The sequence below is a fragment of the Oryx dammah genome, unplaced genomic scaffold (genome assembly GCF_014754425.2).
Source record: "Oryx dammah isolate SB20612 unplaced genomic scaffold, SCBI_Odam_1.1 HiC_scaffold_1, whole genome shotgun sequence".
Lineage (NCBI taxonomy): Eukaryota > Metazoa > Chordata > Mammalia > Artiodactyla > Bovidae > Oryx > Oryx dammah.
In genome coordinates, this window is record NW_024070185.1 from 38434103 (window position 1) to 38578281 (window position 144179).

Sequence of the window (144179 nt, forward strand, 5' to 3'; positions counted from 1 at the left end):
GCTGTATATATAAAACAACCTGTGTTTTAAACAACAGATTTAATTAACCTTCGAGGCAACTGATTCCCCAGGACGGACAGATATGGCTCCTTTACTCCTATCACCCAAGAAAGATTAGTTGACTTTGTCATGATCTGCCTGAAACTGCTTTTTACCACTTCTTTTTCCTCTGCGGCAGTTTTCCAGGTGGAAAGGAAGTGTCTGAACCTGTGCCTCCTGTGTCGTGGGTTTTACTTATAACTGGAGGTCAGTGTCTACTGATGAGTAGTTACTTATGTTTGCTTGGAAGCAGAAACATATCTCCCAATATGTTTTCCTTTTTAATTATGTTTCTCTCCCAACATACACTTTCCTCTGTGGTTTGGTGTAAAGAACTTTGTTGTTACATTGAACCTGTATTTGGACCCCAGGACTGCTACCTACTTGCTGGTTGTGGTACTTTGGACATAGGACTCTCAGCTTCCATTTCTTATCAGAGAAAGGCGATAAACTTACCTATTTGGCAAATTGTTGTAAGGGCTTGTGCATGTGTTCGTGCTAATGTCTGACTCTTTGTGATCCCTTGGAATGTAGCCTGCTAGGTTCCTCTGTCCATGAAATTCTCCAGGCAAGAATACTGGGGTGGGTTGCCATGCCCTCCTCCAGGAGATCTTCCTGACCCAGGTATTGAACCTGCGTCTCCTGCATTGCAGGCAGATTCTTTACGGCTGAGCCACCGGGGAAACCCCTGTAAAGGATTAAATGATATAATTTATGTGGAACAGCCCACATGGTGTTTAGCATGGCAGATTTCCCTACATGTTAATTTCTTCTTTGCTTTCATTTATGATCAATGCAAAGAAATAGAGGAAAAGAACAGAATGGGAAAGACTAGAGATCTCTTCAAGAAAATTAGAGATACCAAGGGAACATTTCATGCAAAGATGGGCTCAATAAAGGACAGAAATGGTATGGACCTAACAGAAGCACAAGATATTAAGAAGAGGTGGCAAGAATACACAGAAGAACTGTACAAAAAACAGCTTCACAACCAAGATAATCACGTTGGTGTGATCACTCACCTAGAGCCAGACATCCTGGAATGTGAAGTCAAGTGGGCCTTAGAAAGAATCACTACGAACAAAGCTAGTGGAGGTGATGGAATTCCAGTTGAGCTGTTTCAAATCCTGGAAGATGATGCTGTAAAAGTGCTACACTCAATATGCCAGCAAATTTGGAAAACTCAGCATTGGCCACAGGACTGGAAAAGGTCAGTTTTCATTCCAATCCCAAAGATAGGCAGTGCCAAAGAATGCTTAAACTACCGCACAATTGCACTTATCTCACACGCTGGTAAAATAATGCTCAAAATTCTCCAAGCCAGGCTTCAGCAGTACGTGAACCATGAACTTCCAGATGTTCAAGCTGGTTTTAGAAAAGGCAGAGGAACCAGAAATCAAATTGACAATACCCGCTGGATCATCAAAAAAGCAAGAGAGTTCCAGAAAAACATCTATTTCTGCTTTATCGACTATGCCAAAGCCTTTGACTGTGTTCAGTTCAGTTCAGTTCAGTTCAGTCACTCAGTCATGTCCGACTCTTTGCGACCCCATGAATTGCAGCACGCCAGGCCTCCCTGTCCATCACCATCTCCCGGAGTTCACTCAGACTCACATCCATTGAGTCCATGATGCCATCCAGCCATCTCATCCCGGGTCGTCCCCTTCTCCTCCTACCCCCAATCCCTCCCAGCATCAGAGTCTTTTCCAATGAGTCAACTCTTCGCATGAGGTGGCCAAAGTACTGGAGCTTCAGCTTTAGCATCATTCCTTCCAAAGAAATCCCAGGGTTGATCTCTTTGACTGTGTAGACCACAATAAACTGGAAAATTCTGAAAGAGATGGGAATACCAGACCACCTGACCTGCCTCTTGAGAAACCTATATGCAGGTCAGGAAGCAACAGTTAGAACTGGACATGGAAAAAAAAAAAAAAAAGAAAATGTTCTAATGGGCAGCAAAAAAAAAAAAAAAGAACTGGACATGGAACAACAGACTGGTTCCCTATAGGAAAAGGAGTATGTCAAGGCTGTATATTGTCACCCGGCTTATTTAACTTATATGCAGAGTACATCATAAGAAACACTGGGCTGGAAGAAGCACAAGCTGGAATCAAGATTGCCGGGAGAAATATCAATAACCTCAGGTATGCAGATGGCACCACCCTTATGGCAGAAAGTGAAGAGGAACTAAAAAGCCTCTTGATGAAAGTGAAAGACGAGAGTGAAAAAGTTGGCTTAAAACTCAACATTCAGAAAACGAAGATCATGGCATCTGGTCCCATCACTTCATGGCAGATAGATGGGGAAACAGTGGAAACAGTGTCAGACTTTATTTTTTGGGGCTCCAAAATCACTGGAGATGGTGATTGCCGCCATGAAATTAAAAGACGCCTACTCTTTGGAAGGAAAGTTACGACCAACCTAGATAGCATATTGAAAAGCAGAGATATTACTTTGCCAACAAAGGTCCATCTAGTCAAGGCTATGGTTTTTCCAGTAGTCATGTATGGATGTGAGAGTTGGACTGTGAAGAAAGCTGAGTGCCAAAGAATTGATGCTCTTGAACTGTGGTGTTGGAGAAGACTCTTGAGAGTCCCTTGGACTGCAAGGAGATCCAACCAGTTTAGAAAGGAGATCAGTCCTGGGTGTTCATTGGAAGGAATGATGCTGAAGCTGAAACTCCAATACTTTGGCCACTTCATGCAAACAGTTGACTCATTGGAAAAGACCCTGATGCTGGGAGGGATTGGGGGAAGGAGGAGAAGGGGATGACAGAGGATGAGATGGCTGGATGGCACAACCGAATTGATGGACATGAGTTTGAGTGAACTCCAGGAGTTGGTGAAGGACAGGGAGTCCTGGCATGCTGTGATTCATGGGGTCACATAGAGTCGGACACGACTGAGTGACTGAACTGAACTGAACTGAACTGAGCTGAGGAAAGGGCCCAAGAGGGAGCTTGGGAGAAGCATGGATGATAGGTAAGAAAGGAAAAGAGGAATAAAAGGAAATAACCTTGGATTGGCAAGCTCTAGTCCACATGCTCAGCATATCTGTACCGCAGCATGTAAAATAACTTGCATGTTTCATGTTATTTGAGTTTGTGGAGAGTGAGCTGCTTTGACTTGATACTCTTGGAAACTGTGCCCAGTGGCTTGCTATCATGAGAGTGTGTCTTCAGGCACTTTGTGAGGATCATTCAAGCTGCTCACAAGGACAAATGTGTAACTGAGGAGTCCTGCTTTCAAAGAATCCCAATTCTAGTTAATGCCCAAATAACTCTAAGATTCACCTCTCGCCTGACTGCAGGAAAGTCAATATCTGACTTCTCCTCCCTCAAACTTCTGGGAATTCCTAGGGAGTGCTTATTTCAGTCAACTACTTGGAGCCTTAAGGGTAGCCCTTCTCAATGGGGAATAGACTGCAACATTTAGCCTAACTTTACTTAAGGAGAAAGAAAAAATGATGCATAAAAGAAAAAATATCTGGATCCTCCAAAATATCTCCTAAGTGCTTGCTAAGTTGCTTCAGTCATGTCTGACTCTTTGTGACCCCATGGACTGTAGCTCACCAGGCTCCTCTATCCGTGGGATTCTCCAGGCAAGAATAGTGGAGTGGGTTGCCATGCCTTCCTCCAAGGGATCTTCCTGACCCAGGGGACTGAACCCATGTCTCCTGCGGCTCCTGCATTCCAGGCAGATTCTTCACTGCTGAGCCACTGGGGAAGTCCAAAACATTTCCTATCCTCCTCTCAAAGGAAGGGTATCTCTCCCACAGTCCCTATCCTGCTGCCATGGTGGAGGGACCAAGTTTCCTATAGACCAGAGTCCATTAACCAAGCTTCTCCTTCCAGACCCCAAGGAAACACAGGTTCAAGACTGTAATTCTACTCACTGCAAAGACAACCTTTTTGCATAATCAGTGCTTTTTGTGTTCACTACCTTGTGTAATATATGTATAGCAGGTACTCAAATATTTGCTGAGTCAATAAAGCAGAGGTCTCCAACCCCTGGCCCTGTTAGGAACCTGGCTGCACAGCAGGAGGCGAGCAAGTGAAGCTTCCTCTGCCACTCCCCACTGCTTGCATTATAGCCTAAACCATTCTGTGACCCCCACCTTTGCCTCCCCAGGTCTGGAAAAACTGTCTTCCATGAAGCCAGTCCCTGGTGTCAAAAAGGTTGGGACTGTGGGAATAAAGGAATGAACGGTCTCAAACTTTCTGTTCCAGATCAGGATCTTGGCTTTACCTTTATGTGATTAAAAAAAAGTATTAATCTTCTTACCCTGAAATAATCCATCTCAAATGTAAATTTAATATCTTTCTTCTAGAAAAAAAAAAAAACCAAGAAAACTAAAAATACAAGTAGCTTCTCCCCACCTCTGCACCTCAACTTCTTATTTCTAGCAATTAAGATTTCATGAAATACTTGCCCCCAGCCTAAGCTGTCACACATCATTATAGAGGGCATTTACTGTTAAGAGCATATTTTCTGCAAATCCCAGGATTTTCACTTCTGCATGAAGTCTGGCTGAGCAGACTCTGTTATCCCCCAATCCAGCTTTTAAGACAAATTATTTATACTAGTAGTTAAGGGTTCCTTAAGTTCTGGTTCTATGGTTATATACTAACTGTGATAGGAAATTCAGTGTATTATCTTTAATTCCTTCAAAATACAGCCAGATAAGATTCATTGCTTTACATAGGAAGAAACTAAGGCTGAGAGAGCATCAGCTGCCTCTGGTGATGTAGCTGGTTAGTGGCAGAATTGCCTTCAACCCAGGCCTACACCTTCTCTTAGCCTTAAGGCTGGTTGTAAAGGAACAGACAGACTCAACTAGGCAACTTTATGAAACTACTCCCCGTTTCCCGCTGCTCCACAGTATTTTGCTCCGAGCTTATTGGGCTTCCAGGTAGTGCTAGTGTAAAGAACCTGCCTGCAATGCAGGAGACATAAGAGATGTGGGTTTGATGCCTGGATTGGGAAGATCCCCTGGAGGAGGGCATGGCAACCCACTACAGTATTCTTGCCTGGATAATCCCATGGACAAGAGGAGCCTGAAGGGCTATGGTCCATAGGGTTGAAAAGAGTCAGACATGACTGAAGTGACCTAGCACGAACAAGGAGCTTTTTAAAGTCTTAAAAGACTTTGTGGCCTAAATGAAATTATTTCCAAAGACAGAAAGATGGAGCAATGGGTGGGGATACATGTAGGGGAAAGGGTAGGGACTTCCCAGAATCCCTCGGAACACATGCAGACACAGCCACCTACTTTTCCTACCGTGACTGATCCTGTCTGGAGGCAAGTCTTTCAAACGATACTCCTAAGACTCCCAGGTACTTCCTTAAGGTCAAGCCCAGAATTTCACATCAGTCCTTCGCTACTCCTGACAACATCTACCAGTCAAAAGGAAGATATTTGTTACCCTTTACAAGTTTCTTGTCCTGTGTCATCAGCCCCACTATGTTCTTAGAGACAAAGAGTGTTGAAAGCAGGATGTTTGAGTTTAAAAACAGAGTTTAGGGGAAAAAAAATAATAATACTAAAAAAGGAATATGGCAAGGTGACATAGTTATCAAGGAACCATGCCAATTAAGCTTGAAAAGCTGACTCATTTGATGATTCATTGACTAGAAGATTTTAAGAACTTATTTCAGTTGGTAGTGGTAAGTTCATTGGAGGATAAGATCTTGAGAGTCAAGCTGAAATGAAAGATTCCTGTCTCTGATATCACTGTGAAACACAAATGAAGCTGAACTTTAGAATGAGATACTTTATAGAAGGAGAGAGCAAGAAGGGAATTTAAGAACTGTTTCATTCTAACTCGACTCCCACAAGAGAAGTAAAGTAGCTAGTTTGAGAAATCATAGGGTTTTAGGGCAAGAAGGAGACCTTATAAATTTACCTCCTAAAAGAAGAGTACCTTCTAGAGCATCATGAAAAATGGCATTTCCAGGCTATGAGACTATTTCCAAGAACTGGGAGGTTAACTTTTGATGAGTATCTCAAGTTGTAAGCAAGTCCTTTTCAGTTCTGGGTGAAACTCTACTTAAATGTAACTTGTACCCATTGAACTTGACTTTCGTGTCTTCCCTTAATAAACCTTCTTCAAGAGAAATACACCCAACTTTTAAGGTATTACTAGGTTATGGTGGTTTCCAGCCCCATCACCATCTTTGGTGCTTCCTCCAGATTTATTCCCACATATCAGTGTTCCAGTTAACAGATAGAGCCCAGAATAGACCAAACATTCTAGATGCAGTCTGGTCTAGATATAGTAGGAAGACAGCAAGACTATCTGCTCCCAGCTTTGGACAATATCCTGCTATTGGTGGTTCTGAAGTTCTCCTTAGTTTTTGGCAACTGGATTTCAATTCAGCTTGCACTTGTAGCTGTGGCACAGTTATAATTTACAAGTATGGTATCAGTCATATTTTTTCATATTAAGCCCCCAGAAAGAAGTCAATTTCTTAATAGTTGCTTTGTCAGCTTGACTTCTTCTCCAACCATATTAATTTATTCACATGCATATAAATGTAATCCTTTATTATATGCTATGCTACAAATAATGATGTTCTGTGTCCTTGGCACCTCCCTGAATTACCAAACTGGTAATGTTACTAAAAATAGAAATGGAGTAAATTGGGCAAGTTATTTAACTTCTCTGAACCAAGTTTCCTTATCTCTGATTTAGGAGTAGTTGCCCTACTCCCTTAGCTGTTAGGAAGGCTGCTTCCCAGGTGGCTTCATGGTAAAGAACCCACCTGCCAATGCAGGAGACACATGTTTGATCCCTGGGTCGGGAAGATCCCCTGGAGGAGGAAATGGCAACCCACTGCAGTCTTCTTGCCTGGGAAATCCCATGGGCTATAGTCCATGGGGTCACAAAAGAGTCAGACATGACTTAGCAGCTCAACCAGAATAAAGACATTTAAAAATGCTGGTCAGGGAGTCCAGTGGTAGTCCAGTGGTTAAGAATCTGCCTGCTAAAGCAGGGGACATGGATTTGATCCCTGGTCTAGGATGATTCCACATGCCGCAGGGCAACTAAGCCTGAATGCCACAACTGCTGAATCAGAGTTCTAGAGCCCACCGTCCGCAACTGCTGAAGCCTGCCCACCCTGGAGCCAGTCCTCTGCAGCAAGGGAAGACGCGGTGATGAGAAGCCTGAGCACCACAACTAAAGAAAGCCCATACACAGCAACAAACAACCAGTGTAGCCAAAAATAAATATATTTTAAAAATCATTTGAAATTTTAACTTGTCACAGAAATCTAACTTAGAATGATGATTTGTCACTAATGCTGATAGAATTAGTTTGTGTTTTATTTGCTCCCTTCTTACTCCTGTTCATAATGCCTGGTGATTTTTTAAAATATCAGCCTTGCCCCCATTACTCCCCATTCATCACAGAAAATCCTCCAGACCCAGTGCATTTCTCATCTTCCCCCAGGTCTCTAGTGCTTCTCCCTCCTGTAGAAGCTCCTTTCCACTCTGAAGTTCTTTGCTTTATGGTCTGTTCCACACATCAGACAATTTTATGTGGCCTTGTTTTTTATACAACTTTTCCTAGGTATGATGTATTCCTCCCACTTGCTATAAATTCCCCAGGGTGAAGCATATCTAATATAGACTTTGTTACTCACACAATGCTGATTGAGGTTCAGACTTTCAAGACAGGACTGGATAGATCCTGGGAACTAAACCTTTCCTCCCCGCAGCTCAGAAAGGGAGGACATGCCGTCCGGGTAGTCTGATGAATTTCCCGTCTTGCTGATGAACATGCAGAAAAGTAGGGCCTCTATCAGCCTGAGCTTGAACTTTCATTTTGACTCGGGGGGTTATAGCTGGAGTTGTCAGTCTGGCATTTTTCCTAACACTTTCAAATGTCACATTTTAGCATCTAGTAGTCACTTGTCCTTTCCTCCTCTTCATTTTTAGAACACTCAGAAGAGTTTTTGTGTTTTGGAAAGACCCCTCTCGCTCCCCAGCCCTGAGTTTTCTGCCTGTAGGAGGGTGGTTCTTGAGGATGACTCCCCAGAGCACCGCTCGGAAAGAACGCGAGCTGCTCGTGCTGTCACATGTGCCTCATGTGCTGAGTTGCAGCCCATCCGTGCGGTGCGTGCAGCCGCCAATGCGACATTCAGTTAAGCAGGCAAGATGCTGGCAGCCCCAGAACCTTCTCAGACTTTCACTTAGCAACTTTTCCTTTTAGTTTCTTTTTAGAGTGTCTTTAAAACACAGGTGAAAGTTTGTATCAGAAAGGGAAAAAACATGAGTTGTGCATACAAGAATTTTGCCAGACATATCATTATACTTGGTATATGTGCAATGTTTTGATTTTCAATAAACACAGAACTTCTAAAATTTCAAAAATACTTTTAAACTCTTTCAAATTTAATAATTTATAATGTTAAGTTGAAAGATAATTTTTCAGATTTAAATTGTTAAATGCGTTTTTCAAAACCTTTCAAATACAGGAAGAATATAATGAAAATAAAATTGCCCTTGTACTTGTCACATAAACAGAGAGAGTTACTATTATCACCATACCACACAAATTTTACAGTTGAAAAAGCAAAGGAAAGGAGAGGAAGGGAGTAAAAAAAGGAAGGAATATCAGCTTTTAGATTTTCTTCTCAAACCTGTTTTAAAAAATAGGACTCTATGGAAAGTAACCCCAAGAATTTTGAAAGAAATGACAGATATACTGTATTCTTAATAACACTTATACCACCAGGAGTACCATTGCTGTTTCTGAATACCACAGTGTTTCAATGATCAATAAGTTTACAGAGCTCGGGTTTCTGTATCACAGAGGACAGATGTATATGTGTGTGTGTGTGTGTGTGTGTGTGTGTGTGTGTATGTGATGCTCCATGAAATTGTGTGTCATCCCTGGGCAGGGGCCATACTATCTTTCTCAGTATCTTTCCAATTTTAGCATATGTGTTGCTGAAGCATTTAAAGTATTTTTCAAAAGTCTTATGTGAAGTGTGAAAATCACTCAGTCATGTCTGACTCTTTGTGACCCCATGGACTGTAGCCTGCCAGGTTCCTCTGTCCATCATATCCATGGAACTCTACCCATGGAGTGGGTAGCTGTTCCCTTCTCCAGGGGATCTTCCCAACTCAGGGATCGATCCCAGGTCTTAGCCATCACAGGCAGATTCTTTACCATCTGAGCCACCAGGGAATCCCAAGAATACTGGAATGGGTAACCTATCCCTTCTCCAGGCAATCTTCCCAACCTAGGAATCAAACCTGTGGCTCCTGCCTTGCAGGCAGATTCTTTACCAGTTGAGCTACCAGGGAAGCAATATACATTACCAAAAAACTTTGTAAAATAGAGAAAAGGAGAAAATTACACTGAACTCTACCACTTTAACAAAACTCATTAATACTTTAGTATACTTCTTTCCAGACTTTTGTCTGATTCTCACTGTTAACATTTTATTTGCTAGTTTGTTTGTACTCAACATTGTAATAGAAGGGAAACAATTACTATGAGACTATCTACACCACTGCACCTGGGTGTTCATGGGAAGGACTGATGCTGAACCTGAAACTCCAAAACTTTGGCCACCTGATGTGAAGAGCTGACTTTTTTGAAAAGACCCTGATGCTGGGAAAGATTGAGGGCAGGAGGAGAAGGGGACGACAGATGATGAGATGGGTGGATGGCATCACCGACTCAATGGACATGAGTTTGGGTTGGCTCTGTGAGTTGGTGATGGACAGGGAGGCCTGGCGTGCTGCAGTTCATGGGGTCACAAAGAGTCGGACACAACTGAGGTGCCTGAACTGAACTCCATTGCTCCACTCTGATTTTCTCTTTTTCTCCATATATGTATATTATATTTATTTTGTTTACTACCTTAGGTGTCTAGGGATTTTATAACATTTTAGTTAAGGAGAAATGGCTTTGATATCAGTTAGCTTTAGGTCTGACTACTAGCTGTGTGAACTCAGGAAAATTATTAAGCAACCTTGTTACAACTGTCTTACTGTCACTGAGGATACCACTCTACCTACTCATCAGGTTCTGCGAGCACAAAAAGCGATAAAGTATATAAATTGAGTAACAGAATGACAGGCTCATGGTAAGCGTTTAATATATGGAAACTATTTCTCTACTTAAAATTATATCATAGTTATTTCATATTTCTTAGTTCAGTTCAGTTCAGGCGCTCAGTCGTGTCTGACTCTTTGCGACCCCATGAATCGCAGCACGCCAGGCCTCCCTGTCCATCACCATCTCCCGGAGTTCACTCAGACTCACGTCCCTCGAGTCCGTGATGCCATCCAGCCATCCCATCCTCTGTCGTCCCCTTCTCCTCCTGCCCCCAATCCCTCCCAGCATCAGAGTCTACATAATCTTTATTAACTAGATAGTGATCTGTAATGCAAATATATATCACTATGACTAATTCAATTCTGTTTTGTTTGACAGATTATTTCCAGTTTGGGGCCATCTAGATAACACTGTATGGGCTTTCCTGGTGCTTCAGTGGTAATGAATTAACCAGCCAACACAGGAGACCTGGGTTTGATACCTGGGTTGGTAAGATGCCCTGGAGGAGGAAATGGCAACCCACTGCAATATTCTTGCCTAGGAAGTCCCATGGACAGAGGAGCCTGGCAAGCTATAGTCCATGGCATCACAGAGGAGTTGGACACGACTTAGCGATTAAACAACAGGTAAAACTGTAATGTATATTTTCATATAATAACGTATTCCACTTCAGTCTATGGATTGCCTTTTTTAAAAAAAAACCCTGGAATGGTATATTTGGATAAAAGTATGAACCTCGACATGATTCTTACTATTTATTCAATAATTTTTTCTAGTTCATTTTTTTTTAAATTGAGTAATCAAAGCAAGTATAGAGTTTTCTACATTTTTTATTCTTTCAGTGTTATGGCAAAGCTTTTAAAAAATCATATATATATATATTTACATTTGTAATGAACCTCTCCATGTTTATTGCTTTTTCTGTTTTTTTTAAACTATTTCCTCAGATTAAAATATGTAGAATTCCTCAAGCAAATGGTATGAAAAAATTTAAGAGCCCTGATCTATAGACAGATTACCTTTCTTCCAAATTTGTACTGATTTATATGACCACTAAAAAGAGTGTGTGTGTGTCTGTGTTGAGTTGCTTCAGTTCGCTTCAGTTCAGTTCATTTCAGTCACTCAGTCGTGTCCAACTCTTTGCGACCCCATGAATCACAGCACGCCAGGCCTCCCTGTCCATCACCAACTCCTGGAGTTCACTCAGACTCACGTCCATCGAGTCAGTGATGCCATCCATCTATCTTATCCTCTGTCTTCCCCTTCTCCTCCTGCCCCCAATCCCTCCCAGCATCAAAGTCTTTTCCAATGAGTCAACTCTTCGCATAAGGTGGCCAAAGTACTGGAGTTTCAGCTTTAGCATCATTCCTTCCAAAGAAATCCCAGGGTTGATCTCCTTCAGAATGGACTGGTTGGATCTCCTTGCAGTCCAAGGGATTCTCAAGAGTCTTCTCCAACACCACAGTTCAAAAGCATCAATTCTTCAGCGCTCAGCCTTCTTCACAGTCCAACTCTCACATCATACATGACTACTGGAAAAACCATAGCCTTGACTAGACGGACCTTTGTTGGCAAAGTAATGCCTCTACTTTTGAATATACTACCTAGGTTGGTCATAACTTTGCTTCCAAGGAGTAAGCGTCTTTTAATTTCATGGCGGCAATCACCATCTGCAGTGATTTTGGAGCCCCCCCAAATAAAGTCTGACACTGTTTCCACTGTTTCCCCATCTATTTCCCATGAAGTGATGGGACCAGATGCCATGATCTTTGTTTTCTGAATGTTGAGCTTTAAGCCAACTTTTTCGCTCTCCTCTTTAACTTTCATCAAGAGGCTTTTTAGTTTCTCTTCACTTTCTGCCATAAGGGTGGTGTCATCTGCATATCTGAGATTATTGATATTTCTCCCGGCAATCTTGATTCCAGCTTGTGTTTCTTCCAGTCCAGCGTTTCTCAGATGTACTCTGTATATAAGTTAAATAAGCAGGTGACAATATACAGCCTTGACATACTCCTTTTCCTATTTGGAACCAGTGTGTTGTTCCACGTCCAGTTCTAACTGTTGCTTCCTGACCTGCATACAGATTTCTCAAGAGGCAGGTCAGGTGGTCTGGTATTCCCATTTCTTTCAGAATTTTCCAGTTTATTGTGATCCACACAGTCAAAGGCTTTGGCATAGTCAATAAAGCAGAAATAGATGTTTTTCTGGAACTCTCTTGCTTTTTTGATGACCCAGCAGATGTTGGCAATTTGATCTCTAGTTCCTCTGCCTTTTCTAAAACCAGCTTGAACATCAGGGAGTTCACAGTTCACGTATTGCTGAAGCCTGGCTTGGAGAATTTTGAGCATTACTTTACTAGCATGTGAGATGAGTGCAATTGTGTGGTAGTTTGAGCATTCTTTGGCATTGCCTGTCTTTGGAATTGGAATGAAAACTGACCTTTTCCAGTCCTGTGGCCACTGCTGAGTTTTCCAAATTTTTTGGTATATTGAGTGCAGCACTTTCACAACATCATCTTTTAGGATTTGAAACAGCTCAACTGGAATTCGATCACCTCCACTAGCTTTGTTCGTAGTAATGCTTTCTAAGGCCTACTTGACTTCACATTCCAGGATGTCGGGCTCTAGATGAGTGATCACACCATCATGATTATCCGGGTTGTGAAGATCTTTTTTGTACAGTTCTTCCATGTATTCTTGCGATCTCTTCTTAATATCTTGTGCTTCTGTTAGGTCCATACCATTTCTGTCCTTTATTGAGCCCAACTTTGCATGAAATGTTCCCTTGGTATCTCTAATTTTTTTGAAGAGATCTCTAGTCTTTCCCATTCTGTTCTTTTCCTCTATTTCTTTGCATTGATTGCTGAAGAATGCTTTCTTATCTCTTCTTGCTATTCTTTGGAACTCTGCATTCAGATGCTTATATCTTTCCTTTTCTCCTTTGCTTTTTGCTTCTCTTCTTTTCACTGCTATTTGTAAGGCCTCCCCAGACAGCCATTTTGCTTTTTTGCATTTCTTTTCCATGGGGATGGTCTTGATCCATGTCTCCTGTACAATGTCACAAACCTCATTCCATAGTTCATCAGGCACTCTATCTATCAGATCTAGGCCCTGAAATCTATTTCTCACTTCCACTGTATAATCATAAGGGATTTGATTTAGGTCATACCTGAATGGTCTAGCGGTTTACCCTGCTTTCTTCAATTTAAGTCTGAATTTAGCAATGAGGAGTTCATGATCTGAGCCACAGACAGCTCCTGGTCTTGTCTTTGTTGACTGTATTTTTTTGTGTGTGTGACCCTATACACTATATCCTGCCAGGTTCAACTTCTACCAATTTAACAACATATTCTGGAACATTATGTGTTAAAATTTAAAAAGGTTTTTGCCAATGTAAAGACCTGCCTCTTGAGAAACCTATATGCAAGTCAGGAAGCAACAGTTAGAACTGGACATGGAACAACAGACTGGTTCCAAATAGGCAAAGGAGTATGTCAAGTCTGTATATTGTCACCCTGCTTCTTTAACTTATATGCAGAGTACATCATGAGAAACATGGGGTTGGAAGAAGCACAAGCTGGAATCAAGATTGCCAGAAGAAATATAAATAACCTCAGATATGCAGATGAGACCACCCTTATGGCAGAAAGTGAAGAGGAACTAAAAAGCCTCTTGATGAAAGTGAAAGAGGAGACTGAAAAAGTTGGCTTAAAACTCAACATTCAGAAAACGAAGATCATGGCATCTGGTCCCATCACTTCATGGGAAATAGATGGGGAAACAGTGGAAACAGTGTCAGACTTTATTTTGGGGGGCTCCAAAATTACTGCAGATGTTGATTGCAGCCATGAAACTAAAAGACGCTTACTCCTTGGAAGGAAAGTTGTGACCAACCTAGATAGCATATTCAAAAGCAGAGACATTACTTTGCCAACAAAGGCCTGTCTAGTCAAGGCTATGGTTTTTCCAGTGGTCGTGTATGGATGTGAGAGTTGGACTGTGGAGAAGGCTGAGTGCCGAAGAATTGATGCTTTTGAACTGTGGTGTTGGAGAAGACTCTTGAGAGTCCCTTGGACTGCAAGGAAATCCAACCAGTCCATTCTGAAGGAGATCAGCCCTGGGATTTCTTTGGAAGGAATGATGCTAAAGCTGAAACTCCAGTACTTTGGCCACCTTATGCGAAGAGTTGACTCATTGGAAAAGACTTTGATGCTGGGAGGGATTGGGGGCAGGAGGAGAAGGGGACGACAGAGGATGAAACAGCTGGATGGCATCACTGACTCGATGGACGTGAGTCTGAGTGAACTCCAGGAGTTAGTGATGGACAGGGAGGCCTGGCGTGCTGTGATTCATGGTGTCGCAAAGAGTCGGACACGACTGAGCGACTGAAGTGAAACTGAACTGAACTGAACTGAATGATTTAAAAGGCCTATTTAAGTTTTTTTTGCTTTGAATGTTAAATGAATTGTATAGCCTTTCATTTTTTGAATTTTAAAGCAAGGGGAACTGAGACACTGGGATGTTGCCTCACTTGACTAGCAGCCTGATTATATTCCTCTTTGATCTGTACAACACAAAATTTCAGGCATTGGTTGCTTCCTCTGTACTTCTTGCAGCTATTCTGTTTTAAAATGGACTTCTGTTTTTATAGAACAAATAGAACTGAGCAGAAACCATGCTGCTCTCTTTGAGTTTGCCTCTCGTAAGTGGAGCCTGCTTTTGAGAATACACAGTTATAGACAACATGTGTTGTAGGAGGCAGATGATGACCACCCTAAGCGTCCTTACAGGAAAAGTTGACATCACCAAGGTCTTACCTTGAAGGTCCAAAACATTGATTCTGTCAGTACACTCAGAATTAAACTATAAGATTGGACCATGCCAACCAAATTCCTAGGACTTTAATATAGTAAGAAATACCATCAATGTGTATATCAGATACTGGTTCACAACATTCTATTCCCATAGAAAAATCTGTATGAAAAGTCAAATTATAATCAGTTTGCTCAGGAGTTATAGAATTAGGATGGGGTGGGAAGATAGGATGGTGGTTGGAATAATGTTAATGGCTGGTCATCAAGCTATGTGAATCCAATGCATCCATCACCACTGGAGGGACAGACCGCACAGGTGGTAGGAATGCATGTGCTGGAGGGACAGGGACCCCTTGCCACTGGATGTGCTCGAGATTCATAATTACAATTTTCCACATTGGTCTCTTTTCCCTAGACTCTCTGCTTTTGTCCTCAATTCAATTCCACAGTATTTTGTTAAGATCTTCTATGAGTCAATATTGGTTTGAGTTCTCAGGTTAGTTCAGTTGCTCAGTCATGTCTGACTCTTTGAAACCCCATGGACTGCAGCACACTAGGTTTCCCTATCCATCACCAACTCCCAGAGTTTACTCAACCTCACGTGCATCAAGTCAGGGATGCCATCCAGCTGTCTCATCCTCTGTCATCCCCTTCTCCTCCCGCCATCAATCCTTCCCAGCACCAGGGTCTTTTACAATGAGTCAGATCTTCGCCTCAGGTGGCCAAAGTATTGGAGTTTCAGCTTCAGCATCAGTCCTTCCAATGAATATTCAGGACTGATTTCCTTTAGGATGGACTGGCTGGATCTCCTTGTAGTCCAAGGACTCGCAGAAGTTTCTCCAACACTACAGTTCAAAAACATTAATTCTTCAGCACTCAGCTTTCTTTATAGTCCAACTCTCACATCCATACATGACTACTGGAAAAACCATAACTTTGACTTGATGGACCTTTGTTGGCAAAGTAATGTCTCTGCTTTTTAATATGATGTCTAGGTTGGTCATAGCTTTTCTTCCAAGGAGCAAGCGTATTTTAATTTCATGATTGCAGTCACCATCTGCAGCGATTTTGGAGCCCAAGAAAATAAAGAGTCTCACTGTTTCCATTGTTTCCTCATCTATTTGCCATGAAGTGATGGGACCAGATGCCAGGATCTTAGTTTTCTCAATGTTGAGTTTTAAGCTACCTTTTTGCTTTCATCAAGAGCCTTTTAGTTCTTCTTTGCTTTCTGTCATAGTGTGGTGTCATCTGCATATCTGAAGTTATTGATATTTCTTCTGGAAATCTTGATTCCAGCTTGTGCTTCATCTAGCCCAGCAATTCACATGATGTACTCTGCATATAAGTTAAATAAGCAGGGTGACAATATACACCATCGATGTACTACTTTCCTGATTTGGAACCACTCTGTTGTTCCATGTCCAGTTCTAACTGTTGCTTCTTGATCTGCATATGAATTTCTCAGGAGGCAGGTCAAGTGGTCTGGTATTCCCATCTCTTGAAGAATTTTTCACAGTTTGTTGGAATCCACACAGTTAAAGGCTTTGGGTATAGCCAATAAAGCAGAAATAGATGTTTTTCTGGAATTTTCTTGCTTTTTCAATGATCCAACAAATGTTGGCAATTTGGTCTCTGGTTTCTTTGCCTTATCTAAATCCAGCTTGAACATCTGGAAGTTCACAGTTCATGTACTGTTGAAGCCTGGCTTGGAGAATTCTGAGTATTACTTTGCTAGCATGTGAGATGAATGCAGTTGTGCAGTAGCTTGAGTATTCTTTGGCATTGCCTTTCTTTGGGACTGGAATGAAAACTAACCTTTTCCAGTCCTATGGCCACTGCTGAGTTTTCCAAATTTGTTGGTATATTAAGTGCAGCACTTTCACAACATCATCTTTCAGGATTCGAAATAGCTCAACTGGAATTCCATCACCTCCTCTAGCTTTGTTCATAGTGATGCTTCCTAAGGCCCACTTGACTTTGCATTCAAGGATGTCTGGCTCTAGGTGGGTGATCAGACCATCGTGATTATCTGGCTCATGAAGATCTTTTTTGTATAGTTCTTCTGTGTATTCTTGCCACCTCCTCTTAATAGCGTGCGCTTCTTTTAGATCAATACAATTTCTGTCCTTTATTGTGCCCATCTTTGTGTGAAATGTTCCCTTGGTATCTGTAATTTTCTTGAAGAGATCTCTAGTCTTTCCCATTCTGTTGTTTTCCTCTATTTCTTTGCACTGATCACTGAGGAAGGCTTTCTTATCTTTCCTTGCTATTCTTTCAAACTCTGCATTCAAAACGGGTATGCCTTTCCTTTTCTCCTTTGCCTTTTGCTTCTCTTCTTTTCACAGCTATTTGTAAGGCCTCCACAGACAACCATTTTGCCTTTTTGCATTTCTTTTTCTTGGGGATGGTCTTGATCAATGCCTCCTGCACCATGTCACGAACATCCATCCATAGTTCTTCAGGCACTCTATCAGATCTATCCCTTGAATTTGTTTGTCACTTCCACTGTATAATCATAAGGGATTTGATTTAGATCATACCTGAATGGTCTAATGGTTTTCCCTTTCTTCAATTTAAGTCTGAATTTGGCAATAAGGAGCTCATGATCTGAGCCACAGTCAGCTCCCGGTCTTGTTTATGCTGACTGTATAGAACTTCTCCATCTTTGGCTGCAAAGAATATAATCATTCTGATTTCAAGATTGACCATCTAGTAATGTCCACATGTAGAGTCTTCTCTTGTGTTGTTGGAAGAGGGTGTTTGCTATGACCAGTGCATTCTCTTGGCAAAACTCTCTTAGCCTTTGTGCTGCTTCATTCTGTACTCCAAGGCCAAACTTGCCTGTTACCACAGGTATCTCTTGACTTCCTACTTTTGCATTCTAGTCCCTTATAATGAAAAGGAAATTTTTTTGAGGGTGTTAGTTCTAGAAGGTCTTATAGGTATTCATAGAACCATTCAACTTCAGGCTCTTCAGCATTACTTGTTGGGGGCATAGACTTGGATTACTGTGATATTAAATGGTTTCCTTGGAAACGAACAGAGATCATTCTGTTGTTTTTGAGATTGCACCCAAGAATTGCCCTTTGGACTCTTTTGTTGACCAGGAGGGCTACTCCATTTCTTCTAAGGGATTTTTGCCCACAGTAGTAGATATAATGGTCATTTGAGTTAAATTCACTCATTCCTTTCCATTTTAGTTCACTGATTCCTAAAATGTCGATGTTCAGTCCCACCATCTCCTGTTTGACCAGTTCCAATTTATGCTGATGCCAGGTTCCTATGCAATATTGTCCTTTAGAGAATCAGACTTTACTTTCATCACGAGTCACATCTGCAACTGGGTGTTGTTTTTGCTTTCTCTCCATAACTTCATTCTTTCTCCATCTTTGGCTGCATCTTTCTTTGTAGCCAAAGATGGAGAAGCTCTATACATTCAGCAAAAACAAGACCAGGAGGTGACTGTGGCTCAGATCACGAATTCCTTATTGCCAAATTAAGACTTGAATAGAAGAAAGTAGGGAAAACCACTAGATCATTCAGGTATGACCTAAATCAAATCTGTTACAATTATACAGTGGAAGTGACAAATAGATTCAAGGGATTAGATATGATAGACAGAGTGCCTGAAGAACTATGGATGGAGGTTCATGACATTGTACAAGAGACAGGGATTGAGACCATCCCCAAGAAAAAGAAGTGTAAAATATCAAAATGGTTGTCTGAGGAGGCCTTACAAATAGCTGAAACAAGAAGAGAAGCAAAAAACAAAGGAGAAAAGGAAAGATATAAGCATCTGAATGTAGAGTTGGAAAGAATAGCAAGGAAAGATAAGAAAGCCTTCCTCAGTGATCAGTGCAAAGAAATAGAGGAAAACAATAGAATGGAAAAGACTAGAGATCTCTTCAAGAAAATTACAGATACCAAGGGAACATTTCATGCAAAGATGGGGACAATAAAGAATAGAAATGGTATGGACCTATCAGAAGCACAAGATATTAAGAAGAGGTGGCAAGAATACACAGAACTATACAAAGAAGATGTTCATGACCCAGATAATCAGGATGGTATGATCACTCACCTAGATCCAGACATCCCTGAATGCAAAGTCAAGTGGGCCTTAGGAAGCATCACTATGAACAAAGCTAGAGGAGGTGATGGAATTCCAGCTGAGCCATGTCAAATCCTGAAAGATGATGTTGTGAAAGTGCTGCACTCAATATGCCAGCAAATTTGGAAAACTCAGCCATGGCCATAGGACTGGAAAAGGTTAGTTTTCATTTCAATTCCAAAGAAAGGCAATGCCAAAGAATGCTCAAACTATGGCACGATTGTACTCATCTCACACACTAGTAAAGTAATGCTCAGAATTCTCCAAGCCAGGCTTCAACGGTACGTGAACCATGAACTTCCGGAAGTTTAAGCTGGATTTAGAAAAGGCATCTCTGTCTGATTTTGGTGTTAGGGTGATGGTGACCTCATAGAATGAGTTTGGCAGTTTGCCTTCCTCTGCAATTTTCTGAAAGAGTTTGAGTAGGATAGGTGTTGTCTCTCCTCTAAGTTTTTGGTAGAATTCACCTGTGAAGCCATCTGGTCCTGGGCTTTGTTTGTTGGAAGATTTTTTATTACAGTTTCAATTTCCGTACTTATGATGGGTCTGTTAAGATTTTCTGTTTCTTCCTGGTTCAGTTTTGGAAGGTTATACTTTCCTAAGGATTCGTCCATTTCTTCCAAGTTGTCCATTTTATTGGCATATAGTTGCTAATAGTAGTCTTTATGATCCTTTGTATTTCTGTGTTGTCTGTTGTGATTTCTCCATTTTCATTTCTAATTTTGTTATTTGATTCTTCTCCTTTTTTTCTTGATGAGTCTGGCTAATGGCTTGTCTGTTTTATTTATCTTCTCAAAGAACCAGCTTTTAGTTTTGTTGATTTTTGCTATAGTCTCTTTTGTTTCTTTTATTTCTGCCCTAATTTTTATGATTTCTTTCCTTCTACTACTTCTGGGTTTCTTCATTTCTTCTTTTTCTAGTTGCTTTAGGTGGAAAGTTAGGTTATTTACTTGAGTTTTCTCTTGCTTCTTGAGATAAGCTTGTATTGCTATGAACCTTCCCCTTGGCACTGCTTTTACTGAATCCCATAGGTTTTGGGTTGTTGTGTTTTCATTTTCATTTGTTTCCATGCATATTTTGATTTCTTTTTTTGACTTTTTAAAAATTTCTCCTGTGATTTGTTGGTTATTCAGAAGTGTGTTGTTTAGCCTCCATATGTTTGTATTTTTAATAGTTTTTTTCCCTGTAGTTGACATCTAATCTTACTGCACTGTGATGAGAAAAGAGGCTTCAAATGATTTAAATTTTTTTGAATTTACAAAGGCTAGATTTATGGCTCAGGATGTGGTCTATCCTGGAGAATGTTCCATGTGCATTTGAGAAAAAGGTGAAATTCATAGTTTGGGGGTGAAACATTCTATAGATATCAATTAGATCTAACTGGTCCATTGTATCATTTAAAGTTTGTGTTTCCTTTCTAATTTTCTGTTTGGTTGATCTATCCATAGGTGTGAGTGGGGTATTAAAGTATCCCACTATATTATGTTACTGTTAAGTTCCCCTTTCCTACTTGTTAGCACTTACCTTATATATTGTGGTGTTCTTAAGCTGGATGCATATATACTTATAATTGTCATATCTTCTTCTTGGATTGATCCTTTGATCATTACGTAGTGTCCTTCTTTGTCTCTTTTCACAGCCTTCATTTCAAAGTCTATTTTATCTGATATGAGTATTGCTACTCCTTCTTTCTTTTGGTCTCCATTTGCATGAAATATCTTTTTTCCAGCCTTTCACTTTAAGTCTGTATGTGTCCCTTGGTTTGAGGTAGGTCTCTTGTAGACAGCATAATGAATGCTGATACAGAAACAAGACCTGTATCCATTCAGCCAGTCTTTGTCTATGGTTGGGGCATTGAATTGATTTACATTTAAGGTAATTATTGATAAGTATGATCCCATTGCCATTTACTTTATTGTTTTGGGTTTGAGTTTATAAACCTTTTCTATGTTTCCTGTCTAGAGAAGATCTTTTAGCATTTGTTGAAGAGCTAGTTTGGTCTTGCTCAGTTCTCTGAGCTTCTGCTTGTCTGTAAAGCTTTTGATTTCTCCTTCATATTTGAATGAGATCCTTGCTGGGTATAGTAATCTGGGCTGTAGGTTTCTCTCTTTCATTACTTTAAGTATGTCTTGCCATTCCTTTCTGGCCTGAAGAGTTTCTATTGAAAGATCAGCTGTTATCCTTATGGGGATCCTCTTGTGTGTTATTTGTTGTTTTTCCCTTGCTGCTTTTAATATTTGCTCTCTGTGTTTGATCTTCATTAATTTGATTAATATGTGCCTTGGGGTGTTTCACCTTGGGTTTATCCTGTTTGGGACTCTCTGGGTTTCTTGGACTTGGGTGACTATTTCCTTCCCCATTTTAAGGAAGTTTTCAACTATTGTCTCAAGTAGTTTCCCATGCCTTTCTTTTTGTCTTCTTCTTCTGGAATTCCTATGATTCGAATGTTGGGGCACTTAACATTGTCCCAAAGGTCTCTGAGGTTGTACTCATTTTTTAAAATTCCTTTACCTTTTTCCATTCTGCTTCATTTACTTCCACCATTCTATCTTCCACCTCACATATCCTATCTTCTGCCTCAGTTATTCTACTGTTGGTTCCCTCCAGAGTGCTTTTGATCTCCATTATTGCATTATTCATTATTGATTGACTTAAAAAAAATTTCTTCAATTCCTTGTTAAACATTTCTTGCATCTTCTCAATCCTTGCCTCTAGTCCATTTATCTATAACTCCATTTTGTTTTTGAGATTTTGGATCACCTTTACTATCATTATTCTGAATTCTTTTTCAGACAGACTCCCTATCTTCTCCTCTTTTGTTTGGTTTGGTGGGCATTTATCATATTCCTTTACCTGCTGAATTTTTTTTGCCCTAATACCAAAACCAGACAGAGATGCCACAAAAAAGATACAGGCCAATTCACTGATGAACATAGATGTAAAAATCTTCAACAAAATTCTAGCAAACAGAATCCAACAACATATTAAAAAGATCATACATCATGACCAAGTGGGCTTTACATCAGGGATGCAAGGATTCTTCAATATCCGCAAATCAAAGTGATACACAACATTAACAAATTAAAATATAAAAACCATATGATTATTTCAATAGAGCAGAGAAAGCCTTTGAGAAAATTCAACATCCATTTATAATAAAAATCCTCCAGTAGGCAGGCATAGAAAGAACATACCTCAAAATAATAAAAGCCATATATGATAAACCCACAGCAAGCATTATCCTCAATGGTGAAAAATTGAAAGCATTTCCCCTAAAGTCAGGAACAAGACAAGGGTGCCTGCTTTCATCACTACTATTCAAAATAGTTTTGGAAGTTTTAGCCACAGCAATCAGAGAAGAAAAAGAAATAAAGGAATCCAGATTGGAAAAGAAGAAGTAAAACTCTCACTGTTTGCGATGACATGATCCTTTACATAGAAAACCCTAAAGACACCACCAGAAAATTACTAGAGCTAATAAATGAATATTAGTAAAGTTGCAGGATATAAAATTAACACACAGAAATCCCTTGCATTCCTATACATTAACAATGAGAAAACAGAAAAGGAAATTAAGGAAACAATTCCACTCACCATTGCAACAAAAAGAATAAAATACTTAGGAATAAATCTACCTAAAGAAACAAAAGACCTATATATAAAAAACTATAAAACACTGATGAAAGAAATCAAAGATGACACAAATAGATGGAGAAATATACCATGTTCATGGATCAGAAGAATCAATATAGTGAAAATGAGTATACTACCCAAAGCAATCTATAGATTCAATGCAATCCCTATCAAGCTATCAATGGTATTTTTCACATAACTAGAACAAATAATCTCACAATTTGTATGGAAATACAAAAAGCCTTAATAGCCAAAGCAATCTTGAGAAAGAAGAATGGAACTGGAGGAATCAACCTGCCTGACTTCAGACTATACTACAAAGCTACAGTCATCAAGACAGTATGGTACTGGCACAAAGACAGAAATATAGACCAATGGAACAAAATAGCAAGCCCGGAGATAAATCCACACACCTATAGACACTTTATCTTTGATAAAAGAGGCAAAAATATACAATGGAGAAAAGACAATCTCTTTAACAAGTGGTGCTGGGAAAATTGGTCAGACACTTGTAAAAGAATGAAACTAGAACACTTTCTAACACCATACAAAAAAATAAACTCAAAATGGATTAAAGATCTAAATGTAAGGCCAGAAACTATAAAACTCCTAGAGGAAAACAAAGGCAAAACTCTCTCTGACATAAATCACAGCAGAATCCTTTATGACCCATCTCCCAGAGTAATGGAAATAAAAGCAAAAATAAACAAATCAACCTAATTAAACATAAAAGCTTTTTCACAATGAAGGAAAATATAAGCAAGATGAAAAGACAGTCTTCAGAATGGGAAAAATAATAGCAAATAAGCAACTGACAAAGGATTAGTCTCAAAAATATACAAGAAGCTCATGAAGCTCAATACCAAAAAAATAAGTGACCCAATCAAAAAATGGGCCAAAGAACTAAACAGACATTTCTTCAAAGAAGACATACAGATGGCTAACAAACTCATGAAAAGATGCTCAAGATCACTCATTATCAGAGAAATTCAAATGAGGTACCATCACAGGCCAGTCAGAATGACTGCTATTGAAAAGTCTCCAAACAATAAATGCTGGAGAGGTGGGGAGAAAAGGGAACCCTCTCACTGTTGGTGGGAATGCAGACTAGTACAGCCATTATGGAGAACAGTGTAGATATTTCTTAAAAAACTGGAAACAGAACTGCTGTATGACTTAGCAATCTCACTGCTGGGCATACACACCAAAGAAGCCAGAATGGAAAGAGACACGTGTACCCCAATGTTCATCACAGCACAGTTTACAATAGCTAGGACATGGAAGCAACCTAGATGTCCATTAGCAGATGAATGGATAAGAAAGCTATGGTACATATACACAATGAAATACTACTCAGCTTTTTAAAAGAACACATTTGAACCAGTTCTAATGAGATGGTTGAAACTGAAGCCTATTATACAGAGTGAAGTAAGTCAGAAAAAAAAAAAACCCACCAATACAGTATATTACAGCATATATATGCAGTTTAGAAAGATGGTAACCATGACCCTATATGTGAGACAGCAAAAGAGACACAGGTGTAAATAACAGACTTTTGGACTTGTTGGGAGAAGGTGAGGGTGGGATGATTTGAGAGAATACATTGAAACATGTGTATTACCATATGTGAAATAGATCACCAGTCCAACCTTGATGCATGAAACAGGACACTCAAAACCTGTGCACAGGGATGACCCTGAGGGATGGGATGGGGAAGGAGTTGGGAAGGGGGCTCAGGATGGGGGACACATGTACACCCATGGCTGATTCATGTCAATGTATGGCAAAAACCACTACAATAGTGTAAAGTAATTAGCCTCCAATTAAAATAAATAAATAAATTTTAAAAATAGAAAAGGCAGAGGAACCAGAGATCAAGTTGCCAACATCCATTGGATCATTGAAAGAGCAAGAGAGTTCCAGAAAAACATCTGCTTCTGCTTTATTGACTATGTCAAAGCCTTTGACTGTGTGGATCACAATAAACCGTGAAAAATTCTGAAAGAGATGGGAATACCAGATCGCCTGACCTGCCTCCTGAGAAATCAGTATGCAGTTCAGGAAGCAACAGTTAGAACTGGACATGGAACAACAGACTGATTCCAAATCAGGAAAGAGTACATCAATGTTGTATATTGTCACCCTGCTTATTTAACTCATATGCAGAGTACATTATGAAAAACGCTGGGATGGATGAAGCAACAGCTGGAATCAAGATTGCTGGGAGAAATATCAATAACCTCATATGCAGATGACACCACACTTATGGCAGAAAGTGAAGAAGAACTAAAGAGCCTCTTGATGAAAGTGAAAGAGGAGAGTGAAAAAGTTGACTTAAAACTCAGCATTCAGAAAACTAAGATCATGGCATCTGGCCCCATCACTTCATGGCAAATAGATGAGGAATCAATGGAAACAGTGACTTTATTTTGGGGGGCTCCCAAATCACTGCAGATGGTCACTTCAGCCATGAAATTAAAAGATGCTTGCTCCTTGGAAGAAAAGTTATTACCAACCTAGACAGCATATTAAAGAGCAGAGACATTACTTTGCCAACAAAGGTCTATCTAGTCAAAGCTATAGTTTTTCCAATATTCATGTATGGATGTGAGAGTTGGACTATAAAGAAAGCTGAGTGCCGAAGAATTGATGGTTTTGAACTGTGGTGTTGGAGAAGACTCTTGAGGGTCCCTTGGACTGCGAGGAGATCCAACCAGTCCATCCTAAAGGAAAGCAATTCTGAATATTCATTGGAAGGATTGATGCTGAAGTTGGAACTCCAGTACTTTGGCCACCTGAGGTGAAGAGCTGACTCATTTGAAAAGACATTGATGCTGGGAAGGATTGAAGAAGGGAGGAGCAGGGGAAGACAGAGGATGAGATGGTTGGATGGCATAACCGACTCAATGGACATGAGTTTGAGTAAACTCTGGGAGTTGGTGATGGACAGGGAAGCCTGGCGTGCTGCAGTCCATGGGGTCACAAAGTGTTGAACATGACTGAGTGATTGAAGTGAATTGAACTGAACTTCATTCTTTCCTCAGTTATTTCTCCACAGTTCTTCAGTAGCATATCGGGCACCTCCAGACCTGGGGAGTTTATGTTTCAGTGTTCTATCTTATTCTCTTTTCATACTGTTCATGGGATTCTCAAGGCAAGAATACTGAAGTGGTATTGCGTTTGGGTTTGGATTCTAGGACTTTGTAAATGAATAAACATCCAGCTCCTATTCCTAGGTATGATGCAGGCTTTTGGAGAAAACCAAACACATATGTAATTACAAAGTACCATGTGGTGTAAGCTTGACTGTATTACACGCCCTAGGACCAAGGGTGACCTGCAGAATCTTGAGGTCTTGTTCTGCTATGTGCTGTGAGCTTTTATTGTGGACTTTACTTGGCTTACATGTAAAATGGAGACGAGAATAGCCTCGGTTTCATTAAACTGCAAAGGTTAAATAATGTGATACATGTAAAGCCTTTAGAACTATGTCTGGCACATGGTATGAAAGTTAGCTACAATGATAAACAATTAACCTCATGATGGCTACTGACACTATAACATTGGTTATCTATTGTTTCAAACTCAACAAAAGAAATAATGTATAGTCCAAACCCTCCCCCACACTTTAACACATCTAAATGCCATATGTGAACTGTGAACTTCCAGATGTTCAAGCTGGTTTTAGAAAAGGCAGAGGAACTAGAGATCAAATTGCCAACATCCACTGGGTCATCAAAAAAGCAAGAGAGTTCCAGGAAAACATCTATTTCTGCTTTATTGACTATGCCAAAGCCTTTGACTGTGTGGATCACAATAAACTGTGAAATATTCTGAAAGAGATGGGAATACCAGACCACCTGACCTGCCTCTTGAGAAACCTATATGTAGGTCAGGAAGCAACAGTTAGAATTGGACGTGGAACAACAGACTGGTTCCAAATAGGAAAGGAGTACGTCAAGGCTGTATATTGCCACCCTGCTTCTTTAACTTATATGCAGAGTACATCATGAGAAACGTTGGGCTGGAAGAAGCACAAGCTGGAATCAAGATTGCTGGGAGAAATCTCAATAACCTCAGATATGCAGATGACACCACCCTTATGGCAGAAAGTGAAGAGGAAGTCAAAAACCTCTTGATGAAAGTGAAAGAGGAGAGTGAAAAAGTTGGCTTAAAGCTCAACATTCAGAAAACAAAGATCATGGCATCTGGTCCCATCACTTCATGGCAAATAGATGGGGAAACAGTGGAAATAGTGCCAGACTTTATTTTTGGGGGCTCCAAAATCACTGCAGATGGTGATTGCAGCTATGAAATTAAAAGATGCTTACTCCTTGGAAGGAAAGTTATGACCAACCTAGATAGCATATTCAAAAGCAGAGACATTACTTTGTCAACAAAGGCCTGTCTTGTCAAAGCTATGGTTTTTCCAGTAGTCATGTATGGATGTGAGAGTTGGATTGTGAAGAAAGCTGAGTGCCAAAAATTGATGCTTTTGAACTGTGGTGTTGGAGAAGACTCTTGAGAATCCCTTGGACAGCAAGGAGATCCAACCAGTCCGTTCCAAAGGAGATCAGTCCTGGCTGTTCTTTGGAAGGAATGATGCTAAATCTGAAACTCCAGTACTTTGACCACCTCATGTGAAGAGTTGACTCATTGGAAAAGACTCTGAGGCTGGGAGGGATTAGGGGCAAGGGGAGAAGGGGACGACAAGGGATGAGATGGCTGGATGGCATCACTGACTCAATGGACATGAATTTGAGTGAACTCCATGAGTTGGTGATGGACAGGGAGGCCTGGCGTGCTGCAGTTCATGGTGTCACAAAGAGTCAGACATGACTGAGCAACTGAACTGAAGTGAACTGAAATGCCACAGAGGTAAGAAGTACATCATCAGAAAAGGCAGGATGACCAAAAATATGATATTTTGGAAGTATTTTTCCTCAGGGTGTTATGTGAGAGCAATACTTTTATTAGAATAGGCTTCTGACATCTTGTGCTATATATTCTAGGAGAGGCCCACAGAAACATCTGGGGCCTCCAACATCTCAGCACAAATGACATCACCAAGATTCTTATCCATCTATCCCAACATCTGGCAGATATCTGGGTTACATTTATCTTTGTCTTCTCAGCCTAGTGGTGAGTGACAAAGACCATAATTTAGCCATCTTAAATCACCAGAGCCTTGTGGATAGTAAGAGCTCATAAACTGCTGACTGATTAAATAACTGGCTTTGATGGCAAACATTGGTTTTCCTCTCCAGCATCCATTTATAATTTGGGGTCCTACCATACTCCACACTTTCAGTTCACAGGTACTGAGTGGAAAAAAAGGGCAATGCCAAAGAATGTTCAAACTACATTATAATTGTGCTCATTTCACATGCCAGCAAAGTTATACTCAAAATCCTTCAAGCTAGGCTTTAACAGTATGTGAACCAAGAATTTCCAGATGTACAAGGAAGGTTTTGAAGAGACAGAGGAACCAGAGATCAAATTGCCAACATTCGTTAGATCATGGGGAAAGCAAGGGAGTTCTAGAAAAATATCTACTTCTGCTTCATTGATTACACCAAAGCCCTTGACTGTGTGGATCACAACAAACTGTAAAAAGTTCTTAAAGAAATGGGAGTACAAAATCACTTTACCTGTCTCCTGAGAAACTTGTATGTGAGTCAATTGGCAAGTTAGAATTAGAGGTGGAATGACTGACTGGTTCAAAACTGGGAAAGGAGTATGTCAAGGCTGTATATTGTCACTCTACTTATTTAACTTATATGCAGAAAACATCATGCAAAAACCTGGGCTGAATGAATCACAAGCTGGAATCAAGATTGTTGGGAGAAATATTAACAACCTCAGGTACGCAGATGATACTACTCTAGTGGCAGAAAGTAAAGAGGAACTAAAGATCCTTTTGATGAAAGTGAAAGAGGAGACTGAAGAAGCTGGCTTTATACTCAACATTCAAAAAACTAAGATCATGGCATCCAGTCCCATCATTTCATGCCAAATAGATGGGGAAAACGTGGAAGCAGTGACAGATATTATTTTCTTGGGCTCCCAAATCACTGTGGATGGTGACTGAGGCCATGAAATGGAAAGATGCTTGCTCCTTGGAAGGAAAGCTATGACAAACCCAGATAGCATATTAAAAAGCCGAGACATCATTTTGCTGACAAATGTCCAGATAGTCAAAGCTTTCATTTTTCCAGTAGTCATGTATAGATATGAGGGTTGAACCATAAGGAAGGCTGAACTTCAAAAAATTGATACTTTCTAATTGTGGTGCTGGAGAAGACTCTTGAGAGTCCCTTGGACTGCAAAGAGATCAAACCAGTCAATCCTAAAGGAAGTTAATCCTGAATATTCATTGAAAGGACTGATGCTGAAGCTCCAATACTTTGGCCATTTGATTCAAAGAGCTAACTCATTGAAAAAGACCCTGATGCTGGGAAAGATCAAAGGCCAAAGGAGAAGGAGGTGGCAGAAGATGAGACAGTTAGATAGCATCACTGACTCAGTGGACATGAATCTGAGCAAACTCTGGGAGATTGTGGAGAACAGAAGAGCCTGGTGTGCTGCAGCAATCCATGGGATCACAAAGAGTCAGACATGACTTAGTCACTCAACAACAACAACAGTTGAGTGGAGCTCCAAAAGACATCAGTCACATATTCTTTTTCTTCTAGTGATAGGTTTAGGAGAGGGCACATGACATAAACTTGTCTAGAGTTAATATATGAATTGCTGCAAAAGCTGGCAAAATGGCTTTGTGTGTGTGTGTAGATTTGAACATGGAAGGTTTAATAACTACTGCAACCACCTTGTGATCACAAAGGGAGATGATTTTCAAATGTAGAGTCAACAGAAAGGCAACAGAACGAAGAGATAGTGGAGAGAACTTCGACAGAGATACAGAAGATACTGTTAGACACCTCTGCCCAACTGTACCTTTGGCGGCATCTTTGACTCTTCAGTTAACAAAAGCTGACACATTCTGCTTTTTAATTTAAGCCAGTTTGCATTGGATATTCTTTTGCTTGCCACCAAGTGATATAACTTCTTCTGCAAAGTGCATGTTAAAATAAGTTAATTTTGTTCTATACTCATGGCCAAAGCAGTTCCTAGTTGTTATTTTTTTACTCAATTAATCAAGAAATGGTTTTTCCAGTAGTCATGTATAGATAGATGTGAGAGTTGGACTATAAAGAAAGCTGAGCGCCGAAGAATTGATGCTTTTGAACTGTGGTATTGGAGAAGACTCTTGAGAGTCCCTTGGCCTGCAAGGAAATCTAACCAGTCCATCCTAAAGGAAATCAGTCCTGAATATTCATTGGAAGGACTGATGTTGAAGCTGAAACTCCAATACTTTGGCCACCTGATGTGAAGAGCTGACTCACTGGAAAAGACCCTGATGCTGGGAAAGATTGAAGGCAGGAGGAGAAGGGGACAACAGAGGCTGAGATGGTTGGATGGCATCACTGACTCAATGGACATGAGTCTGAGTAAACTCCGAGAGTTGGTGATGGACAGGGAGGCCTGGTGTGTTGCAGTCTATGGGGTCGCAAAGAGTCAGACACGACTGAGCCACTGAACTGAACTGACTGAATCAAGAAATACATAATAGGATGTTGTTATGTGGTGAAATGTCACAAAGTTTAAGCAAGTTCCTTGTCCTACAGTTCAATTGGAATTCATCATCTCTGTATTTTTCCTCTCACAAGGAATACATCTCCTTTACCCAGATAAGTTTTGATCCAGCAATGAGATCCTTTGAACTGTTCTTGGTTCTAAGCCGACCTTCCTCTACTCTGACCTGCTGGTGGTAGGGCTCTGATTCAGCAAACCTCCTTTACCAGCCTTCTTTGCCAGCTGACTTCCTGTTTAATAAATGGGAAGCCTTAGGGACTGGAATGTGGGAACGGGAGAATTCCTTCCTATTTCTAGTTCCTGAATGTGTCGTAGCAGTAGACAGCAAAAAGGGAACTGTTCTATTCACTTCTAATATCTGGGTTTCCTTGGTATCACTTTTTACTCTTTCTGCCTTCTAATATTTTTATAACCAATTCCTTATATTAAATATACTGTTTTTCTGAGTGAACCCTGGCTGATACAGTATTTGATACTAGGAGTGGTTTCAGGAAACAGACTTTCAAACCAGGAATCTGGATTCATTTGCTTTGCACTCAGAGCTAAGCTCTTCACCAATGGATGATGGGAAGTAGTAATTTGTGGAATGTGATGACATCATGATTTATTGATGACAGATGACATCATCATCTGTTCTTCTCAGGTTTAATGCCACTGGTCAGCTGGCTTTTGGAGATCAAGTAACTGCTGTATGTGATCATTATGGTAGAGAAGATGACTATAAGGAATGTAAGGTGAGATGGCTACTCCTGATGGTGATATTGTGCTTGCAGGAAAAAATTACAAGCTCATATCTTTCAACTCAAATCATCTTCAGGGCATCAGAGGGCTCCTAAGGATGCCCCTAAGAGTATCTCTTATTCCCTCTACATATAGGAGATATATCTAAAACATTCAGATCCAAACTAAGCATCCACAGACTGGCCAAATCTCACATGTCAAAGTTTAGGCAGTATTTGGAAGGCATAGGACTCTGAGGAATGGAAACATTTGAGTGGACTTGGATGAAGCTGAGAATCTTGAATCTCCCAAGTATCGCTGAGTTTCCTTTGAATAAGCCTCTATTTCCTATTTGATGATACTTCCTTTGCTTGAAAACCTGTAATGATTATATATGGAGGAGTTGCCTTGCATGGAGATCCCTATTCATTTTAAACTCCTTTGCTCCCAACTTTCATGGCCTTCAATCTTTTATCTGGAGTCAGATCCCAGCCTGCTTATGGAGAGAAGGGCACAGTCTTGTTCAGGAGGAAGAGGGTTATACTCCAAAAGAATAACAAGATTTGGTTAAATTTATATTAGAATAAACATATCTAATATAACAGAGGGTGGATTCTAAGGTATCAGACCAAGGTGAACAAACGGAACATTGGGTTGGGGCTTAATTTAGGTAGCCCTGATATAATACACTTTCCATAGATTTTTGGACTTAATGCTATGGTAAACTGTTAAAATAATAGCCCCCAGAGAATCATGCCACTCTGTATATTGTGCCCTTATGTAACCCCTTCCACAGTGGTCTTTGGCATAGCTGTCTGACTTGCTTTGGCCAATGAGGCTGGAACAAATGTGATGCGAACAGAAACCTGTCAAGCCCTTGCATGTTGGGCTTGCCTTCTTTTTTCTTGTTCTGGACCAGATTCCATGTTGATGAAGCCTGACTAACCTGCTGGAGACACATGGCCCACTAGCAATCGGCAGCAACTCCAAGACATGTAAGACCAGCTGAGACCAGCATCTTTCAGCCAATCTGTCAAACTGCCAGACTGACTGCAAACACATGAATGAGCCCAGCTGACATGTAAGGAAGAAATGCCCCAGTTGAGCCCAACCCAAATTGCTAATCTACAAAATCATAAAAACATATGATAAACATAAGCCACTAAGTTTTGTTATATAGCAAAACTAGGTAAAACAAATGTATTAGTTTGAGCAGCTTGGAGTGGCTCAGTTTGCTTGTCTCAGAAATGTATGTTCAACATTACATTCAATGATATCGACTTGATAGAATTTTGCTGGACTAATGTATAGAAAGGATTCTAATGGCATAGGGAGATAGGAATAATGGAGTAATTTATCATGTAACCTATGTGTCTTTCCTCACCTTGAAAGGGTCCAAGGGATGTTTCCCTCATTAAAGTATTGAGAAATGCATTAGTGAGGGAGCCCCAGCAATCTTGAATACCTCCAGGGAGCTGTTTTCTGTAGGCCAAAGTTGATGCTGGATAATGCTGCCACTGAGATGCGCTTCCCGATTTCAGTGGAGATGACTGGATCTCAGAGTAGGGGGAGGCGGGGGGCGGCAGTGGGTGGCTGGCCTACCAAAACACTACTTGACCCATATGACAGAAATTTGACTTATCACAGTTAAGAATCAGCTTCTTGCCCAGTTCATAGACCCAACGAGTTCACAGATCTGAAGCTCCTGGTTGAAGAGGATGGACTGTGCAACAATGCTGCAAATACGTAGTGGAGGTCTTCCTCCAAGCTATCCGTAAAGGGACATAGTCATTTACTAAAGTGTCTGTGCATTGGGAGAAATGGAAATACCCAAACTTTTCAAGGATTCCAAAATACTGCTCTGAAATCACACTAACCCTTAGGAACCCCAAATACCACTGTGATCTAATGGTCAAAATAGGGGCTTAGAGTGATCAGGTGATAAACAAAGTTTGGGCCCAATTCCAGCTCATCATAGATCTGTGACCCATGCATCCATTAAAAATGATAATTAGGAAGCCTAGTCAGCAACATATTTGTGGATTTACTCATGCATGCTCAGTCACTTCAGTCATGTCTGACTCTCTGAGACCCTATGGGCTGTAGCCTGCCAGGTTCCTCTGTTCACGGGATTCTCCAGGCAAAAATACTCGAGAGGGTAGCCATGCCCCCCTCAGGGGGATCTTCCTGACCCAGGGACTGAACATCTCTTATGTCTCCTGCATTTGCAGGCAGGTTCTTTACCAGTAGCACCACCTGGGAAGCTCATCTGTGAACTTATATACAATGACAAACTTGAAAGAAGGACAGAAAATGACATGTTAACAACTATACCAAGATGCTGTACAAGTCTGGACAAAGCAACTGCTAACAGCAAAAATGAAAATACCTGTGTTTGGATGATGGCGTCATAGGTGATTTTTGCTTGTTTGGCCTTCTCAAGTCCTCAAACTCTCCCAAAAGCTGTTTTTGCTTTCTTTGTAAAAGGGACTTTTTAAAAAAATACTTAGAACTCATTTGGCTCTTCTTCTTTGAGGATTCCCATTGTACAACTTTCTGGCCAATCATATTAAGGTCATGGTAAGTAAGAATGTTAAGTGTAGTCACTCTGTCCAGTGTTGTAATGAGTCTCAGAGCCAGTCATGCATGAGGCCTCGCTCATATACAAGATACTGCAGGAATGACAAAATCTCACTCTTTCCCTGCCCTCTAGGAGCAGATAGCTAAGGGGACGATATAAAATGTGCTCAAATCCTCATGATTCAAAACTGGAAATAGATAACTGTTTCAGAGAGGGACAAAGAAAACAATGCTCCACCCAAAGTAAAGAGAGCTCATATTCAGTAGGGAAAAAAAAAAAAAAAACCAGAAAATATTCACTGGCAGAACTGGTATCTAAAGAAAGCATAGGGTTTTGTGAAGGCAAATCAAGGCCCCAGAAAAGAGGTGTTCTGGGAGCAGGGGACAGTACAAGGCATACTGGAGGACTGGAGAGCTCTTTGACTTAGCTGGGGGAATGTGGCATGTACAGGAGAGCCTGGGGACAAAACCCCTTGGCTGGAAATCCTTGGAGCACAGCTCACATCTCCCTTAGGGTTAGGATTTAGGAGAAATATCCTGCAGACAGACTAGCTTAATAGTGTCCAGACATTGCCCATTTAGCAAAAAATAGTGGCTGGTACATAGGGGGATTACAAGTGGTACTTGTCATTTAACAGGTACTTACCATGTGCCGTACATGCTAAGTGCCTGATAAAGGAAGATGCTAACTGTCTTTTTTATATTACAGCGGGGCCTTCATATTGAGTTTCCACATCCAACTGAGGATTGAAAATATTAGAAAAGAATTGCAGAAAATTCCAAAAAGCAAAACTTAAATATGCTGTTCAACTATAACATAGCATTTATATTGTAGTTACAACTATTTTACTTAAGCACTTACACTGATTGGGTCTTATAAGTAATCTGCAGATGATTTAAAGTATATAGGAGAACATGAATAGATTACACAAACATTTTGTATAAGGCACTTGAGCATCCACAGATTTGGTATCCGAGGGGGTCCTGGAGCCAGTTCCCTGCAGATACCAAGGGAGGATTGTATTCATCTTTTAGATAAGGAAACTGATGCTTAGAGATCAGATGATATGTACAAAGTTGTGTAATTCATATGCAGTTGAGGTGGGGTTGGAATCTCTGACATCAGAGCCTGTCTTCTACCTCCTGTAGTGCCTCTTTGGAAACAGTAAGAGTGAAATTAATTCTAGACCAGAAAAAGTACTACAGGGTGTATGTAACCAGTAAAATTCCACCTTAAATCCCATCCAGTAGGAAATAAAGACACATGGTGGGGTGTAATGAATATGGTTCCACTGTTCTAGTTCTATCCTTTCCAAGCCAACCAGGCAGCCTTAACCAAATTTCTTAACCTCTTTGTGCCTCAGTTTCTTTATCTTTAAAATAGAGACATGAATAGTGCCTTTCTTAGAGGGTTTTGAGAGAATTTATTTTAATAATATGTATAAAATGCTAGACAACATCAGGTAGGAAGTACTTGGTAAATGTTAATCATTATGGTTGTTAGGCTGTAGTGTAGAACATTTCTCACACTAGGACACAATGCCTAGTGGTCTTCTTCCCCAAAGAACTCTGAATTTTGGGATACTGGAGCTAGGGAGCCCTGTCCCAACTTGGTGTTTAAGAAAAGAACCCTGATCTAGGACTAAAGATGGTGGTATTTTGACAGAAGCCATTATTCCACCAGGTTCCTATAGAATTAAATATTACCACCCAAGGATGCAGCATGCCAGTCACGTATCAGTGGAGATGTGCAGCCCACATGGACAGACCTGCTTCCTCGGGCAGAAGGTCCGGTCTGCCTGTTCTGACTCCTGCACAATTAGGAGGTGCTTCCTTCCTCAGCAAGGGCCACAGACCAACACATGGGACCTGAGAGACAGCCGTGGGACCCTGCCCTTCTGAAGAAGGAATTGAGTGTGCTGCAAAGGCTTTTACACCTATGGGAGCCAACTGGCCTTATGGAACATTAAACTTACTCACTTGGATGGGCCCTGAGGAAACCACTTAGCCAAAAGCAGAACATCTGGAACATTTTGAAGAACTGAGTTTTATTCTTCAATTGTATTCTTTGATTTTCAACAGAAGAAACTGAGATGTTACATAATTGTCTGTTACTCACTTTCACCCCCCTTCATTCTCATTAACCTAAAATTATTCTTAGTCTGTGCATCAGTTAAAAGAGTTTGCTTCAAGCGCATTCATCGTCTGTTATACTTGATAATGTTTACATTTGGATAGTTTATGGGTCAGCTAATGCCTTGAACGTCCTAGCACACAGACCAAATTGAACATGATCAGCCTGATGGACCACATCCAGTTACCCTCCTCCTTGACACGTGATAATGGAGTCCCACAGGATTTCTAGTACTGACCATCAGAGATCATAGCTAGTGACCATCACTCTATCACAGACCTGGAAACTGAGCTACTGAAAGGTTAAGTTTAAAGTCAAAGAGAAGGCTAGGAAAGGAGCCTTAGTTTGGTGCTTTGACCATTATAGCTACTCATCTGAAATTTTTGCAGAAATAGCATATTAGTATGACAAAACTTAAAATGTGTACGATTGGCTTCTGAGGATTTTTTGAAGGAAAGATGTAGTTTGCTTTTGCTTTTAAAATACCGTTCAACACAGTGCCATTACAAGTTAAAATCAATGCTTTGTGATTTAAATCTCAGAAAAATACTCAATGGCTTTTCTCCACAATCTGTAGTTGACCACTCTGTGTACTTCAATGCTTAAACATTTCATTAAAACAACTCAGATGTTTTCTAGCTTCCTGTAAATCATAAAACATGTCAATTATGGCTTGACTTTGTATAAAGTCCTGTCTGTGAACTCACAGTCTCAATAGGCTTGTTCAGTATCCAGAGGAAACTACACATAAAAATAACTCTACTGGAAATCTTTTGTCCATTTCTGTAACTGGAAACTTCTACTTGTCTCTGCTTCTGGATACCACTTTGGAAACTTAAGGAGAAATAATTCCCTCTGTTTCCAGTCTGGAAGAAAGAAAGAGCCAGAGGACCCTCAGCGGGGTCCAGGATCCAATGTGGTTGTTTTCTAAAGTGCAGTAGTGTGTGCGTGGAGCCCTGGGCTGTTGGGGAGAGAGTCCAGATCAGTGGAGGCGCAGTCGCCTGACTTTCTGTTACATGGTGGTGGGTGCTGCCTAGTCATGCTGCAGTCTCCAGAATAAAGTGCTGGTTTATACAAAGACAATTGAAAAGTACAAACAACAAGCTCTGCAGGCCAGAGGATTCTTGTTCAGAGTCTAGAAGTTTCTTGAGGATGTCCTATCAGGTCACCCCAGCTCCTGAGACCACAGGTTCAAATCTGGAGAGAAAAGTTCACAAACAGAAAAATCATTTTTCTGACTAGAAAATACACAAACTCTCAAAGTCTGATTGGAGTGAGAAAATTGGAGTAAAGAAAAAGCTTAAAGGCAGCAGGGCTTAAAGCTTTCTTTCCACCCCCTTGACCATTTGCCCTAGTCCAAATCTTTAGTTTCTCTCCCCAGACTGATGGCAAAAAGCTCTCACCTCTGTTCTCTGAGCTGCAGGCAGCTGAGCAATACTGGAGCAAAGTTCAAGGGGCTTCCCTATTCAGACCTTTCATTGTGTCAGATATTTCTGTTTATTCCTGGAGATGCATTTTCCTCCACCCTGCTCAGCCTGTGCACGTCCTAGGACTGCATCACTGGCCTCTCTTTTGTCTGGTTTCCATTCCATTTTTTCCCTCAAGTCTCAGAGACAGAGGAGATTGCACGGGATAGGAGAGTAAGGTTGGGAGATCTCTTCCTCAGTCACCTACTGGAGAAGCTGCAGGTCCGTTTTATCTCTCTCTTAAAGTCTACAGCTCTGTGGTCTGCCCTTTCCTCCTGTGGTTCTCACCAGGCTTCTGGAACTGCTCCCTTCCCTTTCCCCTTCAGTCTGAGGATACTGGGCCCCCTGAGATAGCAAGAGCAGGGACCAGTGTCCATCTGTATTCGCTATCATATCCTTTTATTACGAACTGATAAAACATGTAAACTATTTTCCTGAGCCCTGTGAACAGCTCTAGCAAATTAGTTGAACCCAAGAAGGTGGTCATGAGGACCTCAGATTTATAGCTGACTGGCCAGAAGTAAAGGTGAACGTGTGACTGGCATCTGAAGTGGAGGGGGAACACTCGGGAACTGAGCCCTTAAACTGTGCAATCTCGTGCTGTCACCAGTTAGTGTCAGAACTGAGTGACACTGTAGGACACTCACCTTGTGATGCAGAGAATGGCTTGATGTGGGGAAAACTTCCACACATCTGGTGTCAGATATGCTTGAGTTTGATAGTAGTATGAGAGTTAAAGAGGAATGTAGGAGGACAACTCAAATTTTTTCCTACTCAGAATATATATGTGTATATATATATAAAGGGTTATAAGAGAAAAGAAGAAAAAAAATTAGAACCATTGGCATAGGAAAAAGAAAAGGAGACATGTCCATGTTGCTATAATAGAATGCCAAAGCTGTGGTTGGTTCTCTGGTGGACGTTCTTAGAGGAAAGATAAGAGAATCAAGTAAACAAAACAAAACAAAATGAAGACATTGGACCAATTACTATATAGGTATACATAGAAAGCTGGCCTCATATTTTAATATAAGGTATACAGAAATATATAGAGGTATACAGAAGTATACAGAAAGAGGTATACAGAGGTATTTAGAAAGCTGGCCTCTTATATTTTAATCTTAACCCAAACTATGGCAATGAGAGCAGTTTTTTGAGTCCCTCATCTCTAATACTTCCTTGTAAGACTCTTAGATGACTAATGTGCTTAAGTCATTTTCAAAATTCTCCCAGGGCCTACCTGACACAGAGTCTTGCAAATAAAAACACAATACATGTTTGAGACTGAATGCATAAATAAATAGTGTTATACTGGGGATCACAAGATCTTTCAATTTTTTTGTCATTATTTCATCAATTGTCACTTAACATGCCTTAAACTCAATCTCATGATCTCTAAAGTAGAGAAGTCAGGCTGCTTTATTAGGTCTGGAAGCTCTAATAAAGTATTACTTGGATGACTAGAATAACTTTTTTTTAAGGAAGCATAACACATATCTGGCCATAGCAAACACCCACTTCCAACAACACAAGAGAAGACTCTACACATGGATATCACCAGATGGTCAAAACTGAAATCAGATTGATTATATTCTTTGCAGCCAAAGATGAACAAGCTCTATACAGTCATCAGAAGAACAAGACCAGGAGCTGACTGTGGCTAAAATCATGAACTAGTTATAGCCAAATTCAGACTTAAATTGAAGAAAGTAGGGAAAACCACTAGACTATTCAGGTATGTCATATATCAAACCCCTTATGATTATACATTGGAAGTGACAGATAGATTCAAGGGATTAGATCTGATAGACAGAGTTCCTGAAGAACTTTGGATGGAGGTTTGTGACATGGTACAGGAGGCAGTGATCAAGAGCATCCCCAAGAAAAAAGAAATGCAAAAAGGCAAAATGATTGTCTGATGAGGGCTTACAAATAGCTGTGAAAAGAAGAGAAGCTAAAGGCAAAGGAGAAAAGGAAAGATATAAGCATCTGAATGCAGAGTTCCAAAAAATAGCAAGGAGAGATAAGAAAGCCTTCCTTAGTGATCAATGCAAAGAAATAGAGGAAAACAACAGAATGGAAAAGACTAGAGATCTCTTCAAGAAAATTAGAGATACCAAGGGAACATTTCATGCAAAGATGGGCACAGTAAAGGACAGAAATGGTATGGACCTAACAGAAGCACACACTATTAAGAGGAGGTGGCAAGAATACACAGAAAAACTATGCAAAAAAGATCTTCATGACCCAGATAATCACAATGGTGTGATCACTCACCTAGAGCCAGACATCCTGGAATGTGAAGTCAAGTAGGCCTTAGGAAGCATCACTAAGAACAAAGCTAGTGGAGGTGATGGAATTCCAGTTGAGCAACTTCAAATCCTAAAAGATGATGTTGTGAAAGTACTGCACTCAATAGGCCAGCAAATTTGGAAAACTCAGCAGGGGCCATGGGACCGGAAAAGGTCAGTTTTCATTCCAGTCCCAAAGAAAGGCAATGCAAAAGAATGCTCAAACTAATGTACAATAACACTCATCTCACACACTACCAAAGTAATGCTCAAAACTCTCCAAGCCAGGCTTCAACAGTATATGAACCATGAACTTCCAGATGTTCAAACTGGATTTATAAAAGGCAGAGGAACCAGAGATCAAATTGCCAACATGTGTTGGATCATCGAAAAAGGGAGAGAGTTCCAGAAAAACATCTACTTCTGCTTTATCAGCTATGCCAAAGCCTTTAACTGTGTGAATCACAACAAACTGTGGAAAATTCTTCACGAGATGGAAATACCAGACCACTTGACCTGCCTCCTGAGAAATCTGTATGCAGGTCAAGAAGACACAGTTACAACTGGACATGGAACAAGAGAGTGGTTCCAAGTCAGAAAGGAGTACATCAACAGTGTATAATGTTACCCTGCTTATTTAACTTATATGCAGAGTACATTATGAGAAATGCTGGACTGAATGAAGCACAAGCTGCAATCAAGACTGCCAGGAGAAATATCAATAACCTCAGATATGCAGATGACACCATACTTATGGCAGAAAGCAAAGAAGAACTAAAGTGCCTCTTGATGAAAGTGAAAGAGTGAAAAAGTTGGTTTAAAACTCAACATTCAGAAAACTAAGATCATGGCATCTGATACCATCACTTCATGGCAAATAGATGAGGAATCAATGGAAACAGTGACAGACTTTATTTTTTTGGGCTCCAAAATCACTGCAGATGGTGACTGTAGCCATGAAATTAAAAGATGCTTGCTTCTTGGAAAAAAAGTTATGACCAACCTAGAGAGCATATTGAAAAGCAGAGACATTACTTTGCCAACAAAGGCCCATATAGTCAAAGCTTTGGTTTTTCCAGTAATCATGTATGGAAGTGAGAGTTGAACCAAAAAGAAAGCTGATAGCTGAAGAATTGATGTTTTTGAACTGTGCTGTTGGAGAAGACTCCTGAGAGTCCTTTGGACAGCAAGGAGGTCCAACCAGTCCATCCTAAAGGAAATCAGTCCTGAATATTCATTGGATGGACTGATGCTGAAGCTGAAGCTCCAGTACTTTGGCCACCTGAGGCGAAGAACTGACTCACTGGAAAAGACCCTGATGCTGGGAAAGATGGAAGGCAAGAGAAGGTGAAAACAGAGGATGAGATGGTTGGATGGCATCACTGACTCAATGGACATGAGTTTGAGGAAGCTCCAGGAGTTGGCGATGGACAGGGAGGTCTGGTGTGCTGTAGTCCATGGGGTTGCAAAAGTCGGACATGACTGAGTGACTGAACTAAACTGAACTGAACTGAACTGATACATATCTATGGTATCAGAATTCAGTTCTAGTCGACCAGCCATATCCGATTCTTTGCAACCCCATGGACTGCACGCCAGGCTTCCCTGTTGGTCACCAACACCCAGAGCTTCCTCAAACTCATGTCCATTGAGTCAGTGATGCCATCAAGCCATCTCATCCTCTGTCATCCCCTTTTCCTCCTGCCTTCCATCTTTCCCAGCATCAGGGTCTTTTCAAATGAGTCAGTTCTTCACCTCAGGTGGCCAAAGTATTGGAGCTTCAGCTTCAGCATCAGTCTGTCTGATGAATATTCAGGACTGATTTCCTTTAGGATGGACTGGTTTGATTTCCTTGCAGTCCAAGGGACTCTCAAGAGTCTTCTCCAACACCACAGTTCAAAAGCATCAATTCTTTGGTGCTCAGCTTTCTTTATGGTCCAACTCTGACATTCAGACATGACTACTGGAAAAACCATAGCTTTGACTAGATGGACCTTTGTTGGCAAAGTAATGTCTCTGCTTTTTAATATGATGTCTAGCAATCAGAATCCACTCCTAAAGTTATACTGGTTGACAGCTTGCTTGCCTGCATAACAACAAGAAGCCAGGGGCCTGAATAGCCCCATAAGTGAGTCAAGTTAGCTGCAAGGAGAACTTCCACAAATGGAAAGGGTAGTGTACCACAGAAAAGGATTCAGGAATTCTGGACTAGGAGTTCCATCATTAAGTTATAACACAACCTTGTGCAAGTTACCTTGTCTGTTACATCCCTGCAGCATGTGTCTATTCCTTCTCAGTTGCCTGAGCTAGGAATTTGTGAGAGGCAACTAAGATACTGATACATGTCCTTGAAAGGGAGTAAAAGCGTTTCCCTCCCCAAAGCTGAAAAGGACCCTATGAAGAGCCCTACATAATGCATCTGACTACTGAGATATAGAGAGATGAGTAGGGGATGGTTAACAGGCCTTAAAAAACTCCTTTCTTCATCTAACAGGCACCCCTGGGGCACTTAAAACAGTGACACATTGGGGAATTTTAAAATGTATTAAAGTACAAACAAAATTCAGGAAACATGAAGAAAATAATATGAGGTTCCATCACACAATGACAATTATTATGGATTTTTTTTTATGATTATGAGCAGTTTAATGTGGGGTGTATTTTTTGGTATTTTAATGTCTTCATTTTGGGGAGAGAAAGCAGGTATGGTGGTTATATTAAAACTTTTTGAAATAGAGAACTAATTATATGATGAATATATTCTGACACTATCCTTTTTTCTTTTTTATATAGAAAGCATTTTCCCTCAGAAACACAATGTTAAATGGCAACATATGCTCTATTGTTTCCCTGTTGTACCAGTTAGGCTAGACTAGATTATGCTGCAGTAACAAACAACTCTTAAATCTCAATATAATAAATATAGGCTTATTCTTGGTCATGTTCCATGCCCACCGAGGGTCAGCCAGGCGCCCTGTTATTTGTTGTTACTCAGAAACCCAGGCTGATGTAGAAATCACTATCTTGAATGTTGCAGATGAAAACAGAAAATACAGCAAAGCACAGGCTAGCTGTTATATATTCTATCTCAAAGTAACACACATCACTTATGCTTACATTTAGTTGATCAAAGCAAGTCATATGACCACATTTATGACCTAATTAATCATAGAGAAGTGCAATCCTATTGTGTACACAAGAGCAAGAGATCTAGAAATGTGTGAAATAACACTAATGACTACCACATTCACCATGGAGAATGATGGGAAAGGGCCATATCCTTGGCTACATTTAGTTTTATCTGAGGTTTTAATTTTATAATATTAAGGTTAAGGCCTTGAAGGCCCATCTTGGGTGACTGAGAAGTCTGGATTTTCACAACAACAGGAATAGGCACTACCTTTCCCAGAGTTCTCTAGAAAGTTAGGGGTAGAAACCTGGAGTGGAAAACCCAGCCTAGAGCTGCTGTTACTTGAATTACTGAGCCCTTTTGGGCACTCTCACAATAATCAGGCCCCACTTCAGTCACTGGTCAGTGAGGCAAAACCAGCAAGCTCTTCCTTTCTTAGGTGGGAAGCAAGAATAATTATTTGAATAAGAGTCTTGCCAGAAGTATGTATGTATGACACATATCTCAGTGTTCACAGTAGCACTATTTACAACAGCCAAACATGGAAGCAACCTAAGTGTCCATTAATAGATGAATGGATTAAGAGGATATAGTGTGTGTGTGTGTATACACACACAATGGAATATTAGCCATAAAGAGAATGAAATATTGCCATTTGCTGCAACATGGATGGACCCAGAGAATATTATATTTAATGAAGTAAGTCAAAGAAAGACAAATATCTTATGATATCACTTACATGTGGAATCCAAAAAAATAAAATACAAATGAACTTATTTACAAGACAGACTTACAGACATAGAAAACAAACATGATTACCTAAGGGGCAGGAACTAGGGATAAGTTAAGAGTATGGGATTAAGATATACTACCATATATCAAGATTGCCGGGAGAAATATCAATAACCTCAGATATGCAGATGACACCACCCTTATGGCAGAAAGTGAAGAGGAACTAAAAAGCCTCTTGATGAAAGTGAAAGACGAGAGTGAAAAAGTTGGCTTAAAGCTCAACAGTCAGAAGACAAAGATCATGGGATCCGGTCCTATCACTTCATGGGAAATAGATGCGGAAACAGTGGAAACAGTGTCAGACTTTATTTTGGGGGGCTCCAAAATCACTGCAGATGGTGACTGCAGCCATGAAATTAAAAGACGCTTACTCCTTGGAAGAAAAGTTATGACCAACCTAGATAGCATATTCAAAAGCAGAGACATTACTTTGCCAGCAAAGGTCCGTCTAGTCAAGGCTATGGTTTTTCCAGTAGTCATGTATGGATGTGAGAGTTGGACTGTGAAGAAAGCTGAGCGCCAAAGAACTGATGCTTTTGAACTGTGGTGTTGGAGAAGACTCTTGGAGTCCCTTGGACTACAAGGAGATCCAACCAGTCCATTCTGAAGGAGATCAGCCCTGGGATTTCTTTGGAAGGAATAATGCTAAAGCTCAAACTCTAGTACTTTGGCCACCTCATGTGAAGAGTTGACTCACTGGAAAAGACTTTGATGCTGGGAGGGATTGCGGGCAGGAGGAGAAGGGGACGACAGAGGATGAGATAGCTGGATGGCATCACTGACTTGATGGACGTGAATCTGAGTGAACTCCGGGAGTTGGTGATGGACAGGGAGGCCCGGTGTGCTGCGATTCACGGGGTTGCAAAGAGTCGGACACGACTGAGTGACTGAACTGAACTGAACTGAACCATATATAAAATAAACAACAAGAATTTACTGTACAGCACAGGGAACTATATTCGGTGTCTTATAATAACCTATAATGGAGAAATATCAATAACCTCAGATATGCAGATGACACCACCCTTATGGCAGAAAGTGAAGAGGAACTAAAAAGCCTCTTGATGAAAGTGAAAGAGGAGAGTGAAAAAGTTGGCTTAAAGCTCAACATTCAGAAAAGTAAGATCATGGCATCCAGTCCCATCATTTCATGGCAAATAGATGGGGAAACAGTGGAAACAGTGTCAGACTTTATTTTTTGGGGCTCCAAAATCACTGCAGATGGTGACTGCAGCCATGAAATTAAAAGACGCTTATTCCTTGGAAGAAAAGTTATGACCAACCTAGATAGCATATTCAAAAGCAGAGACATTACTTTGCCAACAAAGGTCCTTCTAGTCAAGGCTATGGTTTTTCCAGTAGTCATGTATGGATGTGAGAGTTGGACTGTGAAGAAAGCTGAGCACCAAAGAATTGATGCTTTTGAACTGTGGTGTTGGAGAAGACTCTTGAGAGTCCCTTGGACTGCAAGAAGATCCAACCAGTCCATTCTAAAGGAGATCAGTCCTGGGTGTTCTTTGGAAGGAATGATGCTAAAGTTGAAACTCCAGTACTTTGGCCATCTCATGCGAAGAGTTGACTCATTGGAAAAGACTCTGATGCTGGGAGGGATTGGGGGTAGAAGGAGAAGGGAATGACAGAGGATGAGATGGCTGGATGGCATCACCGACTTGATGGACATGAGTTTGAGTGAACTCTGGGAGTTGGTGATGGACAGGGAGGCCTGGCGTGCTGCAGTTCATGGGGTCGTAAAGAGTCGGACACGACTAAGTGACTGAACTGAACTGAACTGATTATGGAAAAGAATCTTAAAAACTATATATGTATTTCTGAATCATTTTGTTGTACAACTGAAACTAGCACAATACTGTAAATCAACTATACGTCAATAAAAATTAAAATTAAAGAAATGAAATTAAATATGTCCAAAGGACATGCTCAGAGCAAGTCCCAAGACTTCATCTTCTGAGATGATAATGAGTAAGAATATGAAGGCCCAGGATTGCTCCTGGAAAGCCAAGAACCTAACACTGTTCCCCAGTGGTGGTTTTTGGGGGTGAGGCAGAGCTAGGGTAGCAGACTGTGTGTCAGAGAGTGAGAGGCTAGCTTGGCCTAAGAACTTCCGGTGGGCTCTGTCCTCAGACTTCATGAAGCTGACGTAGGAGTGGGGTGACATTTTATCCCTTAGCTCAGGAAGAAGTATTTGGTTGGCAGAAAAGTTTGTTCACGTTTTTCCACATCTTACGAAAAACCCTAAATGAACTATTTGACCAACCCATTACATTTACTGTGGAAGGAGGTGCAAAGCCTGGGAGAACCCCAAGGTCAGGAGACAGCAAAATTTTTATGTAAAGGGCGAGATTATAAAAAATTTAGATTTTTATGGACTATATCGTCTCTGTTGCAATTACTCAACTCTACCATAAGAAGCAGAGGAACAGATGAGAATTTAGGAGAGAGAGACAATATGAAAATGGAAAGCATGATTAAGTTTTTTTTCATTTTTTAAAATTAATTAATTAATTTATTTTTTATTATTATTTAAATTTTGTTTACATAAACAGGTGGGGATTTGACCCCCTGGCCATGGTTTGCCTACTCTTTTTTTTTTATCGATACACACCAGTGGGTAGGAGAGTATTAACTGGTTGATTCTCATTAATAGGTGCCTACTAAAGTATGACAGATGTTCTAGAAATCATTATAAGTTGTTCTCTTTTGAATTGGCAAACTCAACTAAAATTAAACAAGATTTTTTAGTAGCAAGCTTAATTTGGTCAAAATCAGTCACTTTCTTTTAAACTGATCATAGATAGAATAAGCTAAAAGAAGTAGAGAAAAACAGCTAATAAAGGAGACAAAACCAAATACCCAATAGTAATATCTCACTTCACTTCATTGATTAAGTAGATATAAAATATGTACACTTAGAAGAAGCCAGGAAATAATGCTGTGACCATGCCCTTAAGAGTGGTATAGACTGTGTGTACAATGCAGAGGGAAAAACAAACAGGGCTGAGCTGCAGATAGAGTCTTACAGACTAAGAAAGGGAGTACAGTTCAGTGTATAGGCATGGGCTCTTACTGGCATACTTGGGTCCATTTTCTGGCCCATGCATTCACTGTCATATGACCTTGCACAAGTATCTCCTTGTCTCTGAGACTGGAGATGGTGGGAGGAAGTACATACCTCGTAGGGCTACTGTGAAAATTAAATGTACCTCTAGAGTGTTTAGAACAGTGGTCTGGCATTAAAACAATAATAATGCTAACTTATTATTCTATAGTAAGGCAGATCCTACAAGAAGTTTGAGCTTCAGTCAGCAAGAAGGAACGAGGAGGGCATTCCAGGCAGAAGACACAACGTGAACAAAGGCGCAAAGGTAGGAAGGAGCACGGCTTGGGGACAGGAAAGGGAGAAGGATGGCCTGAAAAGCCATGCAAAAGAGCTCAAATCTAATCAAGAGACAGGAGATTGGCCTGATGATGAAAACAGTGTAGGGGGAATCAGATCTTGCAGTGTGTGCTGCTCCCCTCAAGGGGACTTCCCAAAGCTATATATATATATAGCTATACATATCTATCTATAGTTCTCATTGGGTGTTGGCAATGAAACAAGATATTAGATAAGTCAAATACAGCTCTTATAATTTGTTCATTTTACTGAGAAGTAAAAATTATTTTTTCAAGAAACTTGTTTGATTTTATCAAGTAATTTCTTGGCTACAAGTTCGGGTTTTTTTTTTTTTTTTTTTTACCCCCTCTAGATCTACTCAGATATTCATTACTTCAGAATATACAAAGTGGTAGATCCTGAAGTCACAGATGCCCTTTTGTTACTGAATGGTTGACAGGCAGGGAGTTGAGGGGAAAACATCTTGCTGAAATAAACAAAAAACCCTAAATAGTCTACATGCAAATCTGGAGTGGCAGCTGCATGGATGAGCAGGTATTAGACAAAGCCCTGGTCATTTGGACAACTACAGTGACCAGAAAATAGATGGCCACATACTTGTATTTTCAAAGGCTCTAGGAAGTCTGACCAACTGACTTACTCCAGGCAAGAATGTCCCCCTCATTTCTTGATGCCTGTGATGGTTTATTTTATGTTAATTTGGCTAGACTCCTGTGCCCAGCTATTTGGTGAAATGTTAGTCTAGATGTTGCTCTGAAGGTATTTTGTATAATAGATGTAATTAACATTTACCATCAGCTGATTTTAAATAAAGTAGATTACCTTCCATAATATGGGTGGGCTTCATTCAATCAGTTGAAGACCTTAACAGCAATCAGAGAAGGAGGAATTCTGCCTCAAGATTGTAATATAAAAAATCCTACCTGAGTTCCCAACCTGCCAGCCCTACAGATTTCATACTTTTCAGGCTAAGAATCTGCCTGTAATGCAGGAGTCATGGGTTTGATCTCTGGGTTGGACAGATTCCCTGGAGAAAGAAATGGCAACTCATTCCAGTATTCTTGCCTGGGAAATCCCATGGACAGTGGAGCCTGGCAGGCGACTGTCCATGGGATCCCAGAGGAGTTGGATGTAACTTAGTGACTAAACAACAAGTGGTTCTGTGGTTCTGTTCTTCTGGAGAAGCATGAAGTGCCCCTCATCCCCAGCAACACATTCCAAGTTTTCTTGGCTGTCCAAACACTTGGCCCCAGATCTATTCTCTTTCTATCCCTCAAATCAGTATTTCCATGTCCTGTTCCCTCTTCTTCCCAGGGGATATTATTCCAAATGTTAAATCAGTTCTCAATAAAGAGTTAAAAACTGACAAGCAACTTTTTAGGGAAGAACTTTTAAAAAGCATCTACTGAAAATCTAACACATTTGTATCTGCTTTGACAAAACCATAATACATTATACTAAATAAAAATAATTTTTCCTTTAATACTTCGCTAGTGATCATCAACCAAGTTCTATATTTTATGCAGCTCTAAACATGATTAGAAATACGTCAATCAATCTGAAAAGAACTTTGAATGCAATCAAAACAAGTACTAATAGACCATAAAATAATGTCATGTACATATGTACATGATAAAGATGAACAGAAATACAGATAAACAGTTTTTTTAAGATGAAAAACATCCCCTCCACACTTGTTATTATATGGCCAAGGCCCTCAACTCTTCCCACCCTGCACCCAAGGCAGACATTATTCATCCATCTATCACCACAGTTTGCATCTAGAAACGGTCTCCCAAACTATCCTCATCTCTGCTCCAGGCATTCCCTGCACCTGACATGAGGCTTGTTTGCCCTCCTGGATTTGATCTAACTTTCTCAATTTACAGATGACAAAACTGAAGCACAGAGAAGAGGCAGATCTTACCTAAGATTATGTAGCTAGATCACAGAAAAATTTAAATCTAAATTGTCTTGAATTTTAATTGTGACCTCTTTAAATAGATATTTCAGGTATAAAATAAAGAGAATAATGTAACGAACATCCGTATACCCACTACTCAGTTCAGGAGGTTAAATTTTATGTTTATCAGTTCCATGCTATTTTTGTACTTCTTTTGTACTTTGTACATATGACTGTTTCCCATATACACTACTTAAGGTTGTTTGCATGTTTCTCTACTTTCTGTCATTGGTAACATGCTATCTATGTCTTTCTGCATCTGTATTTCTTCTAAAAATTATATTGTTCAGATTTATTCATCTCAAAAATACATCTAGTTTTGGTGCTTTCATTTTAATTATCCTCTAGTCTTCTTATTCATCTTTTCTCTTTTTGATTCATATTTGATTATTTCTAATTTGTCGCTGTTATAGGTAATAGTACCAGGTACATTCCTATCTGTATCTTCTATGATATATATCTAACTGGTCCTGATCTCTTACTACTCTCAGGTAAGTGTCAAGGAGGACTGAGGGAGGAAGAGGAGAGGCATCACTTTCACCTCCCTGACTCTTCCTCCAGGTTAAAAGGTAGAGAGTGTAGGTAAATAATTGTGGAGGGGCAGTGGGTCGGGCAGGAGATGGAGAAAATGAATCCCATTTCTTTAATTTGACTTTTGATCAAGACAGTTACTTTATTTTGAATTTCAGACAACCATTAAAAGAGAGTGTGAGATTCCTCTCTTTATAAAGGAGCTCTACTGGTTAAAAATGACTGTGATACCCTCACTTTATAACTGCAATATTCAGACCATGTGGCAGGTCACAGGAGAGACATTTAGGTTGGCAGCAAGCCATTGAGTAATCAATTCCTCAAACAGGTGTTTCTGCCTTCATTATTCAGATTCTAAACTCTTCCCCTACAATATTATGTTTCTAGGAAAAGACTTGAAAACTGATCGACAGGCTCAATTAACCCACAGGCATGTTTTGTTTAGTTTGTTTGCTATTTGAAATACTTTCAGCTAGCATTTAATAATTAAGATATTTTATATAAAAATCTAGATTTCCATCTTCTCTGGCAATGTAAGGCTAGTGCTAAACTGACAGGGAAAATGCTCTCCAATTTGTCAAAATCCCTCCCCTCCCCCACTCCCTATTTGGTTAGGGACAGTTTTTACTCATTTCATCACTGGCCCAATAGGCATCTGAGTTTATTACTTCTGTGCTCAAGTTTTCACTATTTCTTCCTTATGCTGAGCAGCTGAAGGAATCACTTATTCAAACATTTTGACCTCATGAAATTCAGCAAATATTGGGCCTCTATCATGGGAACTCACCTGGAGGCCAAGGAGATCAATTTATAGGAATACAGGATTTTTGTTTCCCAAGAAACAGATGTTTGTATCAGAACTTGCAGTGTTGATCTGAAAGTTGTCTCATGATTCAGAAAAGCTCAGGCAATGGGATGTCAAGCACAGCCGGCTTAGGCTGCCTTTCTTCTCTGGCACTGGGTCCAGGAATGAGTCTATAGCGAAAGGATGTATTTTCAAGAATCTCTTTCAGGGAAGTGGTGGAGACAGGGAGGGTGCAGGAGCCTCTTTTCATTTCATTCTTTTAAGTCATATTTTGTGCTTATGAACTGCCATGTGTGACAGATAAGCCAAATGCAAACCCTGGTATTTGAAGGTTTTGTAGCGTTATTTTCATAATCACTGTCCCTGGAATCTGGGGAATATATTCAAAAGAATTCAAAAATAAACAGTTCTTAATATTCTGAGCAGCTGATAATACCTAGTTATTTAGAAGTGTCTACGAATTGCCTATCATTATTTTGGTGAACTCATAAAGTCATGTGTGCACCATGTGATCCCTAGATTTCAGGCAAAGGAAGCTTTCCCAAGAGAGCCAGAAATCCCCATTTTACAATGTGACCTAGAGCCGTGGATCTCCAACAGACCACTTCCCCAGTGTCCATGCTTTTCGTCCGATGAAGCTGAATGGTTTCAGAAACGCTGCTTCTCCTGACCTCTAGATCACTTCCTCCCTCTTCCACAAATTCCAGCTCCAAGCCTTTCAATCTCGTGAAGAGACTTCTACATCTCCAGAAGTACCCTTAACCCACAACCCACAGTGTAGTTAACGACTATTGCAAAAATCCCAGCTGCTGACTGTGTCACAGTAGACTATCTTCTTTTTGCTGTTAAATTTAACCATGTTTCTAATTTGAGCCCAGATCTTCCGTGCATTATTTTCTAGGAGTGCTCAGGAATATAAACAGACAAAAGGCTATATAGTTGTTCTGTGGCTATTCAACTGACACCATCTTTATTTTCCAAGAAAGGAATGGAACAATGCAGGATTGCAAGAGAAACTAAATGCCACTTAGCAGGAAGATTCTGCCCAGCCTATTTGCCCTTTGTGCAACAAAGCAGAGGTTTTATTTCTTAATTTAATCTGGGAGAGAAAAGAAGGTGAAACAGAAAAGAAAAATCATGATTACTCACGGCTCTGTCCACTTCTCTCCTTACCATGGCGGCAGATCTTTTTGTTGCATCTGAAAAAGAAAAATTCCAGGGGTGGGTTAAGGAAACTGTTCTATTTATAGGCGAAATAATGTCAGAACAAAAAGTAAATCCAAATAAATCCACATAGAGAAGCATAAATTTCCACCATGGTTTGAGACCTCAGGCTGGATACAAACTAAAACCATACCCTTAGGAGAAAATTGTGAAGAAAGAAGGCCTCTGCTTACTTCCCATTTCCTTGTCTGCCAGGCCCCCAGGTCCTCAGAGGCTGAGGGACTGCTAATTTGGATATTTGGCCCAGGAAATACTTCTGAAATTCTCTCTCCCTGTTCTACTTTAGTCTTGAATACCACTTCCTTCCTGTCTTCCCTACACAGAGCAGAAGGTCTAATCAATAAATCTGCACTAAGGTGTAATTGACTGATACTGGTTCAAAGTAACGTTGGGAGCAGAAACACAGGTTCACAAGACAGGTCGCGGCTCATCATTGTTTCCCTGGCTTTATATCTTTATCAAGCCCTGATTTCACACATTCCCTCTTATTCTGATTTTCTTACAGGGTTCAATACCCATGTGCTGCAGTTGCTTGGGTTCCTGAACTCAGTCCATCCCTAAACTGCTTTTGTTCTGCATATTAGCTTTTTAGTAACTCCTTTGTATCCATCTTGACCTTGGCCCAGATTTAGAGGGCTTTTATCCAGCACTGCAGTCTCCTCCAAGAGCATTTGTATTTGAAAGGGGTCAGTGGCTAAACTATAGGAATTGCCCTTGAATGTTGGAGATTCAGTGAAGGACTCTTAACGCCTGAGGTCAGTGCTGTCATTTTCTGTGGTTCTCATGCAAACATTAGTCAATATATTTGGCCTTTGGTTTAAATCTCTGCAAAGCTCTGGCTCAGTCTTTTAGGGCAAAATGTGCTGCACAGGCTAGTACTGGTGGGCAAGTTGATTATTAACAGTCCACAATGAGACGGGCATAGAAATAAAGTGCGAACATTAGACATTTTTATAGTAATTCTTCTAATATGTTAGATTTTTATGATCATATTTACTGAAATATCATATTATGTTTATTAAATCCAATAGAAATTAGAAATACTTCTCTATCCCATACAGTAGCTACTAGCCCCATGTGACTGTCAAACACTTACAATATGTGAGCACTAAAATATGACCCAGGACTTGAATTTTTGTTTAATTTAAATAGCCACATATGGCCATATTGTATAGAGCAGGTTAGCATACATATCTGCATATCAGAGATTCAAAGTCTAAAATTTTATTGAACAATTTTGTTGTATATGCCAGGTAATGTTTTAGACACTGGACATATACTGATGAAAAAGAGAAACCATAGTCCTTGAATTCATGGGTACTTGTGTACTCCCTTCTAAGAGAGCAGATCCCAAAGCACAAGAGTTACAGAGGAGGGCTATTACGTAGCAATGGTGATTTCACTTTAGTTTATTAAAAAATAAATCACTTGAAAATGTATTCACTTAACTCTTATTAGTAACAAATCTCTCCCACTCTAGTTGGTGCCTGAGACTCACACCCAGCTTTGGTGCTACTTACACTTGAAATTGGGATAAGGGATGAGGGGAAGATTTCTTTTCTCCATTCTATCTTTTTTTTTTTTAATTTTTTTTAATTTATTTATTTATTTTTAATTTTTACTTTACAATTCTGTATTGGTTTTGGCATAGATTGACATGAATCCACCACAGGTGTACATGCGTTCGAGATGTGGTTCTACTTCATTTTCTCAGAAAGTAAGGATAAAAAACCCGCTGCTCATTTATGAGGTGCCTAATGGGTTCCCAGGCTCCAAGCCTGGAACCTTGGTTATAAAATACTTCTGAGGGGTACACATGAGGGTAGTATGAGAGGAATGCAGGACTTCCCTGGTGGTTCAGTGGTTAAGAATCTGCCTGCCAGTGCAAGGGACATGTTTCTGATCGCTGGCCCAGGAAGATTCCACACGCTGCAGAGCAACTAAGCCCGCATGCCACAACTATGGAAACCCACATGCTCTGGAGCCTGTGCTCCACAGCAAATGTCACCACAGTGAGAAGCCCATGCACTGCAACTAGAGTCTCCCCTGCTTGTCACAACTAGAGAAAGCCCATGCAGCAACGAAAACCCAGTGCAGCCAAAAAAAAAAAAAAAGAATACAGAAGATAAGGTTCTGATAAACTGCATCTGTCATGACTCTCTGAAGTCAGATTTGCAGAAGTGATTCTCTTTAGCCCAAGAGTTTTTGGGCAAGACCCTAAAATTCCTCTACTTCCACTCTTTTTCCCTATCCCATTTTTTTCTCCTTTCCTCCCTCCCTTATTCCCTTCTTCCTTCCTCCCCAACCCCCCTCTTTCTTTTGACAACAGTTCATGGATCTTGGATTCTACAGTAGAAGGTTTGTGGTTACTACCCAAGCTAATGTACACATAGGTCAATAGACAAATAGATGATGATAATATTTCATGGCAGATGAGAATATAGAAGTTAGATTGTAAATGTAGGAGAATAATCACTGAAAAGCCCCCCAGTCCTCAAACAGTGACCACTTCAAATTCTTAGTGAATTATTCCTAGCTGCTATTTCCTTTTCTATAGGCTGTGTATAGATCTTGAGAGGAGGCTCACTGGGTGCCTTGTAGGAAAGGACCTGTTTAGGAATGCATCAGATGGGCTTGCAGGTATTCTGGCCGGGATTCAAACACCACAGGCATGCTCTGTCTCACTGTTACAGTGGAATGGGAATAGGTTGGTGAGCCTGTGATGGGCTGAGGATGGAGCTGCTGAAAGATGACTGAAAGCACCAGTCAGGTGCTTTCTCTACACCAGATGGCCTTACACTTCTTTCCTTTCCTTACCCAACCAGAAGATTCAGGTTCCTGTAGGGCAGAGGATGGCTAAGCCCAGCTCAGACCCAGAATGGGCAAAGGAGGAATGAGAACTAAAGGAGTCCTCATGAAGGATCCTGCCATCCTCCCACCAGTGAACTCTGACTGCACAACCATCTGCATTGCCCAAATAACACTGATCTCATGAGGCTGATGACACTTCTTGGCTCAGAGAACAAAGCAAACCATTTCAGCTACAGAATGAAACACTCATTTAAAAATATTCAGTTTTTTAATTTTTACTTTTATCAATATTTTTATTCAAAAAAATATTGCATCTTATTGAAGACCAGAGGCATTTTCTCCTGGGAAATAATCATTAGGACAAGCTCCAAGAAACTCATGAGCCCTGAGTGGACACAGTGTGAAGCTACAGGTCAGTGGGGCCAAGCAACGCCTCACACTGCAGACACCCAGTCTACTTGGTTACCACGAATAAAACTCACTTACCTTCTCCAGAATACAACTTCTGGCAGAGTCGTTTTCTTAGGGCTACCATTGTGACTATGAACATGAGAGCAATGATGAAGGAGGGAATGAAAACCTGAAGCAGTGAAGATGGAGGGATCTTGGGGTCTTCCATAGGACCTGGCAGAAAGAAAAAGCATCAGAATCCCATGGTATGGTAACTCAGAGGCAAACCAACAATGCAGCCAAGTGAGTGAGTTATAACCAACATGGCCAACTTGCATTGAGCATTTACTCCATGCCAGGTATTTTTCTATGAATGCTGTATGCATAAGAATGATGTCTGTAATAGCTCCTTTACTCTTCATGACCACTCTATGAGGCAGGCTGTACTATAACTCTCGTTTCACTGATGAAGAAAGTGAGGCACAGAGACCTAGCACACTTTCCTAAAATTACACATTAAGTGACATAGCTGAGATATAGTCCAGGCTGCCTGATTCCACATTCCATGTTTTTCACCATTCTTATATACCTATTGTATTATGTTCTCTTTCTTACTCTTCTTTCTTCCTCCCTCCCTTCCTTCCTTCTCCTTCCTTTCTTTCTTTTTCTTCCTTCCTTCCTTGCTGTTTCTCCTTCATCAGCTCTCTTTTTACAGGATAGTCCCTCAGCCCAAATATGTCTCCCCCTCCACCGTTGAGCATTCATGATGCTTAGAATATATCTGATCAGTTATTCAATCTCCAGGATTAAGAGGATCCTTTTGAAAAAACAGAATATCATATCTTAATGTGAATCATTACAGCTAGCCATTTTCTTTTCCTCAGAGAATCAAGGTCTGGTACTGAGGAAGAGATGAGTTTAGTAGAGAGGTGGATGAGAAGAGTAAGTTTGGAGGCTGGGGAAAGCCTTGTAAAGCAGTGCTCTGGTTAGAATGAGGGCTCCAGACTGACTAAGGACAGGCCTGGATGGGGGTTCACTACAGGGAGATGGAAGCATACTCAAGTAAACTGTGCCCTTTCCAACAGGCTGAATTTTGCCTTATAGAGTAACTCATAAAGAATAAACATAACAGGGAATTCTCTGGCTGTTCAGTGGTTGGGAGTCTGCACTCTCACTGCTGAGGGCCTGGGCACGGCCGAAAAATACGCGTCATAGCCTGGTCCTGGAAAAGTCTGGCAAAACTGCTCCTGAGGAAGGGCTCAGTCCTGCCCTCTGTCTTCTCCTTCTCCCATCATAGTGCTATCTGAGAACCACAGACAGTTTTAGCTAAGAAGGGACTAGATGTCATTTAATTTGAGGCTCTCATCTTAGAGTTGAGGAAGTAAGGCTCCAAGGCATCACTGCTAATGGGCTGGTGGCTCAGTGGTAAAGAATCCATTTGCCAAGTAGGAGATGCCGGTTTGATTCCTGGGTTGGGAAGATCCCCTTGAGAACGAAATGGCAACCCACTCCAGTATTCTTGCCTGGAAATCCCTTGGACAGAGGAGCCTGGTGGGTTGAAGTCCACGGGGTCACAAAGGAACGGACACAACTTAGTGACTGAGCACGCATGCACACATCACTGTGAAGTAAGTGGCCAGACCAGGACTGCAAACCCAGATCTGTCTGATCCAAAGCTCAGGCCCCACAGGTATTTGTCTCTAAGTTTAAGATTGTAGTGAACATAAAGATAAAAAGCATTAAGAAATTTGGTTTATCTAAACGTTGGATAATCCATATTTAAAATTTTTAATTGAGGTATAATTATCATATAACATATTAGTTTCAGGCATACAACATAACGATTTGATATTTGTATACACTGTGAATTATCACCACAACACATCTAGTTAACAGCCTTTATCACACATAACCCATAGTAACTAATATTTTCTTGGAAGTGCTTACTGGGGCTTCCCAGGTGGTGCAGTATAAAGAATCTGCCTGCCAATGCAGGAGACGCAAGAGATGCAGGTTCAATCCCTGGATTGGGATATCCCCTGGAATAGGAAATGGCAACCCACTTCAGTATTCTTGCCTGGAAAACTCTGTGGACGGAGGAGCCTGGTGGGTTATAGGCCATGGGTTGCAAAGAGGTGGACACAACTGAGCGACTGAGCACACACACGCAGGAAGTGCTTATTAAGTACTTGCTGCATATAGCACCATAAGTCAAGGAGTTCTTACTGTCCCCACAGCAGGAGATGTCCTTACCTCAGTGCCTTTATGCAAACCCTTGTCCTGTAAGGTTCCCTCATAGTTCCTTCCAAACACAAATTCTACTTATTCTTAAAGATTTTCTAACACTGAACATGCAATAAGACATCAGTCTGCTTAGCATGTAAGTACATGAAATTACAAAGACTTTTGCAAAGTCATCTCTGAATCCCCTATAGAGCCAAGCACCAGCTACATGAAAAGGGTCAATAAGGATTTGCTGGACTGAATCGACTCTCTGTCCATCTAGTCTACCTTGCCCAATCTTTCTTATCATTAGTTAAATCTTGTGACAGACTGCTGAATCCATTCTCTGTTTCTTCTCTAGTACTAGCTCGGTGTTAGCTGGACATATGGTTTTGCTGAGACTACATGTCTAAGCCTTCCCTGCAGTTAGGTGTGGCCAGCCATGTGAACTAAGTTCAGGCCTAGAGAATGGCTTTTTTATGTCTTGGCCTTCAAACACTGGGTGTACTTTTTTCTTTCTGTGGGCTGAAACATGAATGTGGCAGTGACCCAGCTTTGACAGTTCAACAGCGTAACATCCTGGAGCGTGCCAGAGCAATAAGACGGAAAGAACCTAGATTACTGAACGACTTTGCAGAATACAGCAACTTACCTGCTCTGACCCACCTTCTATCTCTGAATGTGACATCAGAGAGAAGTATACTCCTGCTTTAAGCTACTATATTTTGAGATCTCTTAGCCTAAATCCTAATGCATATTATTCCAGACTGTTTTATAATAATTGCATGCTATTTAACAATGAGATGTCCTGATGCAATGGGAAAAATACTGGATCTGTTCTTATCCACAGTCTCATGCACTTATAAGGAAACCAGGCTTCTTGCTGGACAAACCATGTTTGTTTGTTTGTTTGTTTTTTCCTGTTTCTATCCTTTCTGACTGCTAAGGACTTTACATATTTCATTTAGTCCTCATGATAATTCTATTAGGTATCTACCATTATTTATCCCTACTCTACAAATGAGAGGCTGAGTTCTAGGGTGGCTCAGTCATATGTTCATGTTCTCAAAGCTAGGAGGTAGCAGAGAGAGGATTTGAAATTCTAGTCCATCTGACCTCAAGCCCGTGCTCCTGAGCACTGCCAAAGAGTCACCTCCAAGTCTCCTGGGAGAGCTTCTCTGACCCCCCTACAAGGGTCTTGTTATAGTTATTTCTTGTGCTCCCATCTCATTATATTTCCTAATGAAAATGCATCCCTGGTCAAGCGGAAGGAACCCTGTTTCAAAAGGAAAATGGTGTCACTGCTCCTTAATTTCTGATTGAAAATTAGGATGTTCAGTCATCTATTCTGGAGCTACTGGAGTACCTCCCACCCCAGAATCTCACTGCTGTATGTGTTTTCTTCATTGACTTCTGAAGAAGTATGTGTGGGTCACAGATGTCAGCAATGAGCAGCCAATTTATGAGAAAGGGCACAGTCATAAGACAACTTAAAAATGTCTTTGAGAAATAGGAGCAAGGAACCCATGGGAGGATGTTTGACTTTGGTCATTTTGTTGCCGGTATTTGTATCACAAAACTAGGCAATCATTTGTACCACACAGACTGGCAGCTGGGATGATGGGACTGGGATAGTCCAAGAGTAAGTCTCCAAGTCATTAGTCTTACATTTACTGAGCGCTTACCATGGGCAGAGCACTCAGGTTTTGCTTTAGTTTGGATATAAAGAAGACTCGTGTGAACAATTAAAATGCATGGAAAATAAAAGAGCAATGAAAGAGAAAAGACAAGCACAGTTGCAGACAAGCAAGGAAATAGGTCTTAGGAGGTGAGATGAGGGAAAGATTCCTTGTACTCTGGAGATACCTGAACTACCCTGAGAGCTGGTGAGGACAACGAAGAATGATATTTTGTGGAAGAAACTGCCTGAGGAAAGAAGTCACGGCGACCAGAGAGGTGCAAGTAGGTTCAGAGAGTACAGGGTGAGGAAAGGGTATACCTGGAGCAGAGGACCCGTGTCTGGGGGCAGGAGGAATATAGAGCTGAGAGGGACTCTCAACTCAGAGAATCTAACTGCACCAACACTGCTCCATCTCCCTGCTGGCTGCATTCATCAGTGCTCTCCTAGGAGACCCCACAGGTACCTCCCACAACTGTTGACTTTACTATTATTAGGTCTCTCCCATGGAGAGAAGGGCCAGCTTACTTCATTCTCAACTTCTCACTGCCTTAAGGCTTCTAGACAAATGGTCAGTCTGCCCTTCCACCTCTCTACTATGAAGAGAAAAATACTGATGTAATCAGTGATGACAAGGGTAGGTTGTAGTTATTTCCAAATTCTTCTTATCCAGGCCCTTGTTTCCCAGTGAAGATCCTTATGTAAGAGTCACTTTAGAAAACCATATTTCATCCAATATTGGCCAACACTTAACCAGAAAGAAAATTCTACATAACAAAGGAAAGTTGACTAAACAATTCTTGGAAAAAACTAATTCCCCTGGGATTATTAATATTTGAGCCTGTGGAGCTCTGGTTTCAAATTAGTTATAGCTCAGTTTTTATAAGGTGACAAGTCTGGTGGTCTTAGTTGTCATAAAAGAAGATATAGAGAATGTTGAAAGGTCAACTTGCCTAATTTATTATTTTCACTTAAAGTTCGTTCTCAAAATGGTACACTTATAATGTCTTCATTTCTGTCCATATCCTTAGCATGAATCTTCTCTTTGCCTTCTCACTTCATCATAATAACTTAGAAAAAAGCTGGGCTAACTTTAGTGTTGGAATTGTGTGGTGAAGTGTGGGGAGGTGGGGAAATGGGGGTTTGGAATGACATTGGAGCTGGCTGCTCTGAAAACTATATCAGGGAGTATTTTATTTTCTAAGGAAAAAAATGCTAGGAAATTAATGATGAGATGGGCACTGAGTCATTTCAAAGTTCTCCAACTGGCCTGTGGATCAGTGCCAGTCCATGACAAAATTTAATTTGAGATAGAGTGGTATCTCTGGTGCCTCAACTCATTTTCTGTCTGTCCCACCCACCTGATTTCAGCCATGGCTCAATATGGCTGAATGACGGGTGGTTCTTTGCAGGTTCTAACTCACTCCAGCCATGACAGCCATGCCTCAACAGTGTGCTGCTTTTGTGCCAGGGCTTCCCCAGTGCTGAGGGTTGTTTCCTCTCATCACTTTTTCCAGTGACCTACTTGTAGAGTCTTTGCTTCTCCTATCCACAAATTTAGGTTGCCCTGGATTAAAGTTCCAGCTCCCTAGTGGCCAATACTTCTACCAAGGATGCTGTGTACCAAGGGGCATGTTCTACCACATGTAAAGTTATAGCTACTGCCTAGTCAACTCGAGCTCTATCCACTGTCAGACCAGCGGGCAAAGCAAAGAATACTAATACTGGTAGAGGAGCTGATCTTGATTCCCATGTTGCTGCTGTTCAGTCTCTCAGTTGTATTTGACTCTTTGTAACCCCATGGACTGCAGCACGCCAGGCTTCCCTGTCCTTCACCATCTCCCAGAGCTTATTCAATCTCATGTCCATTGAGTCAGTGATGCCATCCAACCATCTCATCCTGTCATCCCCTTCTCCTCCTGCCTTCAATCTTTCCCAGCATCAGGGCCTTTTCTAATGAGTCAATTCTTCTCATCAGGTGGCCAAAATATTGGAGCTTCAGCATCAGGCCTTCCAATGAATACTCAGGATTGATTTCCTTTAGGGTTGACTGGTTTGATCTCCTTGCAGTCCAAGGGACTCTCAAGATCTTTTCTTACATCACAGTTCAAAAGCATCAGTTCTTTAGTGCTCAGCCTTCTTTATGGTCCAACTCCCACATCCATACATAACTGCTGAAAAAACCGTAGCTTTGACTATATGGACCTTTGTTGGCAAAGTAATGGTTCCCATGAAGAATTCCAATGCTGCTACACAATGGAGGCAGGGAAGACTGTCTGGAACTCAGGGATCCACTGATTCTCTGAGTCTTGTTACTTCCATACCCAGTGATAACAATGAAAAGGCAATTGTAGCAACTGCAGTCTGCTGAGGATGAGGCGACTAGGGCTCAGGTCTCCCAGTGTTGAAAATCTGAATCACCCCCACACTCTTCCTTCCCTCCACCCTCAAGGGGTGCCTCCAGGCAAACAAACTATTCCATCTGAAATGCTGAGTGAGGGAAAGCTAGAATGTATGCTGATGAGAGAGATGACAAATATCAACTATGGGTTGGGATCAGTTGCAGCAGCAGAAACTGTAACTTGTTTCATGAACTCTGGTATATGTATCTTGTGCAGTGATAGTAGCTATTTCCCTGCCCAAAGGCTTGGAAAGGCTCGGAGACAGTGGTTTGAATACAAGGCATGAAGGGACAGACCTGAGCAGTGCAAGGGATCGACTACCGTCGTCCTGCCTCACTTTCTCTCAGCCTCTCTTCTGAGTTTAGCCACATACTGGGTAGAATTCTGGGTGGGCCTCAACTCACTTCATGGTCAGTGACTCCCTCAGGTGAACACATTGCTTTCTGCCCTGAAATGACTTTGATGCCATAGATGCTGGGGGAGCCCTCTCAGCCCACATGCATGCATAGCTCACAGCAGAAGGAAGTTACACTCCTGGGGACAACTGCTCACCACTGGGGGTGAAAGCAAAAGATTAGTCCTTCAGTCTGAAGCTCTTTGAGTAAACATCTTAGGAGATGATCTATACACTTCTCACGAGATTCTTGAGTATTTCAGCTTCTACTGTTCATGCCAACAATTGGAATAATGCACCCTTCTATTTTCTCTTCCTTCTTTCCTGTCTTAATTTTTGAATGTCTCACTTCTGCCCCTTGGGGTCACCACCTAAATGCCTGCATGCCACACAAGTCCTCATCATAAGTTCTTTTATCTAACTAAGATAGAAGAGTAAATAGTGGAATATAATGATAATATAGCAAATCTTCTGTAAAGTCAAATTTAATCACTATTAAGGACTGTCTTTGTTCTGAAATTATATCCTTTATTGGTAAGATAGCAGAATAATGGCTCCTCTTAAAGATGTCCATGTTCTGAAACCTATGACTGCATTACCCTACATAACAAAGGATTGTGCAGATGTGGTTATATTAAGGACCTTGAAATGGGAAAACTATCCTGAATTATCAGGTTGAGGTACGTATTGGGGGGCGGAATCTAATGTAATCACAAGGGTCCTTAAGAGGTAGAAGAGAGAGGCAAGAGAGTTAAAGAAAGAGATGTGATGGCAGAAGCAGAAATCTAATGCTGGTTTTGGAGGTGGAAAGAAAGGCCATGAGCCAAGGCATGCAGGTGCCTCCCAAAGGTGGAGAAATCCAGAAAATGAATTCTTAGAGCCTCTACAGTCCCGTGACAAATTGATTTGAGCCCAGTAAAGCTCTTTTCAGACTTTTGACTTCCAGAAGTGTGAGCTAATAAATTTGTGTTGTCTAAAGCCCACAGTAGGGACTTCCCTGGTGTTCCAGTGCTAAAAAATCCACCTTGCAATGCAGGGATATGGGTTCGATTCCTGGACAGGGAACTAAGATTCTACGTATCCTGGGTCAACTAAGCCTGTGCGCTACAACTAGAGAGTCCATGCATTGCAAGGAAAGATCTGCATGCCACAACCAAGGCCTGACATGGCTAAACAAATATATAAAATTCTTAAAAAAAATAAAGCCCATGATGGTTGTGGAACAATAGGAGACTTATGCCTCTGCAAAAAAATGACGTCTTATAAAATGATTATGATACTAAATGTTAGCTGATACTAAATGATCTGATACTAAATGTTAGCTGTTCTTATTTGTCAAATGAATGTTTTTAGCAGATAAAAAATTAGCAGACTATGAGAACTGTTATAAATTTTACTTATGCATGAAGTTCTAAAGTATAGGATTCAGCATAGCCAGAGAAGTCTGTAAGTGATTTTTTTAAAGAGGTCAGTTTTCCTGGAAAACTCTAAAACCACTTGGCTGGCAGAAAAGCCAGCAAAGTAATATTCATACTGCTGACGCATGGCATTATGCCTGAATCAAAGAGATCAGCCCTTATGCTGGGTATTTTCAGTTTCCTCTTTGGGTCCATTCACTGCACACTCTATTCTAAGCCCTGAGAGGCTGACCTTATGAACGTATCAGAGGAATTCCTTGTTCTCTGACCTCACCTGTGTTCTGCCAGTGGGAGGCTCCAGCAGGAGACTGGAGGGTGGGAGAACAAGGTTGGGGCATCCATTCATCACCTTCTGTTCTTGGGAGTGGCTGCAAGTGGCAGTACCCCTGTACTGGAGGCCCCAGGTCCCTTTTCCAGGTTCCAGCAGACTCTCCTGGAGGCAGGCGCGGTACAGCTCCAAGACTTTTGAAGTCCCAGGTGCTCTATCCTACTTTTAGTAGTTTCTCTAAACCTTAATCACTCCCTTTATTACACTCTTCTCAGGTTACTCATTCTGACTGTGTCATCCATTTCTTGCCTGAACCCTGATTGGTAGAGCTAGGAAAGGTGGGCAGCTCTTACCTTGGACAATGGTGGCTGAAGTGAGTTCCTTCACATTGGCATTCCAGAACACACAGCTGAAATTCCTGCCGGGGTGTGGCTTTAGGCGCAGAACACTGGTAACCTGGTAGAGGCCTTCAGAGGTCTTGGTGTGGCTGGTGTTGGTAGGAATACTGATGTTTGGCCAAGACACTTCTGCCAAGGGATAGCCTTCAGCTTGGCAGGTGAGCTCTACCTCATCTGTTCCTGGGACCTTGAGGTAGCGAGTGTTTATTTTCTTGTAGGAAGCTGGGACCAAAAAAAAAAAAAGAAGAAGAAGAAGAAATAAGTCTCTCATTTCTGATTCCTATAGATCCCTATACGTAATGTCTTATGAAATAAATTATCATTATCAATATTAAATAAAAATGGTTTTAACTTTTAAAACATTTCCTGTGTCCCAGATATCATGCTCTTTTTACATCACTGAATAATTTAATTTTTACAACAAAAGAGCATCATCAATATTCTCAATTTTTGTTGAAGGTAACTGAGGTTAGAGAGGTTTATTTCACTCTAAGTCACAGGGTTATTAACTGGTGGGGCCAATTATGCACAATCGAGGTTTGATTTCAAATCTCAATGGTGCTTTATCCTATCACAATCTGTGGCTGTAAATTATCTCACAGTCAGAGATTGGAGGAAAAAAAGACGATGGATAAACAAAATCATTAGATTACTCCTACACCCCACTTTATTTAGTATTTTCTAACATCTTCAGGAGGAAATTTTCTTTCCACTTCCCCCTTTCCTCTGTCTTCTTCGAGATTAGGAGGAGAGAAAAATGAAGATCTAGACATCTGTTGGCGGTCAGATTCATTGCCATCTTGGCCCCCGCTGGTTTCATCTGGATTTGGTTTTTTTGTATTGTTTGTTTGCTTTTGTTTGCAGCTTCCTTTCTTATCTCTGGATCTTTTAATGGAAAGATTTATGTTCACTCCTGCTGAAGGTGGGGGTTGATGGGTTTTGAGCAAAGACCTGGAGCAGCTCTGGCAACACTTTGAAGATGAAATGAGTTAATACATGTAAAGTGTTCAGAAAGAGCAAGTACAGTAAAGTAATGCTCAAAATTCTCCAAGCCAGACCTCAGCAATACGTGAACCATGAACTCCCAGATGTTCAAGCTGGTTTTAGAAAACGCAGAGGAACCAGAGATCAAATTGCCAACACCTGCTGGATCATCAAAAAAGCAAGAGAGTTCCAGAAAAACATCTATTTCTGCTTTATTGACTATGCCAAAGCTTTTGACTGTGTGGATCACAATCAACTGTGGAAAATTCTGAAAGAGATGGGAATACTAGACCACCTGACCTGCCTCTTGAGAAACCTATACGCAAGTCAGGAAGCAACAGTTAGAACTGGACATGGAACAACAGACTGGTTCCAAATAGGAAAAGGAGTACGTCAAGGCTGTATATTGTCACCCTGCTTATTTAACTTCTATGCAGAGTACATCATGAGAAATGCTAGGCTGGAAGAAGCACAAGCTGGAATCAAGATTGCTGGGAGAAATATCAATAACCTCAGATATGCAGATGACACCACCCTTATGGCAGAAAGTGAAGAGGAGCTAAAAAGCCTCTTGATGAAAGTGAAAGAGGAGAGTGAAAAAGTTGGCTTAAAGCTCAACATTCAGAAAACAAAGATCATGGCATCTGGTCCCATCACTTCATGGCAAATAGATGGGGAAACAGTGGAAACAGTGTCAGACTTTATTTTGGGCGCTCCAAAATCACTGCAGATGGTGATTGCAGCCATGAAATTAAAAGATTCTTGTTCCTTGGAAGGAACGCTATGACCAACCTAGATAGCATATTGAAAAGCAGAGATATTACTTTGCCAACAAAGGTCCGTCTAGTCAAGGCTATGGTTTTTCCAGTGGTCATGTATGGATGTGAGAGTTGGACTGTGAAGAAAGCTGAGTGCTGAAGAATTGATGCTTTTGAACTGTGGTGTTGGAGAAGACTCTTGAGAGTCCCTTGGACTGCAAGAAGATCCAACCAGTCCATTCTAAAGGAGATCAGTCCTGGGTGTTCATTGGAAGGACTGATGCTGAAGCTGAAACTCCAATACGTAGGCTACCTCATGCGAAGAGTTGACTCATTGGTAAGACCCTGAAGCTGGGAGGGATTGGGGGCAGGAGGAGAAGGGGATGACAGAGGATGAGATGGTTGGATGGCATCACCGACTCAATGGACATGAGTTTGGGTAAACTCCAAGAGTTGGTGATGGACAGGGAGGCCTGGCGTGCTGTGATTCATGGGGTTGCAGAGTCGGACATGACTGAGCAACTGAACTGAACTGAACTGAACAGCAGGTACATGATAAGTGCTCTTATTTTTTAAAAGACCTAGATTCTGTCTATAAATATTCAAGAATAGAGTATATTTATTAGTTATTTCTCCTCTATAATACCCCCCCACATGCATGCACACACACATATGCGCGCACACACGTGTGCACACACATACACACACACACCATTCTGTGCAGTGGATGCTGAATGAATTAACCAGATATTCCTCCCTGCTCTCTAGAAAACTGAGGTCTAAAATAGATACAAGTGACACTGAGAGCACCAGGAAGACACAAGGACAAATTGTCCAACTGTTTTAGACTATAGCTAAAAATAAATGTTAACCACATATGCAAGTACAAGGGAGGGCAAAAGTAACCTGTTGATTTTTGGTGAAAGGAAGAGGGGGTGGGCACTAGCTTTCATTAGCTAGTCTTTAAGAAATAGAATTTTGATACCATCTTTGACGTAAAGACATATATATGGCCCAGATATGAATAAACATTTTTTTCTCAAATTTTTGGGAGGAGTATAAACGAGTACAAATGGTGAAAAGTGATTTTTCTACTAAAATAATGGTAACAGCCACATGGAAAACATCAAATATGTATGACTTACTAAGTGTTTTCTAGGTACTGAGTTCATGTTCTGCACTTTTACATTCTGTGGACGTGGAAGGAATAATCAAGCCCCTCTCCACAACTTTTGCCTTTTGAGAGCCTCCCTTGTGTGTCTCTATGTTATGAGTTGCTAATTTGATTGTGTTAGTGACTCAGTCGTCTTTGACTCTTTGCTACCCCATTAACTGTAGCCTGTCAGGTTCCCCTGTTCCTGGAATTCTCCAGGCAAGAATACTGGAGTGCATAACCATTTCCTTCTGCAGAGAATCTTCCCCACCCAGGGACTGAACCTGGGTCTTCTGCTTCACTTACTGGGTCATGGGTCACCAGAGAGCAGGATGACTGCACCTTGAAGAGCTGTTTATAACCTGCGGCCTTTTCTTGAAGTTCTCTTTTCCATGCCACTAAGCATACTTGGCCAGGCCAGCTGGGCTGCCTGCCTCAAAATGCTCTCACATTTTCCTCACTCACACTACTCCAGCTTCTGTTTGTGACTGAGTGGTGGGGAAGATTTTCTTATCTATGAGGCTGGATGGATGAGTGACTTCAGGGTCTGATTTGCAAATCTGGACTCAGTTTAAGACAAGGGAACAAGAAACCAGAAGTCCCTATTCTGAGTCATGTTCTCCAGTGCAGATTATAAGAGAAGGCTCAATGTAGGAAGAGGCAAAAGGAAAAAATTACGTATTCATCCAGTTATTATTTTAAAAACTGGAGCTCATTTCCCATTTGGCTACTAATTACTCTGGGTATATCTCACTTAGTCAAGAACTTAGAGACAACCGGGGTGAGTAGCTCTAAACCTAACTCCATCCCCTTAATATACCTCCTCTCACTTAAACCATGCAAAGACCCAATGTGGTAGACTAAATGCATACTCCAGGAATAAATAAGAAAATGGCTGGAATCTGGGGTGACTGAGGGGACTTGAACTAAAGCCCTTCATGGGTACCATTCTGAATTCTGCATTGGAATCATCAGAACAGGATGGTTCTCTAAGTAAGTACAAAAGTCTAGGAATGAAGCATCAAATATGGGAAGAGGGATGTTTTTGGAGGGACTTAGGAGTACTCAGAAATAGAAGAAGATGAGAAGAATTAGGTTCTGAAGCAGCCTACTAAAGAACTTGAACTGGTTAGAATCATTGGTCTCCTTGGAGCCAATTTTGGTCTGTCTCTAGCAATCCAACAGTACCTGAAGCATGCATTTTAAGTACTTGCTTTATCTCATTTTGTTACTTTATCTACACTTATTTTTCCTTGGTTTGATGTCCCCTTATTATCATTTCATCCTAGTATGCTGTAGATTGTTTCTGTAAGCTCTGGGGTTTGGGAGGGGCATAAAGTAGAATAAATGGATTCATAGGAATAGTGTCTTATGGATGAGGGTTTGGCCTACTCCAGCAAGGCAGCTTAGGACAAGATACAGGTCTTGGCTGCCAAGCTGATAGGTGATTTCAGAGGTAGGAGGGCCAGGAATCAGGAGCTGGGCTGAGGTTTTGGTTATATAAATAAGGGAGCAGATGGGAGAGATGTTCTCCTAAAAGAATAATCAAGAAATGATGCAACTGACAAAGGATTAATTTCCAAAATATACAAACAGCTCATAGAACTCAACATCAAAAACACAAACAACCCAATTAAAAAATAGGCAGAACACCTGAATAGACATTTTTTTCAAAGAAAACTTACAGATGGACAACAGGCACATGAAAAGATGCTCAACATAGCTAATTATTAGAGAAATGCACATCAAAGCTGCAATGAAGTGTCATGTCACACAATCAGAATGGCTATCATCAAAAGTCTACAGAGAATAAATATTGGAAGGGTGTGGAGAAAAAGGAACCGTCCTACACTATTGGTGGGAATGTAAATTGCTATAGTCATGATGGAGAACAGTATCAGTTCAGTTCAGTTCAGTTCAGTTGCCCAGTCGTGTCCGACTCTTTGCGACCCCATGAATCGCAGCACGCCAGGCCTCCCTGTCCATCATCAACTCCCGGAGTTCACTCAGACTCACATCCACCGAGTCAGTGATGCCATCCAGCCATCTCATCCTCTGTTGTCCCCTTCTCCTCCTGCCCCCAATTCCTCTCAGCATCAGGGTCTTTTCCAAGGAGTCAATTCTTCGCATGAGGTGGCCAAAGTACTGGACTTTCAGTTCAGTTCAGTTCAGTTTAGTTCAGTTGCTCAGTCGTGTCTGACTCTTTGCGACCCCATGCAGCTTTAGCATCATTCCTTCCAAAGAAATCCCAGGGCTGATCTCCTTCAGAATGGACTGGTTGGATCTCCTTGCAGTCCAAGGGACTCTCAAGAGTCTTCTCCAACACTACAGTTCAAAAGCATCAATTCTTTGGCCCTCAGCTTTCTTCACAGTCCAACTCTCACATCCATACATGACCACTGGAAAAACCATAGCCTTGACTAGACAGACCTTTGTTGGCAAAGTAATGTCTCTGCTTTTCAATATGCTATCTAGGTTGGTCATAACATTTCTTCCATGAACAGTATAGAGGATCCTTAAAGCAGAATTACCATATGATCTGGCAATCCCACTCGTGGGCATATATCCAGAAAAGATGAAAACTCTAATTTGAAAAAATATATGTATTGGAATGTTCACTACAGCACTATTTACAATTGCCAAGATATGGAAGGAATATAAATGTTCATTGACAGATGAACTGGTAAAGAAGATGTGGTCTACGTATGTGTTCAGTTCAGTTCAGTTGCTCAGTCATGCCCGACTTTTTGTGACCCATGGACTGCGCAGCACGCCAGATTTCCCTGTCCATCACCAACTCCCGGAGCTTGCTCAAACCCATGTCCACTGAGTCAGTGATGCCATCCAACCATCTCATCCTCTGTCATCCCTTTCTCCTCCTGTCTTCAATCTTTTCCAGCATCAGGTTCTTTTCCAATGAGTCAGTTCTTCACATCAGGTGGCCAAAGTACTGGAGTTTCAGCTATGGCATCAGTCCTTCCAAAGAATACTCAGGACTGCTTTCCTTTAGGATTGACTGGTTGGACCTCCTTGCAGCCCAAGGGATTCTCAAAAATCTTCTCCAACACCAAGTTCAAAAGCATCAATTCTTTGGTGCTCAGCTTTCTTTATAGTCCTCCTCTCACATCCATACATGACTACTGGAAAAACCATAGCTCTGACTAGACGGATCTGTGTTGGCAAAGTAATGTCTCTGCTTTTTAATATGCTATCTAGGTTGGTTGTAGCGTTCCTTCTAAGGAACAAGAGTCTTTTAATTTCATGGCTGCAATCACAATCTGCAGTGATTTTGGAGCCCAAGAAAATAAAAAGTCTCACTGTTTCCACTGTCTCCTCATCTATTTGCCATGAAGTGATGGGACCAGATGCCATGATCTTAGTTTTTTGAATGTTGAGTTTTAAGGCAACTTTTTCACTCTCCTCTTTCACTTTCATCAAGAGTCTCTTCAGTTCCTCTTCATTTTCTGCCATAACGGTGGTCATCTGTATATGTGAGGTTTTGATATTTCTCCCAGCAATCTTGATTCCAGATTGTGCTTCATCCAGCCCAGCATGATGTACTCTGCATATAAGTTAAATAAGTAGGGTGACCATACACAGTCTTGACATACTCCTTTCCTGATTCGAAACCATTTGTTCCATGTCTGGTTCTAACTGTTGCTTCTTGACCTGCATATAGATTTCTCAGGAGGCAGGCAAGGTGGTCTGGTATTTCCATCTCTTCAAAACTTTTCCACAGTTTGTTGTGATCTACACAGTTAAGGGCTTTGGTGTAATCAATAAAGCAGGAGTAGATGTTTTTCTGAAAAACTCTTGCTTTTTCTATGATCCAGTGGATGTTGGAAATTTGATCTTTATTTTCTCTGCCTTTTCTAAATCCAGCTTGAACATCTGGAAGTTCACAGTTCATGTACTGTTGAAGCCTGGCTTGGAGAATTTTGAGCATTACTTTGCTAGCGTGTGAGATGAGTGCAATTGTGAAGTAGCTTGAACATTCTTTAGCATTGCCCTTCTTCAGGAATAGAATGAAAATTGATCTTTTCCAGTCCTGTGGCCATGGCTGAGTTTTCCAGATTTGCTGGCATATTTCACAGCATCATCTTTTAGGATTTGAAATAGCTCAACTGCAGTTTCATCACCTTCACTAGCTTTGTTCATAGAGATGCTTCCTAAGGCCCACTTGAATTTACATTCCAGGATGTCTGGCTCTAGATCACACCATCGTCATGAAGATCTTTTCTGTATAGTTTTTCTGTGTATTCTTGCCACCTCTTAACATCTTCTGCTTCTGTTAGGTCCATACCATTTCTGTCCTTTATTGAGCCCATCTTTGCATGAAATGTTCCCTTGGTATCACTAATTTTCTTAAAGAGATTTATAGTCTTTCTCATTCTGTTGTTTTCCTCTATTTCTTTGCACTGACCACTGAGGAAGGCTTTCTTATCTCTCCTTTCTATTCTTTGGAACTCTGCATTCAAATGGGTATACCTTCCCTTTTCTCCTTTGCCTTTCATTTCTCTTCTTATCCTTGCTATTTGTAAGGTGTCCTCAGACAACCATTTTGCCTTTTTGCACTTCTTTTTCTTGGGGGTGGTTTTGATCAATGCCTCCTGTACCATGTCACAAACCTCTATCCATAGTTCTTCAGGCACTCTTTCTATCAGATCTAATCCCTTCAATCTATTTCTCACTTCCACTGCATAATCATAAGGACTTTGATTTAGGTCATACCTGAATGGTCGAGTGGTTTTCCTTACTTTCTTCAATTTAAGTCTGAATTTGGCAATAAGGAGTTTGTGATCTGAGCCACAGTCTACTCCTGGTCTTGTTTTTGCTGACTGTATAGAGCTTCTCCATCTTTGGCTTCAAAGAATATAGTCAATCTGACTTCAGTATTGACCATCTGGTAATGTCCATGTGTAGAGTTTTCTCTTGTGTTGTTGGAAGAGGGTATTTGCTATGACCAAGTGCGTTCTCTTGGCAACACTCTGTTAGCTTTGCCCTACTTCATTTTGCACTCCAAGGCCAAAGTGTGTGTGTGTGTATAAAATATAACTCAGCCATAAAAAACAATGAAATAAAATTTAAATTAAAAAAACAATGAAATAATGTCATTTGCAGCAACTTGGATGAAACTAGAGATTAGCATACTAATTGAAGTAAGTCAGACAAAGACAAATATCATGATATCACTTATATGTGGCATCTAAAAATATGATACAAATGAACTTATTTACAAAACACAAGTAGATTCATAGACATAGAAAACAAAGTTATGGTTACTATAGGGGGATAGGGGAGTGGGGTAATTTAGGAGTTTGGGATTAATAGATACACACTGCTGCTGCTGCTGTTCAGTTGCTAATTCATGTCCGACTCTTTACAACCCCATGGACTACAGCCTTCCAGGCTCCTCTGTCCATGGGATTTCCCAGGCAAGAATATTGGAGTGGGTTGACATGTCCTTCTCCAGGGGCTCTTTCCAACCCAGAGATCAAACTCATGTCTCCTGTATTGCTAAGCAGATTCTTTACCACTGAGCCTCTTGGGCAGCCCTAGATACACACTGCTGCTGCTGCTAAGTCGCATCAGTCGTGTCCAACTCTGTGTGACCCCATAGACGGCAGCCCACCAGGCTCCCCTGTCCACAGGACACCCCAGGCAAGAACACTGGAGTGGGTTGCCATTTCCTTTTCCACAGATATACACTACTATATATAAAATAGATGAACTACAAATATTTACTGTATAGCACAGGAAATTATATTCAAAATATGTAATAACCTATAATGGAAAAGAATCTGAAAAAGAATATATATATACATATACTACATATCTATATATGTATACATACATATAAAACTGAATCACACACAAAACTAACATAACATTGTAAATCAACTATTCATCAATGAAAAAATAAAATACATTTTTTAAAAAAGAACGAGCAAGATCTGAGGGAGAGGCATGAGCCCACATCCTTCATTTATATAACATTAAAGACGTCTCCCCAGCTTATTTGGGAAGTGGCTGAAAACACATCATTATCAGCAACACACAATGGGGAAGCTGGACTGAGGGTGATATTCTTAGGAAAATATGAGTAAATTTTAGAATTTCAGAGATGGCAGTGATCTTAAAATTCAATTAGTCCAACTTCCTGAAACGGCAACCCGCTACAGTACTCTTGCCTAGAAAACCCCATGGATGGAGGAGCTTGGTGCTGGCTACAGTCCATGGGATCGCAAAGAGTCGGGCATGACTGAGCCACTTCACTTCACTTCATTTCCTGCTCAACAAGAAGTATCTTCTCCAGCAGCTTTGCTGGATGACTATCTTGATGAATGTTCCACATGCACTTGGAAACAATGTGTATTCTGTAGTTGTTGGGCATGAGTTTTATATAAGTCAATCAAGATGGCTAATGCTGTTCTACTCTCTTGTTTTCTTTTTGGGTATTCCAGTTATAATAGAGATGAGTTGAAATCTCCAAATATGATTATGGATCTGTTTATTCCTCCTTTTAGGTCTGTCAAATTTTGTTTTATACACTTTGAAGCTATATGGTTAGATGTATACACATTTAAGATTGCTATATCTTCCTGCTGAATTGATTTTTTTCTATCATTATGAAATGTCCCTTTTTCTCTTTAATAATATTTTTTTCTTGATATTGGTAACCTACTAGATAACTAACTTTTGGTTAAATATACTTACGAATGGAAGCTCCTACTTCCAGAAGTGGTCCTTGCAGTGATTAGACAATAAGAAAGTTAAACTTTCATTGGGAAGATTATCTTTATGCCAAGTCAAATTTTGCCTCATGGTAGCTTCAACCCATTGGTACTTAGTTGTCTGGTTTAGCAAAACAGCCCATGGTAAGCATAGTAGTTAAGAACATGGGTCTTAGAGTCCAAAAATTTTGACTAGACTTAAGTGCTGCTTACATAACTTGTCAAGCCTTAAGCCTCATTTGTAAAATAGGCACAGTATTACTTGTCCTTAAATGTAGTGTTAGAATGATAAATGAGTTAGGTACCTAGAACGTATTAAATAGTCAATTAGAGCTGGTAATTATTATCTCTTCCTGCTTTCGCTAATTGCCGACTTGCCTCACTATTCTCCATTTGGCTTCTCAGTCTGTTTCATCAAAAGAATTACTACTTTCTGATTTCAGTATCCACTGGTTTAAATGCTTTCTGTTATCCTGCTATCTCTGACTATATGATTCAAATGTTACTGTCAACTTTAGCATTTCTAAAATAAAGATAAGCTTTATTATCTTTACTATATATTATAGCACTATATTATCTACTGTACATAGTATTATCTGCTTTATCATCATAATGACCATAACTAAGGTGGAAAAAATGTAGTTTTAAATGCCTTAAAGAGTCCTGGCAGGTATCTAGCAGTCATTAAAAGAAATATTTTAGGACTGCTCTCAATTGGTCTGTTAAATGTCCTGGAGAGGAACATCAGGTTAAACAGTTTGTAATTCCCAGGAGCTTTCCCACCCCTCAAAATTCAGGATATTGTTTTCTTCTCAGGCTTTCCTTATTCCCTTCTGTTTCCCCAGGGAGAAAAGACAGAGCAGAGATTTAGCCTCATTACTAAGTTATTTTAGCAAATGCTTTTTTCTGGGTCTAGAAGCTAAATGTACAGACATCATTTCACTACTAAGATGTTTTTCTTGGGTTGTCTACTCCCTTTGCTGTTTGTCTTCCCCTTCTTAGGGTGAAGGCTGTTTCTCTCTATGCTGCCTTCTTCCTCCACTTTTTGATGAAGTTGAACTCTATCCTGGGCCTTTCTGTTGATTTAAAGAAATTCTGCCAAGCCTCAGCCTGCTCAGGCCTTCAGGATGGTTTGGCCCTTCTGTTCTTAGCTCCTGCTCTGTGTCTGTCTGGGATCCACGCACAGGCCGGTTCTCAGCCACTGTGCTCAATCCCTGGCTTCTCATGGCTGCTGTGCTCTCCTCTTCCATCATGCTGCCTGGCCTTTCTCTGACAGATATCTAATCTTGGGTTGCAACCAGGCATTTCAAAAACTGCAGCCTTCTGTTACTGTCTTTTATAAACTCTTTAGCCATGCTATCTGGTGTTTTTTTCCCTGTCCTTATGAAATCCATCCTCTCTTCATCATATTTATTATGAACTGTTGTCCAGACATCAAAGAAACTATTATAAATCTATTTTCAAGTATATGCCAAAAATCAGGCATTTTAAAGACAAACACATCCTTCCCCTAGTCTTGTTCTATTTAAGCACACCCTAACTGGGGTCCCAGATCTCCCCTGTTTCTTTCAGAGACTCCCAATTAGGGCAGAATATCCTTAGGTGCTTGACTTCAACCTCCTTTTTTTTTTTCCTTTTTGCTTGCATTCCTCCTAAAACAGTTGTGATGCAGTGTTCTCCCTCTCACATATTTATTAAGTTTATTCTTGGAATATTTTATAGGTTTCTATATTGGAAAAATATATAATGTTTAGCATTTTATGAACACATATTTTCAGTAAGGCATTCCACTCTTTCACAAATGTATCCAACATCACCTAGATATCACCTAGATATCTTTAATACACACCACCATCCACTGAGAAATACAGGGCTTCCCTGGTGGTCCAGTGGTTAAGAATCCTCCTTGCAATGCAGGGGACACTCGTTCGATCCCTGGTCTGTGAAGATCCCCCATGCCGCAGAGCAACTACGCCCGCGGGCCACAACTACTGAAGCTCATGTGCCTTGAGCCTGTGCTCCACAATAAGAGAAGCCACTGCAATGAGAAGCCCACACAGCACAACTAGAGAAAGTCCACACACAGCAACGAAGGTCCATGCAGCCAATAAATGATAAATAAATACATTTATAAAAAAGAAAAATACATATATTCTACTCTAATGGTCAGAACTTTTCTTTTTATTAATATTCCTTAAATATCACTCTACACTTCTACACTTCTACAGAATTTTATCCTAATGCAACATGTTTGATCACTCCTTTGGTGGTTATCCTTTTGTTTCTTTGCAGCAACAAAAATGTACAGCTATTGAAATTAAATTTTTTTCTTGTGACCATGAGGCTTTAAGTGTTCAAATTTTTCTTCAGCATTGTGGTCTAATTTCCATTATTATCAGCACATGTAAAATCAAAACAAGTATTATGAATATTGACAATTATTAAACATGAAAAGTTTACTGGAAATGTATCTCTTAATGGGATGGATGGGATTCTCATTTTCTACCTGTGCATGAGGATGCAAATGACTTAACAGTTGGAATGAGACAATCTTCAGAATCAATTCTATTTCTGTTTTTCATTTTTTGTAGCTATAAGGGCTAAGGAATCTTGCTCATATGAATAAATAGGTGGGCATGGAAGGAGTTCAGTTATAGTAATATTTCATTCTTTGAAAGCCTTATGATTTATATAACAAAAGTACTTCATTTTTTAAAATTATTAGCTATTAACTCTATTAGGGACTCCTTCAGTTTTGCTGAAAACAGAATTTGATACTTCCTGGTTTGCTGAAGGATTTGTTAGTCATTACAATTTGGTAGGATATCAGTATTTCCAGTCATTCTTTTGTTTGGCACTATGGAAGTTTTCACACCTCGGAGCAAAGCACTATACTCATGATGAGTGAGAGGTAGGCTTTATATGAAATGTGTAAAGCAAATTAAAAGAGGAAGTGTTTTAGGGGAACCCCAAGAGCCTTGCCTCAGGCACAGTCAATTTAGGGAAAGAGTATTTGAGGAAGATGAAAATCTAGAAACTAATTTCCTAAAACGGTCTATGTGTATGCATCCCATAGAAAGTCTTTGCGATCCCATATAGTCTAGCTGGACCGGAGAAGGCAATGGCACCCCACTCCAGTCCTCTTGCCTGGAAAATCCCATGGACGGAGGAGCCTTGTAGGCTGCAGTCCATGAGGTCGCTAAGAGTGGGACCCGACTGAGCGACTTAACTTTGACTTTTCACTTTCATGCATTGGAGAAGGAAATGGCAACCCACTCCAGTGTTCTTGCCTGGAGAATCCCAGGGATAGAGGAGCCTGGTAGGAGGCCGTCTATGGTGTCACACAGAGTCGGACATGACTGAAGTGACTTAGCAGCAGCAGCAGCAGCAGCATAGTCTAGCTGGACAATCATTAAAGGTATAAGGGATTAATAATTAATTAAGGTTTGAGTCATCCTGTCACGTCATCCCTGATCTAGGTGAGGAAGCAGGCAGAGTGCCTTTCCATGCATGAGGGACACCTCTCAGCCAGAGCAAGAAAGACTGGGACTGGTATCAAATTGCCCAAAGACCCTACATGCATTAAAGCATGCCCACAAAGATCAACAAACATGGGGCAGTGATTTCAGGGTGCAGATATCCAAGGACACTAGGAGATCGTGAGGATGTTGAGCTCTCTCTCCTCCCATTGATTAAACTCAGACTAACATCAATGTCTGGAGCTCCTCCCAGCTGACTGTAGAAAACACAGTAAAGGTAGGCGGTTCCATCCAGGCTGAGGGCTTTCTTGATGATTCACTGTTATTTGATGTGTAAGAGGGCACTATCCTTGTGGGAACTGAGGGTCTTTGAAGCAAATCTCTGACATCCACCATATGCCAGGCATCATGCTCAGTTTTTTACGTTATCTCTTTTAATTTTTACAGTAATCCTATGTGGTAGATGCTACTATTGCTGCTGCTGCTGCTAAGTGGCATCAGTTGTGTCTGACTCTGTGCGACCCCATAGACAGCAGCCCACCAGGCTCCCCTGTCCCTGGGATTCTCCAGGCAAGAACACTGGAGTGGGTTGCCATTTCCTTCTCCAATGCATGAAAGTAAAAAGTGAAAGTGAAGTCGCTCAGTTGTGCCCGACTCTTCGCGACCCCATGGACTGCAGCCTACCAGGCTCCTCTGTCCGTGGGATTTTCCAGGCAAGAGTACTGGAGTGGGTTGCCATTGCCTTCTCCAGCTACTACTGCTACTCTTTTACAAATAAGAAAAATTCCAGATTATGAGAACCTCAGATATTCAGATGACACCACCCTTACGGCAGAAAGCAAAGAAGAACTAAAGAGCCTCTTGATGAAAGTGAAAGGAGAGTGAGAAAGTTGGCTTAAAACTCAACATTCAGAAAACGAAGATCATGGCATACAGTCCAATCACATCATGGCAAATAGATGGGGAAACAATGGAAACAGTGACAGACTTTATTTTGGGGGCTCCAAAATCACTGCAGATGGTGACTGCAGCCATGAAATTAAAAGATTCTTGTTCCTTGGAAGAAAAGCTATGACCAACCTAGACAGCATATCAAAAAGCAGAGATATTATTTTGCCAACAAAGATCCATCCAGTCAAAGCTATGGTTCTTTCAGTAGTCATGTATGGTTGTGAGAGTTGGACTATAAAGAAAGCTGAGCACTGAAAAATTGATGCTTTTGAACTGTGGTGTTGGAGAAGACTCTTGAGAGTCCCTTGGACTGCAAGGAGATCCAACCAGTCCATCCTAAAGGAAATCAGTCCTGAATACTCATTGGAGAACTGATGCTGAAGCTGAAATTCCAATACTTTGGCCACCTGATGAGAAGAACTGATTCATTGGAAAAGACCCTGATGCTGGGAAGGATTGAAGGCAGAAGGAGATGGGGATGACAGAGGATGAGGTGGTTGGATGGCATCACCAACTCAATGGACGTGAGTTTGAGTAAGCTCTGGGAGTTGGTGATGGACAGGAAAACCTGGAGTGCTGCAGTCCATGGTGTCACAGAGTCGGACACAACTGAGCGACTGAACTCAGACTGACTGATGAAAATCGAAATAACCCACTCAAGGTCACAGGTGAAAACATTCACCCTCATTCTAATTATACCAGTTTGTCCTTCTTTATTCCAGATTGTAAAATTACACCACAGCTGTCAAGGTCAAAATTCGGAGATTCTCCAGAAGACAGAACAGATCTTCTGAGGTCTAGCGGCAGAGGAAAACTGACATAGTTTACCTCAGAACAGTTAGTAAAGGCTGAGACACACAAGCTGATTAACAGAGCCAAATCTACTTTTCTATAGTTGTTATGTCCTTCCTCAAGTGACCTTTTCCAGAACAAACAGCAACTTGAAGATTCTCTTCTGATTTAGGTTCTTGGCTCATGTTTTGGTGGAGAGAACCCTCAACTCAGAGGAATGGAGACAGCTACTGAACTGGCTCCCTCAGGCTACCCATTTCAGTTCTCTGAACTTCTGCTGTTTTCTGTGCAATAGATAAGACTGAGGCTAGAGTAGCATTTCCCAAGCATTTTAGTCTATGACCCAGAGTGAGAAAGAATTTATTACACCACAAGCCAAGATGCATACCCACATGCACGCACGCGCACGTGCACGCGCGCACACACACACACATACACACACACACATGCTCTGAAATAGTTTGTGATGCCCTGATATATTCAATTCTATTCATTTATTAATTTTATTGGTAAAAAACCCACTTTTGTCACTCTTTAAACTGATATTTTAAACTTTTAATGGGTGGCAAATCAAGGTTTAAAAAACTCTGGACTCTGAAAGAGTAGTATAATATCAAGCCAATATCGTTCCTGTGAATTAAGCAAAACTTATCTTTGGCACCCTCCCAACTTACAGGGAGTCATTTTCCTGGCTTTCTCTAGACCCGTTTTATTCCCTCTACCCCCATTTACCCTCACCTCCATTGCTTTATACATAGATATGAAAAACTACTCTGAGCAGGTGCTTTTGTCTTCTCTGAGGTAGCTTTTTCTCTTAATAATCACCATCCCAGTTTTTGCTTGGTAGCTTCAGTGGACTTGTTACTTGCAGCTAACAGGTCCTGCATTGGAGAGGTGCCTCCGTGGATTCCAGGCCCTGAAAGTACTCACCTTTGACTTTCAGCGTCAGGTACTTGTAGTCCCAGGCAATCCCATAGATGATCAGGCAGCGGTACTGCCCTGCATCCTTCAGCTGGATTCGGGGGATGAGGAACAAGGCCTTCCCCAGGGGCAGCTGCTCCTCCAGCAAAGTGGCTCTTTCACTGAGCAAGACTGTATCATTTTCCACTTTTTGCAAACTGGCTTTTAAAATTCCGAGTTCCACAGGACCTCCAGTGTCAAAATCACACTCCAAGGTCACATTGCTGCCGTAGTCTACCATGTACATTTCCTTTGGGACGGTCACTGTGAACAAAGCTGAACAGAAAATAAGACATTCTCCCACTGTCTTGGCTTCACATTTCAGTTCTGTTCAGAGTGGGGGAGCTGAGGAGACCCATATAACCTCAGTTTCCCAGGAGACACCTATCATTATCTGGGCATTTGCAGAAGTTCTTTTCTATCCCTTGCCCCATCCACTTTGCGGAAGAGTGTAATTCCTGATTCCTGCTCTGAGGTAGTTCTTGCCTCTCAACACTCACCTGTACAGCTGACTGGCCTCCCACTGCTCCCATGATCCAAGCTCATTTTCTTTATATGGATCAAATTACATCATTCCCTGCCAAATTTTACCTCCTCTCAGCAGAGATAGTGATAATAACAACTATCAACTGTTGAATTCTTACTAGGTGGTGGGCCTCTGCTGACACATGATCTCTTTTAGTCTCCCCAGCAAGCCAATGAGGTAGAGCCATCTTCTTTTTAGAAAATGAAACTGATACAGAATGGTTAAACAACTTGCCTAAGACTGCACAGCCAGGATCAGACCTAGGTATTGCTAAGTTCAAGTGCTTTTGACCACTACATCATACAAGCCCACTGTAGAAATGTCTTTTCTACTAATACTTAATGTATATCTACCATGTGTTGGCCACTGTTCTAGACTCTAAACCATATCATTCAATACTGAAAATGCAACCATAAAACACACATAATCATTACTGTTTTATAGTTGAAGAAACTGGGTCAAAGAGGATGCACAATTGTTTCAGGATGCACAATTAGTAAAGTTAAAATTCAGAGCCAGTCAGATGGTTGACTTCAAAATCTATAGTTTTTGAAACAGTAGTTCTCCAAATGTGAGGCATATACCTCAAGAAGTATGCACAATGATTTTAGATATGAAAGAATCAAGGCCCAAAGGGAGTTGGGTTATTCACAGAATTTATTCCCTCTTCAATTCTATTTCAATCTTTCAAATTACATACAATTTGCAACTAGACTTTCACATGTCTAACAATGGTTATTTTTCCTTTTAATAAAACAAGAAGCGCTCAGGCAGATATTATCAGGGTAGACTTTAAAGCACCACTTTACTTTTATTGCATTTATTTTTGCTCATATCTTCTATTTACTAGTATCATTGATACTGATTTTCCATTTACCACAGGGGTAGATTGTTTTGTTCAAAAAATAAAAGCTCAGTTGATTTAGATAATTCTATAAAAACGATAGTGCAAAGAGTAGTCAAACATGGCAAAACTAATGAAAGTAGTGTATGCATGAATAAATTGTGAGAAACTGTACAAAATTATGCTGTTTCCATCAATAATGAATAGGCAGTCATTAAGACTGTGTGTACGATCTCGAAGAAGCTTCTGAATTATGACAGAAGATTAGATCAAATTATGTTCAGTAAGACTTGCTTCATTAATCCATTCATTTAATTAATTCAAAACTTTCATTTAACAAATATTTGGGGATGGCTTCTAGAATATGCTATAAAACATAAAACATAGTATGAAAAGAGCTTGGGACTTAGTGACAGATGAACCTGGGTTCAAATTCTGAGTATATCCAGATTATGAACCCTTTGATCTTGATCACGTCATTAAACTTCTACGAGTCTCGGCCTCTTTATCTGCAAAGTCCGAGGTTAAATCTACCTGCCAGCAGTGTGGTGAAAACTAGATAAACAGCATAAAATGGCTTATTTTGGCAGGTAGTAGGTAGTCAGCAAACATTGGTTCCTTTCTTTTCTACCATGCTTTAGTTCTTGAGAAAGTGGTATTCTGATCATCCTGGACAACAGATTTCACAGTAAAAATAGATTGGGGGTTTTCAGTTGCTCAAATGATTCACGTTGAAATTCTCTTCTGACTGGAGTTTTTCCTTCTACCATCCTGCAAATCTTTGAAGGCAGTGCAGGTTGAATTTGTTTTGGTGTCTCCAGTGCCTAGTACATACTAAATTCTAGTTAAAGGTTTAACATATAAGTGACAAAAAGGAGGAGAGGAAGAGAAAAAAAGGACGAGCCTACCCATATTTGCAAAGAGTAGGACATGACCGAGAGAATGAGTATGCATACACCCATATTCACTTCTGTTTTCCTCTCATCAAACTTCATTTTGCCCTAAATTGCACAAACTGGCATTCTTAATCACCACCCAATGCACCTGTTGGTGTAGTGCACAAATATGAATTTTATTAAAAATAAGTGATGAGTTTATATCTTTCTTCCAAACCCTGTTTTAACCACAACTAAAAAATGAACGTGCCTTTCTAACAGAAAGGAGTTCACATCTGCCTGGTACTTTTTGTACAGAATGGGTTTGGGCAGTGCTTCTGTATAAAACGTTAATTAAGCTTGCATTTTCTTGGCCACATTGAGAAGACTCTGAGATGATACATGTGAAAAAAGACACTGTGCTTCTAAATTTCCCACATGATTCCATTTTTTGGAATGCCCTGAACACTTGTAATAACTCTCTCCCAAGTCTCCATAATAGGATACTCCTAAAAGTAGATTCCTAGAATCATCTCCAAATATTTGTTATTAAGTCCTCTTATAACTAAAATGAGCTACCTGTTATGAAATATACTCTGCCCTGAAGAGTAAAATATTTATTTATTCACTCATCAAATATGTATTAACTATCTTCTATGTGCCTGGTTTAGAAATTTATACTACTTTTACTATCTTCATAGTACTTCCCTCTCTTTTATTATACAATAAAAGAAGAACAAGAAACAAGATAAAACAAGAAACAGGGAAGAGAAATGGGGATTGCAGGGAAAGTTAGTTGCTGAGTCTGAGATTTAACAAGAATCAGAGGACTCTGGTGTAGTCTCTATTGGATTTATTTAGCAAATTTATTTATTACACTTACACTTTCTTCTCGTGAGAGAAGGAACACCTGTAACTTCCTCTGGAACTCCCCACAGCATACAGCAGAACTCCCCTCTTCACTGTCTGGGCCTTTGACAAAAACCCATTTTCTGCTTGCTTTTCCCCTCTGCCTTCTACAGAGTGTACGTGTATATACACACATGGAACTCTTTATGGAAGCATAAAGTGTGCTATCTCTCAGACAGGTGACATTTTCCAGCTAACATTCACAAGAGGAAAGGGCCATTGGCAAACATGAGTCATGTATCTGAGTCGCTCAGAATAACTAGAAGATTGTTAGTTGGTCTAATTTTGCCACAGTTGAAGTTTTTAAGATATGCAAAGCTTTTAGCTTGATTACTTGATATAAAATGATAAGTTTAGGAATGCAGTACACTTTTGCAATCCTCAAGTATTCTTGAAAGTGAAAGTGAAGTCGCTCAGTTGTGTCCGACTCTTTGCGACCCCGTGGACTGTAGCCTACCAGGCTTCTCTGTCCGTGGGATTTTCCAGGCAAGAGTACTGGAGTGGGTTGCCATTTCCTTCTCCAGGGGATCTTCCCGACCCAGGGATCGAACTCAAGTCTCCCACATTGCAGGCAGACGCTTTACCCTCTGAGCCATCTTATTGTAAATTACAGAGGAAATCAAAATACTCTTGCAAACAAAAGGTTTTTCTCAAGCTTGGCTGCATATTAGAGTCACTAATGAGAGGGCCTCAACCTTAGCCATAGTTGGTATCAGCTGGGAAGCTTTTAAAACATACTAATGCTCAGACCCCATTTTGTATCCTATAAAATGAAATTCTAATCATTTTGTGAGGCCTGCATCAACTAAAAATAATTTCCTGGGAGTTTCTAATGTGCAAGAAGCATTGAGAAACCATTCAAAGTGTTGTTCTCAGTTTTCTTAGGCAGCTAGTTAGGAATGCAGAATCTCAATCCCTTTCCAGGACCTAAAGAAGCAGAACCTGCATTTTAACAAGGCTGGAGGATTCAAATGCATATTAACATTTAAGAAACAGAGTTATAACACTGGTTTGTATTTGGTCTGTTGTGTAAGATAGAGTAATAGTTAACACTTATTAAACACAATGAACCAGACACTAGGTAAACTGTACATCTCATTTGATGTCCCCAAAGCTGCAAGACTGGAGTCACTGCACTCATTTTACAGACGGGGAAACTGAGGCTTAAAGAAAAAATACAACTCGCCCAAAGTAAAAAAGTGGGAGCTCATGGAGTTGGAATTCACATTCATATCTCTGTGCCCTGAAAGCCTGTACTTCTAACAGATATGTCTATATATCTACTGGCCTGTGTATACTATATACATTGATGAAACAGATATACTTTTCAGCTTTATACTAAGTAAAAGACATTTGTGTTCTATTTCATATGTCACATGGTTACAAAACTAAACTTCAATGTAGCACTGAACTCCTGATGCCATCAGAGAGACACTGGAGAACACTGGAAAAGTTTCCACAACTGCAAAAAGAGGCAGACAAAATATTCATTTGGTCATCTTGACTAAATTAAAGGGTGAAGGACATGGCGACAGCATGAAAAAATAACACATGAAGGTTCTTTAGACAGATGAAAATAGCTGGCTTGAGTAATGCTAGAGCCTTTTTGAAAGTTCTTGGGAGAAGTTTGCATTTTATTTGCAATCAGGAGTCAGCACCTGTCATATCTCCAGGAAACACAAAACAATTTATTTGCATTAACTCCCAAGATAACTTCCTCTTTAAGCTAATTTTATACTTTTCTTCTGCATTAACAGAAACTTAAATGTTTACAGACTTCCTTCCTAAGGGATTTGAAAAGTGAAGATGGGTCTAGGCAGGGAGGTGAGAGGGCACTGCTTTACACAGCCAGTCTTCAGAAAACTCTAGTTCCTGGTTCTGGACAGATGCTGCTCTGGACACCTGACTCATGCACTCCTCTTTGCAAGAATCCTGCATGAGACATCTTGTCTACTTGAAATCCCTTCCCCAACCTGATTCTTCTGCTTTGTATATCTCAGGGGTTAGCAGATGTAGTTTTGAAGGCCGGCTATAACCTAGAAAGAATGACCCAGGGTGTGGTCCCTGTCCTAGAGTGACGTCAAGCATCACCATGGCCATGTGCCTCCTGGGTTTTATTCTCAGACGGACAAAGAAAGAGGGAAACATCAATGAGAGACATAAGACTGGGGTTACTTTTTCTTCCAAGACATGACAAAGTACAAAAATAAATATTTTTCTTGAATGTGTCTAAGTTACAAGATGTCCTTAGGTTTTGAAATGAAAATATAAGAAAAAAAACTGAACTACAATGCTACAGTAATAAGAGAGTGGTATAAGTGAAAGTATATATACATAGATCAATAGAACAGACAGTGGGTCCAGAAAAAGACTCACACAATAAGAGCCAATTGACATTTTTTTTTACAAAGGTGCAAAGGCAATCAATGGAGAAAAGACAGTCTTTTCAACAAGTGAACAAATGGGGCTGGAGCAACTGGATGTCCATATACCAAAAATAAAAATCCCAATCTATACTTCACAGTATACAAAAATCAACTGAAGGTGGATGGCAAACCTAAATGTAAAATGTACAACTATAAAATGTTTAGAAGAAAACCTAGAGGACAATCTTTCAGGTCGTGGGTTAGGCAAAGAGTTCTTAGATATGACTAACCATCAAAGAAAAAAACGTGATAAATTGGATAGCTTCAAAGTTAAAATCTCTCCTCTGCAAAAGACACTGTTAAGAGAATGAAAAGATGAGCCACAGACTAGGAGAAAATATTTGCATATCACATATCTGATGAAGAATTTGTATCCAGAATACATAAAAATCTCTCAAAACTAAAAAATAAGAAAATAACCCAATTAAAAATGGTCAATGATTTGATATACACTTAAGAAGATATATGGATAGGCAATAGGTACATGAAAATATGCTTATCATTACCAGATACTAGGGAAAGGCAGATTAAACCACAATGAGATACTTCTGTACACCTATTAGAATGACTTTAAAAACAAAAATGACAATGTCAATACCAAGTGATGTCAAGGATGTGGAACAACTGGAACTCTCATACTTTACTGGCAGGAATGCAAAAACAGTATAGATACTAAGAACGGCCTGATGGTTTCTTAAAAAGTTAAATATATACTTAATGTATGTCTCAGCAATCCCACTCCTTGGTATTCACCCAAGCTAAATGAAACTCTATGCTTCCACAAAAACCTATATACAAATGTTTAGAGCAACTATATTTATTGCCAAAAACAGGAAACAACCCAAAAGCCCCTCAACTGGAAAATGAATAAACAAAATGTGGTGCATACATACAGTGTGATACTAATCAGCAATGAAAAGAAATGAACTACTGATTCATGTAACAATATGGATAAATCTCAAATGCATTGTGATATGTGAAAGAAGCCAGACAAAAGGAATGTCTAAAAATGATCCCATTTATATAACATTCTGGAAAATTTAAAACCGTAGGGTAGAGCTGGGGGACGGTTGAGGGGTGGTTTTTGCTTGGTGACAGAACTGTTCTGGGTCTTGCTTGTGGTAGTGGCTATATGACTGTGTGTGTGCATCTGTGCTCAGGCATGTCCAGTTCTGCAGCCCCATAGACTGTAGCCCACCAGGCTCCGCTGTCAATGGACTATCCTGGCAAGAATACTGAAACGGGCTGCCATTTCCTATTCTAGGGCATCTTCCTGACCCAGGGATCAAACCTATGTATCCTGCATTGGCAGGTGAATTCTTTACCACTGAGCCACCTGGGAAGTGGCTATATGATTATGCATATGTCAAAACTCATAGATGCTTTTATTTTAAAAAGTATAAAATTTTATGTCAATTTAAAAGTTAGTAATTTAAAAATGAAAATATTTTCTGATAGCTTTTCACTTCACACTTTAAATTATTTTACAGATAACACAGTAGACCATCCACAGAGCATTCATATAAGGAAAGAGTTAATTTCACACCTGTCTCTAAAAATCCCAGCTGGGCAGGGTCCCTTAGGAAGGAAATATCAAGTGTTCATTTAGCTGCCACTGCAAGGCAGGGCTGGAGTAAGCAGAATATTGGGGTGTTCTCCAAAGATGGCCCCAAGTCAATGACTCTAGTGCCAGACCCTGCTGGGCAGCCCAAGGGAGGGGGAGGAATGCTACTGGGATCACCTAGAAGAGAGAGGAAAGCTCCTCAAAAAATTATCAGTGCCAACAAAGGCATTCTTTCTCAGTCAAAGGCAGTATGTTGGATGACTTCCCATGGGATTGGGCCTGCTATTACAGAGGACCTAATTCCCTGTGTCCATCTCTGTCTTCCTCTCTTACATACTGGTGTTCACCACTATAAAGCGCTCATGATCCTGACTGAACACGAGAATGGTCTGAACTGCCTTCTTCAGGAAAGTGAAACTCTGAAACTGCTTTTCTCCTTGCCATCTATGCCCTCAAGCAGAGTATCTTTCTTCAAAATCCAAAGGCATAGCCTAAGGTTCATTTTTCATTTAGATGCAAGGAAGACTCTGATTTCCCAGTTCAAGTAACCCACATTAATGTGTGAATGACCAATGGCTGCTACTGTTGCTTTTTAATAGAGGAAGTGTCCCTGACAGAAGAGAAAAGAACAGCTGCTTGGCATCTCATCTTTCAGGACACTTAACCCATGTTCTCTTGGGTCATTTCAGCAATGCATGGTCTGAACGGTCTTGTCATCTTGTTACTATGTTTACTGGAGTGGGGATAGATGGACCAATATTATCAGTCCCTGTTTCTGTAAGATAAGAAACAGGTGTGCACAAGCCACCCTGGGCACCATTGTTTTGATTGTGCTTGTCATAGCTGGTAATCACCCTTTCTCTTAAAGAAAGTCTTTAGCCCAAGGACCACATTCTGATCCTCAGCTTCAGCTAGGGGTCATCATCTGTTTCTCTTTCTCAGGACCCTCCCCAGCCTTTGACTTTTCTTACCTACTGTCTGTTGAAGCTTCAGTCCCAGGCTCAAAATTAGTAGGAGGAACATGTTCTGTACCGGATCTGAAACAGACAATTGAAAGTCTCAGAGCCTTCAGCAGTTTTGCTGGATCTCATGATCTGGTCATTTGCTCACTCCTGAAAACAATGAAATGACTGGTAAACAAATCTTTGGGGAGGCAGTGGACCATAGTAGAGTAGAGCTAGGAAGAAAAGTTAAAGGCTGATTGCCTAGAGGATATGAGAGATAGGGTAAGAAGAAGTGAGGTACTCTATCGATCCAAATTAGAAGCTCTTCTTCCTTTTCTTGCAACCTTTTCTGAGTATGAACCAGTCCTCATGACTGGTAACCACAAAAGCTGGTCATCTGCACCTCTTTCTTTCTTCCATAGTTTAGTGTAGGCCTTTGAAAATCAGTCTTGTTCATCAAATGGATACTGTACACCATCATTTCCAGCAGGACTGCAACTCTGGGAACAGAGCTAGATACTATATAAATACTTGCTAGTTGACTGAGCAAGTAAAGTTGTCAAAGCTCACAAACTTTCCCATTTAAGGACTTCTCACAGCTAAAGCAAGAGGGACAGGGTATAACACTGTCAACTTCTTTGTCCTCAAAGAGGCTTTTAAATTTTATTGGCCTTGGAAGCATTTCTTCAAGGGGAATTAATCAGACAGAGCCATACATCTGAATCAGGTAAAAGCAGAGCTACTCCGAGTACAATGGAAAGCCAGTGAAGGATTTGGATCAGGAGAATGACATGACCTCATTTACATTTTTAAAAGAGGACTTAATTTTGGTGTAGACAATAGACTACTGTTGTAAAGGACAATGGGATGGGCAAGATTGGAAGCAGAACGATCAGTAAGGAATTTTTTTGCAGAGATGATGATAGTTTAGACCAGAGTAGTGGGGCCAGTGGAGATGAGAGGTAGTCTGTTGAAGGTTTTTTCCATTTATACATTTAAAACACTTATTGAACTTTTAAAATTTGTCCTTTAAATTATTAAAATCTTAACAGCTTTATTGGAGTATAATCAACATACAATAGAGGATTATGTGTGTGTATACATATATATTTAAGACACAGATGATTCAGTGGTACAGCTCAGTGGTTTTTAGTATATTCCACAGAACTGTGCAACCCATACCACTATCCAATTCTGGATCATTCTCATCACTCCAAAAAGGAACCCCATGCCCATTAGGTGAAACTCCCCAATTCTTCTTCCCTCTTCCTCCAGTTCCTGGTAACCACTAACCTTCTTTCTGTCTCTATAAACCTGCTTATTCTGGTTATTTCATATAAATAGAATCATACAATATGTGGTCTTTTGTGTCTAGCTTCTTTCACTGAGCATATTATTTTCAAGACTCCTCTGTGTTATAACGCATTACCAGTACTTCACTCCTTTTAATGACAAGCTGAGCACTGAAGAATTGATGTTTTTGAACTGTGATGTTGGAGAAGACTCTTGAGAGTCCCTTGGACTGCAAGGAGATCCAACCAGTCCATCTAAACGAGATCAGTCCTGGGTGTTCATTGGAAGGATTGATGTTGAAACTGAAACTCCAATACTTTGACCACCTGATGTGAAGAACTGACTCATTTGAAAAGACCCTGATGCTGGGAAAGATTGAGGGCAGGAGGAGAAGGGGACGACAGAGGATGAGATGGTTGGATGGCATCACCGACTCAATGGACATGAGCTTGGGTGGGCTCTGAGAGTTGATGAGGGACAGAGAGGCCTGGCGTGTTGCAGTTCATGGGGTTGCAAGGAGTCGGACACGACTGAGTGACTGAACTGAACTGATTATTCTATCAGTGCGTGTTCACACCACTTCTTTCTTATCCATTCAACAGCTGATAGACATTTGAGTTGTTTCCATTTATTGGCTATAATGCTGCTGTGAACATTCATTTACAAGTTTTTGTGTAGATATATATCTGAATCACTTGAGTGTACATGTAGGAGTGGAACTGCTTGGTTAAGTGGTAACTCTGTATTTAACTTGTCCAGAAACGGTCAAACTGGTTATCAAATATATGATTTTCAATTGCTCTCTCCCATCCTGTGATTGTCTTTTCAGTTTCTTGATAGAGTTCTTTGAAGCACAGATGTTTTAATTTAATTGTAAAGTACAAATTAATTTTAATGAAGGTTAGTTTTGTTTAAAACTTTCTCTTTTAATTGCTTGTTCTTTAGGTGTCATCTCTAAGAAATCATTGCCTAACCCAAGGTCACAAAGATTTACATCTATGTTTCCTTCTGAGAATTTCACAGCTTTAGTTCTTTTATTTACATCCTTAACCCAGTTTGAGTTAATTTTTGTAAATGGTGTGAGGTAAGATTTCATTCATTCATTTGCACATGGACATCCACTTATCTCCGAACAGCTTGTTGAAAACAGTATTCTTCTTCCATTGAATTGTCATAGCACCCTCACCAAAAATCAACTGACCTTAAATGCACGGGCTTAACTTGAAATCTCAGTTCTATTCCATTGACATAAATGTCTGTCTTATGTTTGTACCACAGATTGCTGATTATGTGGTAGCTTTACAGTAAGTTTTGAAATTGGGAAATGTGAATCTTCAAACTTGCTTTTCTTTTTTTATGACTTTACTTTTATTATTATTTGATGTGCGGCTATTCTTGCTCTCTTGCATTTCCATGTGAAGTTTAGGAAAAATTTCTCCATTTCCACACAAGAAAGCAGCTGGAATTTTGAGAGGGATTGCACTAAATCTGTAGGTCTATTGGGGAATACAGCCATCTTTATAATACTAAGTCTTCTAATCCAGCATGTTTTTCCATTTATTTAAGTATTCTATATTTTTAAAGAAGATTTGATGAGAATTGCTGACAGCTTGGAAATATAGTTTAACAAGTGTAAATAAATCTAGGAAAATTTCTAGTTTAGGGGCTTGAGTCACTAGGAATGGAGATACCTATTAAAAAGAAGAAAACTAAGAAAGAAGCAGATTTGAGAGCAGAAATCAAGAGCTATATTTGGAATATCTTTGGTTTGAAATGACTATTTGACTCCAAGTAAAGATGTTTAGTAGGCAGGTGGGCAACTGGTGGTTCAAAGTTTAGGGCAGAGATACACATTTGGGAGTCATTAATGCCTAAGTGTTACTTAAAGCCACAGTGCTGCATGGTGTCTCCTAAAGAGAGATAGAGAAGGGACAGTGTAAAAGGACTAAGACATGGGGCATTCCAACATTTATAGATCTTTGGGAGGAATACTAACAAAGTGAACTGGGAGAATGAGTATAAAGGCAAATTAAGCATCTCTTATTTTCAATATTCTGATGCTTTCACATCTGGAGTCTTGTCGACTCTAGAAGGACTGCCTCCTCAGGATTAGCCATTTCCTAGATACAGTATGAAAAGGCAAAATGACAGGATACTGAAAGAGGAGCTCCCCAGGTCAGTAGGTGCCCAATATGCTACTGGAGATCAGTGGAGAAATAACTCCAGAAAGAATGAAGGGATAGAGCCAAAGCAAAAACAATACCCAGCTGTGGATGTGACTGGTGATAGAAGCAAGGTCCAATGCTGTAAAGAGCAATATTGCATAGGAACCTGGAATGTCAGGTCCATGAATCAAGGCAAATTGGAAGTGGTCAAACAAGAGATGGCAAGGGTGAACATCGACATTCTAGGAATCAGCGAACTAAAATGGACTGGAATGGGTGAATTTAACTAAGATGACTATTATATCTACTACTGTGGGCAGGAATCCCTCAGAAGAAATGGAGTAGCCATCATGGTCAACAAAAGAGTCCAAAATGCAGTACTTGGATGCAATCTCAAAAACGACAGAATGATCTCTGTTCGTCTCCAAGGCAAACCACTCAATATCACAGTAATCCAAGTCTATGCCCCGATCAGTAATGCTGAAGAAGCTGAAGTTGAAGAGTTCTATGAAGACCAACAAGACCTTTTAGAACTAACACCCCCAAAAGATATCCTTTTCATTATAGGGGATTGGAATGCAAAAGTAGGAAGTCAAGAAACACCTGGAGTAACAGACAAATTTGGCCTTGGAATGCGGAATGAAGCAGGGCAAAGACTAATAGAGTTTTGCCAAGAAAATGCACTGGTCATAGCAAACACCCTCTTCCAACAACACAAGAGAAGACTCTACACGTGGACATCACCAGATGGTCAACACTGAAATCAGATTGATTATATTCTTTGCAGTCAAAGATGGAGAAGCTCTATGCAGTCAACAAAAACAAGACCAGGAGCTGACTGTGGCTCAGATCATGAACTCCTCATTGCTAAATTCAGACTTAAATTGAAGAAAGTAGGGAAAACCACTAGACCATTCAGGTATGACCTAAATCAAATCCCTTATGATTATACAGTGGAAGTGAGAAATAGATTTAAGGGCCTAGATCTGATAGATACAGTGTCTGATGAATTATGCACGGAGGTTCATGACATTGTACAGGAGACAGGGATCAAGACCATCCCCATAGAAAAGAAATGTAAAAAAGCAAAATGGCTGTCTGGGGAGGCCTTACAAATAGCTGTGAAAAGGAGAGAAGCAAAAAGCAAAGGAGAAAACGAGAGATATAAGCATCTGAATGCAGAGTTCCAAAGAATAGCCACAGGAGATAAGAAAGCCTTCCTCAGTGATCAATGCAAAGAAATAGAGGAAAAGAACAGAATGGGAAAGACTAGAGATCTCTTCAAGAAAATTAGAGATATCAAGGGAACATTTCATACAAAGATGGTCTCGATAAAGGACAGAAATGGTATGGACCTAACAGAAGCAGAAGATGTTAAGAAGAGGTGGCAAGAATACATAGAAGAACTGTACAAAAAAGATCTTCACGACCAAGATAATCACGATGGTGTGATCACTCACCTAAAGCCAGACATCCTGGAATGTGAAGTCAAGTGGGCCTTAGAAAGCATTACTACGAACAAAGCTAGTGGAGGTGATGGAATTCCAGTTGAGCTGTTTCAAATCCTGAAAGATGATGCTGTGAAAGTGCTGCACTCAATATGCCAGCAAGTTTGGAAAACTCAGCAGTGGCCACAGGACTGGAAAAGGTCCGTTTCATTCCAATTCCAAAGAAAGGCAATGCCAAAGAATGCTCAACTATCGCACAATTGCACTCATCTCACATGCTAGTAAAGTAATGCTCAAAATTCTCCAAGCAAGGCTTCAACAATACGTGAACTGTGAACTTCCTTCCAGATGTTCAAGCTGGTTTTAGAAAAGGCAGAGGAACCAGAGATCACATTGCCAACATCCGCTGGATCATGGAAAAAGCAAGAGAGTTCCAGAAAAACATCTAAATTTGCTTTATTGACTATGCCAAAGCCTTTGACTGTGTGGATCACAATAAACTGTGGAAAATTCTGAAAGAGATAGGAATACCAGACCACCTGACCTGCCTCTTGAGAAACCTATATGCAGGTCAGGAAGCAACAGTTAGAACTGGACGTGGAACAACGGACTGGTTCCAAATAGGAAAAGGAGTATGTCAAGGCTGTATATTGTCACTCTGCTTATTTAACTTCTATGCAGAGTACATCATGAGAAACACTGGGCTGGAAGAAGCAGAAGCTGGAATCAAGATTGCCAGGAGAAATATCAATAACCTCAGACATGCAGATGACACCACCCTTATGGCAGAAAGTGAAGAGGAACTAAAAAGCCTCTTGATGAAAGTGAAAGACGAGACTGAAAAAGTTGGCTTAAAACTCAACATTCAGAAAACGAAGATCATGGCATCTGGTCCCATCATTTCATGGGAAATAGATGGGGAAACAGTGGAAACAGTGTCAGACTTTATTTTTGGGGGCTCCAAAATCACTGCAGATGGTGACTGCAGCCATGAAATTAAAAGACGCTTACTCCTTGGAAGAAAAGTTATGACCAACCTAGACAGCATGTTGAAAAGCAGAGACATTACTTTGCCAACAAAGGTCCATCTAGTCAAGGCTATGGTTTTTCCAGTGGTCATGTGTGGTTGTGAGAGTTGGACTGTGAAGAAAGCTGAGTTCCGAAGAATTGATGCTTTTGAACTGTGGTGTTGGAGTAGACTCTTTCATGCTAAAGCTGAAATTCCAGTACTTTGGCCACCTCATGCGAAGAGTTGACTCATTGGAAAAGACTCTGATGCTGGGAGGGATTGGGGGCAGGAAGAGAAGGGGACAGCAGAGGATGAGATGGCTGGATGGCATCACTGACTCGATGGACGTGAGTCTGAGTGAACTCCGGGAGTTGGTGATGGACAGCGAGGCCTGGCATGCTGTGATTTATGGGGTCGCAAAGAGTCGGACACGACTGAGCAACTGAACTGAACCGAGAGACAGTAAGAAACTTATCTATTTCATATGCAAATCTACCTATCCAGAGCCCTACCTCCAATCACCTCCTTTTGGGGCTTTCACACTCTGGGCCATTTTATATATATCTGCTCTAATCACCCTAGGGCCAAATAACAGATTATTCAAACTAGCCCAATTCCTTCCTATGGAAACCACAGTGAGGGCTCCTGCCCACTTTGCCCCCTCTCCTTCTACCTCATGTGCAACACTAGTATTTTCCTGTATGGCCCTCTGTGGTGTGGCATGCCCCTTTCTCTTGGGATCTGTGACTATAACAAACTATTTTTTCAATTACAGTCACCTCCTTCTCTGTTGGCTTCACCACTAGTAAATAATAATAAAATAACAGATAAAATAATGAACAAAAATTAAAAAAATAATAATAAAACCTAGAGTTTAAAACATAGAAGGAGGGAGTCATCAGTTGAGCCAAATGCTCTTAGGCGCTGGATTTAGAAGTATAAAGGTCATTGATGACCCTGGTAAGCACAGTATAAATAGACTTCATACAGATAAAAACAGGACGTAAGGAAGTGGAGACAACAGAATACGGGCAACTTTTTAGAGAACAGTGCTATAAAAAGGGGAAGAGATATGAGGCAGTAGCTAGAAGGGAATGCAAGGTCCACAGGGGCCTGTATACTTGTTTTTAATTTCGGGAAGGCGATATTACAGCAGGTAACAACTGGGTATGGTAGTCATACCATACCCATATAGTCATACTATAAAGAAAGCTGAGCACTGAAGAATTGGTGCTTTTGAACTGTGGTATTGGAGAAGACTCTTGAGAGTCCCTTGGACTGCAAGAAGATCCAACCAGGCCATCCTAAAGAAAATCAGTCCTGAATATTCATTGGAAGGACTGATGCTGAAGCTCTAATACTTTGACCACCTGATATGAAGAACTGATTCATTGGAAAAGACCCTGATACTGGGAAAGATTGAAGGCTGGAGGAGAAGGGGATGACAGAGGATGAGATGATTGGATGGCATCACTGACTCGATGGACATGAGTTTGAATAAACTCCGGGAGGTGGTGATGGACAGGGAGGCGGTGATGGACAGGGAGGCCTGGCATGCTGTAGTCCATGGGATCGCAAAGAGTCGGACATAACTAAGCGACTGAACTGAACAACTGGGAACAAAATCTAGTGCTTTCCAGCAAGAAATGCTCAAGACACACCTTTGCTGGACTTGAAAACTCTCTTCCTTATTGAAAATGCAAATACATCCAGGAAAGATATCATTTTAAGCTGCATCTGTAGCTTAGCACTTTCTGGGCATTGTTGTTTCTAGAATACAAAAGGATAGCATGTAGCATATAGTTCTGGCAACAGAAAGGACTCTGGATTCACCCAATACTGGTTCTAACTTCCCCTTCTTCCCTCCCCATCCAAGGGGACTTTCCTTGCACACTGCCTCCTTGAGCCAACTAAGAGAGAGTCACTGTCATAAAGGTACTTTCCAACCAGAAGTCTTCTTTCATCTAAGGATAATGTGCTCCATGCAGTGATTAAGAGTTCAGGTTCTAATGTCAGGAACATTCTGAGTTCAAATTCTGAGTCTACAAATTATTAGCCTTTTCCCTGGTGGCTCAGATGGTAAAGAATCTGCCTGCAATGCAGGAGACGCAGGATCAATCCCTGGGTTGGGAAGATCCCCTGGAGAAGGGAATGACTACCCACTTCATTATTCTTGCCTGGAGAATTCCATGGACAGAGGAACATGGCAGGCTACAGTCCATGGGATCACAAAGAGTCGGACATGACTGAGTGACTAACACTTTCACTTTCAAGACCTTAGACAGTTTATAAAAACTTCTGTATCCCATTTCCATAAAGAGTCAATAATAATAACTCTTACTTCAAGCCAGAATCCTGGGGGGTCATCTTAAACCTACTCATCTCTCATCTTACACATTCAGTCCATCCCTCAGTCCTATTAATTCTACTTCCTGGATACTTCCTGGATGATGCCTCTTCTTCCCACAGCCCTACTATCACCTTAATTCAGCTTCACATCATTTCTCCTTACACCATGGCATAGTCTCCTCATGCCATTTTTACCTTCTAGTCTTGCTTCCTTCTGTTCCATCCTTCTCTAATGGTCACAAATCTTGGAGTCATCCTTGACTCCTATGTTCTCTCACATTCATCTGATTCATGAACAAATCCTATAAGCCATTATTTAAAATATATCCAGAATCTGACCACATCTCACTGCTTCTATTAATATATCAGTCTCAGCCATCACTCTCTCTCATGGTGATTCTAACTTTGGCTTCCTACAGGTGATTCTCAACACAGGAACCAGAGTGAGTCTTTAAAAATATAAGTTGAATCATGTCTGCTCAAAACATTTTGGTGGCTCAATATTTCAATGAGAATAAAATCATAAGTCCCTCCAATAACCCATATAAGAGAAGCCTCTGTGTTAAGCCCCTCCTGTTGTGCTTTAGAAAACCCTATTGTGGCCATGCCCCTTCTGCAGTGTGGGGTGTTTGCTGGGCTGAGAGGTATTATCTGGAGCCCTCAACCTTACCCCACAACCCATTACAATCTGTGTCTTTGGGATGCTAGACTTCCCTGCCCAAATGGCCCTGAGCCCACTTCCAGCCTGTACAATGCCTTCCTCAGGTCCACCCCTTCAAGAGTGGATCTTGCTGCCAGTGTGCCTATCCCCACCCTTGGATGTTTTCTTTGCTCTTTCTAGTGAGACTGCCTTATATAAAATTGCAACAGCACCACCTCCCCCCTCCCCAGCATTTCCAATTTTCCTTGTCTGTCTCTCTTTCCCAAAACTTTTACCATCGAATTTACCATATAATGTACCTGTTTTATTATACTATTAATATTACCTGTCTTCCATTATAATATAATCACTCAAAGGGCAGGGATCTTTGTCTGTTTGCTTACTACTATGCCTTCAACCCTAGAGCACAGTCTGGCAATAAGGAGGCACTCAGTTAATATTTATTGGATGAACCATCCCTTTACCTAGCAGGCAGAACAATCTCTTGAAAACTGAATAATCAAACCTAAACCATGTCACTCCTGCTTAAAAGACTTCAGCAGCTCCCACTCTTTACAAGGTGATGTCTTCCAGGCCAAAGAGGAGCTCTTTGTACAGTCATCCCCTGGTATCTTGCAGGGTATTGGTTCCAGGATTGTCTGCAGATACCAAAATCCAGGGATACTCAAGTCCACTATGTAAAGTGGCATAGCATAGCTGGCCATATATATAGGGTTGTAGAGCCCTTTGGATGCAAAAGGTGGATTGCACTTGATTTGGTCCTTATAACTGTGTGCTGAACAGACAAGTGAATGAGTGTTTGTATGCATGGCAATTTAGCATCATACTCAGGAATCTCAGTCTACAGACTCTCAGTTGACACAATTCTATCAGAGAAACAGAAACTATAGAGTGTTTGTATGCATGACAATTTAGCATCATACTCAGGAATCTTAGTCACAGACTCCCAATTGACACAATTCTATCAGAGAAACAGAAACTATATAGTGGCTATTTATTTGGGGTACACACAAGAACTTTTTATCAAATAGAGCCACTCACAATAGAATGGGCCACGCATGCATGAGGAGGCCTCATTCCTGGAATTCTTTAAGCACAGGGTACATGCTGAAACAAAAGTTTCCACAAAAGGTAGAAAGTTATCCCTTTTTAACAGTAAGATTATTGACAAGATTATCTCCCAGAAGAATGTTTCCACAGGAATCTCAAGTCCCTCACCAACCTCCCTCAAAACACGGCAATCTGGATAAGACTTCTGCCTCCTGGGCTCCTTATGAGAACCACATTTTCTGAAAAAATGGATTCTTAAAGCATTTAATGTTAGGGAAGTATGAATTCTTTCATACTCAGGCAGGCAGGGCCTGGAAGAACTTATTTGGAGAAGTTATAGAGTGCATTGCTAAATCAATTAACTTGATGCATCATTTACAGAGCAGCGATGGGTAAGGTACTTCTTCAGCCAAATGAGCATTGTGATGACTCTTTTCCACAATGCAATGAACATGTTCAAACAACCACAGCCTTCTCTAGCTTTCTCTTTTAAAACTCACCTTTGTTTTGGATATAAATATTTTCCTATGCCTGGCCTATGCCTGGTCAGTTGTTCATTTTCATCTTAATTATATATTCCTTATGGACATATTTGGTTTTGCTAGTCTTTCCATCAAGCAGAGGAAGATTACAGCTATCCTTGTATCAGGCAGGGTAGCCTCTAATAAATACTTAAGAATGTGAGTGGAAAAAATAGTTTTTAATCAAGTTATTAGTTTAGCTGAATTTCTTAATTTCTGGATAATTCTTAATGAAGTTATGAGTAGTTCTTGATAATTCTGCCTATGAGTATGTTGTAGTAGTTGAGGGCAAGGCAAGTAGTTGAGGGAAGTATGAACTCTTTCATACTCAGTCAGGCAGGGCCTGAAAGAGTGACCTAAAATGGAACAGAATGGCATAGGATAAGCTTTGAGAAATTTTCTCATGGCTCCAGGAGGAGTCAAGAAGGGCCCTCTTGGTCAGGAGATGATCAAGCTTGAGAGTGAGAAGAAGTGAAAGCTACCATTTTTAGATTTGTGAAAGGTGCTGCTCAAATTGCTGTCCTCTTTCTGTTGGTACCCAGGCCACTAGAGAAGCTGTTGCTCTTGGTGGCATGGTGAAAGGTTTTAGGAGACAGGAGACCCAGTCTTTGTTTCTGCTGCCTTAGGAACTTATTCTCCACTTTCTACAAAAGAAGGGTGAACTAGGTGATTTCCACAGTCCCTTCTATATGCCATCTATGCAGCTAACAAGAAATCTCAACTATTTTGTTTCACCATGTTAGGTAATCTTCAAGTGTGCAACATACCAAGATTTTTGATGAACCATGAAAATAATATTTTTAGGTATTAATGTGTGATTCCATTTCTAACTACCAAAAGTACCATTGGCATATCAGTAACATTTGATTACTAGTGTCCAAGATAAAGTTATAATAAGTAAGACTGGCCTTATTCCAGCTAAAGTCTTTCACTCCTCTCCTCTAAAAGGCATTTTAAAAAGAGACTTAAGATGATATCATAGAGATAATTAATACATTTTAACTTATAAACGTGTATTTATATGAATGTGTGTGAGGGTTCAGTCGTGTCTGAGTCTTTCCAACCCCATAGACTGTAGTTCACCAGGTTCCTCTGTCTATGAGATTATCCCAGCAAGAATATTGGAGTGAGTTGCCATTTCCTCCTCCAGGGGCTCTTCCCAACTAAGGGACCTAACTCACGCCTCCTGTGGCTCCTGAACTGGCAGGTAGATTCTTTACCACTGTGTCACACGGGAAGCCCATATGAAGGTGTTCAGTTCAGTTCAGTTCAGCCGCTCAGTCGTGTCCGACTCTTGGCGACCCCATGAATCGCAGCACACCAGGCCTCCCTGTCCATCACCATCTCCCGGAGTTCACTCAGGCTAACATCCATTGAGTTGGTGATGCCATCCGGCCATCTCATCCTCTGTCATCCCCTTTTCCTCCTGCCCCCAATCCCTCCCAGTATCAGAGTCTTTTCCAATGAGTTAACTCTTCGCATGAGGTGGCCAAAGTATTGGAGTTTCAGCTTTAGCATCATTCTTTCCAAAGAACACCCAGGACTGATTTCCTTTAGAATGGACTGGTTGGATCTCCTTGCAGTCCAAGGGACCCTCAAGAGTCTTCTCCAACACCATAGTTCAAAAGCATCAATTCTTCGGCATTCAGCTTTCTTCACAGTCCAACTCTCACATCCATACATGACTACTAGAAAAACCATAGCCTTGACTAGATGGACCTTTGTTGACAAAGTAATGTCTCTGCTTTTGAATATACTATCTAGGTTGCTCATAACTTTCCTTCCAAGAAGTAAGCGTCTTTTAATTTCATGGCTGCAATCACCATCTGCAGTGATTTTGGAGTCCCAAAAAATAAAGTCTGACACTGTTTCCACTGTTTCCCCATCTATTTGCCATGAAGTGATGGGACCAGATGCCATGATCTTAGTTTTTTGAATGTTGAGCTTTAAGCCAACTTTTTCACTCTCCTCTTTTACGTTCATCATATGAATGTGTACATAGACATAAAGTTGAACTTTTGATCTGAGACCCAGGTAGACTATCTGTAGACTTAAGACACAATTCTAATGAATTTAACTTAGCAGTTCAAATTTAACTTAATTCAAATTGAATCTCAACTTTTTAATCAATAAATACTAAGCTCCCATTTTTTGCAAGTTTTTGTATTAGACTGTGAGAATCAATAGAAGGATTCACCTAAGAAAGCATCCCTACCTTTAAAGACATTATAACACAGTCAGAAGGTTAAAACTTGTACACATTAAAAATAATAATAAGTGGCATAAAATATTTTGCATGAAGATAAAAAAACTCTGGAAACTGACTGGTAGTGATGGGATTTGAAGCACTGATAGGAATTGGAGAGCTGAACAACTCTTAAGGGCACTGCAGACGGCCCAGGAGCAAACATGTAGGGCATGTTGGGGAAGACAATGAAGAGCATAACCTGGCTGGAAATACAATTTGAGAATGTTAAGAGCTTAATACCAGGTAGAGCTGCCAGGAAAGACAGTAACAGTCATTCAAACACTGAGTGACAATAAAAAAGAAGTTTAGAAAGATTAAATCTGAGTTTTTTTTCCCCTTTAGTATATAATAGTGGGAAAGTGGAATTAGAGGTCAGCTACTTGATTGGGGGGTTCACAGCATTCATCCAGAAGTTTGGTAAAGCCCCAGATTTAGGGTCAAAAAAAAAGGAAGAAAGGGAGAAGAAGGAGAAATTTATTATAAGACAACTGATGGGAAAATTGACAAAACAATTGACAAGTGATCAGCCACATGGGAAAGAAAGAGAAGCAACAAGTTGATTGTGGTTTTTGAGGCCAGACTGTCAAGACAATATTGATGTTATTTGGGGTGGGGGACAAATATAAGACCAAAAACTGATTTTTCAAGGGAAGATGATGGGTTGAGTTTGAGTCAAGAAGTAATGCAAGGCAGTCAAGAAAACTGTAGGTCTAAAGTTTGGGACACTATTTGGGACTAGAGATAAAAAAGTTAATTCTAATAAAAATGTGAGATGATACTAGGAAATAAATTAACTCTCTGAGAGGGAGAGTATAAAAAAAGAGATTAGAAAGAAAAAGTCTGAACTCTGAGGAATGCTCCAAAATTTGGAGACCAGAGAAGAAGGCAGAGAAGAAATGATCTAAGAGTGAGAAGCTTCATTATCACAATATCTCAGAGCCATAGGAGGAAAATCCCAAGAAGCAGAAGGGGCTGACAATAGAGAGATCAGGAGAGTAAGAACTGGGAATCAGTCCCAGGGGTATTCGAAAAGGCTGGAGAGCACTGAGGTGACTGGGGCTGGATAAACTTTCAGATTCCTCCATCTATCCTAGAATTTTGTGAGTTGATTGGAAAATTAGGGGAACACAGCCTGAGGAAGCCCCACTGCAGAAGACCCAGGATGGGATATGAGGAGGCCAGGATGCAGTTGCCTCATTACAGGGTAACCCAAGTATGACACAGTTAATGCTGGCGGCATATTTGGATGTTGCCATGTGGAATAAAAATGACACACAACAACCTAAGGATCACTGTCCAATGCATCTTAAAGCAAGTCAATCTGAAGTATGACTCCTAATACTGTCCCTGAGGAATCTGCTTCACTTCCATCGGCCCCATTGCCTGCTATATATTATGCAAACATCCCATATCTGATGATTTACCTGCCATTTCATCAAACTAATTCAACAACTGAACAAGTACTCAGTGAGAACCTAAGCATATACATATGCATATACACTATGATGGGCACTCGGGATTCAGAGGACCTAAAAGTTGTGTCTTAGCCTACAAGGAGCTGAAGTTTAATGGAAAGGTTCACAGACAGAAGAAATCTGAAAAGACACCTTGAACAGAAAGCAAGGAAGATATGTTGATAGTGAGAGTTCAGGTAATGAAGGCAAATAGACCAGTTCTGAGTGGCAACAGATACAGTTCATCTATTCATAAACTCTTAGACTTCAAAGGGAGCTTAAAGAACATCCAGGTCAACTGGCATTTAACTCCTGCTACAACTGTCTGAGGGCTTCCCAGGTGGTGTTAGTGGTAAAGAACCTGCCTGCCAATCCGGGAGATGTAAGAGCTGCAGGTTTGATCCCTGGTTCGGGAAGTTCTCCTGGAGGAGGGCATAGCAACCTACTCCAGTGTTCTTGCCTGGAGAATCCCATGCATAAGGAAGCCTGGCAGGCTACAGTCCATGGGGTCACAAAGAGTTGGACATGACTGAAATGACCTACCACACATGTGCAACTATCTGATTACTGCTCACAGTGAATATTCTTACTGTGCATTTTATCAATGTATGTCATTCATTTCCTTCCACAGAACCACAGAATTTCAGGGTTAGAAGACCTTATCTGTAGGTTATTTCATTCAAGTTTCACCTCCTCACTTCAACCATTTCTCACGAGTTCCTTATCATCTCTATTCTATTATGTACACATGGGTAGTGACCAATAGTGGTTTTCCTTCATTTTGCTAAACTTTTCTTTTATCATTTTATGTAGAATAGAAGCCCTTTAGTAGGCCCAAGTCACACTTTTGTTAAATAATGGTTGTCTATATGCTAACGCGCATGGTTGGTTTTTTTGCCGTGTCCCTCGGCATGTGGGCTCTTACTTCCCTGACCAGGAATCAAACCTGTAACCCCTGCATTGGAACCTAGGAGTCTTAACTAGTGGACCACAGGGAAGTCCTGGTTTGTTTGTTTGTTTTAAACAATTGATTTTTAGAACATATCTTGTAAACACAGGCTACTGTGGAATGTTGACTGCCTGCCAAAGGGTTAATCACAAACAGATGTTGAATGTAAAACACCAAATTTTTAAGTTCCATTAACTTTCCAAAATTCTAAGTGGAGTGACAATTTCAGGAATAGTTAATTTCTTCTGTTCACATTTATTTTGTGCAGAAAAAAAAACCAACTCACCTTTTAAAACTGCTCAGCAAGAATGATAAGCATAGGACCAGCAAGAGAAATCCTACTGTTTTGAGGACAGGCGGAAATTAGCTTGCTTATGCCCCTGAACACAATTTCTGAGGCAGTTTCTCACATCTCCAGTGCTCTGGAGAGAAAATGTGCCTGCACTTACCCGACTGTGGCAGCCTCATCATGGTCCACAACACCAACTCACAAAACGAGACAATCACAGCCCACTTGATACTCCCATCAGGCCTTGGTGAGGCTCCTCAGGCAAAGACTCAAAAGAAAATAAAACAACAAACAGTTGCTCGTTGTCAGTCCTCACAGAAGCCAACAAAACAAACAGCCAAAATGAAAATAAAACCTAGGTTGCTAGCGAGACCACTGGGTTCTTTCTAGCTGGCAGAGGGACATACGATGACGGCTGACAAAAAAATATGGATATAAGGTACATTAAGCAAGAGGAGAAAAGAAATCATCCCCATCCAGCTCAGGCTTTCTCTTAACATGAGGACAATTCAAACCAAAACTGATTCTAAGGAACTGATTATAGCCCAGCCTACTGGGAAGCTTTGGTTTCACTTTCAGCGTTGCACATTCTAGCTACGCACCAAGAAGTTTGCATAGATATTATTTGTTTTCTTAGGCTCCTGTAACAAATCACCACAACCTGAGTGGCTTAAAACCACAGACAGTCTCTCTACATTTCTCTCACAATTTCAGAGGCTAGAAGTCTGAGGTCAAGGTGTCACATGGCTGTATGCCCACTGAAGGCTCCAGGGAAGAATGATTCCTTACCTCTTCCTACCTTCTGGGGGCTCCTGTCAAACCTTGGCATTCCTTGGCTGCAGCTGATCATTCTAATCTCTGCCTTCATCTTCACCTTATTTATGACCTTATTCCTTGCTCATATTCTTTGTGTCCTCTCCTCTTCTTATAAGAACACCAGCCATTGTGTTAGTGCCCATCCTATTCCAGTATGACCTCATCTTAACTAATTACATCTGCTAACACCCTAGTTTCAAATAAGGTCACATTCGGAGGCTCCAGTGGGCATGGAATTTTGGGGGAATGCTTTTCAACCCTCTACAGAGCTTCATTTCATTCTTGGAGCAACTTGTGGTCTAGATACTGTTAGACCCATGATACATATAAGGAAACAGTTGACATCAAGCAACCTTTCCTCAGTTTCATGGCTGTATTTTAACTCAGGCCTCTGAGGCCCCACTACACCATGAGGCTTTTCAATAGGGAGACTCAAACCTGCTGGCAAGGAAAGGACAACTTGCATGTAGTCCTGGAAGACCAACTCCATTCCTATGACCCCAATTCCCTTGGTTTATAGGACTGAGGTCAGAAGAGACAGGGTAGGTTTTCTTAGTCATATTTCTCTGATGTGTTCTAATCCTCTTAACATGTCTTACCTCTAAATCTCCCCTGCCTAACTGTTTTTCTTCTGAAAAAGCAGCATTCTCCTTTCTTCCTTCTCATTCTTTACATTTTATCTCTTAAAGAAGAAGGGATGAAACTTGTAGTAGCTGCAAATAGGAGTGGCTGTCTAGACCCCAAGAATTGGGCTGTGTGGGGAACTGCTTCTCCACCCATAGCTCTAGGCATATGCTTTCAATGAGAGTTGCCTGCTGTTACTTGACCTCCCTTCGGAGAATGGACGAATGTCCCCTGCAAGACTCTAAAAAGTTTAGCATCTGTGGGGTCCACATACCACCCCCCAGAGTTCCTGCCTTTCTTCAGGAGGGAGATATACTCTCTACTGTTTCCCTTCCTCTACCTCATCTGGGCCCCATGGCATTGGTGAGGCTTCCAGGAAAGTGGCAGACAGGGAACTTTGGGACACATGGTGAAAGTGCTTTACAAGTAGGATTCGAAAATGTGAAAAGAACATGGTGATCTAACCATCTCCAAGTCTTCATGGGGAGTGTTCTTGAGGGATAAGGCTTTGCATTTAAAAACTAAACATTCAGCAAGATTATAAGATATTGCTATGAAGGGAAAAGAAGTTTCAAACCTCATAGGAATCTCAATTCACAGAGTGATACCCTGATCATCAGAAACATCTCTATTCAGCTAAAGAGGAAAAACTCCAGAAGCAACTTAGAAGAGCTGACTGGGGACCTCCCTAGTGGTCCAGTGGCTAAGAATTTGCCTTGCAATGTAAGGAATGCAGGTTTGATCCCTGGTTAGGGAACTAAGATCCTTCATGCTGCAGGGCAAATAAGCCCTCACTCTGCAATTACTGAGCCCGTGCTTCAGAGCCCAATGAAAGATCTTGAGTGCCACAACTAAGACTCAATGAAGCCAAATAAATCAATTAATTAATTTTAAAAAGAAAGAAAAGCTGACTAGTCTTTGTTAGAACAAGTTGACCTGCCTTTGTCAGAAGAGCAATGTAGCATTGACCAGGTATTGTCTGAAGAATGTTTGAACACTGAGCAATCTCAGCTAGAAACAACTCTATTACTATGCCAAATAAAAACAAAAAGAAAACTATCAAATCAAAAAACACTTGAAGAACATAAACAGGTAAGAGCTAAGCTTGCTGCTAAGAAGCAAGAATTTGAGAGGAGAAAAGAGAGAGAAACTCAAAGTCTTTACAAAAAGAAGAAAATCAAAGTGTTCGAAATACTGAGCAAAAAATTATAAAGGGAAAACCAAATTTGAATTTACAAATGGAGTTTCTTCTTAAAAAAATACAAGAACATAGGACTTCCTCGGTAGTGCATCAGCTAAGAATCTGCCTGCCAATGCAGGGGACACGGTGCAATCCCTGGTCTGAGAAGATTCCACCTGCTGCGGAACTACTAAGCCCATGTGCCACGACTTCTGAGCCTGTGCTCTAGAGCCCCTAAGCCACAACTACTGAAGCCCATGTGCCTGCAGCTCGTGCTGTGTAACAAGAGAAACCACTGTAATGAAAAGCCCGTGCGCTGCAATGAAGAACAGACCCCACTCGCTGCGGCTAGAGAAAGCCCGTGTGTAGCAACAAAGACCCAGTGCAACCAAAAAAACAGAATAAAATTTAAAAATTAATTTAAAAAATAAGAACAAATTTAAGTTAGCCTTAATTAAGGGTTAAAATATATCTACCATTTACTGAGTTTTTCCTATATATAAACCTCCTAACAATTAACTAAATCTATCAACAGAAACTGGGATGCTAAGTGAAGTGAAGTCGCTCAGTCATGTCTGACTCTTTGTGACCCCGTGGACTGTAGCCCACCAGGCTCCTCTGTCCATGGGATTCTCCAGGCAAGAATACTGGAGTGGGTTGCCATTTCCTTCTCCAGAGGACCTTCCCAACCCAGGGATCGAACCTGGATCTCCTGCATTGCAGGCAGATGCTTTATCCTCTGAGCCACCAGGGAAGCCCATCTTCCCAACCCAGGGATCGAACCCAGGTCTCCCACATTGCAGGCAGATGCTTTAACCTCTGCACCACCAGGGAAGCTCAGATGCTAAGCTGTACTAAATTTTAAATGTCCAAATACTTTTGTTTTCATAAGAGAAAATTTTCTATGTATGTTCTACATAATATTATTTTAAAAATAAGTATTTGCCTCTGAAAGAAGGTTGGCCTAGAGAACTGAAAGAACCTCCTATTTGAGTGACAGGTTCAAACATATAATACTTTAGTACCATATGAAATTCACATGAAATAAAATGTTAAAAAAAAATTGAGTCATTATGTTGTGTACCAGGAACTAACATAGTGTTATAGGTAAATTATCCTTCAAAAGCAAGCTGACAAACTTACAGGAAAAGATGAGATTTGTGTTTACCAGAGGCAAGGGCGGATGGAGGGGGAATTTGATGAAGGTGGTCAAACTGTACAAGCTTTCAGTATTATAAGTTAAACAAGTACTAGGGATGTAATGTACAAAGGATACACATAACGAGCACTACTGTAAGGTATATATGAAAGTTGTTAAGAGAGTAAATCCTAAGAAAGAGAAAATTTCTTTTCTAATTTTTAAAATTTGGTATTTTTATGAGATGATAAATATTCACTAACTTGTTGTGGGCATCATTTCATGATGCATGTATGTCAAGTCATGATACTGCACACATTAAACTTACACAGTGTGGTATGTTAATTATGTCTCAATAAAACGGGAAGTAAAAGAAAAAAAAGCTCACATATACACTTAGAACAGTGCTTGTCACTAGCAGGTGCTAAATCAATGTTAGCTACTTCAGGTCCAAAAAATGAGTCTAGTACTTCCCACTTTACTAGGCCTTATTGGGAAGAAAAAATTAAAAAAGAACACAAGTCTAAGTGTGAGAAAGAAATGTTCCCTGGGTTTGGGGGACTTGGACAAAGAGAAAGAGCCCAGAAAGAGCTTCTCGGGAACTGCAAGAAGCCAGCAACTTAGCTAGAACCAGCCTTAGCAACCTTCCTAAAGTCAGGGGCCAACGTCTTGATATGAGTTTATCTGGAATGTGACAAAAAGGAATGATGGCTAACCTCCTCTCTCGAAAAATGGGGACAGGGGATTCAGAGGCGAGGAAAAAGTCATAGGCTGAGGGAGTCAGATGGAGGAGGGGCGGGAATCCACTTGTGGGCCACCCTGAAAGCTAGACTTCTTCAGTTGCAGTCGACCCAGGGGCTGGAGGCTGGTCACTTGCCATCGTATTAGAAGTCACACACGTAGCTTGGAATCCCATGTGATCTCTATCTGTGAAGGAAAACCCTTGCTCAAAGTGAGGGAAGGGAAAGTGTGGATGAATATTCTGGCCAGAGCAACTGAGATGGTTGTATTTAGAAGGAACGAGGCCCAGGTTTCCTTCACTTTCTGAAAGAAACTCATCTAAATGGGAGGTTTATTGTAAGTTTAATAGTTTGATTTAAAATAGTGATTAAGTACTTTTCCTGCTCTAGCAATCCCCATGTCACCGAATGGGGAAGAAATAACTGGGAAGATGGCTCCTCATAGAGAAAAAAGTTACCGAAGTCACAAAAGTCAGGTTTCATTAAGGTCAAATTCCCTAGAGAAATCTCCCAAGTGCAAGGGTGGGGACAGGAAATGAGGGTGCAGAAGAGAGGACTATGGGAGAAATTGAAATGCTTCATCGGCCTTTAACAAGAAAAACTAAATGAGAGGGATTCAAGAGACAACAAGGAGGTTGTGGAGGGCCTGGAGGGAATGTTTACTGTCTTCTTCTTCTCTGGTTCTTGGGAGAAAAGGGGGTGCTAGACATACATCCGTGATGCTTGAGAGTGCCTTTTTGTAGACATTAATACCTGCTTCTTGCCTGAAATTCCTGAAGTAGGGGTGGGGGTTCACTGGAGTATCCCATACCTTGTGTGTGTGCTAAGTCATTCAGTTGTGTCTGACTCTCTGTGACCCCATGGACTATAGCTCCCCCGGCTCCTCTGTCCATGGGATTCTCCAGGCACGAATACTGGAATGGGTTGCCATTTCTTTTGCCAGGGAATCTTCTGGACTCAGGGATTGAACTCACGTCTCTTAACGTCTCCTGCACTGGCAGGCGGGTTCTTTACCTCTAGGGTCTGAAAAACTGTAGAGCTGTTTTCAAGGATGAAGAAAATGGGGTCACCCCGAATTCTAGGCCCCAGAGCCTTCAGTGTCCTCTGAACACCCCCAGAGTTACTGAGGCTTCAGGTGACACAGAGGGAGGGAAATCAGGGGCACAGGAGTTCTGGGTCCTTATCAGGCCAGACTGAAGCCTGGAAATATTTCCCTCCCCGACTCCAAGATAACAGAGCCATACTTTAGCCTGTTCTGGAAGGAGGGGGGATGTATGAAAAGGATATATGATTGGAATTTCAAGAGGGACTGGATTCTAGCTGTTCCCCTCAAAGTTAAACATAGATTTACGGTATGACTCAGCATTCTACTCCTAGGTATATATACCCAAGAGAAATGAAAATAAATGGGACGAAGGGTCATGCTCTACTCAACAGGCTAGGAGGTTTGACAGGAAACTATTGGCAACAATTTCTAAAAAACCGTTTATGAGCATCTTCGAATATGTAGCCCATATAAACTCTTCAGAGAGAAACTCTTTAGTTAGTAGATGAGAAACAGAGGGGCCCTGACCAGAATTTTGGTACTTGTTCCAGACCTTTCTATAGTCTGGGGTGTAGTCCCAGCTTCTGATTTGACCAGATACCTGTGTGGAATTATGATTTTTGCTCAAGTGGGTCTCTATTATATCAGACAGTTCTAATAACACAAAAGAGCAAAAATGCCTGAGATTTACCTATTGCTGCAAGCTAACTATGCCCAACCTCATTTTTAGGGTGGTTGGGAGGAGAAGAACAAGGTAAACCTACAGAACCAAATAATCTACATATGTTCTAACGTCTCCGTTTCCCTTGTCCTGGCTCATCGCTGGGAGGTCAGAGGGAGGCAAGAGTGTTGAACCCAAACATCTAGGCTTGCTCTAAGATGAACCTGGTGTGGTCCCAGCCAACTCAGGACTGAAGGATCCCCAGAGTTCCAAACTTTTTAGGAACTCTGTGCCAGAAATGGAGACAAAAGACCAAATAGACATGTCTTATTATAAATCAAATATCACACAGCCTTTTCACCCAGGGACTTCCTAACCAGGGCTGGTCAAGACTACAACATCTTCCCAGGACTAAACAGTGGAGGGAGTCTATCACCTGAAGCCTCACCTGGGGAAGCAGATGCAGTGCTTGGACCAAGTGAAGGGGACATTTGAAGTTACAGTCAGGTAAAGGAAATCTGAGGTTTGGCTCTTGGGTTTCAATTCACTTTGGGGGAAAAAAAAAGTGAAATGATGATTCATGTAGTCAAGGGCAGGACAAGACAGCTGACTCATGTTTTGGGGTCAGATCAGTGATTCCCAGATCTGGCTGCACAGCAGAATCCCCTGGGGAACTTCAAAAAACATACAGATGCCGGGGCATTACTCCAGACCTCTTGATTCAAAATCTCCAGAGGTGCGATCCAAAAATATGTATTTTTCAAAACTTCTTTCAGGTGGTTCTGAATTAACCAGTCTGCCCTAATTGGTGACTCAACATTAGGGAATTCCTAGGTGATGATGGTCACAGCAGTCCTTGTGAAGAAAAGTAAGTGAAAGGGAGAAAAAGTAGGAGATTACCCAGAGATTAACAGTGGCTGTTTAAATATATCTGTCCATGCCTCTTCGGTTTCTTTTTTTTTTTTTTTTTGGCTAAAAAGAGGTGATATCATGAGCCTTAGTTTACCAGTGGGGAGAAAAGTGTAAGCACTCAGACATGAGTTAATCTCTCCTAAGATGCCAGAGTTAGTGGCAGGTTTGCTTTTAGAAACCGCAGTAACTGGTTAGAGGGGTGGTGCTATGTAGAAAGTGGAGAGCAGCTGACACAGGGGCTGAAAAGCTGGATCAGGTTCCACTCCTCACCAGCTGTGTGAGTTAACTAAGCACTACAGGTAAAATGCCTGAAACAAGAGAAGGAGTTCTGTTCATGATATTTTATAATTTACATAGAATGAATAGAATCTTCCATTAGATGATCAATGTAAAATAGAGCCTTCTGGTCCCTTTTGCTTAAGTGGCATGTCAAAAATTAGTGACTTCTCTATGGAAGCAACGTAGATGTCCATCGACAGATGAATGGATAAAGAAGCTGTGGGATATATACCTGAATACTACTCAACCATAAAAATGAATGCATTTGAATCAGTTCTAATGATGTGGATGAACCTAGAGCGTATTATACAGAGTGAAGTAAGTCAGAAAGAGAAAAACAAATAATGTATATTAACACATATATATGAAATCTAGAAAGATGGTACTGATGAACCTATTTGCAGGGCAGCAATGGAGAACAGACTTATGGACAAGGCGGGGGAGAGGAAGGAGAGGGTGAGATGAATGGGGAGAGTAGCATGGAAGCATATACACTACCGTATGTGAATAGACAGCCAATGGAAATTTGCTCTATGACTCAGGGAACTCAACCCGGGCTCTGTAACAACCTAGAGGGGTGGGAAAGGAAGGGAGGTGGGAGGGAGGTTCACGAGGGAGGGGATATATGTACACCTATGGCTAATTCAAGTTGATGTATGGCAGAAATCAAACCAATATTGTAAAGCAATCATCAACCAATTAAAAATAAATAAATATTTAAAAACAGTGACTTTATTTAATGACCATTCTTACTCTGAACTTGGTGTCAGATGAGATAGAAAGCAAAAAACAAAAAATAAATTAATATGCAAGTACTGCTTTCCCTATTACTCTGGAATCTTAGGGCCACATGGCTGTGATTTTCAGATATTCAGTCCACAAAGAATGTTTAATAATTGAACAATGTTATGTTCCAGGCATGAAGGATGCAGAAGTATCTAAGACATTGTTTCTGCCTCAAAGGGTTCATGTCCAATGGGGAGAAAGACAAACGAACAGGATTCTCACGGAGGGTGGTAAATGTAGGCACAGAGAGTGTGCAGGGGTCTTCCAGCCTCTGTGACAACTTGTCCACTGGGGAACGCTGGGGCCTGCCTCTCAGCCTGAGATGGGATGTTGGTGGTGACAGTAGGGGAGCAATATAAGTGCCACAACAGAAGGAGCTACCAGGTCGGTACACAGTATAGAGAAGGAACTGATTAATTCTAGGTTGGATGGCTTACGAAGGCTTCCTTGTCTTACAAAAGAGGAAGCTGAAGCTTAGGGCGGTTAAGCAAACAAATGGACAGTGGGAGGCTGAGGAGCCTTAGGGAACAGCAGGGAAAAGAGGACAGAGTCCTGCTCCTGTCACCGGCCCGCTCCTCAGACCCGGCACCCCAACTCCTCCTTGCCGAAAAGGAGCAGATGAACCATACTCGGAGGAGCACAGGGCTCACGACCAGAGATCTCTGTCCAAATCTTTGTTTCACCATGTCCTGGCCCTAAGACCTTGAACAAATGACTTTCTCTCTTGGATTCTGTCTTATTATTTATTAAATACCGGTAATAAAGGGCTTGCCTCATTACATTGTCATATAGATTAAGTGATTTGAGACATGGAAAGTGCTTAGAACAGGGTCTCTGGTGCACAGTAAGTGCTCAATAAATGTTAATTATTATTATTATGTTATTACCTGATTGGTGTGGCCAACCCAAGATCTCACTCCAAAAACCTGAAACCTAGCTCATTTTCGTCCCTCAGAACTAAAATGTAGCTTTTTTTAGACTGTAAAATGATATACTGTATTATTGTAAAATATTTTTAATGAAAAAAAGTAAAGATTACCCATTACCTAATTCCAGAGATAACTGCTTTTATGTTTTGGTGAACATAATTCTCTATAGCTCTCTGGACACATCTATATGAATACAACTTTAATAAGTAGCATTATCTGAGGATACTATTCAGTGAATGGCTATTGTTACTCATCAAAGATATTGTGGGTATCTTTCCATGTCAATAATTATAGATCCCATACTTATTTGTAAAGACTGATAAGTATTTCATTGTATGACTGTGACATAATTAATTTATGCCATCCCCTAGTTCTGGTCAGTTAGGTTATTTCCAGTGTTGATATTACAAAACAGTTGGCACCACTGACTGAACCCACACAGTGAGCCGTGGGCACTTCTCTGATTATTTCTTGGGACAATTTGCTGTAAGTGGAATCTCTGGATCAAAAGGGTATTAACCTAAAGACACATGTCCCGTAAAGTAACTCATATTGCAAGGAAACAGACTGGCTGGTCAGCCGGCTTGACAGAAGTTCACGTGAATGTGGCTTCTGCAGCGACTAGCTGTGGGAGGACAACTAGGCCAGGGGTCAGTTTGTGGGAGGGTAAAAATGGAGAGGCAGTCCCTGCTGTCAGGTTTCCAGCATGTTCCTATGTGAGCAGGTAATTTTTCAAACCTGTGAAGGAACTCTGTGGAGAATTTACTGACCTCTTTGTTAGAGCACCAGTACTCTACAATTTCTCTGAATATCTGGCTTTTCTAGGAAACCCATTAGGGAAGTTTAACTAGCTATAAAATGTCACTTAACTTTTAAGGAACTTTCTAACAGTATAATGTCCAAGGGTATTTTGTATCAATCAGGCTTGGGAAAGATTCTTCTTAGCCCCAAATTCTCTTCATCACTTGCCCAGTGATCCTGAGCATTTTCCTTAGCAAATGAAGCTGGAATGTGGAATGGGAGTGGTAGCCTTGAGACTCAGCCTCTTCTACTGACCAGGGAGTAATGAAAGGTGAAGAGAAGATGGAAAGGAAATGAATACAGACTGAAATGCATCAAGGGATTTGGCTGGATCAGACTTTCACAGGTGGAGGAAGGTGAGGAAAATGCTTGGCCCACCACTGTAACCAGAGGTCTGCCATTGCACACATTTCATTCCAGCCTCCCTGACCACTCAGACACTGTCTTTGGTGGACATTCTGACACACAGGCTTGGTGTGGGTGAGGACTGAGCAGAAGGAGTTAGGGGAATGTGCAGTCTGCTACTACTTTTAGTAATTCTTATCGAATTACTAAATGCAGTAACAGGCTAACATTCATAGAGGTCTAAACACTGCCAGGGCAGTTCCAATAACTTTATGTATATTAAGCCATTTAACTCTCACAGCAAACCTAGGAGGTAAGTACTCTCATGGATCCCATTTTATAGATAGGGAAACTGAGGCCCAGAGAAGGCAGACAATTTGCTGAAGGTCACATAGCAGGTAAATGGGAGAAATGAGGTTTAACCCTCATGTCTAATACTGGGGTTCCTTTATTTACTATCATTTTTCTTTACTGTGGTAAGAATATGTGTCTCTGATTCCATCTTCAACCAGACACTCCAGAAATAATCAGAAATATATACATACACATACATACATATGTACATACATACCAGGAGTAACCTTAGAGAGCTAATGGGAGTTCTTGAGCCTGTTGGTCAAAGCAAAACCTTTTAAGATTGATCAAAAGTAAATAAATAAAAGATTGAATGGAGCCCCTGCAGGTCAGGGACTGGGAAATAAAACGCCATCTTTAAGGGCAGAACCCTGGGGATTTTAGCTGGAGGATGTGTGATATTATCTGACAGCTACATGTTTTGCATTAAAAGCCAGAGATAAGTGGACATCTTTCCTTTTCCTCTTTGTCAGCTTTAGTTTCTTTAGTTTTCCTTCCTTGTTCCTTCTGTCCCTTCCTCACAGGCTACAGCTGCTTTGTACCTAACAGACATACACACTATTCATTTCTCATTCAGGCACACAAATTTACAGATGTATATATTTCTACATCTTTGTATCCATTTCCATCTATACATATATATATTTCATACATACACATTTGTCTCCATGAATTGTTCATTTTCTAAAAATGTTATTAAGACATCAGGTTTAGGAAATGTTTTACTCCATGTACTGTATTTACAAGGTCATGAAATTATGACTTCACTGCTCAAGAAAACAGGGCAAGAGTTGGGTCAAGTGAGGTACCTAAGATGGTTAGACACCCATGCAGAGGCCAGAGCCATGATATGATACTGAGAATGAAGATACAGAGACGCTGGGAGAAGTGACCAAAGAGCAGGCAGAGCCAGCAAGCCAGGGAGCAGTGGATGGGAAGGAAGGACAGTGAGTTGGCCGAGAGGTATGGTCTAAGAGGGGGAGTACTGTACTTCCACTATGGGTAAAGCAGCCCAGAGTTTTACTCCGTGTCAACAGCCACACTGGGCAGTCAACACCTCTCTCCCCTGGTAGGTGATTTTAAGTATAATCATGCTAGTTTAACTTGCCACAGGCTCACCTGTTATGTCTTTTCGACAGATGTGCACGTGTGAGTGCACGTGCCTGTGTGTGCAACTATCCATTTCCAGTAACCTCTTAAAGTTCAGACCAGAGCATTCTCATAACCCTGCTGACTCTGAGGAACTAGTCTCCTGTCTTACTTCACCTTTTCTACCTTCACCACTATTTCCCCAGTTGTAACTCCTCTTTTCAAAGCTATCAAAGTTGAGGTTCCCCTGGATGTCCGCAGAATTTCCAAGTGTTGTCCTTTCACAAAAGCCTAGAAAAATATCAGAAAAGCTTTATTCCAAGGTTTATGACCGACCTTCATAAATTGTTCTTAGTAGCAGTTTAGGTTTTTTGGATCCCCTTTCTCTAAAAGTCCCAACTATCTTCACAGCTGGGACTAAATCACTCTATCCAGAAATGCCAACCCTCTTGAGAAACAATAAGAAGCAGTATTTCTTCTTCTTGAGAAATATAATGAAATAATTTTGGATCAGAGAGAGATCTATATCATAGGATTTGAGGAGTATTTGGGATATTCAGGAAGGATTTAAGGCTGTTTACAAGGGTCTATAACATAACAACAAAACAGCAAAAATAAAAAGTGGGGTAAGGAAGGGGAGGGAAATAAGAACAGACCCCAAGCCACAGAGTCTCCTCTTCTCCCTAAGCACGAGACAGGAGCACATGCTCCCTGTCACACTGAGCAGGCTTGCCATGGCTGAGCTGCCATCAGCTTATGACACCTGTCACCTAACTGTTCTCTTCGTCTCCAGGCTCCTTTAATACTTCATCCATACTGCAACAAAAGTGATCTCATAACACAAGCTGGATCAATCATTCCCCGGCTTCAAACTTTCAACAACTTCCCACTACACTGAGAATGGAATCTAAACTCTTCACTATGGCCCTTAGGGTTCCATCTCATCTTATACCATGCCTCCCCTGGTTTCTCTAGTCTCCAGTCATTTATTTCACAACATTATTTCATCCCTTAATCTCCCTCACCTATTTCTCTCCTCTGCTGCTTCTCTGGCCACCACCCGTTTGTCTTCTGTATCTATGACTCTTTTGTCAATAAAGTTTTATTGGAACATAGTCACACGCACTTATTTACCTATTAAGTATGGCTGCTTTTGACTATAATGAGAGAGTTGAGTAGTTGCAACCACATGGCCCACAAAACCTGAAATAATTATTTTATGTTTTATAAAAAAAATTTGTCCACCCCTGTTATAAGGAACTAGAGAGAAGGAAGAATAAAGACAGAGGATTTTAGAACACACTATGACACCAAACACAAAAATAAAATGGCTTGAAGACTTAAATATGAGACACGACACCATAAAATGCCTAGAAGAGAACATAGGCAAAACATTCTCTGATAATTACACCAGTATTTTCTTAGATTGGTCTTCCAAGGCAATAGAAATAAAAGGAAAAATAAACATATAGGACCTAATCAAGCTTATAAGCTTTTTCAAAACAAAGGAAACCATAAACAAAAGACAACTTACAGACTAGGAGAAAATATTTGCAATGATATGACCTACAAGGGCTTAATTTCTAAAGTATTCAAAAGCTCATATAATTCAATAATGAAAAAATAAACAACACAATCAGAAAACAGGCAGAAGATCTAAACAGACATTTTTCCAAAGACATACAGATGGCCAAAAGGCACATGAAAAGATGCTCTACATTTCTAATTAGAGAAATGCAAATCAAAATGACATCGAGGCGCCACCTAAAACCAGTCAGAATGGCGATCATCAAAAAGTCTACAAATAATAATGCTGGAGAGTGTGTAGAGAAAAGGGAACCCTCTTATACTGTTGGTAGGGATATAAATTGGGGCAGCTGCTATGGAGAATAGTATGGAGGTTTCTCAAAAAACTAAAGATATTGTTGCCATATGATCCAGCAATCCCACTCCTGGGCATATATCTGGACAAAACTATAATTCAAAAGATACATGCACCCCAATGTTCATAGCAGCACTATTTATGGCCAAGACATGGAGACAACCTAAACGTTCATTGACAGATGAATGGATAAGGAAAATGTGGTGTGTGTGTTTAACAATGGACTATTACTCAGCCACAAAAAGAATGAGATATTGCCATTTGCAGCAACATGGATGGACCTAGACATTATCATACTAAGTGAAGTAAGTCAGAGAAAGGCAAATACCATATCACTCATACATGGAATCTAAAATACAACCCAAATGAACATATTTACAAAACAGAAACAGACTCACAGACACAAAAAATGGTGGTGGCAGAGAGACACATTGGGAGTTTGGGATTAACAGATGCAAAGCATTATATATAGGATGGATAAATTATAAGGTCCTATTGTATAACACTGGGAAATATATTCAACATCCTGTGATAAATACCATAATGGGAAAAAAATACATGTGTATATGTCTATATAACAGAATCACTTTGCTGTATAGCATAAAGTAACACAGCATTGTAAATCAACTATACTTCAGTAAAATTTTGGGGGAAAAAAAAAGAAGATGAAAACAGGCATAGGGTAGAGGCTGATTATGGGGATCTTGAATGGAGAGGCCAAGGTATTTGGACTTTACCTTTCAGTTATAAGGGAGACACCTAGGCCACCAACCAAGAGTGTCTGCCTATGGTGGCAAAATTGTGTTTAAAGAGGACTGCACTGGCTTCTCAACATTATAAATGTTGAGAGAATGGGGGCTAAAAACAAAAGGCAGGGAGCACAGTTAGGAGGCGGCTGCAATTATTTAAAGCGAGACAGACACTGTTGGTTGTATCTATCAGCATTCAAATGCTATTTTCCATGGTACAAGACCCTGATTTTATTCAGGTATCTTATCTCATGTGACCCAGAAAATGATCTCATCCCTGGCTACTGGGTAAATCCTTGCCAACAATTGGTTTGAGAGTAGATACGTGGCCCGGAAGGCCGATGAGACATGAGGTATGATTGGCTGGGTGTGGAACCTAGAACTGCCTCAAGCTTGGGTACAGAGTCAGGTCACCAGTTTGGTGGGGCCAAGAAAATTGCAGAGAAACAGAGACAGTGTCATTCTCTCTGTGTATTTCTTGTTGCATGGGATAATAAACTTCCTTTTTATTTAAGCCAATATGAACATCCTGATATAAAGGCTAAGAGAAGACAGTAACAGTGAATTCACAAGAGAAGTAACTGGAACAAGAAATTCTGGGCAAGGGAATTAGGTCAATATTGAAGCTGAGACATGAGGAAGAGGGAGGAGTAAACTGATGGTCCTGAGGTTTACTTCTGGAAACTTGATAAACCATAAGCAGAAATAAGGCACTGCTGGCCATGGCCCACAATCTCTGTTTTAGTCAAGTCTTCACCCTGCAAGTGAGCCAGTGAGGCCGAGAGACATCAACAAGGGACCTGCTTCCCATAGTACTAACATGAATCTACTCTAAATCAAAGAATATGAGAGAAAGTTTATTTGATCCTACAATATTGTAGCTGTGAGAAAACATTCTAGGAAGCCACAGTTATCACAATATTCATTTTTTATTAAAGATTTTAAACTTATAATAGAAAGGACATATTTTGTAATGGTTGTTAGATTAGAACAAAATCACTTCTTTGTAGAACTCAGATAACCATGTTGTTTTAGGGTGAGTGGAAAATATTTTTCTAAAACAAAAAAAACATTGAATTTATAGTAGAAAACACTTTTATTTACAGTAGAAAACACTTTATTGAAGCCTATATAGATAAGTATAATTTGATATCTGTTTTATTTAAAAAATATATTTAAGTCCCTTATTTGTCTACTTTTGAAATAATGCACAAGGAAGGGAAGACATTCAATAAGTAAAATAAATGATGAGAGTATGATTTTATACTTATGGAGAGACAAACACATTTAGAGAGAAAGATAAGAGAGTGAATACAGACTTAGGGTGAATATGGGACAGATAACAGTGGGAAAAAATGATTGGGATGTCTTTTGCACAGCATTATCCCCAGGATAGAAGTCTCAGGTGAGACTTTTCACTGCAGGTGAAAAATCACAAGTTCAAGTACTGTCCTAGCTACAAGAGGAAAAATTAAAATTCATTAATATAGCTTTAATAAAATCATCTAGATATAAAAACAAATGAGGGTATCAATATAGTAAAAAAGAATTCAGAGACAGGGAAAGAGAGATAGAGATACTAGTGAGATAGAGATATAGATACAGTTACCTGGATTATGATAAAGGTGAGACTGCAGTATAAGGAGGGAAAGTATGGTCTTTTCAATAAATAATGTAGGGACAAATAGATATTCATATGAAAAAAATGTACTTTGATCCCTATCTCACATGATATGCAAAAAAAAATTAATTCCAGAAGGATTGCAGATCTAACGTGAAAGACAAAACAAAGACATTTGGAAGAAAACATGGAGGGCATCTTCATGACCTGGGAGTAAGCAAAATTTGCTTAAATGGGACACAGAGGGATTTCCTTGGTGGCGCAGTGAATAAAGAATCTGCCTGCCAATGCAGGAGACAGTTTCCTTCCCTGGTCCAGGAAGATTTCACATGCAGTGGAGCAACTAAGCCCGTGTGCCACAAGTACTGAAGCCCACACACTCTAGGGCAGTGAGCAACAACTACTGAGCCTGCGTGCCGCACCCACTGAAGCCCATGCACCCTAGAGTCCACACGCTGCAACTACTGAGCCTGCGTGCTATAATTACTAAAGCGTGCGTGCCTATAGCCCATGCACCGCAAGAGAAACCACTGCAAGAAGAAGCCCAGACACAGCTACGAAGAGAAGTTCTCCCCCACCCCAACCCCACCTAGTTGCTTGCTGCAACTACGGAAAGCCCATGCAAAGCAGCCATGACTCAGCACAAGCATAAATAAATGAAATTTAACAAATGTGATAGAGAAGTAGAAAAATAGAGAAAAGAATAAAGAATACAGACTTTAGCTTATCATTCACTATTAAAACACACACAGATACAAAAGATTAAAAAGAATGCTAACAAATGGATAATAAATATAAAAAGATTCTCTAATTCAATAACATTCCAGGAGCACGGCGAGATGAGAAAAGAGACACAGCTAAAGACTGCTTAGAACAAAAAGAAGTTTGGCTGTTCTAGAGAATGATATAAAAAATACAATCAACCCTGAGGCTCTAAAACCGAGATGTTGAAATATCAGTCCATTTCTTGTCATGGCATCAAAACTTAAGAGGAATTTGAATCAAAGCATAGTTTAATATGTTATATCAGAAGAAGAGAGCAAAGATGTTAGCCATGCCAGAATAGGAAGAGTCTATACCCTATTCCACTGCAAGCCTCAAAAATTCAGTTTGAAGAGAGGAATGAATAGCAAAATCTCCTGGGAATTGTCTGGTAGGGTAATAGAGACATATACCCGTGGTTAACTCCCAAAGTACAAAACAGAAGTTTTTAGCATCTGAGGACAATAAAAGCCCTAACCCTAGGCAGTAAAAAGAGTATTTTGTGACACAGGAAGGCATGCGATCTTACAAGGAGTTACACGACACTTTTCAAAAGTGGCTGTTTTCCATGCTGTTACAGTTCCTTGAAAGGTCAAATGTACACCTAACCGAAATTCTGTTCACATTGAGACACATGAAAATGGTATGAAAAAGTTTATTACTTATATAATTGAGGCCTCTGGGGAGTACAGGACAGTCAGTCTCTCATGCAGGTCTGAAACGGCTTGAAAAGGCAAAGAAGGGAGATGAGTTGGTTTTTTTTTTTTTTTTAATCATCTTTACAGGATAGAGCTGGAGTGGGGGTTCATATGCAAGAAGAGGTTTGCGTGGTTTGGATCTCTTACGTGTGCCAAAGGAGGGCAGCCCAGGTCTCCTTATCAGCTTGACCAAATGTGGGGCACCAGAGGAAAAGGGAGAGGCGTAGCTTAAATCCGTCAACAGTCAGACATGTTAGGAAAAAAATGGTGTCAGACTTCTCATTACACATACAAGCACACCCCGTACCATTATCACCATTTAAACTATGCATCGATTAAAACTGAAAACACATATAAAGAATGCATGCATACTGAATCACTTCAGTCATGTTCGACTCTTTGCGACGCTATGGGCTGTAGTCTGCCAGGCTCCTCTGTCCCTGAGATTCTTCAGGCAAGAATACTGGAGTGGATTGCTGTGCCTTCCTCCAGGGAATCTTTCCGACCCAGGGATCAAACTCTCATCGCTTAAACTTCCTGCATTGTTAAGCGGGTTCTTTACCACCAGCGTCACCTGGGAAGCTAGAAACTAATAATCTTATCCCACAGAGACATTCATAGCTAACAACTTAGCAGATGATTCTGCATCCATAATTCTCAAACCTGGGGTCATATTGGAATCACCTTAGAAGCATAAAAATATTATCAATACTTTTCTTTCACCTCCAGAAAGTCTGACAGAATTGGTCTGAATTAAGTATTGGTAACTGAATTTTTATAATCTAAAAAATAGTACTAGACATAAAGCAAAAAAAATTGATGATTTGCCCTATGTAAAATTAAGAATGTTTGTTCATCCAAAGGACCCACTAAGAGAGGGAATAGAAAACCCACAGAATGGAAGAAGGTATATTTAATTTATATGCCTGACATATCTAGAATGTGTTAAGAATTTCTACAATATCAGTAAGTTAGACAACCTAACAGGAAAGTAGACAAAAACACTGGAAAAGACACTTCATAGAAGTTTACTGCCAGGTGGCCAACAGACATAGAAAAGGGAGGTCAGCTCTATCAGTCAACAAAGCAATGTGAATTAAAACCATAAAGTAATCCCTCTACGAATCCATTTCTTTTAAGAATGTTTAAAAGATACAGAAAATATCAAACGTTGCTGACAATGTGGAGCAACTGGAATTCCTATACACTGATGTTTAGGAGTGCCAACTGGTACACTTTCCAGTGATTTCTACACTCTGCCCCCGAAATTCTACTCTTAGGTATATATCTGATTCAGCAATTGAACAATCAGATATATGCTGAATAGATATGAGTTTAAAGATTCACTGAAAGACCTATACTAGAATATTTATAGTAGTGCTAGTCAGATTAGCCCCCATTGCCTGGAAAAACAAGAACACATGGGCTAACAAACCTCAGGCTACTTCTGAAATTGTTCAGCCCAGCAGGTATCACTATACTGTACTGCTCCAACAGTATTAAACTTTGAAACCTCAGTAAACATGACTCAGTCACTTGTTTGGGTGTAACATAGTGCAGAGTTGAAGAGCACAGGCTCTGAAGGCAAACTCTTTACATTCTAGCAGCATGACTCTGGCTAAATTACCTAAACTTGCTGTTCCTCAAAATCTTCATCTGTAAAGAGAAGATAACAGTACTTTCCTCACAGGGTTTTTAGGAAGATTAAATGAATTAACACACATAAAGCACTCACAACATTGCCCTGCTGCCGCTACTGCTGCTAAGTCGCTTCAGTTGTGTCCGACTCTGTGCGACCCCATAGACGCAGCCCACCAGGCTCCTCTGTCCATGGGATTTTTCCAGGCAAGAGTAGGGAGTGGGGTGCCATTAACTTCTCCGCAACATTGCCCAGTGTGTAGTAAATACTAAAAAACAAAACAACAACAAAACATCTCCCAAACCAAGAAACTTAATACCAGTTATTAACTCTCCTCCATGTGTTTTCCAGTACTGTGATAATGTACTAGAACACAAGGAAATATCAATATAAAAATACCATATTTGGATTAGAGTCACTGAGGTACCAAAATACATGAATTAACTAACAGTAGTTTGATAAAATATAACTCAAGTGGTAGAGGGTATAAAGGTTGAGCTCAAAGCACTTTAATTATTTTCTGGTGATTCAATGGTTTGTGTTATTTCTAACAAACTCTCACTTGTGTCTTTTGGTTTGTTTTGTTTTTGGAAGAAGAGGAGCTATGCCCATAACTAATGATAGTATGTTTCAATCTTCTTGTTCTTAAGGCAGCTTGGATATCTGGGTCATAGCTGAATTCTCCACAATGTCTAGAGGACACAGTAGGTGCACAGCCAATGTTCAACGAAGAGGAAACATTGTTTACAGTGTATTCATTTCTGTGTAGTTAGAAACAAGCTGGGTCATTGTTTTGTTTTCAGTTTGACTGAAAAATAGACAAATATTTAACCTGAGGTGTAAAAAGAGGAATTGCTTTCCACTATAAAGCTGTTTGTTCTGAAACTAGCAAAGAATGAAGCATCCCTCTTTAAAAACAAACAAAACATGGTTTATTAAAATAAACATTTACTAAATTTCCCCTAAATAAGTTTTAAGTTATCCTATGTAACTAACTTCTGCTTTATAGTAGCTCATCATTTATCAACATGAAGTGCCTAGCTGAACCAAAAAGGAATGCCAGAATTTTAAATGTGCAAACTAAAAAAGAAAAAAAGAATTCTAGTTAATTTTGACATTATGAGAAATTCAAAAATGATAGTCTAATGATAATCCTTTAACTTGACACAGTTTAAATTCAGTTGTTTTGACTTTTAAGATAGAAAAATTAAACACTTCAGTTTTCAATTTTTTATTTTTAAAAATAAATAATTTTAATAGTAAATTCAATTTTAAAAAAAGTTTAAGTCATCCATAACAATAACAGTTTGACTAGATTCTTAGCTCTTGAACCTGAAAATAATAAACCATTTCTTGGCATCAATAATATCAACACACAAACTGTAGACTTTCTAGGCACCAGGCATAGTACTAAATACTCTAGGTATGTTGCCTCATTTAGTCCTTACCCCATTTTAGTCAAAGGGAAATAAGTTCAGTGAAGTTAAAAACACTGCCATGGTCATAGAGTTAAAAAGACTGGAACTTGGGTCTGGATGACTTCAGGTGTTTAAAAGCATTCTCTCACTCTTCCCAAATACACTTTCATCTCTCAATACAGCTTTTTTTTTCTTTCATAGTCACCTGGAGTTAAGCAACTTCAATAGAGCTTGTGGTAAGTATAAACATGTGTTTGTTGCTTTTGTCTTTTGCAGGTTTTTGTATTTTTTTCTTCTAGATACCCAAATAATTTTAATAAAGTTTTTAAGTCTTCAAACACCTTCATGTCCTAGGAAGGGACCATTCTATTCTTGCCAAATCATCTGTGTCCAGAAAGGAAGAGAGATGGTTGACAGATGAAGGCTGCTCTCAGTCACTTGCTGAGACTAGTATTAGTTTTTCTATTACTCGGTCCTGACACAGCATTTTCTTTAGTTCTCACAACAAAAAAGTTCTTCTAATCAGTTTCAGTTATGCAAATTTTGTTGTCTATTGAGTAACTTCTCCATGATCTCTCTTTTGATTTTTCACCACTGCAGAGCACTTAGGCGAAAACAGCTTTTTGTGCCTTGTCAAAGGCTGGAGGCTTGATGTCAGGGCAGACAGCCAAAGTTTCTCATGCAGAAGCCAAGATGCTGAAAGGGGAAGCCTAGGTCTGGGAATTTTGATAGTCACCAATAGCCTGCAAAACGCTGATCAAAGCTACACTTTGCAGTTTGCAAAAACTTCACTAGTGCTAACCTCAGTTTTCCAACTGGATAAACCTAAGTTGGGATCATTCTTGCAAGCTTTCCCAAAGTACAGATATTTTAGTTAGTTCATACCTATGGAAGCATATTGCATGTCTGCTGCTGCTGCTGCTGCTGCTAAGCTGCTTCGGTCGTGTCCGACTCTGTGCGACCCCATAGACGGCAGCCTACCAGGCTCCTCCGTCCCTGGGATTCTCCAGGCAAGAACACTGGAGTGGGTTGCCATTTCCTTTCCCAATGCATGAAAGTGAAAAATGAAATTGAAGTCGCTCAGTTGTGTCTGACTCTTTGAGACCCCATGGACGGCAACCTACTAGGCTCCTCCGTTCATGGGAGTTTCCAGGCAAGAGTACTGGAGTGGGTTGCCATTGCCTTCTCCATTACATGTCTATGACTCTATAAACAATGGGTTGATCTGGCCTACTCATTATTTATAAAGTGCCCTTTATTACCATAACGATCCAGACCCACAGCTACTTAATGAGGGCCCATAAATAAACTGATCAGTCTTCCACATACTAGAGGCTGTGCTGGCAGTGAGGCCAGGGAAAAACAGGGAAAATTACATGAAAGAAAGTAATTCAGTACAATTTGATGTAAGAGTTGGACTATAAAGAAAGCTGAGAGCCGAAGAATTGATGTTTTTGAACTGTGGTGTTGGAGAAGACTCTTGAGAGTCCCTTGGACTGCAAGGAAATCCAACCAGTCCATCCTAAAGGAGATCACTCCTGGGTGTTCATTGGAAGGACTGATGTTGAAGCTGAAACTCCAATACTTTGGCCACTTGATGTGAAGAGCTGACTCATTTGAAAAGACCCTGATGCTGGGAAAGATTGAGGGCAGGAGGAGAAGGGGACGACAGAGGATGAGATGGTTGGATGGCATCACCAACTCAATGGACATGGGTTTGGGTAGACTCCGGGAGTTGGTGATGAACAGGGAGGCCTGGCATGCTGCGGTTCATGGGGTCGCAAAGAGTCAGACACAACTGAGCAACTGAACTAAACTGAACTGAACTGATGGATTGAAATCCTGTGGTTGTTGATTTCAGTTGTTCAAACTGCCTTATCTCTGATGCTTCTATTTGGCCTTATACATTAATGAGAGTTATCATTTCTTAAAACTACATGAAAGTCCCTGAAAGGCAAATAATTGAGCTCAGACTTTTAAAATTATAATTATTTGGAATAAGTAATCATTTAATTCAAAAGGTTATGCCATAAAATTCTCTCCACTATAAACCCAATATGCCCCTTCAAAGGCAACCAATTTTGGATGTATCCTTTCAGATATGCATTTTTGCATATACAAGGAAATATGTATCTATATTTTTCCCTTTCAAAAATGCAAAAATTTTATCTGAAAAGATGCATAGTGTACATAATATACAAATTAAGTATACACAGTATACATAGAGTACTAAGTACTTACCGTGAAAAGTGCTCATAGTATACATGCTGTATACATAATTAATATAATGTACAAAGTGGAGCATATCGTACTCTTATACCTTTTTTACTTAATATATGTATCCTGGAGATCTGTTTCATGCCAGTGCAGAAAGAACTTCCTTATTTGTTGATGTGGCTGTCTAATATAGTATTCTGTTGTTTGGATGTGCAACCACACTTATTTAACAAGTTCCCTATTGGTGGACATTTGGGTTGTTTCCAGTGTTTTGCTATTAGAAAGAAAGCTGCAATAAATAGCCTTATGCCTATGTCATTTTGCACATATGAGCATATAACTGTAGGGTAAATTTCTGCAAGCAGAATTTCTGGGTCACTTATAATTTGATATATATTGCCAAATTATGTTTTTCAAGGGTTGTATCGTGTAAGGGATTGCAGATTTTCTTTGTTAGATTTCTCCTGTATGAAAAGAAGCTGCTTTCTACACTGCTACTCTCTGAAATTTGTGCCCCCCACCACTGATACATGTTAAAATTCTAACCCCAAAAGATGATGATATTAGGAAGATGGGGCCATTGGGAGGTACTTAGGTTATGAGGGTAGAGCTCTCACAAATGGGATCTGCTGTTTTTACAAAAGAGATCTCACAGAGATCCCTTGCCCCTTCCATCATGTGAAGACCCAGAAAGTGCCATCTATGAACTAGGAAGAGGGTCTTGGCCAGAACACAACCAGGCTGGTACCTTAATCTTGGACTTCCCAGTCTCCAAATGATGAGAAATAAACTCTGTTTATAAGCCACCAAATCTGTGGTATTTTGTTATAGCAGCTCAAGTGGACTAAGACACACATCATCAGAACTAGGCATCTGGGAGGTTCAAGAGGGAGGGGGATATGTATACTTATGGCCGATTCACATTGTTGTATGGCAGAAACCAACACCACGTTGCAAAGTAATTATCCTCCCATTAAAACAAATAAAGAAGTAGGCATCTTCTCCATTCTCCAGGGTCCAAGTTGCATCTGGCTTACTTGGTGATGTTTTCTAGCCCTTACTATTTCTTCCCTCCTTTACTTCACAGCATTTGCTGTTCTCTATTCTGTCTTGAGACATTTTTAAAAGTCTCATCTTCTCTCTGTTTAATTCTTCCTAAATTTATATACTGTCTCCTCAGACTGTAAGCTTCATGAGAGCATGAGTCATGTTAAATATCTTTGACTCTCCCACAATACCATGTAAGTGCTTGGCATGTAGAAGTCTGAAGAGTTAGTCACCCACTGAGATGCTTATAGTAGAACTGTGGGAAATGGGAGTGGAATTTACATATCAAAGTGGTACTTTCTAGGTCTCAGCTTTGGCATGGGCTTGGGAAGGAAAACTGACCCTCAGATGCCCAAGAGGGAGGCAGGAAATGCACAGAGAAAAATAAGATTAATATGTTGAGATATAACACAATCCTGCCAGAAGAACTTATTCTGGTAAACCATTTATTTCTTATGCTGAGAATTTTCCTGTCCCAAAATGTAGGCATTGGAACGCTGTCCTAATTCAGTTCTGTCACCACTGTAGTCATCCTCAGGGTTCTCAAAGTGTGCATGTGAGAGTGTGTGATTCTTTGACAGGTCTCCAGCCAAGAGATGCTGCAAGTGTAGAAACTGGATGCATCTTCACCTCCTTTTACCGCCCCTTCAACCAGGATGATGATGATGCTCAGGCCCCATCCTTGCAGTGGGTGTCTCTTCTTACCATTTTTGACCTCCTTTCCCTCTCTGGGTCATCCCTTGGTTTCCCACCTGGACCAAAAAACTCTGATGAGGAACTGAATCCTGGGGCTGTGGGTGAGATTTCACTCCACACTCTAGGCTGCTGCCGATCTCCCTTCTTGGTGAGGTAGTATAAGCCACTCTCATTTTCTATAAAAAGAGATATCCTAGAGAGGGCACATCGACTGAAAAGTGGAGATCAGTGATCTGTTTACTGATCATATTTACTTGAGTGCAAATAGATATTCAGAACTTCCTGTCCATCCAACTGCATTGTTATACTATAGAATCAGCATTCAGATCACAAATTGGTGGAAAACAGTCAAAATACAATAGTTTCACAACAGTAAGAAACTGAGAAGTGTATATCTTAGCCAATGTTCCACAACTTACTCTCCATTAAAAATTAATGTTACAGTCTTTTATATATATATATATAAAACACTTGAATGACCATTGTATTTTTCTCTCAAGGGAAAATAATTAAGTAAATAACCAGCAAGAAATATAACACAAATTCTTTCAAAAAAAACCACACATTCCCATAATATCACTGCAATTATGAAGTTATTTATTTTTGCCTTAAAAAATTATTTTTGTCTGTGCTGGTTCTTCATTGCTCCATGTGGGTTTTCTCTAGTTGCAGCAAGCTGGGGCTACTCTTTGTTGAGGTGCTCAGGCTTCTCACTGCAGTGACCTCTCTTGTTGAGGAGCATGGGCTCTAGATGCAGGGGCTTCAGGAGTTGCAGCATGCAGTCTCAGCAGTTGTGGCACACAGGTTTAGTTGCTCCACAGAACATAGAATCTCCCTGGAGCAGGGATCAAACTCATGTCCCCTGCATTGGCAGGCAAATTCTTATCCACTGTACCACCAGGGAATTCCATGCCTTATGAACGCTCCAGTTTTTCTTAACTTTCCTGATTTGGTAGCTTTCCAGGTAAATGTGGTGCACTTTTGTGGCACACCTCATCACAAGGCCATGACATTAAATGAGATAATGTGTGTAATCCTAGTGCCTGACACAGAGTACATGCTCAATAAATAGTAATTATCATAATTATTTTATTTTCTTGGGCTCCAAAAACACTGTGGATGGTGACTGCAACCATGAAATTAAGACACCTGCTCCTTGCAAGAAAGCTATGACAAATGTAGACAGTATATTAAAAAGCAGAGCTATCACTTTGCTGAGAAAGATCCATATAATCAAAGCTACAGTTTTTCCAGTAGTCATGTACCCCTTGCCTGGAGAATCCCAGGGATGGGGAAGCCAGGTGGGCTGCCGTCTATGGGGTCGCACAGAGTCGGACACGACTGAAGCAACTCAGCAGCAGCAGCAGCATCATGTACAGATGTGAGAGTTGGACCATAAAGAAGGCTGAGCACCGAAGAATTGATGCTTTTGAACTGTGGTGTTGGAGAAGACTCTTGAGAGTCCCTTGGACTGAAAGGAGATCCAACCAGTGAATCCTAAAGGAAATCAGTCCTGAATATTCATTGGAAGAACTGATGCTAAAGCTGAAACTCTACTACTTTGGCCACCTGATGTGAACAGTCAACTCACTGTAAAAGCAACTGATGCTGGGAAAGATGGAGGGCAGGAGGAGAAGGGGGCAACAAAGGCTGAGATGGTTGGATGGCATCACCGACTCAATGGACATGAGTCTGAGAAAACTCTGGGAGACAGTGAAGGCCTGGCATGCTGCAGTCCATAGTGTCACAAAGAATCGGACACAACTGAGCAACAGAATGATAACTGCTTCAATTTGGTTAAAATTTAACCTCTTAAAAATATTTATTTATCTGGTTGCACCAAGTCTTAGTTGCGGCATATAGAATCTCCCATCTTTGTTGCAGCATGCAGGATCTTTGGTGGCAGCATGCAAACCCTTAATTGTGGCATATGGGATCTAGCTCCCTGATCAGGGATTAAACCCAGGCCTCCTACATTGAGAGCACTGAGTCTCAGCCAGTAGATCACCAGGAAAGGCCCTAATCTCTTTTAAAATACAGATAATTCTGAAAATATTTAAATTATAATAGGAAAAATTTGGTTTCTAATATTAATTTCCTTGAAACTTAGGGGGCCTGGAATAGGGAAAAATTATAAAAATGAAATGTATTTATCTTCACAAATTTGGTTTTATATATATATATATATATATATATAGTGAAAAAGTTAATTCTGAATTCTAAGTTTTAAAATAGTAGTAACCTATAGATGACACCACCCTTATAGCAGAAAGTGAATAGGAACTAAAAAGCCTCTGGATGAAAGTGAAAGAGGAGAGTGAAAAAGTTGGCTTAAAGCTCAACATTCAGAAAATGAAGATCATGGCATCTGGTCCCATCACTTCATGGCAAATAGATGGGGAAACAGTGGAAACAGTGTCAGACTTTATTTTGGGGGGCTCCAAAATCACTACAGATGGTGATTGCAGCCATGAAATTAGAAGACACTTACTCCTTGGAAGGAAAGTTATGACCAACCTAGATAGCATATTTAAAAGTAGAGATATTACTTTGCCATCAAAGGTCTGTCTCTAGTCAAGGCTATGGTTTTTCCAGTGGTCATGAATGGATGTGAGAGTTGGACTGTGAAGAAAACTGAGTGCCAAAGAATTGATGCTTTTGAACTATGGTGTTGGAGAAGACTCTTGAGAGTCCCTTGGACTGCAAGGAGATCCAACCAGTCCATTCTAAAGGAGATCAGTCCTGGGATTTTTTGGGAAGGAATGATGCTAAAGCTGAAGCTCCAGTACTTTGGCCACCTCATGCGAAGAGTTGACTCATTGGAAAAGACCCTGATGCTGGGAGGGATTGGGGGCAGGAGGAGAAGGGGACGGCAGAGGATGAGATGGCTGGATGGTATCACCGACTCGCTGGACATGAGTTTGAGTAAACTCTGGGAGTTGGTGATGGACAGGGAGGCCTGGCATGCTGCAATTCTTGGGGTCACAAAGAGGCGGACATGACTGAGTGACTGAACTGAACTGATATGTTTCTAAAATATTTAGATAAAAATATATTTGGTCCACTTGTGGCAGACAGTCACATGCTTATAAATGGGACTGGAGTAAAACCATAATGAAAGCTCATGGTCCATTTTCAGGCTAACTTTCCTACAGTATAGACCCTTCCAATGTCACAAAATTTCATCCAGAACCATGACCACCAAAGCCAGCCAGGAAGTCTGGTCAGAAAGGTGAAATATTCTGATGTTAGCTAAAGATTTTTATTGCTTTCATTTCCCAGCAGTAGCATTAACATTATATCACCATTCTACAAAGATACTGATGCTTTTTCATTAGAATCATCTATAATCTGTCATATATTCTTAGAAATAGTCATCATTATCTTTTAAGAGTGTCTGATTTAGAGAAATGATTAAAAGTCTCTTTAAAGTAAGATTGATGACTACATAAGTTAGTTGACACATTAAATCTTACTGTCCCACCCTGTGCCAGGCCTTAATCCTCAACTTTGTTCTAGGTTTCTCACTTCCTTTTCAGAACCTGATGACTGAATAAATCCAGCTTCACATGCATGGGCTTGCATAGCCATGTCTACTGATCTGAGAAGAGTACTCTTGTAAAGGAAAGTCCCTTCATTTCCTTATAGTTCTCTCGAAGATCACTTTTCTGTCATCTCCCTTCCCTCAGATCTTCACAATAGTGATCTGAACATCACAATTTTGACTCTCTTCTTGGTACTATCCTAAAGGAAGCTATCGAGTGAGAGAGGATGAAAATTTTCAATACATTCTTTAAAACATGCTTTTGATATTTTTTATCATATGGGTTGCAAGAGTATACTGTGTAAACATAGAAGCTATGTTTACGTAGCTATGAAAAACAGAACTAAGAACGTAGCTGAAGATATTCCAAGTAATTGTTTGCATCGCAATGTTAAACTCAGTATGTTTTTATAAAACATGTAGGAAACAAGAAAATCGATATGCAGATGAACTGAGGAACAAAATAAATAAGAACATTTTATTAAATTAATGCATGTGTAAACAATGACAAATGCAGAATTAGATATCATCTCTGCCTATATCATTTACAATGAAACACAAGACAAAGGAATAAAGTGCCTTACAAATCCAACACCACAAAAAGGCATTAAGATTTAGGAATGGAATAAACAGACTTCACAACTTGCTGAACCAAAATTCTTGCTTGTACTTCACACAAAACAAAGGATACTGTCACCCAAACAAGGGATATTGTGCAAATGAACATGTATAAAAAGATAACAGGAAAATTGCTGTTGGAGATTCTGTTTCTTCAGCCTTAATATATGGCAAAGCAAAGAATACTTTCCTTGTCATTGATCCAGGTAAGTGAGGAGGGAAGAAATATTCTGGGATCTCCTTGGAGGGCATCTGAACCTTTGGAAAGCAATATCTTAGGAGACCTGTGTAGTGGTAAGAACTGGTTGGATTCAAGGGTTCAGACAGCTCACAGGCCTCATAAGCCTTTTCTGGCACAAATGAGGATCTAGGGTCAAGGTTCTTGACTGGAATCCAAAAAGAACACATATTTTGCAAGTGCAACATCAAAGTCAAGTTTATACTCAAGAGGAAAAAAAAAAACAACCAAGTTCCAGACATGATTCTGTCAAACAGACTTAGCAATAAAGTAATCCTTTAAGGCCAGGTTGACATGGTATATTCTGGAAAATCCATTGTGAGAAACACATTCTCTCTTTGAGAAACACAAAATAAACCAAATCCAAACACAGTCACAGAGCAAGTACTCAACAAAGGCTGGTTGTCTAAATGTAGTAACTATTTGGTATGTACTGCCCTGGGACTGTAGCCTGCCAGGCTTCTCTGTCCATGGAATTCTCCAGGCAAGAATACTGGAATGGGTTGCCCTGCCCTCTTCCAGGTGATCTTCCCGACCTAGGGATCGAACCCACTTCTTTTATGTCTCCCATAAGATCAAACGTGGACTTGATCCTTGGGATGGGGAGATCGGAGAAGAGCAGGTCAACTCACTCCAGTATTCTCGCCTGGAGCATTCCATGGACCGAGAAGCCTGGCAGGCTACAGTCCATAGAGTCGCACAGGGACATGACTGGTGACTCAGCATGCACACACATCTTCTGAAAGACACTAAGAGGCTATGGGAAAGATGACCTAGAACAAACAAGACAGAGCCCAGCCTCTGGGGACTTCACATTTCTTCTATCTACTACATAAGAAATAGTATATTAAATAAAAATAGCAAAGTGCACAGCAGATGCATAATGCATTACCACTTATGTGGAAAAGAGCAAAAATCAAAAATATGTACACATTTTACAAGTATTTCCACATATATTCACAGAATATCTTTAGAAGACAAATGAACAAAAGATCAGTGGTTGCTTCTGGAAAGGGAAACTAGATGAGTAGGAGGATGGAATGGAGACTTTTTAATGTCTCCTCCAGGACTTTTTGCATTTCGAATCATGAACAAGTATAAATTCAAAATTCAGTTGCATTTAAATAAAAAAGAAACCTGCTATTAACAATACCAGGCCCTATATAAATAAGCATCAAATTTCATGGCAAAGGCAAACAAATCAGGGGTAAATACAGTGATAGAAAAGGATTTCCAGAGCCATTTTCCATGGTTTTAAAGAATACTGACATCTCATAAACTGAAGTCACTTTTATTTTTAAAATATTTATGCTTTTCAACTGTCCAGGAACACACTGGCTGGCTACCTAGAGAATCCCCTCCTCCTTTGGAAGCTTTCTAAACTTTCCGCCTTACAACATTTTTCTCCTCTTATACCTTGTGCTATAATGGACCATATTGTAGCATACATTTTCTTACTGATGTCCTTATTACACTATGAGCTCCTAGAGGGAAGTTTCCTTATTTTGCTCATATCTGTAGACTCTGCCTGGCATGGTGATTGAGACGTTAGGGCACTTCCCAAATGTTTGCTGAATGAACATGTCTTAAAGTAAAGCATAGCTGTCAATTATATTCTAAAAGGACGGAAGGTTTAAAAAGTGTTTTTATTAATTCTTTAATGGAGAAGGAAGTGGCAACCCACTCCAGTGTTCTTGCCTGGAGAATCCCAGGGACAGGGGAGCCTGGTGGGCTGCCGTCTATGGGGTCACACAGAGTCGGACACGACTGAAGTGACTTAGCATTAGCGTTAGCATTAATTCTTTAATAATTAAAAAAGAACATATATATATATATATATATATATAAAACAGAGTTATTTTGCTTAAGAGCAGAGATTGGCACAACACTGTAAATCAACTATACCTAAACTTAAATAAATAAATAAATAAAAGGATGAAGGGTAACAGCTTTGGAAATCTGAAGTCTGCTATGTATTGCCTTGGTCAAGTTTCTGTATCTCCACTCCCTCAGCTGTGAAACAGGCAGAATAATAGTGCTTACCACAACACACTTGCTACAGGGATGAAACGAGATTATGTGCACACATAGTTGTAAAGCTGATATTTAAATGTAAGAGATATTTTGGTAACTTATCTTATTTTGAGGTCTGAAAATAAGATTATCCAAGTCAATTGAAGTATCAGTGGGTTAAACAAGGTATTAAAAATATCTTATACAAACTAATGGTTTGTTCTCTATGATTCTTAAGTACTGACAGTTATAGAGGATATCAAGTACTTTACAAATACTACATTTTACTTGACATGCACAAGTCATTGAGCAGTAAATTTGGTCTGGTGACAAAGTGTTAATTTCTACTACAGCATATCTTCAAAAGAAATCACTCATAGCCACACTCACATGACAAGACCCCACAGACTCAAAATAAATAAAAATAAATCATACTCAAATACTGTGGCAACACTGGGACGCTCAATCAACCAGAAGACAAATCAAGACACTGAGTAAAGACAAAGGGCACTTCTGTAGGAACTGACCATTAAATCAGGGAATCTCAACCTGTTTTCCTAAGATGAGTGATGGATAATGTGTATGGAGGTTCATCATTTAGAAGTGTCCTTTCTCCTTTTCACATGTATTGATGAGTCTTCCACCATTTGGAAGTACCAATGTTTCCTTCCACAGTACCTTTATTCCTTCTTCCTTTGTCCTCTTCTTTCTCAGCTTCTGTTTTCAGAGCTTGGGCTTTCTAAGTTCTACATCATCTGCAGCCCCTGGCCCACTGCATATCTCTGGTCTGATAAATCCAAACCACAGGCTGAGAATCCCTGTTTTAAGATCAGAAGTTTCAACACTGGATTACGTCTCCTCAAGCTGTGTAGCTGGAGAGTGAAAATGAGAAACATAAGGTATATTTGCTAGGGGATATAATAAGCTTTCAACAAGACAAAGAATCATTATACTTATGCCCAATTCCCTTTACATGATAGACTGTAACCATCTACCATGGTTTGCCAGGAACTGTCCTGGTTATGAAACTGAAAGACTCATGCTCTGAGAAAACCCTTACCTCTTGGCAAATTGGGATGGTCTGTCACTCTAAGAAGCTCCAAACAACACTCACTAATTAGCTTTACAACACAAATGAGTGTTATGGACTATAGGGTAATTAGACTAACGTTAAACCTGGGCTTATTGTGAAGTTTGGTTTCGAATTACATAAGAAGAATCAGAAACCTTAATATAGTTTTCTTCTTGGTTCAATGATCTTGATTGGGTGAGGTCTTTCTGGACTTCTACAAATGTAGACATTTGTGGTGAAACAGATTTAAGTAAACAAGTTAAGAGTTAGGTTCCATGGTCAGGTTAGCAAGCTTCAAAGCCTGATTTTTGTCAAGACTTGTGTTCTTGAGCAATTCATATTATCTTCTTGATTCTTTGCTTTCTCCACTATAAAACAGGATAATCTAGTATTATCCTGGGATAATAAAAAAATAAATCTTCTTTGATATTGCGGAGGGAGAAGATTGAGGTATTGTACATGAAGCAGTACACACAGTGCCCAATATAAAAGTTTTATCTATCTACCCATCCATTCATCTATCACCCATCCACATAAATCAACTTGGTCCCCTAATGCAGGGAGATGTTAGGATGCAAAGCAAAGGACCTAGCAGAGAGAAGCTGCCTCCTTCTCCCACCTCCCCAAAGGGCCATCCCTCTACTCCCCTCTGCTATCCCTAAATCTCAGACTGTAGGAACTGTTCTTATATCAGAGTCGTGAAACAAATAGGAGCTAGTAGTTCCAACACTCAGCATTCAGTAAAATAAGGGGAGATTATAATGATAGCTTTCCCCTTGTTCTTTAACTTTTTGTTTCCTTTCTTCAACTTCCAATCCCTGCTAAAATTCTTACCATTTTGTTGCTCTGAATTCGTATCTTGGGTGCCACATTTTTCTACATCCATCTTTCTCACTTGAAGAAAAAAGTTATTTTTATTTTCATGTAATACAACTATACATCCCACACAGTGACCCAAGTTTAAATCCTAGGTTCCTATGAAATATTTCTAATTCCTTAGGAAATCTGGTAGACTTCCTTTTTCCAGGGGTCCCAACAGTTTAGAACACATACTTTTGTTTCTAAATTTTCTTCAGGGGTATATACTTTTATTTTTTAATCTTCCCCCACAGATGTACCATATCCTGAGACACTTTATTATACTTTAGTTTTCTAGCCCTTTCTAATGCCAGTTAATGATTTTTCACATGGAAATGCAAGTTGTGGTCACAGCCACTTCCTTGGACAAATCAACACCACCTCAGGATCTTCCTATCACTGAAACTAGTCTGGCTGTCTCAGTTCTCTGTTCATTAAAAGAAGCTGACCTCCACTCCCTCAATTACACCACTTTCCCAGATCCACCCACCTCTTAAGGGGTTGTAGGGAATTTCTCAACAACTTTTGGAATTCCCTTCCATTTTCCACTTCCCTATTTGCCATCAGATAACTCTATACACAGATCATCATCGGATCCTTTGGTATACTTCTCAAAGTATTAGGGAAATGTTTACTCTGAATCATCTTAAAATGAAAGGAAATTATTTGAATAGACACATTTTCCTGAATTTTAATTGTCCCCTTGGGTAAATAGAGAAATATACACATTAAAATTACTTTGAAAACTATATAATACCTTCAGCAAACTGCTCTGTGGTAAAAGTACCACTGTTCTACATAAGGAACTATTTTTATTATTTAAAGCTCCCAGAAGCCAGCTCAATATAACAGTATAACTAACTCAAGACAAATTCAACTGAAACCAACAGGAATTTTAACTCTTTCCTGTAAGTCTGTGGTTATTTGCATGATAGAAAGAAACTGTTTAACACTTGGTCTTCTTCAACCTCCATGCACACCCTTTTTCTCCTGATCTTCACCCTGCAATCCTGCACAGCTTCACTATAACTGCTGTGAAACAGTGGAGTATCTTTGTGCTACCTTGCAGAGGCAAGTCAGGTTTGCCTGCAGCCATGATCCAACTCTCAACCCCTTAGAAATGTTACTACAAGTGTTTACTGCCACCCTCCAATTCAAATGATGCTACAGAACAGTAGCTAAAAATATACTTTGCATAATTGAAAGTTGGCCCTGGAAGGGAAGGCTAATAGAAAGGCATTTTATAAATCACTGTTTCCTGTTAGGGGCACCCCTAGCATTTGGGGTAGAGTAGTTTCCTGATACATGGGACTGTCCTGCACATTACAGGAGATGTACCATCCCTGGCTCTGCCCGGCAAGTGCCACTGTGACAACAGTAGCACTCTCATACATTTTTCCACAACCCCACCAGAGACTGTCACAATAAAGGAGATACCATTTCTTTTCAGGCAGAAGATGACTGCCAGGGTCACATGCAGGAACAAGAAGAGAGCTCCCAGAATCACCAAGTGATTCCTCGTTTTTGCTGGATCTAGATATGGTTCTGAAAAACAAAATAAAATGAAACTGACTAAAGATAAAATTTTCTTTGGGAGGGACCAAGAGAATAATCATCTTTGAAGTTTAATTTAGGTTAGCATTTTCTTAAGTACCAAAATTCCTTTCCAGTGAGTGGCTGGAATGGTGAAATACCTCAGATATGAAAATGGGGGCAACATGGAAAACTGGAAGCAGCCCAGGTGTTGGACAGGTGGACCTGGGGTGAAGTTTTGCTGCTACTCACTAGCTTTGAGTTCTCTGGCAAATCATTTAACCAGTCTACAAAATGGAAATGATACTGAAATTTTTGTGAGGCTAAATGTTAATAAAATGCTTTTCATAGGGAGTGGCAGCTCAGTATTCTATGATAGCCTTGATTATTTCACTTCTTGCATTCCTTAATATAAAAGCTAGCAGCCTACTGCACATGGCAAAGATGCAATGTGATGGCTAACTGGCACTCCCAAAAGAGCTCCTTCTTCCCCCATCTGTGGCCATGATTGTAGATCACGGTTTGGTTTTTTTCTCTCCACCGTTTGAACACCTTGGGACATCTAATCACTGGTACTTTTCACTAATCTATCTCCAGCCCCCTGCAGGAAGAAAAGCGGTCTTATGGCACATGCTGCTCAGAGACGAACTCCCACCTCCCACCATTAGCTATGCTTCGTGATTACCTAGTTCAAGTTTTAAAGCCACAATCATAGTCAGTCTTTCTTCTGTAGCTGTCAGTTTACAAAGTCTGGTAATAACTTTATGAATTAGGTGTGCCAAGTATTAAAGAAAAAACCCCCAGGTGACAGGTGAGAACACATATTTCAAACAGTTAGGTGAGTTAACCCTAGGTCTTCCCACAAATAAGTTGTTAAAAAACAGCTTTTAAATGGCAGAGAAATACTAATGCAGCTCCTCCCAAAGTGACTCTTTAATTTTCTAAACTGCTTTTGTTCTTTTTGTTCTTAGGGCTACCTTGGATTGTCTTTTCCTATTGTTTGCCTTTCTATTCAATTTTTGGGTTGTTCTCTCTGAAGTATCAGAGCTTTACTGTCAACATCTAGTGGGGGTGAGGAGAGTGTGGTGAGAAGTGCCTCTGAGAAGACCTCTGGGTTTATATTAACATCATGCTCTCAAGGCTCACCTTCTCTAAAGGTCTGAGCCTCTCACCAGATTAAATCCTGCCTTACCCACTTCTGTAGGAAAGTGAGATAAAAAACATAGCTGATTCTGTGCAAACAAGAGTCTCAAATCATTTTCATGCATTGTAGCCCATGTATTTCCAGGATACTGTTGCCCAATAGGTTATAACTATGTAAGAAAAGTGAAAAGCACAGAAGAAATCAAGTCGCTTGCCCAGGGGAACACTGATTTATGCACTAAGAAGACTACCTCGGAGGAGACAGAATGGGCAGGAAGGCACTCTCCCATCTGGAATAAGGTAGAAAAGTACATCCTATTTGTTTCCTGCCACAGAAACTCTGGAAAGAAGGAAACAGCTGTGACGCACTCAGATCTGGATTCCTAAAACATGGCCTGAGTTGAGTCTTCCTCTCAGGTGCTCCTCTGGATCCCCCTGGCCACAAGAGCATTTCTAACATGAAATGAGACTGCCTGTTTTATTATCCATTTCCTGCAGAGTGTTAACTGTTTTTTACTTTTCTATGAGCTTCTAATGCCTGGAATGTACAGCATATTGAATAAATGCTTGCTTAATGTTTCAGTTCAGTTCAGTCACTCAGTCGTGTCCGACTCTTTGTGACCCCATGAATCGCAGCACGCCAGGCCTCCCTGTCCATCACCAACTCCTGGAGTTTACTCAAACTCATGTCCATCGAGTTGGTGATGCCATCCAGCCATCTCATCCTCTGTCATCCCCTTCTCCTCCTACCCCCAATCCCTCCCAGCATCAGAGTCTTTTCCAGTGAGTCAACTCTTTGCATGAGGTGGCCAAAGTACTGGAGTTTCAGCTTTAGCATCAGTCCTTAATGTTTACTAAGTAGAAATATGACTCAGATGAATGGAGGTGAGGAAGAAGAATGCATTTTATAAATGTAGTTCATTCATATAAATAGAGTTTATTCATTCATTCATTCAACAAACAATGAAAGTTTATGATGAGCAGGCATCAGGCTACATACCAAGAGACAATACTAGGCACATTTTAATTGAGATGTTCAAAATATTACCTGGGATGACCAACTCAGCTGTGTTGTTTTCCTCATGACCTAATCTCCGAAAAGTGCAGTAGAAAATTTTGTCAGCTGTTGTGTTGATTCTCAGTGTGCTGGTCACATTGAAAAGCTTTTCCTCCCTCTTAGAATTGGTGATGCTGGTTTTGCCACTCAGGACTTGGTGATCGCTACTTGTCCAGATGACATCAGCTTCAGGGTAACCCTCAGCCTGACACGTTAATTCATGTTCAGAGGTGACTGGATCCACAGAAATTGTGTGGTAGATTTTGCGGTATGGAGCTAGGTCATGAACAAAAAGAAGGCATGGCTTTCATTTAACACAGAACTAGACATGTGGCTTTTTGGTCTTGTCAACCTTAGATAGAATACCAATCCAGGCTGTTCTCAGAGAAATAATCTTAAAGCTCAGATGTCTCAGCAGTGGGGAATGTCTGGTAGTTTGGCCTCAACTCTTCCAGTCATACTTGGGCCAAGTTTGGGCTTAAAGGAATACCTATCTTGCTATAAAAAGTATATTGCTATTTTTATTGAGGTCAAAGTAAATGTACAGATTGTTTTAAAAGAGAACTTTCAACTTTAAACCAGTAGTCTTTCTATCCAAATATAAAACATCTCTGTTCATTTGTTCAAGTCTTTATATGTTTCTCAGTAAAGTTTTATAGTTTTTATAAAGGACCAAATTCTTAAATTTATTCCTGGACATTTTCCCTTTGTTTGTAAAGGTGTCTTCATAAATACAAACCTCTCCAGCTGTTCAGCACTGTTTTCTTACATTTTATTTAATAAACAGAAAATTTCTTTTTGATATGCCATTCACTTTTTCAACATTAGGTGAATGATCAGAAATTAGGAATGAAAATAGTATTATGTCATTGTAAAAGTTGATACATGTTCCTGAATGGTACTTTTAAAAGTTTAAGTGCATTTATAGGATTTTAGAATAGTTTTAGATTTACAGAAAAGTTGCAAAGATAGTATAGGGTACCTGTGTACCTCTTCCCCAGTTTCCCCTACTGTCACCACCTTACATTACCATGGTACTTTGTCCTAACTAAGGAGCCAACAGTAGAACAATACTATTAACTAAATCTTATACTTTGTTCCATTTCACTAGATTTTCCCTACTGTCCTTTTGCTGTTCTAGGATTTCATCTAGAATACTATCATGATATTTATTTTTTAAACTTTTTAGCTGGTTATTTTAATAAATCATTTAACTTCGATTAAATTTTAGATCACTAATTTGGGATGCTTTTAGGATTAAGATATCCAATGTACTGAATATTTTAGTAGATTAGTGCACTTATATCGCTTAAGAGCTTTATTTCATGTTTATTCATTATAACTATGTTAACATGTTATTATTCTGTTGGCATAGTTTTTACGCCTAATAGTTTAGTGTTACCACTAATGGTATAAGAATAAAATATTAGAACTTATATGTATTTTTATCATAACAATTAAGAAATAATCTAAGCTTAACAAATTTTACTGACTGACACTGCCCCTCACTTCATGCGCCTCATGAGGGTCTTAAAGGAATAGAGGAATTTTATAACACCAAAGGGAGGACAGTGACTTGTTTGAGATTATTACAGATATTCAGGTTCTCTTATCTAATTTTAACTAAACTAACCTGCTTACAAAATGAACAACTAATAAAAAGGTTTCCCACAAAGAAGATGAGCATTGAAGATATTACCAATAATTTAAGCAAAAACCAAAAGGAAATGGCAGGAGTGATACTTCTTACCACAACTTGATGAAGTAAAACAAGTACCTAACTCTACAGGACAAGGCATTGGTTAAAAAAAAAAACTTCAAGATTGTCAAGACCATCCACTTTGGGTATTGATGAATTTCACCGGAGATACACTCTGCTTTGAAATTAGCTGATGATAGCGAAGCATCATAATTAGTAAGACGTTGAAAATAATGTTTATTAAATTCTCATGTCATCTTTTTAAAATTTGTATTTTTTATATTTATAGATTGTCCAGTGTATTTTCATATGAACCATATGAAATTGGTGGTGTTCAATTTCTTTTGCCTTTAAAATTGTTAATTTCCTATGACATAACCCATATACTAACACAAATATATTCTTTATAAACACACACACACACATAAATATATTAATTTAACATGCTTTCCTGATGGGATAGTTAATCAAAAACATTTGCAGATGAGTGGTTTACTAGATCTGGAGTACACATGTGCTAATCCAGACCATGAAAAGTTAATAGTAGTTTTAAGTCAACATATTAATATAGCTCAATACACACTTTGGAGGTAAAAACACAGAAAATAAAACTTGGCTGTTAAGGGCAGACCTCAGAGCCAAATTGCTTGAGTTTAGAACCTGGCTTCACCACTTAATAGTTGAATGAACTTGGCAAATTACTTACATTTCTTTGGATCTCAGTTTCCTCATCGATGAAATGAGGAGAGGAACACCACATGTCACTGACTCTAAGCTGTTACCTACTCAAAGATACACTCAGATTTCAGAGCTAGTAAAATGTGAAAAATATGCATTTTTAACATGATAAGCTCTGACTCCATAGAGTCATTTGAGGATTAAATGTGGTAGTACAGGCCAAGTGCTTAGAGTGGGGCCTGGCCCTTAAGTACTACAGAATTACTGCTAGAGTTGCTCTTCCTCTTCTTACTGCTACCAAAGTGCACTCACGTGGTATTCTTTAGGAAGTACTGACAGCTCCTGACAAACAGCCTTGGAAATAAATTTTTATATATCCAAACATGTTCAAGTTTCAAAAATTTTAGATTTATCCGATTTGAGGAAATACATCATTCATTCATTCAAGAAAAAATTTTTATGTGTTCCTGTCTTACTACTACTCTTATATGCCAAGTCCTAGGAAAACAGCAATAAATATAACAGACCAAAGTCTCTGTCTTTGTGGACTGTATGTTCTAAAAGAAGAGAGATAGTAACAAAATATATAGGTACATTTATATGATATGTTACACAATATGGGGTCAAATGCTACAGAAAAAACTTAAACAAGACTGGTTGGTGAATTTGGGGGAGAGATGGGGGTGGTAAAGCAGTTAATCCTTGGTCCCTACAAACAAATTAGCTTTATCAGGCTAACTACACTTACTTTGTTCTTTCAGTTGCCTAGTCCTATTTAAGTTCTTGAAAGTATAAATGGGCTCTTCATTTTCCTGGCTATAGGGTTCAGTGTTTAAGGAGAAAATAACATTTTCAACTGAAAAGTCAAATGTCTGAGAATCTGGTATTTAAACAAAAATGAAAGGTGCAATAATACCAAAGTGATAATAATAATTGAGTTAATCTAAAACTAAACTCAAATTTTAGTTTTGAAATGCTTCACCTTTAAAATCCCATGGTGACTGAACTCCCTGGGGGGAAGCTGTGAGACCACATGTTTGCAGTGATGGGAAGAGAAGCTCGACAGCTTTACTCGTGAAATTATTTGCATATGGAGATGACTCAGGAGTTACACTTCCCTGAGTTGTAAAGCTCATGTAAGCCAGCAATGGTTCAGTGCAATGAAAGCTTGGTGTCTGGCTTGCTTTCAGTGCAGCTCAACGTAACCTCCAAGACCACTGTGTGCAAATGACAATGAGATGTTCTGGGACTAGGATGCCAATTTAGTAATTTACAATATGAAATGGAATGGTCAAACAAATCACATCCTCAAATCTGACTGGTCATCTGTTTTGCTCCATCAAGGACCCCACCTTGGAAAAACCATCAATGCTGAAAGGTTTTCTACTGTGTTAAACTACAGCAAAGAAAATCACAAATCCACAAGGGACATTACAGAGCCCAGAAAAACTGGAAGAACAACTTTACAACAGGGACAGCTTTCCCACTCTCTGCATACTCCCTACAAGCTGATGAGAGACTCTTCTTATGGAAGCAGAAGCTTATACTCTGCACTTCCTTCTAATCTACTTATGCCAGGCTGATACTCTTCCTACCCACCCAAGATCTAACAATGCTGGCTATTCATAGAGCTAAGTCTTGATCATTTCTTTAATACCTTGAAATATAGTATGCCTGATAGACTGAAGAAAAGTTAAAAAGTTAAAAATCTCAACCTGGGATCCCATCAGCTTGTTTTTATAAATATCTGCTCTGGAGAAACATATGGTAAGATACAATTAAATTAAATCTATTTCATAAGACAAGTGAGATTTTGACAACAGTAGCATTAACTGAGCCAAATTCAGAGGCCCAGTGATACACCATGAAATAAGACACATTCCTATATAAATTTTATTTTGAGTGTATAATGATTAGTTACTCTTTTATGATAAACGTAAACTTTTCTTATTCATATTACAGATCTTTGGACTGATGCTTAGGTCAGGAATAGAAACTCCAAGGAACACTAACTCTAGTCACATATTAAAAGGTCACCATGTGAAAGAAAGAAGCAAGTAGATACTCTCAAAACTGTGACTATAGATGGCAGATTCCAACTCAGTATCTGAAAGAAATTACAAAAGGCTATGGAAAGGAGGTCCAAATGACAAGGGTATCATTGCAGTAAGTATGTGAATAGAAGATCCTTTGTGGAGATTTCTTTGGGTGTTTGGACTAGCTGCTCTCGTCTGGGATTCTTTCAGCTCTCAATTTTGTGGATCTTAACAGTGAAAGCAGAGGTGGTCAGCTAAGGTGTTTTCCTTTATTTAGCTAGCTGCTGCTGCTAAATTGCTTCAGTCCTGTCCGACTCTGTGCGACCCCATAGACGGCAGCCCACCAGGCTCTGCCATCCCCGGGATTCTCCAGGCAAAAACACTGGAGTGGGTTGCCATTGCCTTCTCCAATGCATGAAAGTAAAAAATGAAAGTGAAGTTGCTCAGTCGTGTCTGACCCTTAGTGACCCCATGTACTGCAGCCTACCAGGCTCCTCGGTCCATGGGATTTTCCAGGCAAGAGTACTGGAGTGGGTTGCCATTTCCTTCTCCGTATTTAGCTAGAAG

At 40.3% G+C, this 144179-nt stretch overlaps 2 protein-coding genes, 1 long non-coding RNA gene, 1 other non-coding gene and 1 pseudogene across 5 annotated transcripts in view; 2 read left to right on the forward strand and 3 right to left on the reverse strand.

The window, feature by feature from the left end:
- Window positions 1-8900: 8900 nt before the first annotated feature.
- Window positions 8901-9003, reverse strand: LOC120867747. Its single transcript, XR_005721987.1, has one exon. It is a non-coding gene; the product is annotated as a U6 spliceosomal RNA (small nuclear RNA).
- A 21970-nt stretch (window positions 9004-30973) lies between these two features.
- Window positions 30974-33930, forward strand: LOC120864815. Its single transcript, XR_005721238.1, has 2 exons — window positions 30974-31061; window positions 31844-33930. It is a non-coding gene; the product is annotated as an uncharacterized LOC120864815 (long non-coding RNA).
- A 1725-nt stretch (window positions 33931-35655) lies between these two features.
- Window positions 35656-103217, reverse strand: LOC120864854 (programmed cell death 1 ligand 2-like). The gene is made up of 7 exons (XM_040242084.1): window positions 102856-103217; window positions 87287-87352; window positions 79142-79447; window positions 63316-63582; window positions 54676-54813; window positions 51304-51353; window positions 35656-36958 (listed from the first exon to the last, which is right to left on the reverse strand). The coding sequence occupies exons 1-7, from the start codon at window positions 102875-102877 to the stop codon at window positions 36953-36955; spliced, it is 855 nt and encodes a 284-aa protein (XP_040098018.1). The 5' UTR covers window positions 102878-103217; the 3' UTR covers window positions 35656-36952.
- Window positions 103218-104489: 1272 nt separating this feature from the next.
- LOC120858601 lies at window positions 104490-108390 on the forward strand (annotated as a pseudogene).
- Window positions 108391-132929: 24539 nt separating this feature from the next.
- Window positions 132930-144179, reverse strand: part of LOC120864969 (programmed cell death 1 ligand 1-like) — an 18138-nt gene continuing 6888 nt past the window's right edge. The window contains exons 4-7 of one of the 2 annotated variants that reach the window (XM_040242128.1): window positions 139191-139475; window positions 136904-137011; window positions 135443-135502; window positions 132930-134408 (exon numbers count right to left, since the gene is read on the reverse strand). In XM_040242128.1, the coding sequence (XP_040098062.1) occupies window positions 134386-134408; window positions 135443-135502; window positions 136904-137011; window positions 139191-139475 (476 nt within the window). In that variant the 3' untranslated portion in view covers window positions 132930-134385. Of the gene's footprint in view, window positions 134409-134901; window positions 135503-136903; window positions 137012-139190; window positions 139476-144179 lie in introns of those variants that run through there. The other variant, XM_040242113.1, reaches the window with a different exon arrangement.

What these genes read in the sequence shown, in the direction of transcription:
- LOC120864854 (XM_040242084.1), bottom strand. Translation starts at nt 102,877, where the DNA reads ATGATGAGGCTGCCACAGTCGG. An exon ending in TTCAGCCACCATTGTCCAAG is followed by an intron (nt 54,814 to 63,315) that starts GTAAGAGCTGCC and finishes TCTTTCTGCCAG; the next exon opens with GTCCTATGGAAGACCCCAAG. An exon ending in GAAGTTGTATTCTGGAGAAG is followed by an intron (nt 51,354 to 54,675) that starts GTAAGTGAGTTT and finishes TTTCTTTTTCAG; the next exon opens with ATGCAACAAAAAGATCTGCC.